Below are 144179 nucleotides of genomic sequence, written 5' to 3'. Positions count from 1 at the left end.
AGAGAAATATTACATCATATTTGAGAGCATAGTTGTGTTGGTTGCATAAGTTTGGTATAAGTATTGTGATTTCTATAGGCAAAATTTTATTTTAGTTACAAAAACATTTTATAATTCTTTTTGGGGTTAAAATGGGATAGAGAAGTTGTGATAGTTTATAGTTGAAGTGGTTTTTTTAGTGTTTGAGAGACACCAAGGATGAAACTAAAGGAGAAAGAGATTTGAAGAGCATGCATATGCTACAAAGATACCTATAGAAGACAAAAGGAAGATGAAAGGAAAAAGAAAGAAGAGAGAAAGAGAAGACAAAGAGAAGAGGAGGAAAGAATGTTAGTGGACATTAGAAATTTAAAGAAGACATAAGAAAATAATGAAGAAAGAGGAAGGATACTAGAGATATTAATAAGACAATAGATATAGTAAATAGGATAAATATGTTGAGGAACCTATTAAGATAGAGGATCAAGCAAATGAAGAAGGAATGGTCATTGACTTAGAAAAAATAACTGTGCCAAAGTGAGAACAAATATATAAAACTGAGGATGGTAATGGTGTGGAGGACATATAAGAAGAGTTTGAACCGGATGAGGTAGCAAATTCCTTACAACATGAAAGAAATATCGAGCATAGAGTCATCTTTGTAACTATAAATGTTAATGATATTAGTAAAGAAAAAATTCATTTAAAGATTGAGTTAGTGAAAGAGGTAGAGAAGACCTCAACCTATGTAGAGAATAGGGACATGGCCCTTGGAGAGGCTATATTTTTTTCTATTATTGGCAAGAAATACTAGAATCAAACATAATGCCATCAGAGAAATGAAGTTGTAGAGCTGAACCCCATGAAAGAAGAAGTTCATGATGACAAGAAGATTGTGATTGGTCAATGCAAGACCATAGATAGTATAGAATTAGCCTCTCTTAATGAAAAGGAAATGAGTTGTCCATGGATAATAAAAACAATTCAAATGCAAAAAATGAAGTGAAAACAATAAGGTTAAATTTTTTAAATTGGATGAAGCCATCATATTTGGCAATTGGTATGTTGAATTGTCAATGTATTGTATTTATGTCATGAAGGAACTGTAAACCTTGTGTAAAGATGAAAAAAATAGGTTCATATGGAGCCAATGTATCTCAAATAAAAGAGCCAGTAGACATTGACACAATTATGATTATTCCTATACTCCAAGATAGGGTTGAAGAAAAGAACACATTTTAGCCTCCAAGAAGAATAGTTGAGATTAGGATCATTTGGAACAATGTGAAGATGAAATATACAAAGTAAATTGGTTGGACAAAAGTGTTAATCAACTGAACAATGAGGAAACATTGGCATCAAACAAAGTCCCTATAGTAAACTCAAGGAACTTGAGTTTTTTCAAGAAAGGGAGTATGGTACAAGAGCACCCTGACCATCTACATTAAATTTTTACTCATTTTAGTATGTTTTAAGTCATGATAGGATTATTAAATTATTTATTTCAATTTAATGTAAGTATACATGTTAGATAAAGATCATGTAGACCAAGGTTATGTTTTAGTCAATGTTGGTCAATGTGAGTCAAAGACCCTAAAAGTGGAAAATGTCATGCAAGGCCATAGATGAATTAAAATAGAGTGTTAAAATTTTCATTATAATATTTTTGACCTATTTAAGGTTCCAAGTAAGCATGTGGTAGCATAAATTTCCAAAATGTGAAAATGAACTATAACATTTTCCTATGTTGTCAAAAAATGTTGCTGACAACATTTTGCAACATGATAGTTTTTAGAAGATGGAAGGTCAACCATCTTGGAAAAACTCTTTTTGGATGTGAAAGGTCATTATTTACATAAGAAGTGAAATATCATGGAGAGGATAGAGAATGATATGTAGAGAAGGAAAGTGAAGGGTATGGTGTGTGGTTTTGAATAATAAAATCAATTTTTTTTGTGAAATTTGCTTGTGTACTTGTATTTGACTACAATCCTAGTAAGTTCTTCCTTATATTGTAGATGTGATGATTTCTAATCTTCCTATATGAGGGAAATAATTATAGAACTAATTTTGAGGCTAAGTATGTTCCTAGTATCATTGGGTTATTACTGAGATATCATTACTTATTGTTTAGATAGTAAATTTAGTACACTTTTAGAATAAAGTGCCAGATTGGTTGCATGTTTTCATTGTATCAAGTTAGGGAAGATGTAAATATTTTCTTTGTTTTTAGAGATTTCCATGTTTTAGGTTCACCATAACCTTTCTCTTTATGATGGAATTGGACAATAATCTATAAGACACTTGTTGTTGCATGAAGAATAGAAGGTATCAACACTCAAGGAACATGGCAAAGGCTTGAGTATAAGTTGCATGGTGTTTGGGGGGCTATAGCCATTCAAGGGATGTTGAAGAATGATTTTTAAGATCTGGAACTTGGGTAGTTGTGATAATGGAGGTTTGAGGTTAGTCTCTTAAAATAACAATGATACCCTCTTTAAGGTTAGAGTTTGAAGGTTCAATTATCTCCGCAATAGCTAGGTGCCCAAAAGTCAAAATATTGAAAGCTCTTGATAAGGTAAATGTGTAGGAAAGTTTATTTGTTCAATTTCTTTGAGGTTTTTATGATTTTGTGATTTGAGTGTGCCTTTAAGCCTATTAGCCTAGATTAGGGACTGCATTTTGATTGCCTTAATGAACAATTGAAAACCTAAAATTTTGAAGTTTAGTAGAACTCAATATTGGGTATCTCAATCCTCTTTTAGTTTTGGTAGTTATTTTGAAAGATTTTTATTTATTGCATTAAAAACCCCAAGATAGTGCTACAAAGTAGAGCCCTCGTTAGGTAAGTTTGTTAGGATTGGTGTTTGGGTTTGTTCTTCCTCTTCTTCTTCTTTCTATTCTCCCCCTTCACCAAATCTCTCCTTTTGCTTCTTTAGTAGTTTGTTCTTCTTTCTAAGAATAGTAGTTGTTTCCAAGTCTATTGAGATTCTTGACTTGGATTCCTCATAGGTCTCAAAATAGGTGGCACTTTTATCAATTTCCTCTACTAGTAGAGTTTTCATAGCTACATATGCTTCATCTACATTGACTTCATATGCTAAGAGACTCGGCCATTTGACCCTAGGTAAAGCTTTCTGTACATATGTATGATCTGCATCAACTAGAAAGAAAACATCATTGTAGTAATTTTCTACTAGTGACAAAGATATTCTTAGTCTTTGTTGTATAGATTTATTGAAATCTTCAAAGTATCTTTCCATGACTAATTAAAAAATTTCTCTAAGCCACTCTATAAGCTTTGCAATCTGAAGCATAATAGGCCTATTTTTTTCCACATTACTTTACCAAAAGTTGGAAAAGTATTTTTTAGATAGAAGAATATACAAACCAGTAGAGAACCAAACTTTCATGATGCACTCTTTTTTTTCCTTATGGCCTCCAAGTTTTTAGATAGTTGTTGATGTTGTAACTCAATAGGGTCATATGTGTTATTTTTCTTTGTTATCTTATATCCTAAACCCACTACCATACAAGATACACTCTTCAATCTACTAGATTGAAATAATTTGTGAGAAATTGCTCTCACTGCAAAGGCAATTAGAGGCTCTAAAATTGTGTTAATAGACATCCCTCTTTTATTCCATACTACACCTATTTCTTCTCAATTTTCTCCTTTGCATCACTTCGCATTGTTTTAGTCTGTCAAGGGTAGGATACCCTAATACCTAGTTGGTTATCTTCTTCGTGATCTTAATAGGTCCATTCTCCAACAAAATGTAATTGTCATATATTCAACTCAAGATAATGTGTATCCATTCTGTCTTAAAATTGTTAGAATCGAAAAAGATTAATAACCCAGAAAACTATTGCAAAGAATAAATATCTAAACTATGAATGCAAATGATAAAAAATCAAAATAGCAACATAGAGTTAGTCTCCAAGAGAGTAATGCAAATACGAGAAGCAAAATAGCATTAAGAGGATGCAAAAAACAAGAGATGCAAATACAAGCCAGGTAGCATGCTTATATAGGCTAGGAAGAGGGAGGAGGTGGCAACACCAACCAATGAGGAGTAACCATCTATCGGACTAAAGATAGAAAATTATCTTCCCAAGATAGCTAACGGATTCTCACATGTAGGAAGTTGACACCTCACAACCATTCACCTAATAGGACATGCTTTGTTAACCTAAGCAAGATTATTAAAAGTGTAGTAAAAATCTAGAAAAATAGGAAAAATAAAAAACTACACTAACACCCCCCCATAAGTGAAGCTTAGGTGGATGTAGAAATGGGTCCCGGCAAGTCAAGCCTAATGAGGTACCCATGTACATAAGATTTCCCAAAAGAGAGAGAAAAGAGACCCCCCAAAAAAGAATTAGGACTCTGAGTGAGAGGAAGAGGCCCCCCAAAAAGGTGAAGCATCCTACACCTCCAGCAAAGCTTGCAAATGAAGGAACTTGCTCTCAGTGAAGGGTTTGGTAAAGATATCAGCAACTTGCTTGGAAGTTGGACAATAGTGAAGGTCAATGACATGACCATGGATGAGCTCCCAAATGTAGTGCATGTGGACCTCTATGTTTTTGGTCTGCTGATGATGAACCGAATTCTGTGAGATCTGAATGTCACTCTGGTTGTCCCAAAATATGACTGATGGCCATCTAATTTGGATATCAAACTTACTGAGAAGATGTTCAAGCCAAATGGCCTCAATGGTAGCATCTATAGCCCCTCGATACTTAGCCTCAGTAGAAGATAGAGCAATAGTAGACTGCTTTTTGCTTGACCAACAAACAGGACCTGACCCAAGTGAGAAGCTATACCCTAAAGTAGACTTGTGATCCTCAGAATCACTTGCCCAATTTGAATCTATGTAGCCCACAAAATCAAGCTCAATACCTACTGCATAGTGAATCCCACAACTATGAGAACCCTAAATGTAGTGAAGGATCCACTTGGCTGATTCTAGTGCAACTCATGGGGCTCCTACATGAATCAAGAGACCATGCCTATAGCATAGGAGATGTCAGGTCTCGTATGAGTCAAATAAATGAGACTCCCAACAAGTTGGCGGTACAAAGTGTCGTCAACAAGTGGAGAAGAACATTGAGCCTCAAGTTTGACTCCAAAAAGGAAGGGAGTCAGAGCAGGCTTACAGTTAGCCATATGAAACCTCGAGAGTAAATCTAGAGCATACTTGGATTGTGTAATGGTGATCGTAGAAGGAGACTAAAGGATCCTAATCCTGCAAAAGTAATGCAACAAGCCCAAGTCAGTCATCAAAAAATTGTCTAAAGGGCCACTTTGAAAACCTTAATGGTGGGTGAAGAACTTCCTCTGATCAACAAATCATCAACATACAAAACCAAAAAATAGAAGTGAATCACCCTATTGCAAAATGTAGACATTAGGATCAGAATGGCACTGAGTGAACCCAATTGATAGAAGGCAGGAGTTCACCTTGGCATACTAGGACCAAAGAGCCTGTTTGAGGCCATTGAGAGACTTTCAAAGATGGCACACAAGTGAAGAATCCGAAAGGAAGCCTTGTGGCTGCTCCATGTAGATCTCCTCATGAAGGTCACTGTGAAGAAAAACACTCTTCACATCCATTTGATGTACTTCCCAATGATTAGCTATACCAATGGCAAGAACAATTCAAATGGAATTCATTTAGGCAATTGGCGCAAAAGTCTTAGAGTAGTGAATCCCAAGAACTTGGGAGAATCCTTTGGTGACAAAGTGAGCCTTGTGCTTGTCAATTGACCCATCTACTGCAAATTTTTCCCAATAGATCCACTTACATTGAACAAGTTTTCTTCCTTTAGGAAGAGGAACATGATCCCAAGTGTGGTTCCTCATCAAGGAACTATACTCTTCCTACATAGTTGTATCCCACTCAAGAATACTAGAAGCCTCATGAAAGGATTGTGGATCTAAGGCAGTAGAAATGAAGACATGTGGAGCATCCTAGAATTGTGAACAAGTTCGCCTGGTGTCTGATGGATCCCCAACCCAATCATCTATAGATTGCAAGGTGTGTATAGCCCAAAGTGGATAGTAAGATGGAGAATCTACAGGGGAATCATTAACCTCTGAATGATGACTAGGAGAGGAAGGAGTTCAGTTCTCTGAATCACTTTCTAGATCAGAAGTAGAGGTAGAAGACTGTTCAGGTGAATCTGACTCATTAGAAGATCTATCATGTATTCCAAGTGACTCTAATGTCAAGGTAGAAGGAGTTGGAGAAGTGATAGAAAGTGAGCTTGAAGATCCCTCCTCAAACTGAACACACCTCTCAATGAATAACTCATGTGTAGTATGGTGGAGCAATCAATAACCCTTCACACCATCAGGATAACCTACAAATATGCAAGGTCTGCTTTGCGGATCCAAGGCCTTACATTTCTATGTAGGAATGTGAGCCCATGCAAGGGAGCCAAAAACTCAAAAATGCTTAATTGATGGTTTCTGACTGCTCCAAGCTTCAAAAGGAGTAATTCCTTTCAAGGCTTGGTGAGGAACATGATTCTGGATATAACAAACACAGTTAATGGCTTTTGTCCAATACTGTGGTGCAAGAGATCTAGAGTGAATCATATAATTTTCCATTTCCTTCAAGCATCGATTATTCCATTCTGCAACACTATTTTTCTAAGGATTGTATGCAACTAAATGATGTAAATCAATCCCCTCTGAAGTGAAAAATCTTTCAAATCGATGGTTGACATACTCACCACCATTGTCTGTGCGCAAAACCTTGATGGCTTTCCCAGATTTCTTTTCTACAAAATTTTTGAAGTCTTGAAAATGATCAAATACCTCTGACTTCTATTTGAGAATGTACACCCATGTATATCGAGAAAGGTCATCAATGAATGTGAGGACATATTGGGTCCTGCTAAAAGAAGGATGTCAAAATGGACCAGCCAAATCACTATGAACTAACTCTAATATCTGTGAAGCTCTCCATGCCTTACTTTTGTCAAAAATTTTCTTAGGATTCTTACCAAGAATGCAACCTTGGCAAACACCTCCTAATAATTTAACTAAAGGAAACCTTGTGACCATGTTCTACTGGTTGAGCTAATGCAAATAGTGGAAGTTAAGATGGCCAAACCGCTCATGCCATAATTTACTTACATCATTAGAGTGAGTGAGCAAAATAGATGAAGGATGACTAGAAAAAAAGTGAGAAAATAGATAGAGTCGTGACTGATGATCTACTCTCCCAACTGCAACTACAAAATCACTATGAAATTCACATATCTCCACTGAATCAGGAGTGAACTCAACCTGCTTGCCTAAACTTGTGTGAGTGATCTGGTATATTGATAGGAAATTAGTTGATCATGAGGGTACACAAAGAACACCATGGAATGTGCCATCCCCCACATCAACTCCCACACACCTTAATAGGAGTTTCATCACCCATCAAAATAGAAGGCATAGTACATGCCTCCAAGGATACATGTTCTTCCTTAGATGAAGCCATGTGGTTCGAAGCACCCGAATCAAGAACCTAAGTGGATGGTGAGGAAGCAACTGCAACAAGAGCCTCACCCTTTCCTTTCCCTTTTTTTTTTCTTTTACCTTGTTAGACTCTTCATTAGAACTTTGTTTGATAGACTCAGGAGCACTAATATTATTCTTCTAAAGAATGTATGTCAAGTGATCAATTTTTTTGTTCAAACATTTATGTTCATCATGACTAGGTCTTTTACAATAGGCACATTTAACCTTTTCTTTCTTAGGCTTATCACCCTTAGAGGATGAGGTATCAATAGTTGCTTTTGAAGCAATTGGTATCTGATCCTTCTTTTCCTCACTATTATTTTGTTTCTCATTCTTACTATTGTTGTTACTACTTCATCCCTTTTGTTCTTTTGTGACTTGGTTGGTTGCTAAGGCATGTGACTTAGAGGACTTAAGAGTTCCCATCTGGATTAGCTTGTCTTGTTCTCGAGTGAGATTGATAGAAAAATCATCTAGAGATGGCATGGTTAATTGAGTACCAAGTGCACCCTTAGTAGCATAGAAGGTAGAGACAAACATAGAAAATTTTAAACTTAGCTTAGAGAGAATACTAAGAATTAGTTGTTCATCTTTCTTTTCAATTCCACATTGTTTTAACTATAGCCTTAGTGATTTCAATTTGGTGAAGAAATCTTGGATTGTGTTGAAATTGCTTAGACTTAAACTAATTAATTCATTTTTCAACATATGACCCCTCATTGAATCTTGTGTGCCAAATACTGTTTCTAGCTTTGTCCATACTTCGTTTAGTGTATCCAAAGACTAAATGTGAAATAGCAAGTTAGGAAAAATAGACAAACATAATGTTTCATATGCCTCATCACATTTTTTAAACCACTTAGTCTTATCTTCATCTTTATTAGGTTCAGTTTCAAGTCGCATAGTTATCCTATTTAATCCCACTTTCCTTAAGTGAATTTTCATGCGTGATTTTCACTCAAAGTAATTATATGGAGTTAGGATGGGCATTTTTGTTTGATTCATGATGAAGAAATGCAGAGAAAAAATGCTAAAAAGAAAAGAACCTAGCCACAAAAATGCCCCCCCTTTTTACTCAATCAAAGAACTCCCCCAAAAGAAATATGATTTAGCACTTTATTTTAGTGTGTTTACAACTACCACTAGAAATAAATACTTAGTGGTCTTGATTTTAATGCATTACAAACCCTCATGAAGTGCATATGTTGAAAGTGAAACATAGGCACAATAATAAAGGGAAAAAATAGCACCATTGTGATCTACTTGAAAAATCATGCACTTTCAAAAAAAGAATCGCCTCGATACGAGGTTGTATGAGAAAGTTATGATCCTCCAAAGTTTCCAAAACAAGAACTATGCATAGTTACGACCAAGAATCTACAATTTCTAAAAAATTTATGCATGAAAATAAAAAAACAACTCCACTAGTGGATAGAGCACAAACAATAAATCAAGGTCATAACAAGAATCATCAAAATTAGAGTTCGTATGAGCAAGAACGAGTCATTTGAAAACTGTGTTCAAATTTTCGAATGCCAACGGAGAGGGGTATGGTTGTAGCTTTCCACACTTGATCCTACAACATATATAGATTGCATGCAAAATTTAAAAGATACCTAAATGGTTTTTCGGGGCCGCGAACAAAACCCAGAAAGCATTTTTCTTACTAATGTACAAAAGATGTTATTGTAGTGTAAATCAAACACCTTTAACAGTAAAAAATGGCTCCAAAAATCAAAAAACAACCCCAGCAACCAAAATATGAGATGAAAATGTTGGATCAGCTTTTTAAGTCCATCAATGGCATGCTAGAACCTGCAATACTGATTGAAAACTACAAATATGCAAGTTGATTGTTAGATTTGAGATTGAAACCCCAGAGAAAAACCATTTTTGTCAAAAAAAAATTGATTCTCAAGATCATCCAAAGATGCAAGAGAAGAGCATACTTCATTTTTCAAAAAACTACAATAAAATTTATTAGCCCCCCCCCGAATCTCTCAAATAAAGAAACTAAAATTTACTCTTGCACATAGAAAAGCTCTAATACCATGTTAGAATCTAAAAAGATTAATAACCCAAAAAACTAGTGCAAAGAATAAATATCTAAACTATGAATGCAAATGATACAAAATCAAAATAGCTACATAGAGTTAGTCTCCAAGAGAGTAATGCAAATGCTAGAAGCAAAATAGCATTAAGAGGATGCAAAAAACAAGAGATGCAAATACAAGCTATGTAGCATGCTTATATAGACTAGGAAGAGGGAGGAGGTGGCAACACCAACCAATGAGGAGCAACCATCTATCAAACTAAAGATAGCAAAGTATCTTCCCAAGATAGCTAATGGATGCTCGCATGTAGGAAGGTGACACCTCGCAACCATTCACCTAATAAGACATGCTTTATTAACCTAAGCAAGATTATTAAAAGTGTAGGAAAAATTAAAAACTACACTAACAAAAATCTTGAGGAAAATCTATGACATGATTTAACCCTTTCTGCTCAACAATTTTATATTCATCGCTCAAAACACCATTATCATAGAGTTTGTTGTATGCATCTCTAATCTCCATGTCTCCAACTTCTCCTATCTTTCTAGTAGAACAACCTTTGGCATTTTGAATCATCAAAACATTTGGTCATATCATCTATAACACACCAAAAGGGTCTCCTTTATATGTTATTTCAGGATTAGCTTGGAATGATGGTTGTATTACTTCATTACTTATTAATTGAATATTGGAAACTTATTTTCCTTCCTTTATAACACTTGTAGAAGAGATAGATGTCATTTCAAGTAACCAGGGTTTGTGAAAATTCAAACAACCTAGCTTGGCACTAGTGAAATACATTTTGAATATGATGTATGCTGATGAGCAGTTGTTGAATCCAATTAACAAACACTTGAATCTTCTTTCTCAAATTTCTTTTTTTCTCATAGTGCTCTTTTTTATCTTTGATGAATTTAAATGAGACTAAAATCAACTATATAACCCTTGAAATTTTGCAATAAATGCTTAGGGCTTACAGCTCTAAACTTGGTTATCATAGGACTTTCAACTCATGACTTACATATGATTTCCACTACACTGAGCTAATATAGAAAGCTCAGTCAATACTAACATGACTCCTTCATTTTGCATTAATTGATATTTTCCATTCTTGGGAACAACATAGAAAATAACAAAACTAAATATTTTGTTTCATGTTCTAATCAGTCCATTGCATCTTAATTCATGGATATATAATCTTTTTAGATCTTGGATTCTTGGAACTGATGTACAATATGACTTTAAAATATCAGTCCCACACATACCTTTTGGTTTCCTAGTTGGGGGTGATAGATCGCCTAATCCATTAAATGAAGTGACCTCATCTACATTTGATGTGTTGCAATCTTCTTTCCTCTTCCATGTTTTTCTCATTTGAAACTTTACCTTTTCAACATCAGCTTTCTCATTTCCTTTTTTGGATCTATTACTCAATGCAGGTGACCTTGTTGGATAGATATGTTGACATGACTAGTCTTGAAACAACTAAAGCATGTAATAACACTTAACCATCTATTGTAATAACTTTTGAAATGTGTTCTAATGCAATTCTCAAGAACATGGCCATACTCTTGACAATAGTGATAATTGTATCTTGTATTGTAATCCCAATCAAATGAATTTTCATTATGGTTTACCTTGACTTGTTTGTTTGATGACCATTTAGGCTTGGATCTGCATTCATATGCCTTGTGTCCATATTTTTTTATAGTTGTAGAAGTAGCATTCCAATCTTTGTGTGTCTATGGTCTCGGTCTTGCATTCATGTGCATGATGTCCTTGCTTGTTGTAGTTGTAGCAGTTTCCTTTATATTTCTACATAGGATTTTGATTGGTAGTTTTACTCTTGCATATATTAGTTGTATGATCTAATTTACCATAATTATGACAAGTAGGTTTACTACTCTTAACCTTTTTACTCCTTTTATCTCCACTTCTATATGATTATCCTTCTTTAGTAGAGTTGTATCCAAATCGAGTAGTATGATTGTTAGGTTTTGGTGACTCCATTAGTTTCTCAAAATCCATTATGGCTTTACTTGGCTTGTTAAGCTTCTCTCTTTCTACTTTAAATTCATTTTGTAGCAGGGAATTTTGTGTCTCCAAGGGTGTAATCTCAATGTCTTTCCTATTCAGCTCCTGGTTTGCAATCATCAATTGGTTCATTGTGTCCAGTTGCATGTTAGCAAGCTTTTTTATATCTGATGTCTTCTCTTCTATTATATTAGCTAGTATTATTTTGTCCTCCTCAATCATGACTTTTTCTTCTTTAGCTTCCTTTTTCTTTTCAGTTGTCTCATACAACATCATTGATTGTGCTTCTTGTTCCTTCTTAATATTTCTGACTTCTTTAGTTAGGGAACCATTCTTTTTCATGAATTTTGCAATGGCTTCATCAAACTCTCAATAGTTTCCTTCTCCAAATAGTTTAGTGGTGTCAATTTCTTTGTATTGTGTGTCATCTTTTTGAATAGTCATCTCTTTCCTTCTCTTCAATGAACACTTGAACTCATCTCTTGCTTCATTCAACTATTGTAGGAAAAGCTACATTTTAATCTTCTATTTTTCAATAACCTTTCCCAATTTTTAAAGTTCCATCTTCAAGATCTTACCTCCAAATATATCAAGCTTTCCTTCTAGAGAATCAATGCTCTTATACCAATCATTACAAATAAGAATGGGAAACTAAATTTTGGAGGGTAGTGAATCGATACTTCAAAAATTTAACCAAAACATATTCGCCACACATCCATCTCATAATCAAATATGTAAACTAATATAACTATTCATTCATGTCATACATAACATAAAGTAAATAAAAATTGACACTAGATATTTGGTTACCAAGAAACCCTCGAATGAGAAGGTAAACTTGGGGTGGCGATGACACCCACAAATCTTCACTACTATAGTTGTAAAGTGTACCCAATTAAGGTTGCAATTGTTTGATCATAATCTATGATCTACCCTCTAAATGGTCTGCCCCATCAAAGAATTACAAAGACTATTAAGTTCCACCTTGTTAAATATTTTAACACCTTGGTAAAAGTGTGCCTTGTTAGAGGATTTTAGCTCACAACAAAGTAAGCACTTAGCTAAGAGATTTACAAGAGTCTATTAGAACTCAAAACCTATTAAGGCTACTCTATTAGGATTTTTTCATTGCATCATCTATTAAAATGATTTAGTGTCATGATCCTTTGGTTAGAACCTTACTGGTAGATATAAAATCTTCTCTCATTTGATGTGTACTTGATCCTTCTAATCAGATATATCTCCTCTGCTCACTCTACTTTGTTCTATTCTCTCTATCTAATTTTTCTATTTGTCCTTCTATCTCAACCTTCTTAGTCACCATGAATACTCTCTCTACACTTAGCATTTTTCCTCCTTCTCTCATACAGATGCAAAATATTTATGATTTTCCCTCTTTAAGAAAACTTAGGTGAACTAGGGTTTGGTAGGAATCAATGGTTGTGATTGATTTTTATTGCCACTAAATACATCCCTTTCTAATTGGTTGCATGTATTGCATATGGATTCACAATATACATCCATTTTTATCTTCTAGAACTATAAAATAATCACTGGGTCAGCCCAATAATAACTTACATAGAAGTTTGTGGCATTACTAACAACTATACCAAACACCTAAATCACTTAGTATGTATTGACTTGGTATGGCACTTGACTGACTTAGCGCATACCATCTTCTTGACACATACTAGTACTTGGAACTAACTAAGTGTATTGCTCAACATACATCATTTGAAAACTTATGCTCAAATTTCTCTATCCACTCAGCTCACACTATCATTTTCTAGAGTATGAATTAAGTATTTTGTCACTCATATGTCAAATAAAAAATGAGATCAACAATAAAACTACACTTCTAGAAATTGGAGTTTTTGCTCATATAATAGATAGAAAAATAAACTAAACTCTAACTTTGTAAAACTAGAAAACAAGTTGCTATTCTTACATGCATGAAAGGTTATTTTCTTCTTCACTCTAATTTCTACATTTCCAAAAACCTATATTTATAATAAAAGTTCTTATACAAACATTTAAGAGCTTCTCTATTATTTCACATGCATTCCTAGCATTATAATAACTTTACTTTTGTAGCCCAATAAATATTTGGCATCATAAGCCGTAGAGAAATTAAATAAGGATAAGGGCAATTAAACATGTGTTGAATTTTTCAATCCTATAAAATGCACCTCACTAACAATGCATGTGTCTTGGTGATTATGATTACAACTTCCAATAATTTTCTTCTAGAGGTTATTTAAGAAAAAATCCCACGATCTCTATGTTTGTTCCAAAATGTTTAAATAGATCTTCATAGAACATATATAATCCGCTAACTACTATAAAAGTAAAATAGGCATATTTTAAAATTTTAACCTAGTCAGAGAGTGCCTTTAATAAGATATATTGTTATCATCCCACACTAATAACAAGGTTCACTCCTATTATTCTAGTTCTAACTTCGAATATTCTAACTTTATTTTCCCTTCTATAAGATGAGAAAATAATGTTTCCATATAATAATTTTACTTATAGTTTGTACCGAGAGTTGACCAAGTGAAAATAGATGGAATATGATATAATATTTTTCTTTTTTTCTCAGATTTGAAAATGTTTTTAAACTATCGACTATCAAATTTAAGTGGTTGATGTACTACAAGTATGTATATAGATAATCATTTCTTGTAGACTAGTATAATAAATGTTAGTTTAAGCTATATGCTTTAGGTAAAGTTATATTTTAGGGGAGTATTGATGCAGGAGCATCCTGGGTTTCTTTGTAATCCTGTAGATTTGTTCATTTTGCCTAGTTCCAATTGGGCCGACTTTGCTCACATTTAATTTTGATATAGTTAATTATATTTGATGAGGGCCGACTTGTGGTTTCTCTATGTTCTAGAATTATTCATAAGCCATTTTGGCTAGTATAAGTAGGGTGTTTAGGTTTAGGGTTAGGGCAAATTTTTGGGGAGAGTTCAAAAGAAAAGAGATATGTGGATTTAGAAAGCTAATTTGGAGATCTGGAAGTTGTACATTTGTAATTGGTCGTAACCTAGAAGGCCTTATAGCTAATCATGTATGCTGAATATTTGATGAATCAGTAAATTTATCCTTGTTCTCTCTTTCCTTCGTGTTGTTCCTCATGTTTGCTTTCATTATGTTAACTCTTGCAGGGTGGTTTGGATAGTTGGGTGTCCCTTTGGCCCTAGTTATTCATCCTTTGCCTACATCAGTTGGTATCAGAGCTCGAAGTTCATCCTTGTGGATATTGGATCATGTAGAACCCTAATTTGGATCTGTTTGTAGGGTGGCAGATCTATGGATTTGACCTATAACTTGCAGAGGGCTATGATCTTGTAGGAACCTGATTTGTAAAGATGGTTTGTGGTAGAGGAAATAATGTTGATAATGCTATATTGGATTAGTTAAGAAAAATTGCAGCCAGATTAGATGTTGTAGAGACAACCCAGAGGAGAGGAGCATAGCTTGAAGATGTAAGTGATGATGAAGCAGCAACACCAAACCATAATACAGAACTTGATGAAGATCGAGATGAAGAAAGATTGTTGCGATTATTGTCTAGGGCAAATTCAAAGCTTGTTGTAGAAGTTGTTCTTTATGATGGGAAATTGGATACAAATACTGTGCTAGATTGGATCTTTGATATGGGGAAGTTCTTTGAGTATGAAAACAGTCCTGATAATAGAAAGGTGAAGATTTCAGTCACTAGGTTGAAAGGTCATGCATCATTATGGTGGGAGCACTTGCAAACTAATAGATAAAGGAGAGGAAAGGAGAAGATAAGAACTTGGCCAAAGATGGCAAACAAGGTAAAGAACAAATTCCTTCCTACTAATTACCAAGTTAGCTTATTGACAAAGATGCAAAATTTGAAACAAAGGGACATGACTATGAAAGAATATACCGAAGAATTCTATAGATTCGACATCAGATCTTGACATGTGGATGATGATGTTGAGAAAATTGAAAGGTACATTAATGGATTGAGATCTGGAATTCAAGATGAGATAAGTTTTATGAAGTTGGAAAGTGTGCAAGAAGCATACTAGTATGCCTTGAAGGCTGAGGAGATCTTGACAAAGAAGCATGAACAAAGACAAAGAGGTAGAGGTGGTAGATTCCAAAGAGGTATAGGTAGATCTGATAATTTTATGCAAGATAAAGGAAAATCTGAATGGAAGAGTGATGATAACAAAAAAACTGAATGGAAAGGTGGTAATTCTTACCAAGGAGGCACTAATTCTTACCAAGGAAGAGGTAATTCCTATTCTAGAAGTGGATTTCATGGTAATTGTTTTAGATGTGGCAAAGAAGGGCATAGATCTTTTGAATGTAGATCCTCTGAAAGTGGACAAAATAATAGAAATGTTGTGATTCAAGAAGACATTGAAAGTTCACCAAGTGGACCTAAGGTTGGAGAAAATTTGATGGTGAGAAGAACCTTATGTAATTAAAGAAGTCATGAGAAACCTATTTTAAGGAGAAGTCTTTTCAAGACAAGATGTAAGATGGCTAGAAAATGCTACAAATTGATCATTGACAGTGGGAGTTCTAAAAATCTAGCATCAGAAGATCTGGTTACCAAGTTGCAGTTAGAGAGGCTGAAACATCCCAAATCTTATCATGTTTCATGGATCAAAGATGAGCATAAGATATTGGTAAGTGAGCAATGCCTTATGAAATTTAAAATTGGACATTATGTTGATGAATTTTTGTGTGATATTATGCCCATGGATTGTTGTCATATTTTGTTGGGTAGAGCTTGGAAATATGATAGACATGCTATACATGATGGAAGATTGAATCAATGTACTCTTTGGGTGAATGAGAAGAAACAAACATTATTTCTTTTGATTGAAGTCTCAGATGAGGTTAATTGTACTACTGTAAAGATTTGTATGGTTAACAGGAAACAATTTGAAAAGGAAGTGAAGAAGAATCAGGTTTGTTTTGCCATAATTTCAAGAAAACCAAGTTTTGTCAATGAAGGCCAAGTGCAAGAGAATAATGCTAACCAAGTGCTAGAAGAAATTATAGAATTGCTCAATGAATATAAAGACATTATTGTTGATGATCTTCCTAATGGATTACCTCCAGTAAGAAGTATAAGTCATTGTATAGATTTGATTCCTAGAGCAAGTTTTCCAAACAAAGCACCATATAGATTGACACCTATAGAGAATGAAGAACTTAATAGAAAAGTGTATGATTTGTTGCAGAAAGGTTTGATCAAAGAAAGCTTGAGTCCATGTGTTGTACCTGCTATATTAGCACCTGAAAAGAATGGAGAATGGAAAATGTGTACTAATTCTAGAGCCATTAACAAGATAACAATGAAATATAGGTTTCCTATGCCAAGGATGGATGACATAATGGATTGTTTAAGTGGAGCAAAGTATTTTACCAAGATTGATTTGAAGAGTGTCTATCATCAGATCAAAATCAGAGAAGGTGATGAATGGAAGATTTCTTTCAAGACAAAAGATGGTTTGTATGAATGTTTGGTTATGCCTTTTGGTTTGACTAATGCACCTAGTACTTTCATGAGGTTAATGAATGAAGTTCTGAAAAGATTTTTGGGTAACTTTGTGATTGTTTGTTTGGATGATATTCTAATATTTAGTAAGACTAAGGAAGAACACATTGAGCATATTAGACAAGTATTGTAGAGGTTGAAAGAGGAAAAGTTGTGTATTAATCTGAAAAAGTGTTCTTTTATGCAAGAGGAGATTGTGTATCTGGGATTTGTGATTTCAGCTGATGGTTTGAAGATGGATCCTGAGAAGGCTAAAGCAATTTTGGAATGGCCTACACCTAAGAATGTGAGTGGAGTAAGATCATTTCATGGTTTAGCTAGTATTTATAGAAATTTTATAAAGAATTTCAGTGTTGTTTGCAATGCTATGATTGAGACAATGGGGGAAGATAAAAAGGAATTCAAGTGGACACATGGAGCTGATAAGAGTTTTGAGACTGTGAAACAAAAGGTTGTAGAATTACCAGTATTGGCTTTGCCTGATTTAAACAAAGTATTTCAAGTTGAATATGATGCAAGTGGTAATGCAATACGAGCTGTATTAAGTCAAGAAGGTAAGCCTATTGCTTTCTTTAGTGAAAATTTGAATGATGCTAGAAGGAAATATTCTATGTATGATCAAGAGTTTGATGCTATTGTTCAAGCATTGAAGAAGTGGAGACATTATTTGATGCCTAAAGAGTTTTTGTTGTATACTAATCATAAAGCTTTACAATACTTGGGAAGTCAACATAAATTGAATCAAAGACATATGAAGTGGGTTGAGTATTTGCAAAGTTTTACATTTGTGATTAAGCATAAGAGTGGAGTTACTAACAAAGTTGTTGATACATTGAGTAGAAGACGTTCTTTGTTGACTGAAATGAAGGTTGAGGTTCTTGGTTTTGATGAGATGAAAGAGTTATACAATGCTGATCTTGATTTTTTTGAGACATGGAGAGAGTGTAGAGCACCAAATCTGACAAATCACATAAGTATGATGAGTATTTCATTCAAGAAGGTATGTTGTTCAAAGGCATTTAGTTTTTTATTCCTAGAAGTTCTATGAGGTTGAATCTAATTAAGGAAAAGCATAGTGGTGGATTAGCTGGACATTTTGGAATTGATAAGACATTAGGTTTGCTAAAAGAAAAATATTATTGGCCACAACTGTATAAGTATGTTCAAAAATTTGTAAAGAGTTGTGGAGTTTGTCAAGTTGCAAAAGGAGTGAGTCAAAATACTGGTTTATAGACACCTATTACTGTTTCTGAGAAACCTTGGACTGACATTAGTATGGATTTTGTTCTTGGATTGCCTAAGACAATGAAAGGGTATGATTCCATATTTGTGGTAGTGGATAGATTTTCTAAGATGGCTCATTTTATACCATGTAAGAAGACATCAAATGTTGAGCATGTTGCTAAACTTTTTTTAAAGAGATTGTGAGATTGCATGGATTACCAAGAAGTATTGTTTCTCATAGAGACAGTAAGTTTGTTGGATATTTTTGGAAGACTTTGTGGAAGAAGATGGGTACTGAGTTGAAGTTTAGTTCTACATTCCATAAACAAAAAGATGGATATATAGAGGTTGTGAATAGAAGATTGGGTAATTTGCTAAGATGTCTGGTTGGGAATAAGCCACTTAATTGGGAGATGGTATTGGCACAAGCTGAATTTGCATATAACAATTATGTGAATATGAGTACAGGGAAGACACCTTTTGAGATTTTTACTGGAATGTATACTAGAGGCATATCAAATTTGAGAGATGTTGTTGGTGAAGAAAAGAGAAGCGTTGTAGGAGAAGAATTTTCTGATTTTATGGAGTCTTTGCATAAGAAAGTGAAGATTTGATTGGACCAAAGTAATTAGAAGTATAAAGAGAATGCTGATCATTCTAGAAGACACCATGATTTTCAAGTTGGTGATGAGGTGATGGTTCATCTAAAGAAAGGAAGATTCCTAGCTAGAACATACAATAAGCTAAAGATGAAGAAATTTGGACCTTCTAAGATCTTGAAGAAGTTTGATAGTGGTAATGATTATGAAGTTGAGTTACCTGATGACATGGATATATCTCCTATATTCAATATTGTTGATTTGGATAAGTATCATGAGTCAGAGGATGAAATTGTTGTACCTGATTATTATTCTAAAAAGAAAAATGAAGAGATTGAATAGATATTGGATCAAAGAGTTGGTAACAACACAAGAGGGAAATATTACTATGAATATTTGGTGAACTGGAAGAATAGACCAGTTGTAGATGCTACATGGATTTCTCAGTCTGAGTTGGATTCAACTCAGGGTGTGATACTTGCATGATTTAGGAGAATCATTTTTTTCCAACCTTGGTTGTCTGATGCAAGAGCATCCTGGGTTTCTTTATAATCATGTAGATTAGTTCATTTTGCCTAGTTCCAATCGGGTCGACTTTGCTCACATTTAACTTTGGTATAGTTAATTATATTTGATGAGGGCTGACTTATGGTTTCTCTATGTTCTAGAATTATCCATAAGCCATTTTGGAGAGTATAAGTAGGGTGTTTAGGTTTAGGTTTAGGGAAGATTTTTGGGGAGAGTTCAAAAGAAAAGAGATATGTGGATTTAAAAAGCTGATTTGGAGATCTGGAAGTTGTACATTTGTAATTGGTCATAACCCAAAAGGCCTTACAGCTGGGCATGTATGCTGAATATTTGATGAATCAATAAATATATCCTTGTTCTCTCTTTCCTTGGTGCTGCTCCTCGTGTTTGCTTCTATTGTGTTAACTCTTTCAGGGTGGTTTGGATAGTTCGGTGTGCCTTTGGCCCTAGTTATTCATCCTTTGCTTGCATCAAGTATCATATGTTGTTTATAGATTTCACAAATTAAAAATTTAAAATAAAATTATGAAGAAGATAAAATGTGCAAGTTTAGTAATATGAATAGCACATGTTATTAGGGTTTTTTTTATTCTAAAATACTTGTTATTTAATTTATGTTTTATATGGTAGAAAAGAAGAAGAAAAGAAGATTGCATTCATAATTAAAAGTATGTCAATAGCTATCTTTCCACCACTAAAATTCTTGAAGGTGTATTAAAAACAATCATGGGAAATAAATAAATCTCAACAAACAAAGAAATAAAGTTATTCTCTTACACATACATTCCATAGAGTTAAGTTGGAGATAACCAAAAAATATAAATAAAAAATATCTACAAAAAATAATGAAAATTTACTCATATCCATGTATCTATTTGAAGTAAAATAAATAATTTATTCTGTTAATCAACCAAAAAGACAATACTAAAGCCACTATTCTTGAGTGTAAGTTGGGGGATGAAGCTAGTGATTAGGGGGTTGTTGCCTCCCCTTTTAGAAACATAAAAATTGATACTCAAAATCTTGTGACTGTAAAGACTTAGCTCAAGGAACCTATGGGAGAAGATAATCAAAATGGCTTGATAGTTTCCTTCCTCAAAAAACCTTTGATGGTTTCCCACAAAGAAGAATGATTTATCTAGATTGGAGGAAAGAATTACTACCTTAATCAAGAAGAATGATCATTTGGAGGAAAATATTGATAGGGTTGAATATTTCTCTATGCATTTCATGGACTCTATTGCCACTACCCTTTATTTTTTTTAGAATAGGAAGGAGGAGATCAGTGGTGCTAAAGACAAGGAGACTACTTGTTCTATCTATAGGTTCTTGGAAAATGACTAGCTGTGGCTCTTGCTGGAGATCCTTGATAAATACAAGGAGAGTTAGCTCCTAGTTCCTTTCATATTTTTTGGTGTGTTTTATGCTTATAGTTTACTCTATGGCCCATGGAACCTTTTATGTTAAATTTTTTTGGACGCAGTTTATGTCTGGATAAATTAATTCGGCTAGGTTTGTTTGTGTTAATGGTATTATGATAACTATAAACTTAAGTATCTTTAGATATAGAAATAATTTAGTTTTTTAGTTTTTGATATTAAGGAATGGGGTATGTTTATCTATTTGAAATGACTATCAACTGATGTTTAGTTGAGCTCTTTTACATCTTTGGGTCAACCCCCTTTTTGATTCGTTTTAATGTCAAAAATAACAACTATAGAAAGAAATAAATCTTTAGCTTTATTTTTTCAATGATTATATTTATTTGAAAGATAGCATTGGCATTCTACTTACAGACTGAAGTTTAAATTACTACGGTGAGCCTTTTTCTCTATATTGTTAAATATCTATAAAGAGGACAACTATGTCACCTAGATTTATTCACAATGGCCTAGTAAGCCTGATCCTTATAGCCTCACTAGTCATCTTTATTAAAAATAGTAATGATCAATAGTATAGGTAGATAGGGACCAAATAAATTTTGTAAATGTGTTCATAATTATATACTTATTTCATTAGATCATCTCAATCAATGTACTTTGATTCCAAGGCAAAATATGTAGACAATGATTTAGGTGTATACATACTAGTTATGATAGTTAAATAATTACAATTTCCCTCAGAGGCATAGTATTGAATAATTTGGGATGTACTATCATACGAGATACATAGCTATTGGTTGTGTTATACATAGCAAAGTTTGGAGGATATTCATAAGTAGCTTCTGACATATTTTTGATATTAAAAAAAGTAAAAAATGGGTGAATGGCCCAATGGAATAAACAAATGAAAGAGTCACTAACAACTTAAAAGTAGCTCACTAATCAAAGCAGCAAGAGAACTAAGGTACTACCCATATTATATAATAAAACACCAACTAGCCAAAGGGGCCCTTCAAATTTGATAGCTCCCTTTGAATTTTATTTTTATTTTTATAAAGAAAATAGGCCAAATTGAGGGGAAACTTCAAAATTTAGGGAGATGCCACAATTTCCAATATTAAAAGTAATCAATTGTCTATCCTTACATTTCATAATTTCCATCATCATAGCCACTCAAACTAAAGTGACACTAGTAGAGAACCCACCTAAAACAAACAAATTTCAACCTAGGAGCACTAGGAAAAATAGGGAAAAAGAAAACATTGGCATTGCTAAATGGTGAAAACTCCTTATCTCAACAAGTCATGAGAAAAGAAGCCTCTACAACACTGTGCAGATAACCCTACTCCCCCCCATCTTACCAAATTTAACCCCTTGAAAAAAGCACTAATCCTCACAAGGAGTTTCTCAACCATACTAAAACATCTTCCTTCCTCCTCAATAGGATGAAACCTCTAGATCCTCCCCCATAAAAGTCAAGGGACAAAGCCAACTAGATTCATTATAATGAGAACAACATTCCCAACCATCACATACCTCCTCCCACTAGTATTCCCCCACCTTAATAAGAGGAAATAAAAATTTATCATAGAGATGGAAAGAGAACAAAAAAGGCCAAATATAGCTATCTCACATAGCATAAACCCTCTCAAAATCCACCTCAATAGGGGTAGAATTCATCTCCGTAGAAGATAGAATAGAGGGGTCACAACCTTGAACTACATGGGTCTAACACAATAAGGGGTATAGAGGAGATAGATTTAAAGCCATCATTAACCAAAAAATTCTAACAAATTTGGGCCCATTAAAATTGTGAACACTAAAAAGATGAAAAAAAGAAACCAAAGAAATAACACCATCAATCTTTAAAAAGAAGATAAAACTATAATGACAAGCTATGTGAATAATATCAAGAAGTTTCAAAACAAAACTCCTTTGGAGATGAAAACATTAGCATCCCTCTTTGTGGAACCTCCACCAATAGGAAATAAAGGAAACAATTAACGGGACCCATCTCTTTAAAAAAACCTTTCTCTATAAACACAAGAATGAAAAAAATGTGAGAATTGGAGAAGACCAAGCAAGGGATTCAAAAAATCCAATGGGTGAACTAACAAGAGGGAAAAAATCTCCCCATCTGGAGATACACAAAACAAAATCCCATAAGAGATAGTTGTCACTCCAAAAAAAAGGCATGTACCCAAAAGACCCTAGATGGTGCTTGGGAAACAATATAGGGGGGGAAGGGTAGAGTAAAATCTTCACTTTATAAAAAAAAATGAGAAACCTTGACCACTCAAAATCCAGAGCCTCATAAACCATAGACATTCAGAAACCCCATTGAAGTCCTATTTCAAATAAGAAATAGAAAATACAAACATGAGCACATCCTCAATACTAACAAAAGGTTAGCTAACATTCAAAATGATGGGAGAAATATCACATGAATCCATATCCTAATCTCCACAAAGGCTTTCAACAAGGAAAGACCCATAAAAGGGTGAAGATATCTTCATAGATAGAGGACCATTCATATAAGAAAGGAATAGGCAACCCAAAGAACACCATACTTTATATAGATGGAACACTAGAAGATAAGACAAATTCTACTTCAAAAAACTCACTAGAGACCAAAATCTATGGCACAATCACCCATTAAAATCTAGAATGGACCAGCCATCAAACCTCCTCCAAATCCTTCTCAACCCATCCTAGATCATCTTTTTCTTCTCCATTACCCTCCCCAACACTGGTAGGGTTTGGAGATCCACCATCTCCCTCTCCCTCTTTGCGCCCACTTGTCTTCATAGCTTCTAACATGATATAAACCAATCCAAGAAAAAATTAGCTTGTAGAGAAAACTGATGGTCATGTAATAAATTGGTTATTGTTAATTGAGATAGTGTAAATCTCTTAACAGAGTGATCCTAAGAGATTTGTGTAAACCTCCTAAAAGAGTCCTTGCTTCATTGTGAGTGTAAAATCCTTTAACAAGGTGAGACCTAATAATCCCTTAAGCTTTTAAAAAGGAAAAACCCTCACTGGGTAGATTATATTTTATGAACAAAAATTGTTAGCCTAATAGGTTAATTTTATTGTTGCAATAGTGAAGACTTGTGGATTTCTTTCCCACCATAGTTTTACCTTCATCTTGAAGTGTTTCTGTGTAACCAAATCATTGTGTTATGTGTTGAACTTTTATGAATGTGATGTATTTCATTTATAATTCAGTATTTCAATTTTAATGGTAAATCTATGAGATGAATTAGGTATGAATTTATGTTATTGGTTCTTGAAGATAAAAGTTTAAGATACTGATTCACCCACCCCACTCTTTGTATCTTGTTTACCATATACTTTTTCCAACAATTCTATCTAGATTTAACTAATGATACATATTTTTTTGCACAACATGAAGCTATTTGGTTATGTCATGTAAATTTTGATAATTTTTTTAGCATTATCAAAATGAAAAGAGTGAGAGGATTTCCAAAAATAGAGAGACTTGATAATACTATGTGTAAACAATGTCAACTGGGAAAAAAATGACAAAGTTTGGTTTCAAGAGAAAGACATATTGCTCAAATTAATTTTGGAATTGGTTCATACTAACCTATGTGGACCTATTGGTGTTCAAGGCTATTTTAGAATGATGACTATGATGTTTCTCAAAGAAAATTTGATTCTTTTGAGTTATTTAAGTGCTATTTGGCAAGAGTTGAAAAGAAGATAGGGAAAAGTCTAGAATGCTTGAGATCTGACATAGGTGATGAAATCATTTCCAATGAGTTCAACATCTTCTTCAATGACAAAGGAATGAAAAGACAAATGTCTACACCAAGGACCTCTCCTTAGAATGGAATATCTAAACGGAGAAATAGATCAATAATGAATTGTGCTAGAATATTGATGATGGACAAAAATGTGTCATAGAAATACTAGAGAGACGTTGTAAGTACAAGTCTTTTGACCCTAAATAGAGTACAAGTCAAAAAATGTATAAGTACTACAACTTTTAAATTGTGGTATTGCTATGCACCTAATGTGAAGTATTTCAAAGGTTTTGGAAGGAAATGCTACATATTGAAAGTTAATAGAAATGGAAAATGTAGATGCTAAAAGTGATGAAGGCATATTCCTAGGATATTCCACTAAGAGAAAACCTTATAAGTGTTTGAACTCTAATAGTAACAATGTTGTGGAAAGTGCATATGTGAAAGTTGATGAATATATAGAATGGAATTAAGTTGAATGCAAGATAGAACCTAAGGACTATGTTTCATTCATATATGTGAATGATAGGACTCCAAACACTATGCTCGATCATAAAAGTAAAGGTGCAGATCTACAATAGACTATGAATGTTGAGTTACAACAACCAGTTGTCAATCAACAAACTATGGGTGCCAAGCAGTAAACTGTGGATGTTGAGCAATAGGGAAATGATTTCAAGTCACAGAAAGTTGAAGCTAAACATTCAAAAAATAATTTAGAGCATGTCAAGCATGAACTAGAACCTGATCAAAAGAGAGATAATGAGCTTTGAATTATTTTTCAAGATGAACTTGTTGAAGAAAAATGCAGAAAATAACCTATATTAGAAAAATACGCAAAAATACATCATGAACCTGAGAAAATAATTGGGGATAAAGAATCTCACGTTAAGACAAGAAAAAGACTCAAATGTGATACATGCTCACTTTGTGAGTTTGAGCCCAAATATATGAAATATGCTTTGAAGAATTAGGATTTGATAACATAAATGAATGAATAAATTCAGCAGATAGAAAATAATAAAACATGGACCCTAGTATGTAGACCAAAAGAGAAAAATATTATTGGAACAAATTGGGTATTCCAAAACTAATTGAATGAAGTGGTAAACTCAGAAGGAACAAGGCGAGAATGGTATGCAAATCATATGCACAAGACGAAGGTGTTAATTATGGGGAAACATTTTCCCATATAGAAAAACTAGAAGGATTCAAAACACTGCTAGCATATTCTTCCTATAAAGGATTAAGGTATATCATATGGAAGTCAATTTATGCATTTCTAAGTGGGATATCTGAAGAAGATGTATTCATATAATATCTTGAATAATTTGTAGATCCTAGAAAGAATAATATGGTGTGTAAGATATACAAAGATTTATATGGTTTGAAACAAGACCCTAGAGCATGGTATGAAAGAATACATAACTATTTAGTAAATATTAGATTTACAAGAACAAATTATAGCAATAATTTGTACTTGAAGGTTGGCAAGAATAGTGAGGTATTGTTATCTAAAATTATTGTTGATGATATCATATTTGGAGGCAACGAAGCATTGTGTAAATGATTTGCTAATGAAATGAAGAAGGAATTTAAAATTTCAATATTTGGAGAGATCAAATTATTTTTTTCCTTACAAGTTTATCAAATGAAGAAAAGTATCTTCATTAATTAGTAAAAATATATCAATGAGACACTAAATACTTTTTTAATTGATGATTCAAAACTAGTTAGTACACCTATGCTTACCATGAACAAATTATCTAAGAATGAATATTATACTGATGTAAACTGCACATTATATAGATCAATGATTGAAAAACCAAAATATGTTTTTCATAGAAGACATAATATTGCATGAGCAGTTGGGATAGTTGTAATATTTTCAGCAAGTCCTAAGGAAAATCACACAATGGTAGTAAAAAGGATACTTATATATCTGAAAGGAACAAAAGACTATAGATAGTATTACAAGAAGAATGGTAGGTTTGAACTACAGGTATTTATTTATTCAGATTGGGAAGGAAATGTTGATGATAGAAAAAGCACAATTGGTGGTACATTCTTTCTAGGAAATGGACTAATTTCACAAACAAGAAAGAAACAAAACCATACTTTCCAATCAAAAGTTGAGGCTGACTATGTTGTAGGACTAGTGAATTGATAAAATATCATATGGATTAGGCTATTTTTGAAAGGTATGAAGGAAGAGGTTATATATCTAGAAGCTAGTTATTTTGATAACATTAGTGTTATTAACATATCAAAGAACTCTTTGATGCACACAAAGATGAATCATATTGCTATCAATTATCATTACTTGAGAGAGATCATTCAAGACAAAGAAGTAAAAGTGGAGTATGTGAACAGAAAAGAGAGGATAGCTGATATTGGTATGTGCACGATCATGGTGTGCCAAAAAGTGGCGATCTAAAAAATCTGTAGTTCTAAAATATCTCAAACCATTTCAAATGCTATTCCAACTTTTTCCCCACCCATCCTAGTACTAAATCAAAACAATTAATATCTTTATAAGGTCTATTATATCTTTTGATACCAAACCTATATGGTCAACTTTTAAAACATCATAAAAATGTGCCTTTGGCTTGTTTTATGTGATTTTTACTTCAAACATGTAGTTTACTTTTTTTTCACCAAAATTTGATGAAATGAAAAGAGTTTCTTAAGAATGGTCTTATCTTTCCATAAATGTGAGGTTTTTCAAATTATGAATTTAACAAGTAATTATTACTTATTTTCTCATGGAGTTATGTATAAAGTGCTGACTAACACACTACTTGAAAACCAACTATAGCTTTCAAATGGTACAACATTTTTTAAATCCAAAAGATGCATCACATTCTATGTTTCTTCTACTTAAAGGAAAAAAATGAAAAAAATGAATTTTGTAGAGTTTTGAATTAGTTAAGGTGGTCAGACACAACAATTTTTTTATTCCAAAAATACTAAAGTTAAAAATTAATTATTAATTATTTATTTAGAATAAGATTACACAAAAATATGTACCACATCTAGGCATGAGTCTACTACTTATATCTAGAATATTATTTAAAAATATTATCATTTCATTTTGATTAAGGTGGTTACACATACGTCTACTTCTTAGTTTTGTTCTGAAATTTTTGTAATATTGCATTAAAATTCAAATTTTTGACCAATTAATTTTTATTTTTTGAGATAAGTCCTAGTAGTTTAGAAACTAGATTCAATTTGCTAGAGATTCTTTTCTCTTAAATTTTTGATATAAAGTAAATAACAAGTGAAAAATTGCACATCAAGTTGACATAACCCTAATTTTCTAATTTTTTATTGCCACTTAAGAGCATAGTTTGGTTGACCATGATCCTGCACATACCCATATATTTGCCAAAGCTTTCCCTAAAGGTTCTCATATAGATATTTGAGACGTAAAATAGGGTTTTTTCCTCTAGATAAACCTACTTTAGCTAAAGTGAAACATTACATCAATTGTGATTATCAAACTATCTTTCAAGTTGATGCAAATAATTCTACTTTAGGAGGTGCCTAAGGTAGTAGTAAGGAAGAAGAAGATAATAATGGATTAGTAATATGAAGATGACATATATAGATTTTAGAGCTAATATTAAGGTATTGACATCATAAATATGTATTCCTTTGGAATTGTTGTCAAAAAGGGAGAGATCATCTAGCCACCAAGAGGAAGAAGATGTAGTTGAGTTACCATGAAAAGAGAGAAATCATGAGGGAGCGATTATCAAATAAGTTATCCAGTAGAGGAAGATCTTAATGAAAGAGGGAGATAATGAAAGCTAGAAACATATATTTAAGTAAGAGGGAGATATTATTAAGAAGGAGCTTATAATATTTATTTTAGGTTTTCCTAGATCTGATAGATGAGAATCAAAATGAAACTAAGGATATTTAGGGTATTTCTTGAATTGGCGTAAAAATTATGGAGTGGATGGTAAGTATAAGTATTCTAGAAGTATCTAAAGGTGTTGCCATCAATGTTGAAGAGGGAGATTGTTGCAAACTATAATTGAAACAAGTTTAATGTTTTCATTGATGTCAAACCTATTGCTGTGAAAATATGCAACCTAATCTAAGTGTCATATCTATTTGATTGATGGAGAGGATTTGAGAAGTTATTCATAGGAAAAGTATCTAGAGGATACATTGAGTTATGAAAAGGAAACTACAAATGGCCACCTGATTAGTTGGACTTCAACAAGATAAATTTATTGTTTAAATCATGTTATGAGTGAAGAGGACACTACTACTAAATCCATGAAGATGTGATCATAGATAGATCAAATGCATAGGCTTGACCAAGTAATAAAGTAGAAGATTACAAATTTAAAGTATATGTCGAATGATTCTAGTGTTGAGCAAGCACCAACACAACGTGAGTAGAATTAATGTTAACAAAGCATCAATATCAATCGAGTAATAGTGTATATGCCAAGAAAGAAATTTAATAGAAATCGAGTATCTCAATGATGACCAAGTGTAAAAACTGAGTGTTGGCCAAGGAACAACATTTTACCTATTTATGAGAAATCATAATCTCTAGCCGACTAAATTGATTTCTTGGGATTTGGAAAATGTGTTGAAGATAAGGATCGATAAGTTAGATCATTTAATTCTATGAGAGGATTAGGAAAATTTCTTAAGGTTTGAATTCCAAGATATATTTTCAGAAAAGAAAAGAAAAAATGAAATGGCAACCAAATTCATTTTATGTGATTAATCGAATAATAAACCCTAAGATCTATGTTTATCTTTAAGAGGAAAATGATCAAAAATACCTATTTAAGGAGGTACAAAGCCTAACCTAAAATGTGTTTGTGTGTGCATGTTTTTGCAAATGCTTGTAAAGTTGGAGTAGTGACTGATGTTATTGACTAGTGAATCTAAGAAGAAGGTTGAGAAGTGTGGAGAACAAGAGATATTTCTTAAAGGGCTGCTAAACAAATCAGAGACAGAGATGACAATGGATGCTAGAAAGTGAATTATTTTATGAGAGATGAATAGAGATCTATACATCAAAAGTGAGTAGTACAAGTTTAATAGATTAAAATCTTGTTTTTAGTTTCTAACAATTGTAAACGGTATTTGAAATCCTTTAATCAAGGCTGACCTAATAGTCATAGTGACCTAACAATCACATGAAAATCCTTTAATAGGGCGATATTCTAATGGAATGTTCCAAAGTCATCTAAAAATTAGACTCCTAATTAGGTGATTAAATTCTTTAACAAGGTCACATTTAACAGTGTGTTTCGTAAAATTTAATAGGGTTGGCTCCTAACAAAGATCACTTAAGAAGAGTGAAACTTGTGACATGTTGTTGGTGTTTTTCCCAAATTGTGTTTCCACATTAAATCCTAGTGTCAAACATGTGTGTATGTTATTATAGTGTTTAACTAATTAATGTTTACATTCAACAAGACTATTATGTTAGGATAGTAAACTGCTAGATTATGTTGCTAATGTTTATAGTAGAGACTAAGCAATGGAATTATAAGATTTGAAGTTGTTTAAGTATGTGTTTATTCAATTGGTACATCTAGACCTTAGATAGCTGATTTACCCACCCAACTCCCCCCCCCCCCCCCCTGCCCAACTTCTCACTTACTCTAAATATTCTAACAATTGTGTGAATGGAAAAAGATGGAATGATCTAGAATATCTAACAAATCTATTTAACAAGAAGAATAAGATAGTTTTTTATGTAGTGCAAGGTGAGAGAATCCCCAGAGGAGATGTCCTAGCCCCTAGTAAATAACCACATAGTAGAAAAAAAACACAAAATACACAATCTAATACCAAATGCAACTCTTTATTATAAAACAATTGTTTGCATGCAATGTGACAGCCTATAAGGCTTTCCCAATTACAACCAAATACAATAACAATTACAAAAATAGTTTTGCAAGAACCCTCAAGATCCACTCCCAAGTCTAGATACTCTAGATCCATACTCTATTAGAAAAGCTCTAGGAAGATCTAGACTTGTGTTCCCAAGCCCACGAAGTAATCTCATTATTTCCCAAGCCTCAGCTACTAGCCCTTCTAAAAAAATTCTCCCCCTCTACACCCTCTTGTCCAAGATGGATGAATATAACAATAGACTCCACAAGACCCCCTACTTATACCCAACTAAGCCACACGTTGTCCTATTCTATTGAAAATTAAAATAAACTCTTACATTAAATATTTGCATAGAACACAAGTCAGCTACAACACTCATTTACTATTCAAAGCCCAAATTAAATACATATAACAAAATTAAATGTCAAGCTTAGCTCACACTATAGAAAACTCGAGCACCATAGAGACCAAGAGAAAATCAAGTGTTAGAAAACCATACAGGCATCAACTACTCTACTAGAGATAATCAATCTCCTTCACTAACCAAGCACCAATATGTGTTCATTCGTCCAGAAGCAACCAAGCCCATTTGTTGACCGATCTCCTAGTGTATGTTGAGTTACTCTTTCGACAACCAAGTCCCTTAATTAATCAAGTCGCTCTGTTAACAAAACCATGAACCACCTAGTATAAACCAAACCACAATTCCTTCATTGACTAAGTTCTCCAATTCCAAGGTCAAATCAAACCATGGTTCAGTGCAAGAAGTTGGGTCTCACTTTTGGCCAAAAACTAGAAAGTGTTTTACCCATTTTTGAATTTTTTTGTCAATTGATGTCAAAATTTGAGGCATTTAGAAATTATATGTTAAAAAGCTTCAAAAATAACAATTTTAGTGTTCAAAATCTAGTTTTTGAATATGCAATTTATTTGTGTACCCATATGATAGATTTTTTTTGGGTATGGATCTCTAAAAACCACTTTTTCAAAATGTATGTTTCAGGACCATACCATGCTCGTGTACGAACACAATAATTTGACACAAATAAATGAATTTTCACAAATCCTTTTAAAGAGTGTTACCTTATACACCTAAGATTGATGACAATATTTTTCCTTAATTTTTTATTGCATAATTTTTTTTATTAATTATTAATTGGCTATAAAGGTAAATTTTAAAACATCTCGTATACGGACACCATAATTTGATCAAAATCTCACTTTTTTCAAAAAAAAAAAAATTTACCTCAAAAGAATTGTGTGTAGATTGATGACATATAAATTAATTTAAGAAAAATTATAAAATAAAAATGTTATTAATTTTTTTGTCAATGTCACTTTTTAATGTTTAAGAGATGGTTTTGATTAATAAATAATGGGAAAATAGAAAATAAACTAATAACACTATAAAATTTATATTTTTGGAATCAGAACAATAAGACCTATAACGGGTTTTTGTTTCATCAAAAAATTCAATGGGGACGATATATAGAAATTGCAGCAATCCCTGAAATTGTCGATTAAATGCCTAAGAAAAAAATGAATCGTAAGGGCATGGATTGGTGGGACCATTGTTGGAAATATAGATGGAGTAACTAAGAGGGGAGGGGTGAATCAATTACCACAAAAATAAATCCACAGATCCTTGGAATGTCTTAAAATAAAGTTGTTGCTGACACTCGGTAACCACACAAATAAATGCTAAAACTTAATAGATGTTTTGTTAACTTATTAAACATTTAAAGTGATTAACATGCATCCATAAAGAAATAACATGAACACAAGAGACACCAGATTTAATGTGGAAACCCAATTTGAGAAAAACCACCAAGTAACTAGTTACCAATTTTCACTCTTCTAAAGTGAGCCCTATTAGGAGCCAACCCTGTTAGATGTTACAAAACACATTTTTAGGTGTGACCCTATTAGAGGATTTAATCACCCTGTTAGAAGTGGCCTTGTCAGAGGTCTTTAAAACAATTCAACTGAATTGTCACCTTGTTAGAGGATTTACAAAATAGCTGTCAAACCAACTCTGTTATGAGGTTTTGAATCACTGTTACAATGATTAGAAAGCAGCAACGAAGTGATCTCAAATATATGCAACTTATCTTTGTTGAATATAGATCTTTGTCCTACTTCACTAGATCCTCACTAATCGAATAGAACTTTGCATCTTCATAAGGATATCTAATCCTTCCTCAACATTCGCTCATATATACACTCATTCATACATTCACACTCTTATGCATCCACACTCTTACATCTTATGAATTTACAACTTGGCCTTTCATATATACCTTTCAGATTGTCAAGTCGGCTCAATTACAAGTTACAACAACTGAAAAACATTAAATCAGTTAGCTCCACAAGATAATTAAACTTAATTATTTAGAACAATAAAAAATTTTGCTGCTCAACCTAGCTCGGTGACCATTGCTCTAGAATGGTATCCCCGGTGTTAACCAAGTGCAGCTCGATAAACATTGCAAACCTTGAAACTTTCTTTGAAGGCTAAGTGAACTCGGTAAACATTGACCTTCCTTCATTTATCCAGTGAGCTCGGTAAAAGCTAATCTTCCTTCACTTATCGAGTGAGCTCGATAAAAGCTAACCTTCATTTGCTTACCGAGTGAGCTCGGTAAAAGCTAACTTTCTCTTCAATGATCAAGTGAAATCGGTAGACATTGACTTTCCCTTTGTTAACCTTGGGAGCTCGGTTAACATTAACTTTCTGCAAAAAGATCATTTGATGCTTGAGTGATCTTGGTAAGAGCTAACTTACTATGTAATGTTCACGAACATTTGATAGACACTGTAAATTGCTTTACCGACCGCCATAGCTTGGTAGATTCTATCCAATGGCTGATATGACATTTGTGTAACATCAAAGATAATACACAATCAACAATTGTATCCAACAATCTCCCTCTTTGGCATTGATGGAAACACAACATGTCATAGCAGAAATGAAATTTGAAAACAAGTCTTTCTCTTATATGGCAACACAACATGTCAACATAGCAATTCTCCCTTTAAGATAGAAAACTCTCCCTCTTACAGTAATCTCCCTCTATGAAGGAATTACATAGAAAATTCTTTATATTTTGAACAAATTTCAGAGATATATGACAGTAAAACTCTCCCTCTTTGATAACACATGCCAAAGACAACTCAACTCAAATAAATTTTCGTATACCTTTAGTACTGATTCATATGCAGTATTTTTTGGTTATGCCGCATCAACTGATAGATCTTCAATCTGGAATGAGTTGATGCATCACTAAAACTTTATTTTAGTGAACTTCAGATAGGGGAGTGACCCCTAACTTACCTCTTAAATACAGGAATGCATCCTTAGGTAATGGTTTAGTTAATATGTCAACAATTTGTTCCTTTGTATAAACATATTCCAATCTGATCTCCTTATCTTGCGCCAATTCTCTGAAAAAATGATATTTTATTGCAATGTGCTTGGTTTTGGAATGCATCACTCGATTCTTAGATATGTTGATTGCACTTATATTATTATAGAACATAACAATTGGTTCTTTGATTTCTATCTTCATGCCTTCCAACAACTGTTTAAACCAAACAATATTAGAACAGTTTACTATTGCAGCAACATACTCTGCCTCTGCTGTAGATTGAGATGTACAATTTTTCTTTTTTCTTGTCCAAGAAACCAACCTCTTTCCAAGAAAGAATGCACCTCCACTTGTACATTTTCTGTCATCAAGGTTTCTTGGCCAATCAGCATCAGTAAATACTTTTAAATCCAAATTTTCTCCAAACTTATACCATAAACCATACTCTTCAGTTCCTTTCAAATATCTCATTATTCTTTCGATTTGCATCATGTGATTTTCTCTTGGTTTTGTTGAAAATATTGCTACTATACCAACTTCAAGGGCAATACCTAGCCTAGTATGAACTACATACTACAACTTTCCAATCATAGATCTATACACTATTTGATCTACTTCTTTTGATTCATCTTCCTTGGTAAGTTTTAATCTGGTACACATAGGAGTCCCAACTAGTTTACAATCTTCCATTCCAAACTTTTTCAATATCTCCTTGATCTATTTTGATTGAGTAATGTAGATACCATTTTTATTCTGTCTAATTTGAAGACCAAAAAAGAGTTTGATCTCACCAAACATAGACATTTGAAATTCCTTGTTCATTTGTTCTGAAAATTCTTTGCACAGATCATCATTCCCTATGAAAATAGTATCATCTACAAATATTTCTGCCAAGACAATCTTATTATCTGGTCCTTCCTTAATATACAAGCTACTATTATCATTAGTTCTTTGAAAACCAATCTGAATAAGATAGTTATGCAATATTTCATACCATGCTCTAGGGGCTTGTTTCAGACCGTACAATACCTTGTGTGATTTGCAAACTATGTTCTTCTTATCTGGATCAACAAAACCTTCAAGTTGTTCAATGTAAACCTCTTCATCCAGTATACCATTGAGGAATGCTTACTTGACATCCATCTGATAAACTTTGAATCCTTTGTGAGGAGCATATGCTACTAAGGTTCTGAATCCTTCCAATCTTGCAATAGGAGCAAAATTTTCTCCATAGTCTATTCCTTCTTCTGGAGCATATCCTTTGCAGACTAGTCTAGCTTTGTTTCTTGATACCTTACCATCTTCATCCAACTTGTTTCTGAATATCCACTTAGTTCCAATCACATTTTTGTCTTTAGGTCTGGGTACAAGAGTCCATGTCTTGTGTTTCTCTATCTGCACTATCTCTTCATTCATAGCCTCAATCCAACTATCATTTTTCAATGCATCTTTGACATTTCTAAGTTCAAAATTAGCAAGTAAACAAGTACCTTTCAACTAATTTCTTGTCATGGTTCCTTTAGATTTATCTCCTATGATTTGTTCTACTGAATGATGTCTCTTGACATACTTAGCTAATACAGGTTCCTTGCCTTTTAAATGGATTTCATTATTATCTTCTTGCATTTCAAGTTCAGGTTCTGTCTATTCTAGCTTGGTAGATATTTTCTCAGGTTCTTCAGACTCGGTAGACACTTGCTCGATAGACACTTGCTCAATTTTTTGTGGCTCGATTTGAACTTCCTGTAACTCGATTACAGATGACTCAGGAGTAGAAGATTCCTAATTCTTTGATGTAACAGGTATTGTATCAGGTTCACTGAAGAGAAACCTTTTATCATCTTCTAGTTCCCTTTTGGTTTCTTCTTCAATCCTTTCTACAAACTCATCAACTTTCACATGTGCACTTTCTATGACTTTGTGAGTAGACAAGCTCAAACACCTATATGCCTTACTTTTGCATGAGTATCCAAAGAATATACCTTCATCACCTTTCACATCAAATTTTCCTTTTCTAGATTCTTTTAAAATGTAACATTTACTTCCAAATACTTTAAGGTAACTTACATTAGGTTTACAGCCATACCATAACTCGTAGGGGGTTGTGAATGAGTCTTTCTTCAGCTGTACTCAGTTCAAGGTATAAAATACAGTGCTAATAGCTTCCTTCCAGTATTTGATAGCAATGGTCTTTTCAATCATTAAAGTTCTTGCACAATCCATGATGGATCGGTTTCTTCTTTTAGCTATTCCATTTTGCTGGGGTGCTCTAGGGGCTGATACCTGTCTTTTGATTCCTCTTTCAATGAAAAAGTTATTAAACTCATGTGAAATGAATTCTCCACCTTTGTTTGACCACGAGCATTTTAATCTTTTCCCAGTTTCCTCTTCTACTCTGGCCAAATACCATTTGAACTTTTCAAATGCTTCCGATTTGTTTCTTAGATACATGACTGTCATCATTCTTGAGTAATCATCAACAAAAAGAATGAAGAACTTTTCTCCAGTATAGCTTTCAATTCCAATGGGTCCACATAAATCAGTATGCACAATTTTTAATATATCTTCAAACTGATAGTTTTTACTTTTAAAACTAGTCTTTCCCATCTTTCCAATTTGACAATTTTTGCATAGACTGACCTCAAGTTTCTTTATGTTAGGAATGCCTCTTACTTTCTTGAATTTTCTTATCTTTACTTAATTATCTAAGTTTACATGACACAATATTTTATGCCATAACCAACTTTCTTCAACTTGAGCAATGAAACATGAACATTCACGTAGTTCAAGATAGAACAAGTTACCTTTAGATTGAGTACATGATCGAATCAGCTTTCCTTTGCCATCCAACAATCTTGCTTTACCATGCATGAATTCTACTTTGAATCCATTATTGATTAGTTGTGCCACTCTTAACAAATTATGCTTTAGTCATTTTACCCAACAGGCATTATCACATATAAGTTCCTTGGTTAGAGAAATTCTTCCTCTTCCTTTTATACAACAAGGTTCATTGTTACCAAATCTTACACTGCCACCATCATAGTCTTCAAAGTATTCAAACTTAGTTTTGTCACCAGTCATGTGATGAGAACAACCACTATCTATGATCCATGTATCATTTTTTCTCATATGAGAAATGAGTGTCATTTTCTCATCATTATTAGATTCATCTTTCACAGCAATATAGACAATTTCATCTTCTTCTTCATCATTAGAATCATTAGAATCTTTAGCCATAAAACATGTTTTTTTACCTTTATCCTTGAATGATTTGAAATCTTTCTTGCCATTCCATTTGTGATCTTTCTTTTTATCTTTATTTTGCTTGTTTGGACACCTAGCATCAATATGACCAACTTCTTCACATGAAAAATAGATTAGGGGTACTTTACCTTTGTATTTTCCTCTACCTCTAGAATATTTCCTTGCTAGAAGGGCTTCAATTACTTCAAGATCACTGTCTAAACTTTGGTTTGATTCATCTTCACTTTCTCACTAAGATTTCTTTTTGTTTTTCTCCTTGAGTGAAAGTTTGGCTTCAAATGCTGATTCAATATTCTTGGAAGCTGGAACATAGTTATCAAAGTTGTCCAGTTCAAATGTAGTCAATCTTCCAACTATAGCCTATAGATTTATCTTGTGATTTGCTTCAAATCTTCTTTCTTGAATTGCAGAAACTCTGATTGCATAAATGGGAAGTAGAGTTCTGAGAACTTTACTTATAACTATCTCTTCACTGATATCTCCTCAAGAAGCTTTGATTGCACTGACACATGCTTTAACTCTTTCAACATATTTTGCAATGTTTTCATCCTCTCTCATCCTCATTTAATCAAATTGTCCTCTCAGACTTTCTACTTTGGCTCTTCTAACATTATCATCTCCTCCATAGATCTCTTTCAGCTTTTCGCACATTTCAAAGGCAGATTTGTAGTCCTTGATATCATTGAATTCTTCATAACTTAGAGTAGATGCTATATCTATCATCATAATGTTGTGAGTCTTCTTTTCAGCAATATTATTAATAGATAGTGTACTAGCTGGTTCTGCATATTTTTCATCAAGGTATTTTAGTCCTATGTCTCCAATAGAAGATAGATGAAGTCTCATCAACCCTTGCCATGCTGAGAAGTTATTTTGGTTAAGCCTTGGAATTTATCTCTTGTAAGACATTCTGATCTTTAGCTTAGATCCTTGAAATCTTTCCTATAAGCACCAAAAGCTCTGATACCAATTGTTGGAAATAGAGATGGAGTAACTAAGAGGGGAAGGGTGAATCAGTTACCACAAAAATAAATCCACAAATCCTTGGAATGTCTTAAAATAAGGTTGCTGCTGACACTCAGTAACCGCACAAATAAATGCTAAAACTTGATAGATGTTCTGTTAACTTATTAAGCATTTAAAGTGATTAACATGCATGCATAAAGAAATAACATGAACACAAGAGACACCAGATTTAACATAGAAACCCAATTTGAGAAAAACCACCAAGTAACTAGTTACCAATTTTTACTCTTCTGAAGTGAGCCTTGTTAGGAGCCAACCCTGTAAAAGGTTACAAAACACACTTTTAGGTGTGACCTTGTTAGAGGATTTAATCACCCTATTAGAAGTGGCCTTGTCAGAGGTCTTTAAAATAGTTCAACTGAATTGTCATCTTGTTAGAGGATTTACAAAATGACTGTCAAACCAACTCCGTTAAGAGGTTTTGAATCTCTATTACAATGATTAGAAAGCAACAATGAAGTGATCTGAAATATATGCAACTTATCTTTGCTGAATACAAATCTCTATTCTACTTCACTAGATCCTCACTGATCGAACACAACTTTGCAGCTTCATAAGGATATCTAATCCTTGCTCAACATTTGCTCATATATCTGCTCATTCATACATTTGCACTCTTATGCATCCACAGTCTTACATCTTATGAATTCACAACTTGACCTTTCATATATACCTTTTAGGTTGTCAAGTTGGCTCAATTACAAGTTACAATAACTAAAAAATATTAAATCAGTCGGCTCCACAAGATAGTTATACTTAAGTCTTTAGAACAATAAAATTCTTTACTACCTGACCCAACTTGGTGACCATTGCTCCAGAATGGTATCCCTAGTGTTAACCAAGTGTAGCTCAGTAAAAATTGCAAACCTTGCAACTTTCTTTGAAGATTGAGTTAACTTGGTAAACACTAACCTTCCTTCATTTACTGAGTGAGCTCGGTAAAAGCTAACCTTCCTTGGCTTATCGAGTGAGCTCAGTAAAAGTTAACCTTCATTTTCTTATTGAGTGAGCTCGGTAAAAGCTAACTTTCTCTTCGATGATCGAGTGAACTCGGTAGACATTGAATTTCCCTTTGTTAGCCTTGGGAGCTTGGTTAACATTAACTTTCTACAACAAGATCCTTTGATTTCCAAGTGAGCTCGGTAAGAGCTAACTTACTATGTAATGTTCAGCAACGTTCGATAGACACTGTAAATTGCTTTGCCAACTGTCCGAGCTCGAAAGACTCTGTCTAATGGCTAATATGGCATTTGTGTAACATCAAAGACAATACATAATTAACAGTTGTATCCAATAACCATGCCTTTCCCTAAGGAAAAACCACATGCAGAAGTCGCATTCCATACCAAATTCCTACTCATATGTCAAGAATCGGGCACCCGATTTGTAATTCAAAAATTGGGTGCCCAATTGCATTTTACCCATTGTAAGAATCCGGTACTTGATTATTTAAAAATTTGATACCCAATTCTTTTAAAATTTGGTACCTAATTTGTAAGCAGGTATCCAATTTTTAAACAATCAGGTACCTGATTCTTATATGCCTATTGGGCTCCAAAAGCTGCCCTACATGTCAACTTTCAATGATTGAAATGATTGAATAATAGTTTTGATCTACAACAATGAATTATGTCATAGTTATTCTATTTTCTTGTCTTCTTGTACAATTTGCAAGCTATTGATTCAAATTCAAAACTAGTGCTAACATGGGATCAAAACAACAAAGAAAGAAGAAAGCAAAAGTTCTGACAAATGAGGAGATTACAACAAATGAAGAGAATGGAGCATGACGTCAATGAGAGAGAAGACAAAGAATTAGAGACATGAACAATGTTTCAAAAGAGAAAGACATTGAGGATACCATGATGGATGAAGAGGTCAAAGAAGATAACCCAATACAATAAAGTTCAAGTGCACATTCTAATCATGCATTCAATACAAGTGTGTCTCCAAACCCTCAAATTTTCTCTCATGATGAAATTGGTGATTTTTTAGAAGTAGGTTACGATTTAAATGATTTAAATTTTCTTCATGAGAATAAATTGTCAAATGATCGTGCAAAAAAAACTCCAATTGAAATGCATGTCGTAAAAGAAATACCAAGAACAATTGAAAAGGAGATTCAAATCCCAAATAACAGTGAAAATGAAATGTCAATTGAAAATAAAAATTGCACAAATGTAGACATAGAAACACCAACTACTAAAAAAACATGTCAGAATGATAGTAAAGTTTTTGAACATAATTTTCATATTCCTAATGTTGTGCTAGATAATCTTGATGGATTGCTTTCATGGAGACAAATTAGCACACATGCTAATATATTGAATAGACATTTCTTTTATAATAAGAAATTTGGGTTTCAATGTCATTTGATGTTGCAAATAATTAAAATGTCTAAAATGCAAAAGTTAATGAGAAGGTTGGGAATGTATCCAAAACCCAAAAATAAAAGTGAGTCTTTAAAAGAAGTTGTATCCACTATTGTTGGTGCCTTTGATGTTATTAGAAATAGAAGTTGGTCTAAAGATAAGAATGCAGCATGATAAGTAATAACAATAGCTTTAGTTAACAAATCAACAACTGACAAAAGATTTATTAGCAACATAAGTGGATATCTTAATGTGAATTGTAAGACTTTAGAAAGAGCTATAAAGAGAAAGGTTAACTTTGAATGTGATCCAGCAAATAATTTGTGGAGTTCTAGTGGTAGACTCCCGAGATGTGATATGAAACTTACTAGTGAAGTCAAAAGTTTGATTGAGAAATTTTGGTATGATAATACAAGAGTATCACCTAATTCAAGAGATGTTCTTAAATTGAGAATTGGGTTAAAAATACATGATGCACATACTAAACACCTTTTGGACATGACTCAAACTAAATTGTTTTAAAAAATTGTAGATGGTAAGGTATTAAATATTACCATTAGTCAAAGATCTTTTGAAAAGTGTAAACCATGGTATGTAAGCAAGAACAAGGAAAGAATCACATGTTGTTGTAAAACTCATATTCAATTTTGTTACCATTATGATGTATTTTGATCTATACATGGTACCATGCATAGTAAAGAAATCTCGTAGGAATGTGGTATAAAAATACCACATCAAACTATAAAGGATATCATATCAAGTTTGTTTTGTAAGCCACCTAATGATCAATACTTTCTTTTTAATGCATGTCTTTCTAGTACATGCGATATGTGCGGAAATTTTTCTTTATTAGATGAATGTTTGCATGAAAATGCTTTGACTAATTTTGGAAAACAATCAGTTGAGGTAAAAAGATTAAAAACTATTGAATATCCATTGAAGGATGGGAAGATTGGAAGAAGGTGTGATATAGTTATGGATAAAGTTAGTTTGCATGCATTTATGGATGAGTTTAAGAGTGTGATCATACCAAAATATGTTAAACACTCTTAATATGCTAGATGGTTTAATGGAAAATTTTGCATATGTAAGAATACATTTCCAATTGGTACTATACTTTCAGTTGTTGACTTTGCAGAGAACTACACACTTGCATCACAAGAAGAGGTGCAATCACAATATTACAATTCAATGCAAGTAACAATTTATGTTCATATAGTTTATAGGTATGCACCTATTAGTATAGAGGAGGGTCAAAAAATATTGAGAGAGTATCATTTTTATATGAGTGATAATAAACTCCATTCATCTAAGTTTGTCCAAAATTGTTTCAAGGTCTTTTATGATAATTTAAAAGAGAGACAAATTCAAATGACACAACATTGGATTTGGTTAGATAATTGTAGATGAAAATTCAAGAATGCTAGAATGTTCTATTGGTTGAGTAGGGCACATAGGAAAAGTAACATCTAAGATGTGTGGAGTTTTATTGAGGCTAGACATGGTAAAGGAGAACATGATGGTGCTAGTGCATGCATGGAGAAAGCTCTTAGTAGAGAGCAATTGAAATATGAGGAAAAAGGTAAATTCAAAAATGCACATGAGATTGTTGAATGGTGTAACAAATATTTATACACAAGATCAAATAAGAACTCTATAATAAAATGTTTCTTCTACCTAGTTGAAGAAACCAATATCCTTTCAAGATATTCCTACGATACAATTAGTGGGTCAGCTAAATGGTATTCATTTAGGAGTTCAGATTCTAACACTTAGACTATATGGACTAGGGAGCTTGCTTGTTTTTGTCAATTTTTTCTTACAAGTGAATGGGAAGAATGTGAGAACACAGAATGGGTTGAAGATTGGCAACAAAAATCATTAGCACCTACTAACATGCATTTTCAAGATGATATAGTAAATGAAGGCCACAATGTTACTTTTGCATCAGAAGACTATGATCATATTTCAGAATTCATAGAACTTGGTATGCACAATTTAATTAGATTTTGATGTGATCTCATGCTTCAATTTATATAATTTGCATATGTACCATGTGATTAAAGTGTTTATGTACTTCATCTTATCTTGTAGGACATGTTTATGTTGTTATTGCGCCAAGTAATAATGATGAACAGACTGAGTATTGGCTAGCTAGATGTGTGGAACCTAAGAAAAAATTGATATGTCATCAAATAGACGATGATGGTTTTGAGTATCTAGTTGGGTCTATCATTGTAGCTGGCACCTGGCTACATAGATACCTAACAAAAAGAAATGGTTTACCAACATTTGAAGACTACCAATCCAGAAAAAAGATTTTACACTATTCTCATTTGGTTGTGGCAACAAATATCAAATTTGAAAGATACAAAGGGAGACCCGCGAATAAGGTATTATGGGTAATTTCAATGGACGTGCACAAGACAATCATAGATGCATTGCAAAAGAGAGAGGATGTAGATGGTATAGTGAGATGACTACATTTAAATAGAAAACATGTAAGTTTTTTCTTTATTGTGTTACTTTTATATATGTACTTATATAATTTAATTACATGTATGTTTTCCCTGTCAATACCAAATTAGAGAACTTATATATATTCCTCTTATTCAGGTCTTAATTACAATTTATGCAAATTTAAGTGTTAAAGTGGATCGAGCATCAACATTTTGTGCAATTCCACATAGTGATAAAATACAAATTACACATATATTTAGATAGTTTAAATACCTCATATTAGTTTATGCATTTATTAATATGTCTTTTTGTTTTACAATTTTATTTTATAGGACCTCATTTGAAGAGATGTGTTGAACCAATTTTATATTTTGAGTTCACTTCTATATATTTATCATTGACATTGTCTTACATATATTGTGAAATATATTGTACAAACAAATTTAAAATAGGAGTTTACTTCTATTTGAATGTTAAAGGTGTGCACTTGATATTATAAATTAATTGTCAATTTAAGTAATGACCTCCTATTTTTTTCCATTACTTTTACATTCAAACATGTTTAAATTAATTTTTGTTTGAAGTTTCAAATTACTATTGATTGTAATTAATAACCCTTCACTTGTACATGATAATTTAAAGATCATTACTCACTGCATTGATTATATGCTATTGTTATGTTTATAATTGACATGTATGTTTAACCATGTTAACCATGTTAAGTGAGAGGAGGGAAGGAGGAAGAGAGGGAGAGAGAGGGAGGGAGGGATATGGGGAGGGTTATAAGTGCTTGCAATTTATCAGAAAGGGGTCCCGTTAGGACACCTTAGGACAAATAAGCACCTCTTAGGACCCCTTACAACACATTAGTTATTGTAGTCCTAAAAGTAATCTTTTCTAATGTGTCCCAGTACATTCTAATATTTCCAAGAGGTTTTGATGGGTCATAAGTGGTCATAAGAAACCTTAGGACCCATTATGACTCCTTGGAATTCATTCATACCATTAACACACTTTATGAGCCCTTAGAACACATTAATCATCATAGGATACACTTTAGGGTTCTAATTTGTCCTATTCAATCCTATTTTTCCTAAGGAGTTTTAGTGGGTCCTAAGTGGTTCTAGGAATCCTTGAGACTAATTACAACCTCCTAAGAACCATTATGACCCATTATGGGCCTTTATAGCATATTAGTCATTCTAGTACACCGTTTAGAGGTCTAATGTGCCTTAATGAGTGATATGTTCTAAGGGGACATTAGGGATTTTTAGGACCCATTAGTACACATTATGTCTCATTAGGACACATTAGGACCCATTAGACCCCACTAAAACTTATTATAACACATTAACCATTGCAAGACATAGTAATGTGTCCTAAGTGGTCCTAATATCTCACAACAGATAACGATTGGTCCTATGTTGTTTGAAAACCCATTAATACATTTTAAGGTGCACATTATGACCATTTAAAACATATTAAAATCCATTAATTCCTCTTAGATAATCTTAAGGGGCATTTAAGACACACTAATGGGTTGTAATATGCCCTAATGGGTCCTAATGTGTCTTAAGGGGTTCTAATGTGTTTTAAGTGATCCCATGACATTATAGGACCTATTAGAAACCCTTGTAATCCATTAGGGGACATTAGGACTCATAAGAACCAATTATAACCCCTCTAAACACATTCACCATCATACGATACACTACTATGTCTAAAGGTATTATAATAGTTCCTAAGTGGCTGTAATGAGTCCTAATGTTTCCTCTTCAATTTTAAATTGTGGTCTTCATATATCATGAGGGGCCATAATGGGTTCTTAGTGGTCCTAGGACATCTTAGGTCTATTAGGATCCCTTAGAACACATTAACTATAATAAGACACACAAATGGGATGCTAATGATTGTAATGTATAATAAGGGGTCATAATGGATTGTAAGTGGCCCCAAGACCCATTACAAAACCTTAGAATATATTAGGACCAATTAGGACACATTAAAACTACCTCAATTGGTTATTTAATTACTTGGGATGTAAGAAAATCTAAGTCAAAGTTACAAGGAACCATCTAGGTACATGACTTTCCTAGGTACATATTCGTATGAACATACATACATAGCCTTGATGAGAAAATGTGTGAAAGGAAGGGTATCATCCATCATTTCATAAAAAAAACTTCAATCTTTACCTAAATTTTATAAATCTGAATTTTTAGGTTGAAAAATATTTATAATAGTAGGTCAAATTTATTTGTATGAATCTCAATGCATAAATTTGATGTGATATTTATCCAATAATATTTCTGATATCAGTACTAATGCTCTATAAATAGTTAAAATTATTGTTCATGTAGCTTTTATACTGACAAAATGTGTCATATGTTCATGAATAAAATATGTCACAACAAAGAAAATGGTTTGAATACTTAAAACATAAAGAAACATAATAATATATACTGCATAAACTAGCATGATAAGAATTCGTAAAAAATTAGTACATGGTCTAACATGTCACAACATGATCTATGAAGTCAAAAAATACATATAATACAACTAACTATCCTAATACAAGGTGTATCAAGATAAATAATATGTGTCATAAAAACACAATCTAAAGCTGCCAACAAGACCTAATATATTTGATCGAATGTCATCTTTACTCCACCCGAAGAGGACTCAGATGGATCATCCTATGTAATATCAGTTGTCTCACCATGTGGCACACCCTGTGAGGTAGATGGATCATCCTGTGTGACAGGAGGAGGTGCAATAGGAAAGCTACCAAATGCAGTAGTGATGAGGTCCTATAATTTACAATACACACATTTAAAATTTTTGATAAAGAGCATTTAATGAACTATGTATGTACATATACCAAAATACTAACCTTAAAGGATGATGTAGGTACCTCCATCTAGCTAAGTCATTTACTCTTAGCAACACTCATGGTGACATAGTCCTAAAATTATGGATACATAAATGTTGAGTCAAAATTATATATACATGAATAATTATGAAGTACGTAAACTAAAAAGTACATAATTTGTACATATCATTTTTTATACACTATAAAAACATGTATATATATCATACCTAAGTAGTCACCACTATCACAAATGTGTCAATAGGTATGCTAGCACAATTATCAAAAGATGGAGTTGAAAATAAACTATATTGAGGCCTATATGGATGAGTACAATTCATCTCCTGTTCATAAAATCAAAACACATTTTAATATATACACGAGTCAAAATTGTTCAGATTATAAGTTAATAACAATGTACACACATAAAAATAGTACAAATTATTTTTCTTCAGCCAAAAGTTCATACCGTATGTATTTGAGGCTATGCCTTAGTGGTAACTAGATTAGGACCTCTACTAACATCAAACTGTGTAGCACCAGACAATCCCAATAAAATCAAATAAAAACAACATATGAGCACATGTTATTAAATTTGAGTTTGAATTACATTTTTATAGTGTAATTTAAAGTGCATACCATATGAGGGACACCAACATTTGTAGGTGTCAAACAAAGACTATAGTGCCTCCTAGGAGGAATAGTATCATTTGTCCTCTATTATTTCAAAAGTCCAAATTAATATGTGTAAAACAATTATACATTATGTAGAAAGTAAATAATTATGTACTTTACATTTAAATTTTAATTAAAATTTTACTTGCTCCTCTTGACTATCTTCTGGCTCTCCCTGCATGAGGTTAATGAATAATGACACATCAATCTCATCACTACCATCACCATGGCCTGCATCAAAATCAGCACCCTCATCATAATGGTCATTGTGCACTACATCAACATCACTCTTGGAGCCTCTACATATGCCTCCACAGCTAGTACAAATATGTCCAAGTGGACAAGCATGTGTTGCCTGCATCCAGTGTTGTAGTAAATTAATCAAAAGGGCACTCAAAGAGGTAAGAGTAGATGGAACTACTCAATGATTGTGTGGAGCTAGTACAATAGGCACATGAAGAGGTACAAGGGGCTGAGGTGGCTTGTGGTTTCTTGTTCTATCACTCAGCTTTGCCCCAAGCCTATCTTGAAGCATCCCTCCACCAACCCCTTGAAATGATCTGATATCAAAATAATTAGGTTTCAAACCCAATTCAAACTCAACCCATAGCTTCCTAAGGAAGTACATGGGCACCTCATGATTAGTGTGTGGTGGATGGTCTAATAGCATCCACCACCACTCCCAAAAGTGTTCTTCTATGTGTGGATGTGTGCACCATCTAATAGAAACATGAGGCTTCCTCTCGTTAATTTCCTTACCCATCTTAGGGTTTAAAAAATAGCTTTTAAAATCTCTGTTACCTATTTGAGGTTATGGACCTCTCTATATTATAAGCCATTAGAGTAGAAGGCATGCATGTTTTGCCTCCATAATCTAAATGAATCAACCTCACAATCTAAATGTTGTATGGAGTGAATGACACCTTGCATGCTATATGCAAGGCATAGTAGGTGAGGAGGGGGTTGTTCCTCACATCTAATAGCTTGAATATCTCATGTGTGGTCATTAAGTTTACACCTCATGCTCTCTCATAGATCATTTGTGATGGGTGGTGGAGGAAGACTAGGTGGTCATGGAGGTGGGGGTGGAGGTGGAGGTGGAGATGGACGGGGCAAAGGCAGGGGTAGGGGAGGGTGAGAGGGTGGTAGTGGGTTCATCAAATATAATCTGCATATATGTTTAAACAACATTAAAAAATGACAAAATTACTATTCAATAAAATTTAAATCTAAAATATCAATTATATAAATGTGAAAATCTTTAAAACCATATCAATTAAATAAATAAAGTTAAACACTTAAGTAAACTTGAATGTTAAGGCCAATTGAACATTATACTAAATTTAAGTCTAATCATAAAATAATTCTCCAAAAAACTATATTAATAAATCAACTATATAAATCTGGTTTTAATGTTAGATACAAACTTGTTTTGTCTATGCAAGTTCAAGGGAACACATTTTTTATATTAAGGAAAAGGATGTGAAAGTGCTCAATAGTTTAACCATTGTTTTGTTAGATTATGATCTAGATCCTAAATGGAACTACTTTATGAAATATATTGTAGTGATTTTTTTATTATTAATATTTTATATTGAATGCTAGAGTAGTTATATTCCTATTCTATTTAGTTTTTAAAGTCTTGTTGAAAAAAATATTACAATTATATGTTTCTATCCTAGACCCCTAACTGGCCTTATAGAAAGGGAAAATATATTTTGATACTCCTATAAGTTATTTTATTCAACACTATTTATGCATTTATTTGTCCCACTAAACCTATGAGGAAATGCACAAAATCATTAAGAAAAATAAGGATAGGATGAGTAAAAAATGAGGATAATTAAGATTATGGAAGGAAAGTATGAAGAAATTGGTAGGGGGACTAAGAATGTAAATTCTAATGTGTTGTTTGTTCTACAATTGTATGCCTCAAAATTTTTTCCCTTTTCTATATTCAAGTAGCTAGATCAATTTTTATGTACACTTATTTTGTGACAATGGGGACTAAGAATGCAAATTCTAATGTGTTGTTTGTTCTAAAATTGTATGCCGCAAAATTGTTTCCCTTTTCTATACTCAAGTAGCTAGATCAATTTTTATGTACACTTATTTTGTGACACTGGGGGATTTTATTCTCATTATGGATTACATGTTCATCTCAAGATCAAACAAAGTTAAGATTATGGCAAGTTTATTGTTTAGAATTTTGTTATGTTTAGGGTTTTCATGATGGCTAAGCTTAAGATTATTATAATGATTATGACTAATGTTAGGGTTTACCTAGGATTATAGTTTTCTAGTTAGAATTATATTTAGGTTTCAGATATTTATTATGGTTTTATTGTTTAAAGGATATATAATAGATGGCGTTAGGATGAGAGTTAACTTTCCAATTAGAATGAAAGCTTAGAGATAGAATTATGATTTTTTTTAAAAAAATTAATGATTATAGTTCATACTAGATATTATCTGCTAATGCAAACTATAAGTCTAGGTCCTAATTCTAATACATGAACCCTACCCCTAACCATAATAATCCTAATTCTAATCATATTACTTAAACTTATAGTTTATATTCTTTAGTAATTTAAATATTAACTTATCATTTAACAATTGTTATGAATTTTGAGCTAATAGAACTTTTCTTCCCTATAAATCTCTATGTTGGAATGTGTTATATTAATTGCATTTTCTAATTATGACCAAAGTCTTTTTACTATTAGAAAACTTTGTATTGTATTAATCACATCTTTTATTATTACTTTTGGATGCTTACTTGCCTTCCACCTACAAACTACTCTTTGCTTATCCAAACATTAGCCTCAGTAGTTTCAATGATTAAAATAAAATATGTTTTCTTAATTCTGATTTGTAGGTGGAAGCAACTTCACAAATTATCATTTTTCTTAAGGTGTTTTAATGAATTCTTGGATATAAACCTTAATTATAAACCGTAATCATAAATCTTAATTATAAACATCAAAATTATAAACCTTAATCATAAAAATTAGTTATAAACATTAATTATAAACCTTAATCATAAATCTTAAATATAAACCTTAATTATAAAAACTAAATTATAATAGTTAACCTATTTATATTCTAGAATTGAATACAAATCCTAATACTAGATCCTAATCTTAAATGTTAAATGTTAAACGCTAACCTTATATGTAGATCATAGTTAAGGTCAAGATTAGGGTTTAACATTTAAGCTTAATATTTTTATTTAGAATTAGGAGAAGGGCTTAGCATTTATGATTATTTTTTAGGATAAAGGTTTAGTATTTAGGATAACTTGTCATGCCTAACTCCTTCTATTGGTTATTCTGCTTTTATGACTTAGCTGTGATCTAGTTTCTTTCAGTTTGATATGTTGATTATTCAGTCAGAACTTGGTTATATTCTATTTAGCAGAACATAAAAATTTTGTTGAGTGTGTTTTCGGTATCAGCATTACTCTATCTAGATATGACAGATGACTTATGATTTTCATATGTTTTATTAAGAGGTTTTAAATACCTAACATTTTCGGTTGCATATATCAGATTGCTTTGAAGGAATAAATGTTTTAAGTTCTTAATTTAATTTGAGTTTTTAAGGTTTGAAAACATGATTATAAGAATTTATAATGTTAGGGTATCAAGTTTTCATGAGGTTAAACTTTACAAGGTTTATGCATATAAATTGTTAATAGATTAATCACTTCCTTAGAGGTTATTGACTTAGTATATTTGAAAATGTTGTGAATGTGGTAAAATATATCTAAATACATTTAACCTAAATTGGTTTTGCTTCAAGACATTAGTTCACTTGTTTAATTATGGTCTTGTTAACCACAGTTGATAGAATATACATACTATTTAGTTTTGTTAATTTGGGTTTTGAATGCTTAAAAGAGGTAAATTTTTCATGTTTCAAATAGCCAAAATGGCAGTGGTAATGGGTCTATCTTTTGTACCCTGTATCACTATGTGTCACTGAAGCATTAAAAGAAAAATTTAAAGAGGCATTATGGCACTCAGTGTTCTGTTGATCATTTCATTTGTGAGTGGGTTTTCTGTTAAGGTTTGGCCGGAAATATGGTCACCTTGCTCTGTTTGGTTTACATTTGTGAACCTAGTTGATGTGGTTTCGAAAACATGGAAGAGTTTGTTGAAATTATTTGCATGCATATGAGGCTGTGTATCAAAATTTTAGTCACCGTCAGTTTGTTTTGTAAGTTCTTCAATCTCTACATTGTTGAAGTTTGGTTGGATTTGGCTTCTGGGGCTTTCATTTTAAGATTCATAGTAGGGCTCTATGTTGAACGATTTTTGTTTGTTGAATCTCAAGTAGGGGCATTTTTCTGACCCTTCTCTTTTGTTGTTCTTTCTGCATTTGCTTTTGGAAATTAGGAATATTATGGTTGTTCAGTATATACAGTTCATACGGACATCTGAGTATGAAAGTATGCAAGGTTTGACCTTTTATGGTTGAATTTTGTATATTTCTATATTGAGGTGTGGGCGTGGATATGTTGTTTAACTATCAAAGTTTCATTTGGTTTTTGTTATATGAAGTGGAAACATGTATCAACATGTTATTTTCATAGGGATGAGATTAGTGTTTCTTATACCACTGTATTGTTTGCTGTTAGTTATATTGTTTAAAAATAGCATGAAATCTATGGCACATTCATGAATCTTTTATGTATTATATGAATTGGGCAGGGTGTTATATCTTTCAGTATATATTTATATCTCATTCATAAACATTATGTTAAGATGTGTTGATAGTTTAAAGAAAAGTTGTTATGTTAAGCACATAGCTGCGAAAATGATGGTTTGAGCATTACGTCAAACAGTTGGTGGGTAACTTAGTGCAATGACCTGTAGATACCCACCTTTGAATGTGGAAGCATGGAGATACCTTAATGGGTGTGGTTATATGTTTTCTATTTGGGTTTTGTTTAAGCATGTTCTTCTTCTCTGTATTAAACCCAGTTGGGCCTCATACTTGTGAATGTTAGTGGGTATGTAATTGTGGCTTTGACATGGCCGAGCTCTGATAGAACCCATATCTTGAGTTCATTGCTAAATGTGGTTTGGCCACAATCATGAGCTCGTTAATGGTTATAGTTTCATGGTTGAATAAGGGCAATCACTCTGTTTCATGGATAGTGAATTGAACCTGAGGGTAGCGGCAATATAATTCAATGTGTTTGAATATTATAGCTCGAACTTGTTTCTTGTAAACGTCTTTAGGAAAAAAAAAATAACAATAGATTAGTCTTACTCAATCATTATTAAGATGAGACTTGCAGTATAAGGTTTTAGTATTCTTAGTTGGCTGTAGATATTGGTTGTTACTATTGTTAATTTGTTGAAGTTATGATCAGTAAGTCATGTCGAGTATAGTCATGATATTGAATGATTATATGGGACTGAAAAAGACATTTAGTCAAACAGTTAACTAAAAAGTATATTAAACTATCCGTTATCAGTATAAGTCATTTGTTTTAATATGTTGCAAACTGTTGATGTTGTGGGAATTTTATTTTGATTTTATGACAATTAACATCTTAAGTTTTAAAGCTTTTCTTGAAAAACAGTCATAGCAATCGGAGAAACTGTTGGAAGATAGTTTGAAACATGAAGAAGTTTTATGCGACAGAATAGATTGCTTATTGTAAATGGAAATTGATTTATTCATGCATTATGAAGAAGTAGTTATAATTTGTTTTTGTAGAGCTGTTCGTAACTATTTACTTATGCAAAGGTAGATGTTGTTAAATCATTATGGACAGGGTCTCTTTGAGAACAATTTGTGTGTTTTAGTAAACTTAAGGATTTGTATCTTAATTACTTGAGGTCATTAGTAGGATGTAAAATTAATTTTCATATTTGTGAATTTCATTCTTTTTATTGATCTTAAATATTATATTACTATATGCTGTTGTATTATATCTGGATGAAGGCTTATAGGCTTAAGCGGTAAAATTTCAAATGTCTTTGTAAAGGATTATTTATTAAACTGTGGCTATTTTTAGATTTGATTTTGTTTTGGTATTGTTGTGAAGGAATTTCATAGCAATAATGGATTTGTTGAAATATTATGTTAGAAACAAAATTCTTTTTTAATATAACTAGATGTATTGCAGTTTATAATTAAAAGGACAGTTGTTTGTGTGTAAGGCAGATGTATCATATAAGTTTGTCATTTTAAACAAGAATATCATATGAGCATTGTTTTATTATCTTGGTCTTTTCAAAGGATAAGTTTAGTTTACTTTGACAGTACGAGTAAGTAGTGTAGTGTTACGTCTAGTAATTATCATTAAACAGATATATTAGTTTAGTTATAGTTACGAGAGTGAAATATTATAGTACTTATTTCTGTTGTTAAATTAATCTAAGTTTACTTTTGAATATGACAGTAAAAGATGAGTTTCTATTTCAAAGGATGAAGAATGTAATATCATGAGTAAATTGTTTTGGTTATTCGTTGCTTGTGCATTCTTAGAACATCTGTTTGATGTGTATTTTAAGGATAGCTATAATGAACATATATCAAGGTGGCTCAATATCAATTTATTCTATTCAGTTAAATAATTCAGTGATAATTTTAAAATGAATTGGGAGGGTTAATTTAACATAAAAGATAATTGGCCTTACCTATGACTTAAACCTATATGGTTAAGTACGAAGAACAAGGCATGTCTCTATTCTGTCAATGAAAAGTATAATAGAGAATACTGTTACGTGCTGACTATGAGCATACCACATTTGGATGCAGAAACTTAGTGCCATAACGATGACACCTCAGAATATATATGTTTCATTTACGGGTTGTTCTTAGTGTGAGTTTAATTTTGCATTGATAATTAATTGTTTACTTCTTGCATATTAATATCAGATTAGCACTATATTAGATGGATTAGAAATCTGCTTTTGGATATCTATATGTTGGTACTAACATGTATGCAGATGGATTTCGCTTTTAAACTCAGTGTGTACTGAGCCCATGTTTTTGTTATGTTGCATTCTGTGTGGTTTTCAGGTGCTTTGAGTTTCAAGTAGCTAAAGATGTCGGTTGAAGTCACTACTTGAATCAGCATTTAGGATTCCTATGTTGGACATAGCTGTCTAGAGATGAAATTGTATTTCATGATCATATTGAACTCTTTATGTATTCTTATTGTAATGAAAATGTATTTGGACGATATTCTCTTTCATTGGGAATTTTTCTGTATAAGAGTGATTCAGTCCTTGTATTGGAACTTGTGTTGGGATGATTTAAATAAAAAATAGTAATTATTGTATTCTTTGTTCTCGTTCTTTGTTTCAATTATTATTTTTTTTATGGTAGGTAATGTGTTACATAACTTAGTTAGGCCAAGGGTTAAGAATTTAGGATAAAGGTTTAGGATAAGGGTTAGACTTGAGATTAGAATTTAAAACTTAATGTCAAGGTTTAATATTTTGTATTTGGTGCATGTTTTACCACTTAAAGTACAATTTTAGCATTTATAATTAGGGTTGAGATTATAATATCATTGACAACTATAGTTTAGTATTTGAAGAGTTTATATTTTTTCATTTTAAATTATCATTTACTATAACTTGGGGTCATTGCTTAGGTATGGATCTAATATTTAGTATTTAATACTCTAGGTTTATGTAAATCTTTTAGGATTAGGGTTAGCATTTTAATAAAAGTTAGAGATTGTATAAGGGTTAGGATTCTAGGATAGGTTTAGGATTAGGAATATTAATGTTTAAGATAAGGGTTAAGAATTTAGGATAATAGTTTATCATTTAAGGTTATGACTATTATTTAACATTTATAATTAGTACTTAGTTATTAGGATACTTATTTAATTATTTATATTATAGTGTAGGTTTTAGCAAATTAAGATTATGATTAGGATGACAATAAGGGTTATGATTAGAGTTTTAGTTTAAATTGGGATTATAGTTAATCCTAAATGTTTTCCCTTAATCCAAAACTATTAGTGTAAATCCTATGCCTAATACTTGAACCCTAAACCTAACCATAATAATAACGTTGATATAAAGTAAGGGGGCACATTATGTAACACCTAGCCAAGGGATCGAAATAACTAACTTAAAGTTTTACTAAGCAAGCAATAACATGTACAACAATTTACATTAAAGAAATAAGAGATTAAACATTCATTAAAGATTCCTTAATGAACACATTTACATTTCATTTTAAAATAATTAAAAGTACTAGAAGTAAAATAAATAACACATCCACATGAAAGAATAAGTACAAGTTCAATCCATTTAAATAATATACATTTGTTTCGAATGCCACTTGGAAAATTAATTTGGAATGCACAATCATCCACTGTACATGTCACAAGGTATGAAAGGCTAAAAGAATATACATTTATAAAATAGTTTACATCATCCATTTACGATCCATGAAATAAAGTACAATACAATAAGTGGAGTCCTTAAATACTAAGTTTTGTGTTTGGATCCCTTGGAAAGGTGTTACGTGATTAAATATTTAGTTATTTGTTTACGGTTTTATTGCACAGTTATATGATTAGGTCGAGGTTAAAGACAAGTATGAATATTGTTAGTTTTAATTTCTTTGTTATATGGTTTACAAACTAATCTATAATTAATCACTAGTTATTTGAAATCAATATTTATTTGTAATTATATGTTTAAACAATGAATTTACATCTATAATCTAATCATTCAACATCATAATTTACATATTAAATATATTTCAAAATATCTAAAATAATAATTTTTAAATGAACATCTACATAACTATTATTTGAATTAACAAATACAATAATCTAAAGATAATACTCATTAACAATTAAAATTTACAATTTTATGTAAATTAAAACCGAAAAAATAATAATAAATTGATGGTATATAAAACATAAAACTGAAAATAATTAAGTAAAATAGTACAAATCATAATTAAATACCTGGTATGTCAGAAAATAATAGTAGGGGGCAGTTAGTAGAGGTAAAAAATGAGCTCTCATATTGCTCTAAAATCGGGCTCCCATTTTCTAAATGCTCAAAATGATTATCAAAATGTCAAAAAAGGGGGTATTTGTAACTTTTTGAAATCAGGTGCCCAATATTTTACAAATTGGGTGCCCAATTTATAAGTAGTTCAGGCACCCAATCCACTTTTCAAAAATTGGGTACCCAATTTTTGAATCCCAATTTGGCTCCTCAAAGTGCAATTTTAGAAATGGGTACTTGATTCTAAGAAAATTGGGTACCTATTTCTGAGAGGTCCAATTCTGTGGATTTGACTTTCATAGAATTGCGACCCAACTTTGTGGTTATGCCCCCATCCTACAGGATTTCCAAAAAGTCTAGGATGCTCTTGCATCAAACACCCCAAGTCCATAAATATGTTCTTAATAGTTGGAACACATCTTTCAGATTTAGCACATAATCCAAAATTGGTTCTTCACATACATATCTTCTAAGTGCTCAACTTGTTCACTCTTTCCCTTGATCTTCTTCTAATTCTTTACATCCATCCTTGGTGTACCATAGGTCTTCTCTCCACACTAATCTTTAACCCTCTTAGGATCCTTTAGCTCAACATGACTGCCAATATTAGGTTCCACCTACCAATCTCCTCATTCTACAAAGGAATTGGGAATGCTTTCGGCTACCTTTCACAATTGTAAATATATTCTTGATGCAATCATGCACAACCTTGCAATTATACTAACAAGGTCTACCAAGAAAAAGATGACAAATTTTCATGTCCACAATATCACACAACACTTGATCTTAATACTTCCTAATTTGGAAATCAACAAGGCATTGATCCCTCACTTCCAAAGGATGTTGACCTTGAAACTAGCCAATCCTATAAGGATAAGGATGTCTCACTCTCTTCAAACCAAGTTTACAAACCATCTCCTTAGCAATAAGGTTATTTATACTACCACCACCCACAATCACATTTTGTAGACTTTATCATGAGACTTACAATGAGTGTTAAACAATTTAGTCCTCTGACAAGATTCCAGTGTTCTCTGACCAACCAATACTCATCGAGCCATCAAACTCTCTCCTTACTCACATTCACTAGTAGGGTTTTCAGTCTCATTCAAAATAGTAGCTCTTCTACCATGGGGTCATTGAAAATATCTATTTCCTACTTCAACATATCTACATAAAGTACCCTTTAACTTGCCTCTACCTATCCTTATCTTTTGTTCAACATGATTGGGTTCATCTTTGCACTCAGTTTAGCTTTTTTTGAGCTATCCTACTTCTCCTTCCCTCCAGAATTGCCTTGACTTTTCCTCCTCAATGTATCTTCTTCCTTTAGAGCATATTGATAAGCATCCTCAACTGAATCAATCTTCAACATACCAACATACATCATCTTTGATATTGAATCTCAAACCATTAATGTATCGAGCTATCTTCTCCTTTGACAGTTCTCTATGCCCAAACCAAATAGTCAACTTGTAAAACTCCTCAGTATAATCTTTCAGAGCCATGTCTTTCTACTTCAAATTCTCCAACTTCTTAAGAAACTCAAGTTTGTAAGATGCAGGAATGAACTTAGCCTTCAATTTAGTCACCATTAATCTCCATCTAGTGATCTTCATTTCACCATCCTCCTCTCTATCTCTTTGTAGTACTTTCCACCAAATAGTAGCATTTCCTTTCATCTTAGTTTGTGCCAACCTCATGGTAGATAGAGTTAGCCGATTGAACGAAAGATAGTGGAAGGGAAAGAGAATATATCTAAACAAGCAAAGGTAGTTACTATTCTTAACAGATCACTTTATGTTATTTATAAACTAACAATTATTGTAGAAAATAAATCCTATATGGTAACATTGATTAGTGGTATTCATAAGTCCTTTAAATTAGATTATTCCTTTTAGTCCAAGATAGGGAGTGTTAAGGTCTAGATGATCTTTTAGTGAAATCATCTAATAACATCACTTCAACAAAGTCTATGTAGCATGTAACAAGGTAGTCTCTTAGCAGTGATCACTTTAGAAGACTAGAAATTTTTTCATGGTCCCAGGTGTTTTTTCCTTTAATAGGATTTACACATGAAATAATGGTTTCAAAATTGTGTGAATTTTATTTATGTTGCAATTTTGTTTACATGTTTTAATAATTTTCCTATGACTTGGTATTGACTAAGATATCACTAGGTAATCACTAGATAATTTACTAATAGTTAGTAATGCAAACACCAGTTTGTTAAAAGTTTGGAATAAATTGTTTGACAAGTTGATCAAGGACTGTATAGAGTGATTGAATGTATAAAGGATGTTGTTTTTAACTATTACAATGTTTTGATGATATTGAAAATTTTGAAGGGACTATGAGATATTTAGAGATAATTGATTGACCTTCTCCCCCTACCCACCCTCTTAGTTAGCTAACACCATATTCATTGATTATCTCAATGACGTGTCTAAAAGGATAGCTTTACATAAGTAAAGAACTCAAACACAGAACATTTTAAACAGAATTACAGCTTAATTATAGATAAACAATGTCTAAAATCCATACGTAATGTTGATTCAAATTGCAAGTGACTATTAATTTAAAACCAATGAATGCTTACTTATCACCGTATGAGGTTCTGTGTACACAATTCCACCAGCCAACATTAGTGGCACCATTGTTAATGATGAACAATGCAAAGTGTATTGTATATGATAAAAACATAAGCTTTGCCTACAAACCTTTCTTTCAATGATTCATACAACCTGAAGATGATATTGTGCACTATACCATCCATGGAGAACTTCTTGAGAAATACTTGCCAAAAACATTTTAAATTCCATTTGAAAACTACAAAATGAACATGTCAATTATTGTTTAATTGCTATAAACATAAGAAATTAAAGAAAATTTTACCATGTACTAAACACCATCTCTTTATTATAGTCAATGTCAATAATGTAAGATGAAAATACCTTCTCTATTTTATTTCTTACTTATTTGGGAAGTTATAATTCATACTCTTCCAATTTATTTCACCAAGAATGTCATTCTTTCCAAATTGCAAATTCATTGACCATTTTAGATTAGGAAGTCATCCAGGTATCCATGCTTACTACTTTTTCAAAAATCAAAACCAAGTAGAAAAAAAATATAGTATACATCTATTGACATGTAGGGTTTTAAATCTATTATGTCATTCCTTTATGCAACTTTTACCAACTTTGTTTTAAGATACCCCACTCTTACAACTTATGACATAGACAAGATTATGCCAAGCTATCATGACATAAATTATAGTTTGTTTTAAAATAGATACAATTTCTAGAAAATTAAGCATTGCATATCTCTTAAATTTACATCAATCTAAATTGCACACTTTTCAAGTTAGTGAAGCTTTCTCTTTGTGTTTTAGATCTTATATAATAGATCTGTCAATCTCTCATTCCATAAAATTTCTAAATTTTAAGCGATATATATTTTCTAAATTTTTACTTGAATCTATGTTGCATATTTTTAACTGGTAAAAGCACAAACCTATGTCACCTTTTATAAAGAAAAAATATCTTTGGACTTAAATTGTTCAACTTTAATGATGTAAAAGTGGATTTATGTTTAGAATTTGAAGATGATGTAAAATGATGAAATGTGTAAAATTGGATGAACTTTATGTCTATGATTACATAAGAATATATGATTTTTTTTAATTTTTAAATCCCATTATTTAATTTTCTTAATGTTGAAAATATAGAGTTTCATTCTTGCCAACAAATATATGAAAATGATCATTGTTTTCTATGATTTTGTAATATGTTATAGTTGACATGTATAGCTAGTGGACAAAAACATAATTAATTTTTGATTTATAGCTATTTTCTTTATAAGTTTTGAAAGTCAAACTTATAAGAAATTGAAAACTTTCTTTTGCCCACAAAACTTTTTCTATCAATTCTAAATACTGGTTAAAATAATTTATATATTCTTGAAGAGGACTCTCCCCTCTAGAGGCACATAATATTTTAAAAAAAATTGAACATGATTTACTATTTTTTCCTTTGTTGAAGTGAAACCTTCTTGGATCTTAACATTCATACTTTTAATATTTTAAAATTATAACATACTATAACTACTCAAAATAGTATAAAATCTATAGGACCATAATATTGACTCTAAGATCTACAAAAGGTTCTTTTTTAAGTTTTAGAGAAACTCCATTTTTATGGAGAAAAAAGCCTTAGAAGTGAGAAATCAATAGAAACTACAGGTTTCTAAGCTCTCTTTGGTTGTTGAGTTATCCTTTGGTTGATGAGTTTCTTTAGTTGCTAATTGATGTTGAGTTCACTAGATTGTATCATTTTATTGGAGTCTCCAATTTTTGAGTTGTCTATGTGTGGTTTCTTGTTGAAGCCGACCTTTGCATTTAATTTAGTGATAGGTATTTGCTAAGAGCCGACTTGTGGCTTTTTTAACATTTAATATAAGGGTTTTACTAGATGGTATTTGCAATAGGCTGACTTTTGGCCATACGTGTATTTAAGAGAGTCGCAGGTAGAGTCTTAGGGAATCATTGTTAGATTGTGGTGACAGATAATGGAAGAACTATTTTATCTAGGCCTATTTTATTGCGAATATTTTATTGGTAAATTTGGGCTGACATATTGTAATTAACTATAACCCTAAAGAATAAAAAGTACATGTATAAAGGGGCTTAGGATTAGGGAATTCTCTATAAGATGTGATGCAAAAATTTCTTCTTGTGGCAGTATTGAGTTGTAAAGGGTTACAAATTGTAATCAAGTTGTAATCACTAGATCGTAATAAATATTGGTTTTTTGTTTCGAGGACATAGCCCTGGGTTTGGGCGAACAACGTTAAATCTTGGTGTTTTGTGTTCTTTTCTTTGTGATTTATTACATGTAACTATTATTTTTGTGTGAGGTTAATCCTAACAATCATTACTAGTAGCAATGATAGAGGACAGATCAAGGAGGTTGGATTAGAGTTGTAATGTGATGTTTTATCATTGAGGATTAATATATGCTATCCATAACCAAGAAGTTCATACAACTAGGCATGTATATTGACAATTTGATGAATCTATAAATCATTGTGTTTTTCCTATCTCCTTTGGTGGTTGTTATTAGTGTTGTTTTCCGCAATGTTTACTCTTGTAGATGACTTGGATTGATAGGTGTGCCTTTGGCCCTAGTATTTCCTTGTCCTCCATGTGTCAATATCTAGTCATTTTTACATTAAATTTAAAATTATGATCAAACTCTCATACATATTCATATTACACATATAGGTAATATTATAGAGAGTGTGGATCAAATTGTTGAATGGTGCAAATTTCATTTCTCTAGTCTATATATAGAACACAATAAGAATTATTTTAGGAAAGTGAAAGGTGATTTATATATATTTAATATATTATTCAAATTCAAGTTTTTAATTATATTTATTGTTAAATCTAACAACTATTTTTTGAGTGACTAAGGTAATCAAGACATCATATTTTTGTTGTGACTACATTAAGGAAAATCGAATGAGTTAAAGTAAAAATATTGCAAATGGACATGTTTCCCATTCAAATTTGAAGTTGGTAGTTAAAAAACCTCCTCTTTAAGATCCTAACATTGGCATTCACACTCATGATCCTATCTATACAGCTAATTATGAGCATGTTTCTATTTTAGTTGCCATAGGTCTGTGCATATATATATATATATATATATATATATATATATATATATAGTATGTATGCATAGTATGTATGTATGTATTTTATTTTAAACATTTCAAAAAATTACTTCTATTTTTATGTATATGTAGGAGATATTTTTTCTATCCAAGCCTTAGAAAATAATGCATAAAATGTAGACTATTATTGTCCATGGTACACACAAGAAAAACACAAGTTTGTAGAAGGAACTATAGATGTTGAACGGAAACCATATCTAATTAGTTTAGTTGTCATTGAAGTCTAAAATTATCAACAAACATGGGAAGATGAAAGTGTTGTTGAATTTATTGAATACATGATTGGAGATAAAAATTTACATTACAGTAACCGTGTTATAGCGATAAAGTTGCAATCTAAGGTGACATGAAGAAGATGACATTACAAAAATCAAAAGTGGAAATTATCTATTGAAGAAAATGAAAAAATTCTTGAGATAATAAAAAATAGAGAGTGTCCTAAAAATAAAATATTTGTGGAGTTCTAAAAGCTAAACAATGTAGCTCTCACACTTTTATATTTAATGTACATTGGTTTTTGGATGTATATTTCTATAAATGTATACATTGGATCTTGGATATTGGATATGCTAAATTATGTGTGTTTTATTTATATTTTTATGATTCAATGGTTTGATGTTAAAGTTATGCTTCAAGATATTCTTTATGCTTTGATCTATGCCTATATGTATGTTCTTATGTATTTCCTAAATACACCCTCATAGTACCTCCCCTTAAGACATCTCCTTAAGTCATTTACTTGGTAAATATAATTTTATAATTATATGTTTTTTGTGCATTAGATGGTTCAATGTACATACGTGTTTCAAGATGTTAGTTATGCTCTAGTTTAGGTTATTTATGTACACATGTTTATATGTATTCTTTAGTGATTAAATGCTCTAATGTATTCTTTCGCATGTATTCTTTATATGTTCTTATGTACTTTCCTTGATAATTTAATGCTTTCATTTTTTTGAAGATGTTATTTATGATTTAATCTATGTTTTTATGAATGTTTTAGGACCTCCCCTTAAAACATCCCCTTAAGTCATTTACTTGGTAGATATGATTTTATGATTATATGGTTTGTGTGTGCAATAGATGGTTTGCCGTATATATGTGTTTCAAGGTGTTACTTATGCTTAAGTTTATGTTTTTTATGTACACACACACACACACACACACACACACACACACACACACACACACATATATATTCTTTATTGATTAAATTCCCTTATGTATTCTTTAGTGTATTCATTATATATTGTTATCTATGTTCTTATGTACTTTCTTTGATAATTGAATGCTTTGATTTGTTTGAAGATGTTATTTATGCTTTAATATATGAACTCTAATGTATTCTTTAGTGATTAAATACTCTAGTGTATTCTTTAGTGTACTCTTTATATTCTTATATGTCTATTTTAGAACCTCCCCTTAAGACATGTCATTTTATTGTTCATTAAAGTTAGATTAAGACATCCCTCGAATAGATTCCCTTAAGATATGTGATATGATTTGATTATTACATGCACTTTAATAAAAAAATATGAACATCAATATCAACAACATGTACATGACATAAACATAAACATGAATATATATATATGAATCTATAAAACATGTATACATTCAACATGAACATAACATGTGAACATAAACATGGATATAAGAAACAACATGAAGATTACACACATCTACAAAATAACACATCTATGAAATGACATGTGTCTATATGTGTATATAACAAAATATCTCTAGAAAATAACATACTCATATAAAATGTCTCCAAAATACAATATAAAATGTCTTTAAACTAACATATCAAAAGTCTCCATATCAAATTTATGCAAAATAACATATAGAATACCTCCACGTCAAAATCTAGAATAACACAGTTCTAGGCAATGAAATGCACATATAGAATAAGATAAGAACTACATATATGTATATCAATCAATTGCATCATCATCTTGATCCGCGACCATAGAAAACTCTATGATGTACATCTGAACTCTATTTCAAATGAATACATACAGACATGTCAAACTAAAATTATTTTATAGAGTTATAAACTTGCACACATTACATTTATATAGAATTTATATAAATTTCATACCTTTGATTCATATGATCTTGGATTTCTAGGTGTCTAGAGAGCACCAAAATATAACATAATCTCAATAAGGCCCTATAGCATATCTACATGTGCACCAATTTATGTTGTACTAAATCAGGAATATGTATGTCTCTAGGTATGTATTTAAATTCAAGTATGTGTAAGTATAGTTATAAATTAAAATAGGTAAACTTAAACATAGATATATATTTACTGTAGCATTGTGTGATTCTCTATAGATTTGATTGATATTTGACTTTCATAGTGGTAAAATAGGGTCTATGTCTAAATCAATTGTTTCATCTATAAGCATTGTGTTAAATAGAAACTGGTGTACTATGCAGGTTTCAGTAGCAGGGGAGGTACTATAGAACATTTTATAGGGCCCTAAGTAGGGGGATAATAAGGGAGGTGTTGTACAAGCCTAAGTAGGAATAGGTGTTTTAGAAGGTTCTCGAATATCCTCCTAACTCTATGAATCATGTGATTGTACTTTACATGAGAGAATGGCATTGATCTAACCACTGATATCACTAAGAGAAATCTCCCTGACTATTGGTAAGGCTTGATATGAACCAAGAAGATCACAAGATAAATATGATTCCATATGATGCAATGCATCCACATCTAATAAAGATGAAACCTCTAGTGGAGAAGATATGTATCCTATATGCATCATTAAGTCTTGCACTAGAGGATGTCGCTATTGGAAAGGTACTATTAGGAATAAGGTGTCTCAACCTTGGATAATTCCTATTCTTATTATTTTTTTTGTAAAATGTATTTCTTGCAAATAATGTTGATGTGTCAGCATCTTGAATTGTGTATAAGAAGATCATCACTAAAACGGTTATGAAAAATTCCTATGACACATAAGAGCTATGCTAGGAAGATTCAATGACAAGTGAAGACATGTGGCAACTAATAAATTTGAGTACTGTACACTCTACCCCAATAGTGGGGTTCCTATTTTCTCAAAGAATGGTAAAACCCTAATATGATTACCTTTGGGAGTAGCCCTAAAAGTGAAGCGCATGTTATAAGCATTTTTAGGGTTGCAAAGAGGGGGGTGCGAGAAAGTGTATTGTTGGTACTGTGAGTTGCTAGTGGTGTCTTTTGTTGTCACTGTTGAACTTGCATTACAAGTGTATTGTAACCTTGTGTTCAAGATAACACATTATGCAGGTTTTGGAAGGGTAGGTTGTTTTACCGAAAGGTTTTTCCCTACCGAAAAATCTTTGTGTTATGTGTTTCTTTCTCTATCTATTTTATTTATACTTGGTTGGCTGAAATATTATTGTTTACATGATATTGAACCTATAAGTGTAAAAGATTTTAATAGGATTTGCACCATACTTTTCTTAAGAGATTAGTGTAGGAAGTTGTTTCCACACCTGATTTTCCTTACAAGTGGTATTAGAGCCTGATCAACTTTTGATCCTAGTTGTTGGGTAGGGTTTTTTGAGGTAATCTCAAGTTCAGTGGGGTTCTTGTGCAGAGCATCCTGAATCTTATTTGTAGATTGAGATGGCAAGTTCATCATATGGAAGAATGGAGGTGGAGAAATTTAATGGTACTAATTTTGAGTTGTGGAAACTCAAGATGGAAGACATGTTGGAAGATCATGACCTATGGGAAGCAACATCAACTACTACAAGACTAGCAACTATAGCTCAAGTAGATTGGGATATCAAAGCCTGTAAAGCTAAGGGCCTCATAAGACTTTATTTAACCGATGCAGTTCTTCTGAATGTTCTAGATGAGAAAACCGCATATAGTTTGTGGGAAAGACTTGGGTCCGTGTATCAGGCCAAATTTTTGGTGAACAAGTTGTTCCTGAGGAAGAATTTTTACTCTCTATGAATGGAGGAAGGTGGATCCTTAACAGATCATTTAAATGCATTTAATCTACTTGCTGCACAGTTGACATCAGCTGGTGTCAAGTTAGAGGAGGAGGATAATTGTTACACACTTTTGTGTTCTTTACTAGATTCATGGGACCATCTTGTGATGGCTCTTGGAAGCACGTTAATCACTTTCAAAATGGATGATGTGGTGTCTTCGTTGCTACCAGAGGAGATGCGGAGAAAGGCTTCTATTTCGAAAAAAGAAGCCCTCGCTGTTTGTGGGAGATCCATGAAAAGAGGGAAGAAAAATGACAATAAGTCTAAAAATAAGGGTAGATCCAAATCTTGTGGGAAGTCAAAGACTTCCAATAAGTCCAAGGCAAAATGTCGGAACTGTGATAAACTTGGACACTTTCGTAAAGATTGCAAAGAGCTGAAGAAGAAGAAGAAAGGTTCAGATTTAGCTTCAGAAAGATCTCAAGAAGATGGCGATGCATTCATCATAGCTTTGGTAGCCCATGCATCTAATGATGTGTGGTTGGTTGACTCGGGTGCATCTTTTCACATGACCTCTCATTGAAACTGGTTCTCAAAATCTGAAGAGTTTGATGGTGGAAAGGTGTACTTGGGTGATGATTCTCACCTAAAGATAGTTGGATGCAGAAGGGTCACAATCAAATTTCCAGATGGATGAGTAAAGGGAATCAATGGAGTTATGCACATTCTAGGTTGGGCATGAAACCTATTATCTATAAGTATGTTGAATGATGCAGGTTTGCAAGTTAGTTTTTAGAAAGAAGGATGCAAGATGATGAGAGGATCGATAATGCTTGCAAGGGGTACTAGGAGAGGTACCTTATTTTATCTAGATGCATGTATTCCTCTATGTAATAGTTCTTCATCCTCACCATCTGAATGAGCAGTGAAGAATTCTGTGGTTATTGGTTCTAATGGCAATGCAAACACTTTGGAAGGTAAGCTTCCTACTGAAAAGACAATGTTGTGGCACATGAGATTTGGTCACATTGGTGAAAAGGGTCTCAAAACCCTGAAAAATAAAAATCTCTTTGAGGGGTTAAATGATTGCAATCTTGAGTTTGACTTTTGTGAACACTATGTTTACGGTAAACAAAATCTTGTTCAGTTTTACTCTAGTTCTCACAAATCTTTTGATGTTTTGGACCTTATTCATTCTGATGTATTTGGTCCTGTAAAAGTTCCTTCAATCTCCAAGTTGGTATTTTTTGTATCTTTCATAGATGATTACAATAGAAGGACATGGATTTATTTCCTTAAAAGTAAGACACAAGTCTTTAGTTGATTCAAGGAATTTAAAGACCTTGTAGAGAATTAGACTAGTAAGAAGATTAAGTGTGTGAGAACTGACAATGGTGGTGAGTTTTGCTCAGTAGAGTTTGAACAATTCTGTAAAGAATAAGGTATCGAGAGGCATAAGACAAATCCTTATAGCCCACAAAAAAATGGAGTTGCAGAGAGAATGAATAGGACACTGATAGAGAAGGCTAGGAGTATGCTTATTGGATCTGGTTTAGAACAAACGTTTTGGGCTGAAGCTGTGGCCATTGCTTGCTATCTGGTTAATAGATCTCCTACATCAGCCCTTGTTGGTAAGACGCCCATGGAGGTGTGGTCTGGTAAGAAGCCTTCAATTAGACATCTTTTGTTTTTGGTTGTGAAGCTTATTCACATGTTCCAAAGGAGAAAATATCTAAGTTGGAAAACAAAGCTGTTAAATGTATTTTCATCACATACAGTGATGGTGTGAAAGGATGCATGCTTTGGGATCCTGTGACTAGTAAGATGTTGTATAGTAGAAATGTTACTTTTGGAGAGCTAACATCTTCTCCTATTGTGCTACAACTAGATGAAAAAGAAAAGGAAAAAGATGTTGTTCAGTTGCCTCCTACCCCTGAGAAGACTGAACAAAGAGACCATATTGGGTCTAATGATGAGGAGAGCTCTAGCAGCTCTGGTAGTTCAGAAGAAGAGGAAGAACAACCTCAACCGCAGCCCTTGAGGAGATCCATGAGAGAAATAAAGCAACTAGAAAGGTTTGGTTATTGTATGTTAGATTCTAGTTGTTCTTTTTCTTTGATTACTGACACTATTGAGGGAAGATGTAGGCTCCTGGATTGAGGCTATGGATGATGAGATGGCTTCATTAGAGGAAAAAAAAAACTTGGGACCTTGTACCTTTGCCTAAAGGGAGAAAATTGGTTGGCTGTAAATGGGTGTTCAAGAAGAAATTCTATGCAAATGGTAGTGTTGAAAGGTACAAAGCTAGATTGGTTGTAAAGGGGTATTCACAAGTAGAGGGAATAGATTATGGTGAAATATTCTCTCCTATTGCAAAGTTGACATCCATTAGATTTCTGTTATCTCTTGTTGCATCATATGATTTAGAGATAGAACAGATGGATGTGAAGACAACTTTCCTTCATGGTGATTTGGAGGAAGAGATTTATATATCACAGGCTAAGCACTGCATTGTTAAAGGTAAAGAATCCTTAGTTTGTAGATTAAAGAAATCTCTATATGGTTTGAAGCAATCTCCTAGGATGTGGTACCTTAAGTTTGATGACTTTGTGTTGTCAATTGGATTTGTAAGATAGAAATCAGATCATTGTGTTTATTTAAGAGTTGAAAATGATCGCCTTCTTATTGTTACATTATATGTTGATGATATGTTGTTGTTTGGGAAGGGTAAGGGTATGATTTTTGATTTTAAATCACAGTTGTCAACACAGTTTGAGATGAAAGATCTTGGGGCAGCTAGGTACATCTTGGGTATGGAAATCAGTAGGGACAGGTCTAACAGAAAACTTTGGTTGAGTCAGAGTAAGTATGTGAAGTCTGTGTTGGACAGGTTTAGCATGACAGATTGTAGACCACTATGTGTTCCTATTTCTATGGTAACAAAGTTATCTATAGATGATTGTCCAAAATCTTCTAGTGAGGCGGAGGATATGAGTAGAGTACCTTATTCTAGTGCAATTGGCAGTCTTATGTATGCTATGGTTTGTACGAGACCAGACATTGCCCAAGCAGTGGGATTCTTGAGTCAATATATGGCTAATCCTAGAATGGTACATTGGGATGCAGTTAAGTGAGTATTCAGATATTTGAGGGGTACATCAGATTACTCCATATGTTATCATGGTAACTCTTCTAGATTTTTGCATTTAGTTTGTATTCGTGGGTTTGTGGATTCAAATTGGGTAGGTGATATTGACTGTAGGAGATCCACCAGTGCTTATGTGTTCAATATGTTTAGTGGTGCCATCAGTTGGATGAGCAAGCGACAACTTGTAGTTGCTTTGTCCGCTATAGAAGCTGAGTATATGGCTGCTACTCATGCTTGTAAGGAAGCCATTTGGCTTAAGGGATTGTGTTCTAATGTTGGTGTTGATGTAGAACAAATTACTATTTGGTGTGACAGTTAGAGTGCTATTTGCCTTGCGAAGAATCCAACTTTCCATGCCAGAATGAAGCACATTGATGTGCAGATTCACTTTGTGAGAGATATGGTGGAAGATGGAAAGGTAAATTTGGAGAAGGTAGATACTATGAAGAATGTTGTAGATGCATTAACGAAACCAGTGGGCACTGAGAAGTTTAGATGGTGTTCAGAGTCTATGGGCCTTTCGACCTATAGCGGTTAGTTCCTATTATGTTCCTATTACTCTTACAAGGTGTTTGACAAGTGGGAGAACGTTAAGAATAAACTGTCTCAACCTTGGATTATTCCTATTCTTATTATTTATTTTGTAAAATGTATCTCTTGGAAATAATGTTGATTTGTTGGCATCTTGAATTGTGTATAAGGAGATCATCACTAAAACAATTATTATGGATTCCTATGACACATAAGAGCTATGTCAAGAAGATTCAATGATAGGTGAAGACATGTGGCAACTAATAAATTTGAGTACTGTACACTCTACCCCAATAGTGGGGTTCAGGTCATCGGCTTGAAATTTTTTTTTGGGGTTCCTATTTTCTCGAAGAATGGTAAAACCCTAATACGCTTACCTTTGGGAGTAGCCCTAAAAGTGAAGCGCATGTTATAAGCATTTTTAGGGTTGTGAAGAGGGGGATGCGAGAAAGTGTATTGTTGGTACTGCGAGTTGCTACTGGTGTCTTCTGTTGTTGCTATTGAACTTGCATTGCATGTGTATTGTAACCTTGTGTTGAAGATAATACATTGTTCAGGTTTTGGAGGGGTGGGGTTGTTTTATCAAAAGGTTTTTCCCCACCGGAAAATCTTTGTGTTATGTGTTTCTTTCTCTATCTATTTTCTTTATGCTTGGTTGGCTGAAATATTGTTGTTTACATGATATTGAATCTGTAAGTGTAAAATATTTCAATAGGATTTGCACCATACTTCTCTTAAGAGATTAGTGTAGGAAGTTGTTTCCGCACCTGAGTTTCCTTACAAGTACAACAAGACCACAACATATATCTCCCACATAGATCAAACGTCTTCTACTTTAACTTTGTAGCCATTGTAGCAAAGCTACAATATATTTGACTCCTAACTATATCATGTGGAACACTCAAATGTGCAACAATTATATCTGGACATTGTGGCATAACCAAGAGGTTTGGACCCACATTCTCCCTATTAGGGAGGGTGATATGAATCAAGAGTGTATAATCTAGGACCTTGATAGCACAACATAACCTAGCAGTAATATCTCTAAATAACTTATGTCTCTCTCCTTAGAAGATGATGTCACTCTACATGTTGTATGAGACTCAATACTACTACCTCCTCTATGAACACTACCCTCTCCTTAGAATGTAGGTGCACCCCAAGTACTAGATGCCATAATGTATAATGTACATGTAAAAATGTGTCTACCTATAAATCGAGGTAAGATGCAAGTATGAAAAAGATAGATTTGCACATGCATATATATTCACATATACATACAATTTTAGTAAAAATAATCAAATTTTAATTTATGATATATATGTACAACATTATGTATATGCACTATTTAATCATGTCTAAGTTGAACAACTGAAAAGTATAGATCATTTTAAAACATGTACATATATATATCAATATCAATAATGTAGAACTCATCTATTTGAACAAAATATATACATGCATGTACGTAATAAAAAATTCTAGTTCGGGTAATTTGAAACTAAGTGTATAGATATAGGTTATTTACTAAATTTTAACAACTAAGTTAAATATAGGTTTGAACAAGTTTTCTAGGTTTGATGTCTAGATGGAACTTAACTCTATGTTATATATATTTTACAACTAAGTTGGACCTCTAGATTTTATGTCATATATCTTTTGAAAAAGTATGAACAACTAAGTTATTCTAGTTTAGTTCTTTCTAATGTTTAACTGTATTAGTTCTATTTCTTAAAAGTTAGATATATTGGATTCTAGGATTACTAAGTCAAATTCTTCTAAAGTACAATTAAATATTACATTAATCTATGTTAACTAAGTTTAATTTATGACTATAATTGACCAATATTAAATTTCACTATACTTATGTACATTTAATCTATATCTATGATTAACTAGATATTAAATTGAAAAACTATAATTTTCTATGTTCAATCTATGCCTATGGTTGATTAGATTAAATTTAACTGTATAATTTTCTAATGTATTTAATCTATCTAACACATAATAACTTAAAAGATAAGTTTAACTAATCTAACTAATAGATCTAACTAAGTAACTAATAAAATAATTTTAAAAACATATATCTAACTTCTAATAACATATACTCAGTTAAAAAAAGTTCAACAAAACAAATAATCATAAAAATAATAATTTACTTACCCCTTAGCTGAATCACCCTAACCTACTCCATGAAATCTAGAAGCAACTATAGTGAAAATAACCTGCTAAGGGTCACTATGCTAAATATATTTTCTGTGTATGGTTTTAGCTAAAAATTTTCTAGCTGAAAGGTTTTGGTCATAACCTTTTGGCCACCTCCATGCCACATCAATACCATGTGGCACCACCTGGATAGGTCTAAAACTATTTCTTTGGCCTTAAATGATTCGGTCATAACCGTATTAGATATGCTTAAGGGCAACAAAATTTTGTGCTTAAATTACCCTAAAATTACTCAAGATTTTTATTTATGATTTGAGTTGATCCTTGAGATGGATTTTCAGATTACTAGTCAAACATGTTGTAATAATTTCAGGCCCTCAACGAATTTGAACATAGATTTATTTTAATAAATCATTCTACATGTTATTTTTTCTTACATATTAATGGAAATGTCTCTTTCACATTATGAATTTAAATATAAGGGCTTTCCTTGGTAAATTTGTTTTTTCTCATTTACATCAGCAACTACATTGTCATTTACATCAACAAGTGTATTCATGCTCCATTTGTGTTATGAGGGTTTATATTCTTCGGCTCTCTTTTATCACAAACATTTTAATATCGTTTATAGGGTTTAAAATCTTGTACTATCATAAACAAGAAAGTATATTCATAATTTTTATTTGTTCAAAGATTAACATGGTTGTACATTGACAAATCAACAAGTTCATTTCATACTTATGTTTTTTTCTAAAGTTTACTATTTGTCTTGGTTCACAAATATTAGAATGTCTTTTCTAATATTTTCATATGATAAATAGATATTTATTGACATTAATGTTGTATGCGAGACACTAAGTCAATATAAGATTAAATTGAGTCAAAAATAAATTTGTCCCACATTAACAAATTGTATCTTACAATCTACACCATCCAAATGATCCAAGATTCCAAACCAAACAAGATTTGGTATTCTCTATCAACATCACCTAGAAAACATCACATTTAGATTAAGAAAAGTACAACTCTTCAAACTAATCAACTTTGAATAATTTAGGTTAAGAAACCACAACTCTTCAAATTGTGTTGTTGATGATGCCTGCAAATAGTCCCCTAATTTAAGGCAAAAGGTAGGGACTCCAGCTCTATAAGAGCTCCTATTTTTTCCTACATAATTCAATTTATTTATTTCCCACCTTTAAGAATTTTGTGAGGTATATGTATAACTATTTTAAATTTATCTACGCACAATGAGACAACACTCCTTTGTCTTCTTTTCTGTCCCAATATACATGAACTATAAGCTAGAGTGTAGATATTTTACAACAAATATGACATTATGGAGACATATATATTTATTTCAAGTTATATAATGGATACTATATATTTATGATATTTGAAAGTTCTAAATCATATTTATTTCATCATTGACATATTGAACATAATGATGATAAATGATATATAAAGTTTATTTGATTTATTATTTATAATTTTTAAAATTGTAATGTAGGAGATTTTAATTCAGCATCATTTAGATGTTTGCAATATAAACTTTTTCAAATAAAATAAAAGATTATTTTGACAATTTAACATTATACTTGAGAAGGAAACTCTAGATTAGTAATCCTACCAAATTTTATGTGCTAAATTTTAAGATTAAAAATAATATTCTTTAACCCAACTAAATTTTCATGATGACGAACTTTAATAATAATACTCGTTACTAGTGCCTCTGAAAACATTATTTACTATTGCACTGATATGGTGAATACAAACTATTAATTGCTCATCTTATAAGTAAGCAAATAAAGTCAAGCGCGTATAAAAAATAGAACTAGGATAATAGGAGAGAACCCCTTATGACCGTGTGCTGAAAACGTTTGTTATATTACAGACTATAACCACATAAGATGTTTTTTAAATAAGCCTATATAAGTTTTTATAGCAGTTAGCTGATTACATATTTACTATGAAGACCTATTCAAACATTTGGGAATAAAATTAGAGATCATCGGGTGTTGATTCTAAGAGAAACCCGCGAGAGGAAAATAAGTAAATACACAAATTATCTACCTTCAGATAACAAGGACAGCTCGGATGAGAGTGTAGTCTGCTGATAGGAAGAAACTGTTGAAGCCGGTAACGCGCATGGAACATCATTAAGTATGTCTATTAATCCCTCCAATGCCTTAACCACTGTGGACATCGCTGGTCGCCTTGTAATATCCTATTGTACACACCATATCCCCACTTTTAACAGTTTTGTTGCTTCTTCTGTCCCCATTTCCTCATCTTCAAGTCCTGGAAACACCAAATCTATTAACCTGCCTTCCTCCACCATAACTTTTAACATTGAGAATAAGTCGTTTGAAATCTCTCTGTTTCATTTTCCACTAGCAATTTCTATCACCAATACTCAAAAGCTAAATACATCTGCCTTCTCTGTGAAATGCATATTTAGTAACTCGGGCGCCATACATAGTAACCAGGTGTCCCTCTCATCATTCTTATCACTTCACTCTGGTCTCTTTTAACCCGCCAAAATCTGACACTTTGGCATTGAAATTTTGATCCAGGAGAATCTTATGAGGCTTGATATCAAAATGAATTATCTTGTCTCGACAATCTTTATGTAAATATGTTAATCCTCTTGCAATATTCACACCTATTTTCTTTCTAGTTTTCCAGTCTAACAAATGGTGATGCATATTGTTGGAAAATATCCACTTATCCACAGACCTATTTGGTAGATGCTCGTATACAAGGATTCGATGAGCCTTTTCCGCACAGAATCCCTTCAATCTTACCAAATTAAGATGATCAACTTTTCCTAAAGTCTCGATTTCCAGAATCTTGCATCGCCATACTAGAGGTGTTATAGAGAGCAAGATTCCCAGAAGCTTGCATTACCATCCTTTGAAAAGCTTGCGTAGAAGTATTTTAAGACCAGACAAGACTGCCATCTGAGTTCCTTAGTACAAGCTCTCCTAAGGAGGTGAGCGTTAGAGCTGCGTTTTCTTGCACCATCTGGTATCTGTTTGAACTCCACACCATTTGCATATCCAACAGACTATCATCAGTGGCGTAGACAACAAAGAAAGTTGCAAATAGGTAGCCTGTTTCACAGGGGCTGCCATAGCAGAAGAATCCACATCCATACTGCAGAGTCATATTATTATACGAGGTATTTCTGCTCAGAAGGATCGGTCTGACGAGTGCATTGTTGGAAACAGAGGGTGCCAGGAAGTCTAGAGACTAGAAATTGTTTCTCCAATTCATGCTTACATCAGCAGCTGTGGGAGTAATAGCAAGGCTCTCTGCAAACAGTGAGGAGGATATAAGAAACAGTGGCAGAATTAGAAAAAGTGGAGAAAAGGATGAAAGACAATCCGTTGTCATCATTTTCCGAAGCAGCGGTTCCGTCTAAGAGAGATATCGTAGAGAAACTAACATGTTCGGATGAAAATGTTTTGAATTTTGATAAGAGAGGAGTTAGATCAAGCTATGAGGTCAAGTTCAAGAAAATTAATTATATTGAAGTTAACTATTGGGTTAATATATAAGACAAAACCTAGATAAGACCGGAAAGCATAGCTTACAAAGTCATGCGGACCAAGCCTGGAATTTGAAATTTGACGTCACCCTTGCCTGTGATATGATTTTTTTAATAATGGCTAAGTTTTTTAACCGTTGAACTTTTTGAGTTTTAAGATAATTTAAAAGATTATTTTAAATTTAAATATTTAATAAATATTTATTGATAATATGTACAAAATTCTTAATGAATAATTTAAAATTATAAATTAGTAATATAAAAATATATAAAAATAAGTTTTTAAAATTCATTATATTCTTATTTCCACAAAAATTCTGAATTAATATAAATATAAAATCATCAAAATAGAAACATATATAAAATAAAATAATACGAATATATATATATATATATTAAGAAATCATATTTTTGTATATTTTAAAATAAAATACTAAGTTGAATATAACAAGTATTGAGGTTTACTAATAAATTTATTTGTTATATTGATGGTTCTATACAATTTTAGCCTATCAATTCATACGTCTGTCATATATGGTTAAAAAGTGTAAAAATGGCCAATATGGCCATCAAATTCGAGGCCTGATGCGGACAACGTGAAGAAAAGTACACACTGCCCAATAAATTCGAATTGCATTTATCTCACTGCTATCATGTCAAGTGGATAGTAGATTTCCATTTCTATTTCCCAGTGAGATAATAGGTGTCCAGCAAACATTTTTTTGTTGAAATAAGTTAATTTTTCCACTCAGTTTCTAAGGTCTGGAATCCACACAGATCACGTGAAGGTAGACATTTATCAAGAGCTAGTGTAGCCATTTTATTGGCTAAAATCTACACTAAAATGTAAATCTTGAAAAACTAAGGAAAGGAAAAAAAGAAAAGGGGGTTTTAATATGGGACTACCTCGTACTCTTTTTTGAGAGGCACTTTGCTCTACAAACGTGGCGTAGTAAGTCTACCCTTGCTAAGATTTAGGTAGTGAATGTTTTGTATCGTTCGTCTGCCAAACCTTTCTATCTATTTTATAATAGTCAACATTTCTGACCATCTATCATTAATGGGCTATCAAACTTCTCTTTTATTATAGTGAATGTATTAAGTAGGAATCGCTTTTGATGTATAATGGGTATGCTAAATAGGTCTAGCAGGTCAATTTGAAATAAAAGTAGGCTTTCTTTTTAATACAATTCGAATTATATGAGATCATTTGGTAGGTCATTGGGTAAGTAGGTTTGGCAAGTCAATTTGAAATAAAAGCAGGTTTTCTTTTTAATATAATTTGAATTATATGAGATCATTTGGTGGATCATTGGGTAAGCATTGATGTTTGTGTGAAAACATGTCAATACAGAAGTGATAGTCTCAAATCAATTATAGAAAGTGAAACAAAACATCTTATTGAAGGACTCATACAACTTGTAGGAATAAAGAGAGAGGGTGGGAGAGATAGATAAATGGAGGAGATTATGCAACAATGTGATAGAAGATAGAGATGGAAGAGTAAAATTTCAGAGTTGAAAGTATAGATAAAAAAATATAATTTTAGATGTATAGAAAGAGATTGAAAACTAAGAGGGAGAAAAAAACAAATAGTGGGATCTAGAGAGATAGAGATGGGTAGAGGAAGGGAGAGATAGAGAGAATAGTTAGAGACAAGAGTAAAGGAAATAAATAGGGAGGGACAAGAATGTAATCGAGATATATCTATTTACTATAATTAAAATTTTAGTTTACCTAAACATTCATTTTTTAACATAAATTATAATGTAATATCTTATATAACAAAACAAAGATTACTGACCATAAATGATTAAAATAATTATACAAAACATCTTCTTAATATAAGAAAGATATTTTGATACCTATGAATTTTAAAATATTAGTTTTAAATCTTTTCAACAACAAATTATTTTATTATCAATTGAAAACCCTCTACTCCAAAGAAAATTTTCATAGATTATTACTTTTTAAATAATAAATGTTTTCAAAGTACAAATGTAATCTGTTGGAAAAAAAAATGAATGTTGTAAAATAAGAAAGTAAAGAATACCTATTTAAATTAAATAATAGTGTTGTAACGTCATGTAAGAAAAATTGGAAGAATTGCTTTCCTAAAGGAAATACATATAAGAACCATCATAAGAGAATATGCAAACATATATTTATAAAAAGAGAAAATTTAATTACTATAATATTGGTAGAAATGATAAACATAAAATTGAATAAATATGTCATAATAAGTGTGGAGGCATCAATTATTTGATAAAAGATGAAATTCCTATAATAAAATAATCTTAGATTGAATCAGATCAAGTGAATGTTAGCAGTGCAAGATTTGAAAATCAATTGGTACAACAAATTCCATTTAAACGAAACATTTTATAATAAATTCATATTTTTGTTGAAAGTTGAAACTTAATACAACCATTTGATAAATAAATACAAAACAACTTTGATGACAAGGAAGGAGAAATTTTACTTTTGAAGAAGTAACCAACTTGAATTATAGAGACTTTGCTAGATCTGAACATCCCAAAACTTTGAATTCATCATTTCTATTGAAAAAACAGATGATAAGAAGAAATTATACGCGTCTTCTAAAAAATGTGTATGGCTAATAATTTGCATTACGTATGTTGGTCAAGTATTTTTTCGCAAAAAAAAAGCCAAAATGTCTGAAAAAATATCATATGGTCAATAGTTTCCATTATTTCTCTCTACTCAGGCTTTTAGCAAGCTTAAGGAATTGAAGAGTTATTGATAATTATAAATCACAACTCATCTGTTCCATGTGTATATACCATCATTGGATATAAGATTCTGACAAATAAGAAGAAGTATCAAACGTGATTTACAAAAGACTCCAATTTTCAATTTTCTCGAAGTTTTGAATATGCATTACTAAAGAAAATTGTATATGCAAATTCAACTTTCAATTTTAGCATAATTTTGAATATGTAGTATAAAAGAAAATTGTATTGGAAAATAATTAACAAACGTGGGAAGAGTCGGTAACCTCATTTATCAATCAAACTACAGCTTCTCAATGTTTGATTATTACTTCTGTTGCTATTGGAATTCCTCGCAATATAAGGAAAAATGATTTACTTCCTATTAAAGGGAAAAATATCTTGTACTTATAAACTAAATTGGCTTTTTGTTTTCAAAATTTCTAAAAAAAATAAGAGTGTTTCCATTATAAATTTCCAAATATACCCATCTTTAGCAGTAATATCCATAAATTTCAAATAGAAGGAAATATTTTTCAATTCAAATGGTAAAATATAGTAATGAGGTCTTGGTAATTAGAAAGGGGATACAAAATAAATTATAGAATTAAAATAATTGAACTAATGCTAAAATATAATTTCCAGTCTAAGTATAGAATCTCGAAGCATTCTCAAATAGTTATGATACAACATGTCAACAAATAGTAAGAAAGGAACAATGATTTTTAACATTTTCTAAATTATACCATATGGATTTAAGTGTGAACGATAAAGGTCATCAACTACAGTGAAGTTTAGTTAAGGTTATAGAACAATTGTCATGGAGCATGAAGGAGAAAAAATGTGAATGCTAAAGAATGACCCACAAAATGAATCAATTTGAGCACCCCATCCTTTAATCAGTTTCCCCTAACGAGCACCTCATTCTAAACTATGTCAACTATGAGATACAAGCAAATGCCAAAAGCCATCTATTATAGAGTTGAGTTTGTAGGAGCTATCATAACAATGACACAATATCGAGGAATAATAGATCAAGGAAAGTAAGAAATAAATGAGAATACTTCTCATTATAGAATTGGGTAACATGAAAACTCTATATAATTATAAAAGTATATGTTATTATGTTGGAAAAGAGGAAATACATAAACCAAACTTTGATCCAAAATAAATAAATAAAGGGTGATAATACTTTAATAATATGATTGGTTTCTTAGAAAAGGATAACTCTGTCAACATAGAAATGCAATGGTACAGAAAGAAACAATTCTCTTAAATACACTTAAGAAGGAAAAAAATTTTTACCAAGTCTAAATGCAATATGACTACCTAGAGCTCTCCAAGTGAAAGTGAACAAATCCTATTTGACTAGCATCAGGAGGGATCAGGTACAAGCTAACTGAGGTTGTCATTTTGGACTAATTTCTCCAATGAATCAGAGGAGAAAATTAGTACTTGACCCCAAAAGGAGTTCGACATTTCTCAGCCAATTGCACCTTTGTGTGAGAGATGGCATAGCTCTTTATGCTTATAGTTATGACCTTGAGTGTGTGCATAAATGTCTCAGCTTCTGTTCATGTCCTTATATTCGTCCTTGAGCATAGAATGTGCAGTGGCTTTGTTGTCTCTAATGGTGGTAGCCTTACATATGCCATTGTTGTTGGACCACTCATGCAAAAATAGAATTCATAGTTCTTATCCTGTCCAACGAATAGGAAAGAGATGGAAAAGGGGAAAATACCCCTTTATTGTCTGTATCCCCACTTCATATTCCAAAGGGTTTGAATCAGCGTGTCTATAGGAATAGGCTCTCAGTAAGGAAAAGAAAAGATTAATGTTGTCACAAATTGTTGAAGCAGTCAAGCTACTCGGCAAGGTAAGGAACCGATATGGAGGGCGGTGCCGAGTTGTTGGACACCTAAAGGGATCGAGTTGTTCCGCACCTATAGGGGCCGAGTTGTTCGACAGTAATGTGGATCGAGTAGCTCGGTCAGTAAAGATAGCTCAATAGACAATGAGTTCGATAGAGGAGACTAAGTTGTTACTTAGCTCAAACAATAGCCGAGTAATGTCAGGATGAAAAGACAACATTCCAGAAAACATGTAACATAATTAATGGTTTCTCATCCATTTTGCAAAAACTTACTAACAAGGATAGCGGAATGTATTAATGGAGAAAATATCTACAATACAATAGATTGGAGATGGAAAATATGCTTGATTGCTTACTATTAACTAAATCAAATTGATACAAATTTGGAGAGTAAACTATAAATTCTAGAATAATAAAATATCTATATAATTAAATCAAAATTACAACAATGTATGGTTGCATACAATAATTCTGAAGGAGTCACTACTCATATAGGACAAAACATCAATTTCACAAAACTTAGAAGGTCAATCACTAGTGGTGCTATTGCACTTTGATGAACTTTTTTGTTGCTACTCTATTGAACTCGTCCGACTCTTAGAATGTTTGGATCTGACTTATAGAATTAAGTAACATTCCCATATTTTTGTGTCTTGTTGTCCACACAAAAAATTCCCTCTTATTTTCTAATTCAAACTAACCTGCCACATTTAATATCTCTGACTAGTGCAACTACAGTGTCTTCTGATGGGTAGGTGTATTGGAGGCTCAAGGGACAATAGACAACAATTAATATTTCAATAAACCCTAGTCATGTTGATGATGATGTTGGCAATGACCATAATTCTGATAATGGTGGAGGCCACATAATCATCAATGTTGTACATTTTCTCCATCAATCCAAACCCCTGTATTTCCAATGGCTTCCATTGCATACTCAACCTATTATAGATGCTCTTCTAGTCAAAAAAAAGTTATTCTATTATTGTACCTTTTCCACATCATTCTCAAACAAAATATTCAATGATTTTTAAAGTTTTTTCCTATTTGCAAAAACCAAATCTAAGAACAATGCACATTCAATTAAAAACTATAGGAAACATCATAATTTTCTAAGGTTTTGCCTCTATTTGATGAAAATTAGATATGAATCAAGTGAATATCACATTAACCAAGCATTACAAGATACATGATAGTTCTATAGGTTTCTACTTATTTCCAAATGAAAAAAAAAAACTAAAAAAACTAATTAAGCAATCCATAGCTAAAATCAACAATCAAACATCAAAAATAATAATTTCTACAGTGTTTTTCTTTCGATACAAATACATTGAGTGTTTTTCTTTTCATACAAATAAATCAATATAAAGCTAGCATTATTTGAGTTTTCTACTTTAAACATACTCTTTACAAAAACTACATTTGAGTTTTACTCTTTAGGTAAGATTACAAATTAGGGTTCATGAATGTTGTAGATCCCAACTTCTTATTAATCATTATGGAATTATGCTAGGCAAGAAAACTAGACACATCAAATGTAATATACTTGCTCGCTAAAACCACATATTAAATGAAAAATGTTGAGGTGCAAAATTCATTGGTCACTTCATTTGACCTATAGGATAATACAAGAAGAAAGAAATCAAACAATTAAAAATCAAGTGAGACAACCAATAGGTAAATTTCCATTGCAAATGCAATAACTATTCGAAGTTCATATTAAGATTGCCATGGAGAATGGAATGTTGAAGCTAAAGATAATGTTCATCCACAGAAAGGACACATTTGTTTGGCAGAAGAAAAATTGAAAAGCAATAGAAGAAATTTTTTGATATACATACAGGAAAATAAACTGAATGTTCATGCATAATGCCATATGAGTGCATCTATATGTTTCTGACACTTCCATCATAGATGAAAGGAAACTTCCATTTGCCCTAATATGCTATTTTCCACTGTATACAAGATGCTAAGTTTTGTTAGGACTCCAAAAATTTATGTCATCTTTTTGCCCCAAAATTTGTAATGATCATGAGGAAAAATTCATTTGACTAATTAGAAAATAGGAAATTAGAAAGTTGAAATTTAGTTTAATTGACAAAATTGTACAAAACATAGCATATAATGAATGTAGAATGATTTTTACAATCACCAAGACAAAGACTAATACAAAATAAAGATTGGAAAACTTTATTCTTTGCCTTCTACAACAAGGACTAATAAATTGATAAAAACTTATTATTTCAACTACTTTTCTACTATAAAAATTGAAATATTTTATCTAAAACATATTACAATATATAAAATAAAAATTAGATTTAAATTAATATTCACAAAACCAAATGTCTCGACACATGAGAAAATAAAGGACGAAATTTTTCAGTTCTCATTATTTTTCTTTTCCTATTTATTTAAAAAATAATTACTTGTGATATCCACATTAGCTTATGTTGTGATATGTATTTATTTAACTTTTGATTTTTAAAATTGATTAGGTTTTTATTTTTAAATTATTTTAATTTGTTTTTTTACATTAGTTTATATTTTTTTTAGATATTGTTTTTAAGTTTCTATAATTTATTTAGTCAAAATAATATTTGTTAGAGACGTGTTATTTTTTCATATTATTATTTTTTATTTTTCTTATTAATTTTTCATAATTGATTTTTGGATGGGCTTTTTAAATGATTTTTTCCATATTGGATAATTTCAATTCAAATAAATAATATTTATTAATCTATTCAAAATATTTTAGTAAATATTAATTTATTTAAATTGAAAATTATTAATAATCTAATTCACATAAGATTTTAGCTTAAATTATTCAGAAAATCAAGCTTACAATGGATGGATTGGCTAATTGTGTTGTGTGTATCTAGCCCCAGGGCTCTTGGCAGTGGGTGGGTGGCTTGAATAGTTCGGGGGGGTGTGTGTGTGGGTTGGCTTGCTTCTAGTACCCTAGAAAAGTTTCCCCCTTATTGTAATGTCCCCATCTTTTTAGCATATCAATGGAGTTCTTAGCCTTTACATTCTCTAAAGGCTAAGTGGAGAAATAAGGAGAAATTGATTAAATTAATTTCTTATAAAGTCAAAAGTCAAAAGTCCAAAAAAAAAGAAAAAAAGAAAAGAAAAAAGAAGAGTGACTTTATATTTAATTAATTTAATTTATTGGAGAATGCACTAATTATTGGAAGGGTATTTGAGGAATTATGTGGTAGCTCAGTAGTAAGCTTGGGTCATATGGATATATCTCTATGAACTATTACAAGAGAGTAAGGATATAGTTGCTACTCTCAGGGACAACATTGCTAGAGCTCAGAACCACCAAATGCAGTATGCAGACCAGAAGATGACTAAGCATAGTTTTGAGGTAGATGATGTGGTCTACCTCATGTTGCAACCATATAGGCAGTCCACTCTCAAGAAGAGTGGTGCAAAGAAACTCAAGCCACACTATTATGGGCCATTTAAGATCATCAAGTGAGTTGGTGAGGTGGCTTATGAGTTGGAGCTTCATGTAAATAGTAGAGTGCACAATGTGTTTCATGTGTCACACCTTAAAATAGCATTGGGTCAGAATGTGGTGCCTTCTGCAGTATTACATCCCTTGGATGATGAGGGAAAATTGATATTGGTGCCAAAGGCTATCATTGATTATAGGGAAAGGAACTTGAGGTGATGCACTATAAGGGAGTATTTGGTGAAATGGAAGGACCTGCCAGTTGAGGATGCAACATGGGAGAATGACGAGATTTTTCAGCATCTAGACTTAAAGTTGCTTGAGGACAAGAAATTTTAGGGAGGGCAGACTATAATGTCCCCATCTTTTTAGTATATCAGTGGAGTTCTTAGCGTTTACATTCTCTGAAGGCTAAGTGGAGAAATATGGAGAAATAAATTAAATTAATTAAATATAAAGTCACTCTTCTTCTTCTTTGTTTCCTTTTTTTGGACTTTTGACTTTTGACTTTATAAGAAATTAATTTAATCAATTTATCCTTATTTCTCCACTTAGCCTTCGAAGAATTTAAAGGCTAAGACCTCCACTAATATGGTAAAAAGATGGGGACATTACAATCTGCCCTCCTTGCAATTGCTTCTCCTCAACCAACTTTAAGTTTGGATGCTGAAAAGTCTCCTCATTCTCCCATGTTGCATCCTCAACTGCCAGGTCCTTCCATTTCACCAAATACTCCCTTATAGTGCACTGCCTCAAGTTCCATTCCCTAAAATCAATGATAGCCTCTGGCACCAATATCAATTTTCCCTCATCATTCAAGGGAGGTAATACTACAAAAGGCACCACATTCTGACCCAACGCCATTTTGAGGCATGATACATGACACACATTGTGCACTCTACTATCTATGGGAAGTTCCAACTCATAAGCCACCTCACCAACTCAGCTAATGATCCTGAATGGTCCATAACTATGCTCAATCCTCTTCTAGTCTGCATATTGCTTTTGCTGGTTCTGAGCTCTAGCAATTTTGTCCCTGAGAGTAGCAACTATATCATTTCTCTCCTTTAATAGTTCATAGAGATATATCTATCTAACCCAAGGTCACTACTAAGATGCCACATAATTTCTCAAATACCCTTCCACCCATTTATTCACAATCTCTATTTGACCATTGGCCTATGGGTGATAAATTTTGCTAGGTGTAAGGTCGGTGCCACACAACCGGAATACCTCCTACCAGAACCGACTCATGAAGCGGTTGTCCTTGTCACTCACAATGTTTCTAGGCAAACCATGTAATCTAAAAACCACCCTGAAGAAGACCTTTTCCACCTAAGCTATTAAGTATGTAGTAGTGATAGGGAAGAAGTGAGCATATTTTGTCAGCCTATCCACCATTGCATAGATACAATCGTGCCCTTGGGCCTTGGGCAAGCCTGTGATAAAATTCATGGAGATACACTCCCACTTACTGTCAGGAATAGGAAGTGGTTGTAGGAGCCCTACTGAATAAGTTTTCTCTTGTTTGTTCTGCTAGCAAACAAGACACTCACGCACATACTACAAAACATCAGCCTTAAACGCCTTCTATGTGAACTACTCCCGAACTAACCTATAAGTCTTGAAATATCTAGGATGGCCGACTATAGGTGAATCATGGAGTGCTCTCAAAATCAATTGCTTCACTTTTGATTCTAGGACTAAGTAAATCTTGTTCTTGTAAATGATCAAATCATCTACAAGAGTGTACCTAGTGTCGATTGATATTCCCTCCACTATTTCAAAGGCCCATGTGTCTCTAGCATATTCTACTACAATCAAGTGTCACCAGTCCTCTAATATCTAAATCATAGAAGTGAAGTGTGGCCTGTGAGATAAAGCATTTGAACCAACATTTTGTGTCCCCTTAACACATGTGATATCAAAATCATAGACCTGTAACTTACTCACCCACTTCTGTTGATGATCATTTAGGTCCCGCTATCCCAAAATGTGCCTCAAACTATTATGATTAATTTTAATATAAAATTTACTACCCACAAGATATTGTTTGAATTTGGCCAAGGCATGCATGATGGCCAACATCTCCTTATCATATATGTTGAATGATATCTCCAACCGTCTAAGTTTCCTACTCTCATAAGCTATAGGATGCTTGTCTTGCATGAGTACAGTACCAACTCCCTCTCCAGAAGCATCACATTGAAGATCAAATGGCTTCGTGAAATTAGGCAATGCTAATACTGGGTATGTAGTCATTATTTCCTTGAACTGCATGAAATAGTCTTGTGCCTCCTGAGTCCACACAAATGCCCCTTTCTTCGAAAAATCTATCATAGGTGTTGTGTGCCATGAGTAGCCACTGAAAAACTTGCGATAGAATCCACATAGACCAAGGAACCCCCTCAACTGTGTAAGGTTCTCTGGTGGTGCCAATCAACAATGGCACAAATCTCTTTAGGATCCATCCGTACTCCCTCCATACTAATGATGTGTCCAAGATACAATAGCTCTGTCATCCCCAAATCACATTTGGACCCCTTAGCATACAAGGACTCCCTTTGTAAAATGCTCAATATTGTCTCCCAGTGTTCTAAATGTTCTTGCCAAGTCCTGCTATAGATCGAAATATCATCAAAGAACACCGTCAAAAATTTTCTCAATTAATGGTGAAAGACCTTGTTCATAGTTGACTAAAAAGTGGTAGGTGCATTAGTCAAACTGAAAGGCATGACTACAAACTCAATGTGCCCACAATGACATCTAAAACTAGATTTCTCAATATCTTGCTCTTGAACTTTGATTTGATGATAGCCTAATCTCAAATCAATTTTTATGAAATAACAAGCCCCATGCAATTCATCTATCGACTCATCAATGTGCAGGATGGGATACCTATTCTTTATAGTTCTCTTATTCAATAGCCTATAGTCAATACACATCTGTAGAATACCATCCTTCTCTTTTACCAAAACAATAAAAGATACAAAAGGTGACTTACTTGGTCAGATGTGTCCCATTTCTAGCAACTCCTTGATGGTCCTCTCATACTCATCCTTGAGTCATTTTGGGTGCTAGTATGGTGTGATCATGATAGGCTTAGTGTCTTCCTCCAGCTTGTTAATGTGCTCAATGCCTCTATCTGGTGGCCTGCCTAGTGGAATCTCACTAAATACCTTCTCATACTTGATTCTCAATTTCTAAATATCCGGATGATATTTAGTCTTATGTTTCTCCTCTTGGGTAGGCATCAAGGTGCATTTTACCACCCACTCCATATCATCATGCCTAGCTAATCTCTCCATCTACCTAAATGAGATCATCCTGACATCACCATTATGGATAGCCTTCAACACATGAGTCCTACCATCCACCTCGAATCGTATCTCCATATCCTTTAGTCTTAGGGTAACCTCCTCCAAATAATGTAGCCACTACATCACAAGTACTATTTCCATGTCACCCATGTTGACCACATGATCATCTGCCTTGAACTCATAGTTGTCTAGGAGCAAAGGTAGATCTCGCACCATCCTATCACAACAAAGAGTATATCCATTAGCTACCTTGACTCCCAATCCCTCAAACTTCTTAGTAATGAGTCCACACCTCTCCACAAATTGTGCATCAATGAAATTATGCATGGAACTTGTATCCAACAGAGTAATAAACTTCTATCTAGCCAGAATTCCTCAAAGTTTGAAAGATACATCTCTCTGAATACTAGATAGACATGCCTCCTATCAATGTAGCTCTAGAGCCTCTTATGTCTCATCACTATCTGCCTCTTATTCACCCTCTATCTCATCAAGATCCTCGTCATGGTGCTTTGAGCTATCTGAATCCGAACCCCTGTAATAAACCCACATCACCTGGTTAGCCTTCTCTTTAGGCCTCATAGGACAATCATGACCAAACTCTTAGGGACCTTTGCAAAAGAAGCATAGCTTCTTCTTACATGGGTCATTAAGAATCTCCTTATCGAAAGGTGCAACTAAATTTCCTTTTGAGTCACAAACCTTCTCTTTACCCTTGTTGAATCCCCCTTTGTTATCTCCAAATGATGAAGAACCCTTCGAACTAAACTAGTTTTTCAGAGCTGCAAGTTCCATACTACGGGATTTCTTCAGGGCTTCTTGTAGTGTAGGAGGATCAAAGGCCATTAACCACCCCTTGAGTGGTTCAATGAATCCCTCTATAAATAAAATGACTAGCCTCCATTTTGAAATGTCAGGTACCATCACTGTAAGCTTCTAGAAGTCATTGATAAATTGTTCTAAGCATCCTGACTATCTCAATTAGGCTAGCTCTTGGAAATAAACTTTAGGATCCCCTTTATCAAACCTTTCTATAAATCTATCCATGAACTCTTGATAAGTGGTTACTTGATTGTGTTGCAATGTGATCATGCCACGTGTCCACCAATCATAAGCTACCTTGTCTAAGTGTAAAGTGGCATACTTGAGTGCTTCAAATTCTATCATAGTCTTCAAAGATAGGAAAGTATCCACCTTATGAATCCAAGCATGAGTAGTCATTTTCCCACTGCCATTAAACATGGATAATGCCAACTTGTTTGTGACCTATTGCAACTCACTATGTTTATCTGCCTACTTCTGCTTGGCAACTCTGTAGTTTAGGTACCTATCAAATGTCCATCTGTCTTGTACATATACTGGTAATGAAAGCCACTCATTCCTCACTTGTTAGAGTTGATCTACAATATCTGTTACCATAGCATTAGGTGTGAGTGTTGGAGTTTCTTCCTTGAATGTAGGACATGTGGGTCTGTTATTTGTCCTAGACCAAATCCTATGTTGTGATCCTACTATGCTCCTATCATCTTGGTCATTATTATGATTATTTCTCCTATCAATCAAATGTTGCATCATAGCCATCATTTCCTATGTTCTTGCCTCTATTGACTATGGAAGCCTATCTTGACATTGTAAAGCCTCATCATCTCTCATAATTCTAGGTGGGCTTCGAGAATGTCTATCAGCCATGTTCTCAGCTATGTTGGTTCCCTGTGTAAATAGAGCCATTTTTTCTTTTCTTTTGTAAACTAAATTGAATGGTGGTTGTATAAAATTTTTCAGGCCAGTAGGAAACATGGAAATGAGATTTAACAATGATGCCAAAAAAATTTATTCTGAAGTATTATAGAAAAACCATATGCTAATGAAGTACAATGATAATAGTGATGCCCAAGAATGGAAATGAATCAAGCATAGACACTATAGTGCGGCATCCTACTTGCATACTATAGCAATCAAAATTTATTCTCCAATTTAAGAACAAAATAGAACTCGTGTATTGAAGCTCTCCCAAATACCAAATTCAATGGATATTTCACCACCTCAAATGGTTGCAACATTGAAGAGTTGATGTAATGGCTAGCTGAAATCAAAAACCTTAGTTTCTTCTCCCAGATTGATATCAAATGCAACTCATAAAATCTGATGATAAACAATGAAGCTCTCACCTCTTTTTATACTTTTCCTTGACCCTCGTAGAAGGAAATAAAATATTTAATAATTGCATTCCCTAGAATTTTTCCACTTCTAGTAGTTAATGCACTTGCTAGAAGCTTCTCTCTTGCTATACAATAATTAAATAAAATATTTAATAATTATATTCTCTAGAAGTTTCTCCCTCCCAATAATTAATGCACTTGCTAGAAGCTTCTCCCTTGCAATACAATAATTAATTGTGATTCTAGAAAATTAAATTACTAGAGGCTTCCCCCTTCCAATAATTAATGCATTCTCCAATAAATTAAATTAAGTAAATATAAAGTTAGTCTTCTTTTTTTTTCTTTTCTTTTTTGGACTTTTGACTTTTGAATTTATAAGAAATTAATTTAATCAATTTCTCCTTATTTCTCCACTTACCCTTCGGAGAATGTAAAGGCTAAGAACTCCATTGATATGCTAAAAAGATGGGGACATTACAATCTGCCCTCCCTGAAATTGCTTGTCCTCAAGAAACTTTAAGTCCAGATGCTAAAATATCTTCTCATTCTCCTTAAAGTCAATGCGAAGAATGAGGAGATTTTTCAACATCCAAACTTAAAGTTGCTTGAGGACAAGCAATTTTAGGGAGGGTTGACTATAATGTCCCCATCTTTTTAGCATATTAGTGGAGTTCTTAGTCTTTACATTCTCCAAAGTCTAAGTGAAAAAATAACGAGAAATTGATTAAATTAATTTCTTATAAAGTCAAAAGTCAAAAATCCAAAAAAAGAAAAAAGAAAAGAAAAGAAGAGTAACTTTATATTTAATTAATTTAATTTATTGGAGAATGCATTAATTATTTGAAGGGGGAAGCTTCTAGTAATTTAATTTTCTAGAAGCACAATTAATTATTGTATTACAAGGGAGAAGCTTCTAGCAAGTGCATTAATTATTGGGAGGGGGAAACTTTTACATAATGCAATTATTAAATATTCTATTTAATTATTGTATTGCAAGAGAGAAGCTTCTAGAAAGTGCATTAATTATTGGAAGGGGGAAACTTCTAGAGAATGCAATTATTAAATGTTTTATTTCCTTCTATGGGGTCAAGGAAAAGTATAAAAAGAGGTGAGAGCTTCATTTTTTATCATCTAATTTTTTGAATTGCATTTGATATCAAGTTGGGAGAAGAAACTAAGGTTTCCAATTTTAGTCAGCCATTGGAGAACGTCAACTCTTCAATGTTGCAACCATTTTAGGTGGTGAAATATCTATTGAATTTGGTATTTGGGAGATCTTCAATACAAGAGTTCTATTTTGTGCTTAAATTGGAGAATAAATTTTGATTTCTATAGTACACATGTAAGATGCCATGCTACAATGCCTATGCTTGATTCATTTCCATTCTCGGGCATCACTATTATCATTGTACTTCATCAGCATATGATTTTGATGTAATAATTTAGAATAAAAAATTTAGGCATCATTGTTACATCTTGTTTCCATGTATTTGCACTAATAATACCAAAAGAATTGGATTTTGTTGGTGTAAATAAGTATTCACTATTTATACTTAAGTTTACTTAGGTTTATGCATTATTTAATAATTATGCATTATTTTATTATTTTTATTTGTGAGACACTTATGAGTATGCACACCTTTTTGAGTTGTCATGTAGACAACATAGGAGTACGCAACTCTATTTTAGCACATGGTGTCTACAACACTGTTTTTCATGTCACACCCTTGTAGGCTTATCCTCAAATCATTGTACATGCTTTTGTGCTTAATGGAAGATAACCCATATTTGGTGGACATGTGCCTAGTGGTATGACTTATCATGTAGCTGATTATGAGACATTCTAGATGTATCTCAGAGGCATTTATATATAGGCACTCCTAGTGTACTCTTATCATGGCATATTGAATGTATTGTCATTCTGATCATACTCTCTTTATTGGTCTTTAGTTGTGCTTGTGTTTGAGTTCATAGTTCATAGTTTCTTGTGTAAAGCAGAGAAAGAGGGAAAACCCTACCTCAAAAAGAGAGATAAAAAGGAATGCCTAGATGGATGGAGTAATCAAGATCCCCCCATTATGACATATATCTAGTATATACATAAAAGATTGAAAGAAGGAAGAGAGATAGAATAGGCTCCCCCGCCCCCCTGCCCTCCCCCCCCCAACAAAGAAGAATGTTGACAAGTGAAATGTGCTCTGATCAAGAAGTAGGTCCAAGAATGTAGAATTGAGTTCCTCCCCTTAGGAAGAAACACAGGCAAAGTTACAATCTTGAAGATGTATGGGTGCCCTGAAACCTGGTCAAGTATCCCTGTGCTAATGCTGATGCTCACCCCTTCCAATTGTGCTAAAAAGAATGAATGCAAATCAGGAAAGGATGTATGTTGAACTTGTTCCAATAAACCATCTGTCTCCTCAACTGAAAAAGAGACCTCCACTAATTGCTATTCATAAGGATCCACAATCATGCCAACCTGCAAAGATTGATCATGTAGAGAATGTACATGAGGGTCAGAGTGAGCCCTCACAACAACTATAGAAAGGTGGTCATCATCAATGAGAAGATGTAAGTCCTCAAGTCTGTCTCCCAAGTCAACTGAAGCTAGAGCTAGAAGATGAGATGTACCATGCTATGACGGACCTTTCACTATGGCAATGTAAGCATGTGGACTAGACTCATGTGACCTCTCACTCCAACGATCGATAGAACCCGACGTGTCTAAACCTATTGAAGCACTATCACTGGTTTCACTATCAGTTTCCAATATGTATGATGTGTGGACAGGAGAAGAGGATAGCCTAGGTGAACTTTCCTCAAAGTGAACATCCTTCTCCACAAAAATCTCATGAGTCTCTAGATCCATTAGTTTGTAAGCCTTTGCATTGTCTTCATAACTAATAAAGGTACAAGGCCTAGGTGTCGATGCCTTGCAACTTTTGGAAGATAGGTTTGCCCATGCTAGATAACCAAAGACTCTAAGGTGACTCGCAACTAGTTTTTGTTGCACCATGCCTCAAAAGGAGTCTTACCATCTAAGACATTATGAGGAGACCTATTAAGTATGTGAGTAGCAGTTCTAATGACTTCAACTTCTAGTGTAGTTTCAGAGTGTCTTGGCTTTTTTCATGCAACTTGCCATGATTTTGAGAGTCCTAATCCTCATAGCTGCAACATACGTCTTCTGTAGATTGAATGTTGGTGAGTTCTAAAGATCAATCCCCTCAATTCTACAAAAGCTTTTAAGTCTTCTATCCACATATCTATTCTCATTGTCCACCCTTAGTACATTGATGGATTCCTTGACTTATGTTCAACATGAGTCTTGAAGTCTTGAAGCTTATGAACCACTTCATTCTTGTGATGAAGGAAGTAGAACCAAGTGAATCTTGAGAAGTCATCAAAAAATGTGAGGATGTAGCTGCCTTGGCTGACTGAAGTCACTACAAAGGGTCTTGCTAAAACCATGTGAACTAGCTAGAGAACAACTAGAGCTCTAGAAGACTTCATTTTATCATACTTCTCATTGAGATTCATATCCATTGAACAAGATGAACACTCTCCCTTAGAAAAGTTGATATTAGGTAAAACTTTGACCATATGTTTTGAAAAAAATTGTCGAAGAGAGTGGAAGTCTAGGTGAACAAACTGCTCATGCCATAAGTTGATGTTTGAAGTAGAGTGAGTCAACAAGGCTTGAGAAGGAGACTTAGGCACAAAGTGGGAGAAGGAATAAAGACTCTTGTCATCATTGACTTTCTCCACTTCAACCAATGAATCATCTTGAAGACTTTGCACCATCACTAAATCTAGAAGGAACTCAACTTTGTGACCATCTCCAAGGTGAGTGATTTGATAAACTAATAGGAGATTGGACCTTAGATTTGGAACATAAAGAACATCTTTGAATTCCTCATTTACCATTTCCACATGTCCTCTCCCTTCAACTTCCATTTTAGTATCATCTCCCACAAAGATGTGTGGTACCTTTGACTACTTCAATGAAGAAAAATCTCCCTTTGAAGAACCCATATGGTAAGAAGCACATGAGTCAAGTATCCATTCTGAAGAAGAACTTGCATTTTCCTTAAGTGCTTTCCTTTTACCCTTTGAAGAGGTTGGAGTTGAATCCTTGGAAGTACCTGTCACTTGAATCTTGTTCTTCCTGAGTAGGTTTTCCAACTCATCAATTTTTTGGTCTTGCAATGATGCTCATTATGACTTGGCTTTTTGCAATATGCACAAAAAAGTTTGTCCTTCTTGTCATTACTTCCTTCTTGTTTGAAGAAGAATTTCCTTATTGAGAGGAGGATTGTTGTGTCTTAGATTGTGTTTTCTACTTCCGCTACTTTTTCTTGTTGTTGTTTTTCGCCCCTTGACTTGATTTGTGCTCATCACTAGCCACCAAGGTTTTGGTCTTGGATGACTTGAGAAGTCCTAAATCCATGAAGTGAGATTTTTCAACAATAAATATCTCTATAAATACATCAAATGAAGGCTTCTAGTAAGCAGATCCCATGGCCAACTTGTGAGTATTAAAACTCAAAACAAAGTTAGCATACTTAGAAGGTAGCCTCTTCCGGATGTGATGAATCAACCTATCATCCTTCATGGGAATTTTGCAATCTTTTAGAAGTGTCGTATACTCATTGGGTTTGATAATGTAAGCTTGAATTGTTTCAAAATTCTTTGCATCCAAGAGAAGTAGATCATCTTCAATCTAAAATCATTTTTCTTTTGTAAACTAAATTGAATGGTGGTTGTATAAACTTTGTTAGACTGGTAGGAAACTACTTTGATACCACTATAATAACCCTAAATAACTTCTTCAAACACCAAAATTCTTTATAGTTTAATTGTTTAACATTTCATCAAACACTTTGCAAGAAAGCTTTAATACCACTGTAATAACCCCTCAAGGAACTAATATTCAAATGCAATTCTTTTGGTATTATTGGTGCAAAAACATGGAAATGAGATGTAACAATGATGCCAAAAATTTTTATTCTGAAGTATTATAGAAAAACCATATGCTAATGAAGTACAATGATAATAGTGATGCCCAAGAATGGAAATGAATCAAGCATAGACACTATAGTGCGGCATCCTGCTTGCGTACTATAGCAATCAAAATTTATTCTCCAATTTAAGTACAAAATAGAACTCGTGTATTGAAGCTCTCCCAAATACCAAATTCAATGGATATTTCACCACCTCAAATTTTTGCAACATTGAAGAGTTGATGTTCTCTAATGGCTAGCTGAAATCAAAAACCTTAGTTTCTTCTCCCAACTTGATATCAAATGCAATTCATAAAATCTGATGATAAACAATGAAGCTCTCACATCTTTTTATACTTTTCTTGACCCTCATAGAAGGAAATAAAATATTTAATAATTGCATTCCCTAGAAGTTTCCCCCTTCTAATAATTAATGCACTTGCTAGAAGCTTCTCTCTTGCTATACAATAATTAAATAAAATATTTAATAATTATATTCTCTAGAAGTTTCTCCCTCCCAATAATCAATGCACTTGCTAGAAGCTTCTCCCTTGCAATACAATAATTAATTGTGCTTCTAGAAAATTAAATTACTAGAGGCTTCCCCCTTCCAATAATTAATGCATTCTCCAATAAATTAAATTAAGTAAATATAAAGGTAGTCCTCTTTTTTTTCTTTTTTTTTGGACTTTTGACGTTTGAATTTATAAGAAATTAATTTAATCAATTTCTCCTTATTTCTCTACTTACCCTTCGGAGATTGTAAAGGTTAAGAACTCCATTGATATGCTAAAAAGATGGGGACATTACAATCCGCCCTCCTTGAAATTGCTTGTCCTCTAGAAACTTTAAGTTCAGATGCTGAAATATCTTCTCATTCTCCTTAAAGTCAATGCGAAGAATGAGGAGATTTTTCAACATCCAGACTCAAAGTTGCTTGAGGACAAGAAATTTTAGGGAGGTTTGACTATAATGTCCCCATCTTTTTAGCAAATCAGTGGAGTTCTTAGTCTTTACATTTTCCGAAGGCTAAGTGGAGAATTAAGGAGAAATTGATTAAATTAATTTCTTATAAAGTCAAAAGTCAAAAATCCAAAAAAATAAAAAAGAAAAGAAAAGAAAAGTAACTTTATATTTAATTAATTTAATTTATTGGAGAATGCATTAATTATTTGAAGGAGGAAGCTTCTAGTAATTTAATTTTCTAGAAGCACAATTAATTATTGTATTACAAGGGAGAAGCTTCTAGCAAGTGCATTAATTATTGGGAGGGGGAAAATTTTACATAATGCAATTATTAAATATTTTATTTAATTATTGTATTGCAAGAGAGAAGCTTCTAGCAAGTGCATTAATTATTGGAAGGGGGAAACTTCTAGAGAATGCAATTATTAAATATTTTATTTCCTTTTATGGGGTCAAGGAAAAGTATAAAAAGAGGTGAGAGCTTCATTGTTTATCATCTAATTTTGTGAATTGCATTTGATATCAAGTTGGGAGAGGAAGCTAAGGTTTCCAATTTCAGTTAGCCATTGGAGAACGTCAACTCTTCAATGTTGCAACCATTTTAGGTGGTGAAATATCCATTGAATTTGGTATTTGGGAGAGCTTCAATACAAGAGTTTTATTTTGTGCTTAAATTGGAGAACAAATTTTGATTGCTACAGTACGCATGCAAGATGCCATGCTACAATGCCTATGCTTGATCCATTTCCATCTTGGGCATCACTATTATCATTGTACTTCATCAGCATATGATTTAGATGTGATAATTTAGAATAAAAAATTTTGGCATCATTGTTACATCTCGTTTCCATGTATTTGCACTAATAATACCAAAATAATTAGATTTTGTTGGTGTAAATAAGTATTCACTATTTATACTTACTTAAGTTTACTTAGGTTTATGCATTATTTAATAATTATGCATTATTTTATTATTTTTATTTGTGAGACACTTATGAGTATGCACACCTTTTTGAGTTGTCATGTAGACAACATAGGAGTACGCAACTCTATTTTAATACATGGTGTCTACAACACTGTTTTTCATGTCACACCCTTGTAGGCTTATCCTCAAATCATTGCACATGCTTGTGTGCTTAATGGAGGATAACCCATATTTGGTGGACATGTTCCTGGTGGTATGACTTATCATGTAGCTGATTATGAGGCATTCTAGATGTATCTCAAAGGCATTTAAATATAGGCACTCCTAGTGTACTCTTATCATGGCATATTAAATGTATCGTCATTTTGATCATACTCTCTTTATTGGTCTTTAGTTGTGCTTGTGTTTGAGTTCATAGTTCTTAGTTCCTTGTGTAAAGCAGAGAAAGAGGGAAAACCCTACCCCAAAAAGAGAGATAAAAAGGAATGCCTAGATGGATAGAGTAATCAAGATCCCCCCATTATGATACATATCCAGTATATACATAAAAGATTGAAAGAAGGAAGAGAGATAGAATAGGTTCCCCCGCCCCCCTGCCCTCCCCCCCCAACAAAGAAGAATGTTGACAAGCGAAAGTTGCTTTGATGAAGAAGTAGGTCCAGGAATGTAGAATTGTGTTCCTCCCCTTAGGAAGAAACAAAGGAAAAATTACAATCCTGAAGATGTATGGGTGCCCTGAAACCTGCTCAAGTATCCCTGTGCTAATGCTGATGCTCACCCCTTCCAATTGTGATAAAAAGAACGAATGCAAATCAGGAAAGGATGTCTATTGAACTTGTTCCAATAAACCATCTGTCTCTTCAACTGACAAAGAGACCTCCACTAATTGCTATTTATAAGGATCCACAATCATGCCAACCTGCAAAGATTGATCATGTAGAGAATGTACATGAGGGTTAGAGTGAGACCTCACAAGAACTATAGAAGGATGATCATCATCAATGAGAAGATGTATGTCCTCAAGTCTGTCTCCCAAGTCAACTGAAGCTAGAGCTAGAATATGAGATGTACCATGCTATGATGGACCTTTCACTATGGCAATGTAAGCATGTGGACTAGACTGATGTGACCTCTCACTGCAACTGTCAATAGAACCCGACGTGTCTAAACCTATTGAAGAACTATCACTAGTGTCACTATTAGTTTCCACTATGTATGATGTTTGGAGAGGAGTAGAGGATAGCCTAGGTGAACTTTCCTCAAAGTGAACATCCTTCTCCACAAAAATCTCATGAGTCTCTAGATCCATTAGTTTGTAAGCCTTTGCATTGTCTTCATAACTAATGAAGGTACAAGGCCTAGGTGTCGATGCCTTGAAACTTTTGGAAGATAGGTTTGCCCATGCTGGACAACCAAAGACTCTAAGGTGACTCACAACTAGTTTTCTGTTGCACCATGCTTGAAAAGGAGTTTTACCGTCTAAGGCATTATGAGGAGACCTATTAAGTATGTGAGTAGCACTTCTAATGACTTCAACTTCTAGTGTAGTTTCAAGAGTCTTGGATTTTGTCATGCAACTTGCCATGATTTTGAGAGTCCTAATCCTCATAGCTGCAACATACGTCTTGTGCAGACTGAATGTTGGTGAGTTCTAAAGATCAATCCCCTCAATTCTACAAAAGTTTTTAAGTCTTCTATCCACATATCTATTCTCATTGTCCACCCTTAGTACATTGATGGATTTCCCTGACTTGTGTTCAACAAGAGTCTTGAAGTCTTGAAGCTTATGAACCAATTCATTCTTGTGATGAAGGAAGTAGAACCAAGTGAATCTTGAGAAGTCATCAACAAATGTGAGGATGTAGCTGGCTTGGCTGACTGAAGTCACTACAAAGGGTCTTGCTAAAACCATGTGAACTAGCTAGAGAACAACTAGAGCTCTAGAAGACTTCATTTTATCATACTTCTCATTGAGATTCATATCCATTGAACAAGATGAACACTCTCCCTTAGAAAAGTTGATATTAGGTAAACCTTTGACCATATGTTTTGAGAAAAGTTGTCGAAGAGAGTGGAAGTCTAGGTGAACAAACTGCTCATGCCATAAGTTAATGTTTGAAGTAGAGTAAGTCAACAAGGCTTGAGAGGGAAACTTAGGTACAAAGTGGGAGAAGGAATATAGACTCTTGTCATCATTGGCTTTCTCCACTTCAACCAATGAATCATCTTGAAGACTTTGCACCATCACTAAATCTGGAAGGAACTCAAGTTTGTGACCATCTCCAAGGTGAGTGATTTGATAAACTAATAGGAGATTGGACCTTAGATTTGGAACATAAAGAACATGTTTGAATTCCTCATTTTCCATTTCCACATGTCCTTTCCCTTCAACTTCCATTTCAGTATCATCTTCCACAAAGATTTGTGGTACCTTTGACTGCTTCAATGAAGAAAAATCTCCCTTTGAAGAACCCATATGGTAAGAAGCGCACGAGTCAAGTATCCATTCTAAAGAAGAACTTGCATTTGCCATAAGTTCTTTCCCTTTACCCTTTGAAGAGGTTAGAGTTGAATCCTTGGAAGTACCTAACACTTGAATCTTGTTCTTCCTGAGTAGGTTTTCCAACTCATCAATGTTTTTGTCTTGCAATGATGCTCATTATGATTTGGCTTTTTGCATTATGCACAAAAAAGTTTGTCCTTCTTGTCGTTACTTCCCTTCTTGTTTGAAGAAGAATTTCCTTATTAAGAGGAGGATTGTTGTGTCTTAGATTGTGTTTTATGCTTCCACTACTTTTTCTTGTTGTTTCTTTTCCCCCCTTGACTTGATTTGTGCTCATCACTAGCCACCAAGGTTTGGGTCTTTGATGACTTGAGAAGTGCTAAATCCATGAAGTGAGATTGTTCAACAATAAATATCTCTGTAAATGCATCAAATGAAGGTTTCTAGTAAGCAGATCCCATGGCAAACTTGTGAGTATTAAAACTCAAAACAAACTTAGCATACTTAGAAGGTAGCCTCTTCAAGATGTGATGAATCAACCTATCATCCTTCATGGGATTTCTGCAATCTTTTAGAAGTGCCCTATACTCATTGGCTTTGATGATGTAATCTTGAATTGTGTCAAAATTCTTTCCATTCAAGAGAAGTAGATCATCTTCAATCTAAAATCTATTTTCTTCATCCACCTTACCATACAATTATTCAAGTGCATCCCAAGCTTCTTTGGATTTTGAACAATTTTTAATGTGAAAGACATCCCCATGTACACAACTCTTGATAACTCCTAAAGCCTTTCGGTCTTGATTTTTCCAATCAATGAGCTCTTTACCATCAGTAGGTTTGGTGATTGTACCATCAACATAAAGACTATATCCTTTTTCCATTATTCTACTCCATGCAATATCTTTCCATGTAGAATAGTTGCATGAAGTGAAAGGAGGACATTTAAAACCCATGATGTAGAAAATGAAAAGACCACTATAGAGAGACACAAAAAATGTAGTACCACCCCCCCCCCCCCCCCCCCCTTTTCACTCAATCAAAAGAACCCCCCAAAAAAGATTTTTTTGGCACGTCATAAGTAGTGCATTTACAATGGGCCACTTGTCAAAATGAACAAAGTGAACTTTCTAATTTTTCTTTTACAACTACCTTATGAGGCCCAAATCTATCACTTAAGCTCTGTAGCTTAGATTTGGAACAATTCTAAAAAAGAATCAAAGCTTTACAATGTCAAAAAAGGGCTATTTCTAAATATGAGAAATTGGTCCCCACAACCCTAGAATCTGACTTCAAATCTAGAAATTAGACTAAAAAGTATGCATTTTCAAAAATAAAAGAACTTAAAAAAGTGAACAATTGTGCCTGTACGAAGCATTTGAAGTTGCAAAACACAAGATTATGTAGGTATAGTCACCAAAAAATATATTTTCTGCAAAATTTGTGCACCAATACCAAAAACCAACAAGACCACTAAAAAATTTAGGAAATTCTACCTAATTTTAAAAAAATTGCACTTGAATCAGAGTTCAAATGTTTGAGTTATGGGCTCGCAAAGTCAGGCTACCAAACTAAAAAACATTCTGGAGAGGGGTTTGGAGAAAAAAATGTGAGTCTAAATTTGATGGTCAAATGGCTATCATTATGGTTGTAAAGTGACTGGGTTTGATGGTCAGACGATCACTAATTTTAAGACAGTGAAATGTTGATGTAGGCAAAAAATAAGTGTACCAGGGATGATGTGGCAACTGACTTAGTTGTCCATACTATAAAGAATATAAATGTGGCAAAATCTTGTATGCTTCCATGTCAAAGATGGGCCAGATTCCACATGGCACGTGCCAGTTCCAAGGTGATGATGTGGCAAATCGACTTGCTGATGTGTTTGAACACATGGCAAATGTAGAATGGATAGCAGGAGTTGTTGTGGTACATTGTTGGCTAATGACAATATGGTCTAACAAGTCCACATGTCAAGTTTTTGTGAGACCATGTGGAGGGATTAACTATTCTACATAGCTGAAAATGTGTGGTCCATGTGTCTTTATAGAAGTTATACGTGTGTTGCCGAAAACTTCAAAACCACTACTAGAAAATGCCAAGTTTGTACTACACGGGTGAGAATATGTGCCAAAATATATAAGTGCTCACCAGAGTCTAGAAAATTGACATTAGATTATTTAATACCATGTGCTAGATCTTCAATGGCATTAGTCATAATCACTACCAAAATAGAGTCGTGTCATTGGGAAATCGATTATGCAAGCCAGGAAAATACTCATGATGGCCAGATTTTTGAATAGTGATGGCCAGGTTTTTATGAAAAATTTGCCAAAGTTTTCAAAGAAATATCCCACATTCATGGGTAAAAACTCTCATGAGTTTTTAAAACAAGTATGTCACAAGTTGAAAACAAATGAGCCCACCCAGGAATGTTCTCACTTGTCCTAGTTAAGTGATTCCAGTTGGTGGCTCAATGATGATTGGTGGGGATTAATGGTACACCCTATGCACCCAATGTACATTGAAGACCTACCACAAAATAATAAATCTCCAAATGGCAGAGCCAAGGTGTCACTGCTTAGTTCTACTAAAAAAAATTTCTCTACCAGAAAGTCAATCAGAAAAATTTGAAAAAAAGCAAAAAAAATAATAAATATAGCTGATATGAATAATTAAATTACAAATCTAAAAATGACCATACCTAAACTATAAATCAAGGCCTCCAGGTTTTGATTTGCAGAAAAAAAATTCCACATGGTCAACTTTGGGCCAAGGTAGCTGAGTTTATAGTCAATTTTCACTGGTTTAGCATTTTAGACACAATGGTGAGGTCAAATCTAGCTCTAGATGCTCCCAATTTCTGCAGTACTTCAGATTTGGGTTGAGGTGTTGAAGCAAGCATGGTCTCAAATGGCTATGTGATGAGAAAATCTCGAAAAGCTCTAATACCATGTAAGAATTTTCCTAAGGAAAAAATTCACCCAAGAACTAAGAACTCAAACACAAGCACAACTGAAGACCAAGAGAGAGAGTATGATCAGAATGATGATGTATTCAATATTCTATGATAAGAGTACACTAGGATTGCCTGTATATAAAGGCCTTTGAGATACATCTAGAATGCCTCGTAATCAGCTACATGATAAGTCATACAACTAGGTACATGTCCACCTGATATGGGTTATCCTCCATTAAACACTATAGTATGTGCGATGATGCAAGGATAAGCCTACAAGGGTGGGACACACAAAATAGTGTTGTACACACCATGTGTTAAAATAGAGTTGCATACTCCTGTGTTGTCTACATGACAACTCAAAAAGGTGTGCAAACTTATAAGTGTCTCACAAATAAAAATAATAAAATAATACAAAATTATTAAATAATGCATAAACCTAAGTAAACTTAAGTGTAAATAGTGAATACTTATTTACACCAACACATTTGAATATTAGTTCCTTCAAGGGTTATTATAGTGGTATCAGAGCTTGATGGCAAAGTGTTTGATGAAATGTCAAACAACTAAAGTATAAAGAATTTTGGTGTTTCAAGAAGTTATAAACTATTGGGGTTATTATTCTTATGGTGGATCTCCAGTTGGTCCTCCATTTCTTTGTTTACTTCTAGCTTTGAGACTAGAGAAAGGTGTCTTTAATCCAATATATATGCTCCTACTGATTTTTTAGGAAAAATCCCATTTATGGGCTCATATCAAATTCATCTAGTCCCTGAACCCTTTTCTTCCATGGATTATGGCTAGAGATTTTAATGCAGTCACTAGTCTGGAGGAAAACCGAGGAGGGCTAGCTAGGCTAGACCTGTCTTCAAATTTTCTTAGGGATATGATTGGCTCCTTGAATCTCATTGATGTGAAATCAACCAATGGAATTTTTACATGGAATAATCAAAGATGTGGGGGTGAGGCTATATCAAAAAGGCTTGACAGATTTTTGGTTTCCTTCTATTGGATGAACAATAGGTGGGTCACCAATTCTGAAATTCTTGACTAGAAGGGTTTTGACCATTGGTCAATTAAACTTTCCATCACCCCATACAGTGTCAACAAAAACCCCTCTTTTAAATTTTAGTTGATGTGGCTCAAAGACTTGTCCTTACCTGACCTTATGGTGGATTGGTGCTATGAGGGGATGCTTGCCCATGGAATGGCTATGTATACTTTCAACAAGAGGCTTCAACATGTGAACTACAAGCTCAAGAGATGGAATAAGAAACATTTTAAGAATCTCCATGCTCAAAAGTTATTTTCTTAGACCAAGTTGGATAATATTACTCATCATATTAGAGATCAGGGGTTGACATTTGAGTTGAGTAAAGCTGGGTCCTCAGCTCTAAAGGGACTAGAGGAATGGGAGCTTCGGGAGGAGATTTTCTAGAAGAAAAAATCTTGTGTTGATTGGCGATAGGAAGGGGATAGGAATACTAATTTCTTCCACAAATTGGTGAAGGCTTGGAGATAGGGTAATTCTATATCCTCTCTTGTCTCAACTAATGGTAACTGGATCTCATCCTGTGGAGAAATTTCCAGGGAAGTTGTCAATTATTTTTTAAATCTTTTTACTAGGGAAGATCTTCTTGCTAGGATAGAGGAGCATGCCATTTTGGATTATATCAACCACTTGGTCCTTGCTGAGATGAATGAGGCTCTCTTAAGTCCTATCTTGTTACCTAAACTTGATAAAGTTGTTTTTAATATGAAAAAAGGTAAGGCTGGATAGTTTTCTGAATGAATTTTTCCAAAAAAATTGGGAAATTATAAAGTTTGATCTCCTAGAAGTGGTTCAAGAATCTCATAGAAATAAACAAATGTTGAAGTCTTTGAATTCTACTTTCTTGGCTCTCATACCTAAGAAGGAAGAGTCTAATCAGTTGGACCAATTTAGGATTATAGCATTATGTAATGTTGTTTATAAGATCATCACCAAATTGATCATAGAGAGACTCAAATGACTCTTTGATTCTTTGATCTCTACTAAGAAGGGTGGTTTTGTTGAAGGTAGACAAATTTTGTATGGGTTTCTGATAGCAATGGAGCCAATTCACTCTATGGCTACATCTAAGGAGAAAGCTATGTTTATTAAACTTGACATGGCTAAAGCTTATGATCGAGTGAGCTGGGAGTTCGAGGAGTGGGTGAATTAGGTTCTAAGCTATGTGCCCTCTTCCTCATTCTCAGTTCTCATTAATGGGGAACCTTCTGATTTGTTTGGGGCTTCTCACAGACTTTGGCAAGGGGATCCTTTATCCTATTTATTCATCATCATGGCAGAGGGTCTCAGAAGATTTTAAAAATCTCAAGTGAGATAGGGTCTTATCCAAGGTTGGAACTGGAATAATAATCTTCCTTCCTACTCTCATCTTTAGTTTGTGGATGACACTGGGTTAATGGGCACGGCTAGAATTAGTGAGCTAGTGAATTTTAGGCAAGTTGTGGATACCTATTTGAAAGCCTCAAGGTAGTGTATTAATGATGATAAGTCTTCTATTTATTTCTTTAACACTCCTCAGCTTATTCATGCAGGATTGCAAGGATTCTTAGATTTCAAATCAGTTCCCTTCCTTTGATGTACCTTGGGGTTCCTTTGGTCTTGGGTTGTCAGCATAGAAACTATTGGTAGGGGATTTTGGATAAATTCCAGAGTAAGGTTAATCATTGGACTTATAGATGGTTATCTTCAGCTGGGAGAGTGGTTCTTCTAAAGACTATGTTGTAGTCTCTTCCAATTTATAGGTGTTGTATTCATGTTCCCCCTTCCAACTTTGTGAGGGATTTTGATGCTTTATCTTAGCAATTCCTTTGGTCTGGCAGCCTATTATCCTCAAAGTGGAGCCTTGTCAAGTGGGAGTCTATGTCTAGGCCAAAGCATGCTAGGGGCCTTGGTCTTAGATCGATGGCTTTTGTTGTCATGAATTTGGCTGCCAAGTTGTACTAGAGATGGTGCAATTGTTAGGAACAAGATTGGGCCAAGATTCTTGCCCACAAGTATTTCCTGAGTGTTGATTGTCTTGATGTGCCACAACTTACTCTAGCAGGTAAAGGTTCTTTTACTTGGGAAACTCTTAAGAAGGGAACTCAACTTATTAAGGTGGGTCTCTTCTAGATGGGTGAACCCACAATACTGGGTACCACTTTTGGGGGATGAAGGAAATCACAAAATGATGAAAAATTCACATATAGAATTTTATGTATGTTCACTTGAACGTGCTAACTATGTTCGCGCGAACATATATGTATGCTATGTTTGCTTTAACATATTACGTTTAAATAAGGTATGTTCACACAAACATACCTTGTTAATATGTTCATGCGAACATATTTGTAATGGCGATTTTGCGATTAAAATTCCACTTTTCCGTTTGAGATCTTCATAAATTTGCCTTTTTTGTATGTTCATGTGAACATGAATGATTATAAATGTTCATGCAAAAATGTTAAATTAAATTTCCAATTGTTGGATTATTTTTCTCATATTTTCATGTGAACATTTGTTTGCACGAACATATTAGACAAGTTCATGCGAACATTGTGCTCGTGCGAACATGTCAAATTACTAATTTTTGGTGTTGTTTTCTAGAGAAAAAATGAAATCGGCTCTTTCGACCCCTAAAATTTAGATTGAATGATCTCCTAATATAAAATTAAAAAGGCCCATTTGTGCTACTTGGAGAAAGCTTTCCAATGACTATAATTGTAATACATATTATATTCATTAAGACTTTCAAATATGAGTTTAACTCATTATAGGTTTATTATTGATTCAACATCAACCGACTTCAACACCTCGGGAAAATTAATAAATTAGGTCAATTTTTTTTTAAAAATATGTAGGAACTAGCTTATTGAGATACCTTTCTATTGAACAAAAAAAAAAAGGTTTCTGATAAATTGACTTCAAATTATCTGTGTCAAACGTAACGTATGTCTAAATTATGATTTGTGTCACTTCAAAATGTCATAAACTATACAATATTCAACCAAAATGAATCAAACCAAATGCATCCTCTGGATATTGATGTTAGGAATCTAATACTAAAATAATTACATCATTATCATTTCTAGAAAAAAAGTTGTGTGTCAAACGGACTGTCACTCTATAAAAATATCAAATTTTATTATGTACCACTTTTGGAAGGAGATGAAAAAATTAACCTAAATAAAAAAAAAATTAGATTAAAAAATATGGTTACAAAGTAGGAATAGAGTACTCAAAATAATTAGTTTATGTCATCTTGAAATTATTTATAGTTTTCGAGATATAGTCAGTTGAATGTGACATTTGTTGCAAAAATATTGATTTCAATGTCAAAATTGGTCAAAAAGTGGAACCCATTATTGTGGGATCACCTAGATTTGTAACAGTGGCTCTGATGCCCTATTTTGGTAGGAGTCTTGGGATGGCCACCTTGCCATTCTTTCAAGCTTCCCCCAACTTTAGCCTCTCTACCACATTTTTACTAATACTAGATAGTTTACAATGGAGAATTTTAAGACAGTCAAGCATATGGGATAGGTGGAGGTGATTTGCTGGAAGGATCCTCAAGAGTGGCCCATGGGTGGCTCTAATGAGGACTATTTTGTTCTCACTAAATCTTTGGAAAGTAGGTTTTTCAACTACCTCAGGGAGGGGGATGTTTTGGCTTGGAGTCCTAGCCCAAAAGGCAAGTTTGCTGTGGCTCAAGGTTATCCTAGGCTTGATAGGAACCTACATGGTCCAAATGAGGTGTATTGGTGGAAGAAGGTTTGGTTTAACCTTTCTTGGCCTAAATGTAATTTTTTCTTATGGTTGCTAGCTTAGAAAAAATTCCTTACTTGGGAGAATCTTCAAAAACGAGGTTTTTACAGACCTTCTATTTTTTTCCCTCTATTCGAACAATGAGAAATGTACCTCTCACTTATTTTTTCTTTTCCCTTTTGTGGGAGAGATATGGTATAAATGGTGGGAGGCTTGACGACATGGCTGTATTCATACTACCTCTCTAATTGACTTTTTGGAGAGTTTGGGTAGACCTCCAATGAAGACTTCTTTCTTGTAGGTTGCTTGGGTGGTCGGGTTGACTTTCATTCTCTAGAACCTTTGGCTAGAGAGGAACCATAAAATATTCTATGATTCCAAGTTAGGAAGTTTGCAATTGTGGAAGATGATTCTTAGTAGGATTTAGGAGACTATCTTTTCTAAGTGTGATATGTCTAAAAGTATTGATCATCGTGATCTTGCTATTTTGCAGAATTTGAATCTAGGAGATAGCAGATGAGGTTGCATCCTTCGTAAAAGACCTTGCCATGGAAATCAACAGGTTTACTGGGATCAGAGGGGGACCCCCCCCAAACTAGGATGTTGAAGATTAATACAAATAGTTCATCTCGTCGGAACCCTAGTCATGCTGGTATTGGGGGCATAGGTAGAGACAATGAAGGTGGTATGGTTTTTCTCTTCTCTATTTACAAAGATCAATACTCTAATAATCTAATGGAAGCCCTTGCTATTAAGATTGTGGTTGAGAGAGGTTTCTCTTTAGGATGGAAGAGGATCATCTATGAGTCTAATTTTATATTTTTGTGGACATGCTGAATAACTAAAGTTTGGAGGATGTTAGTTGGCAATTAGTTGCTTTGGTTGGACAGACTTTAAGTCTTTCTAGTTTGTTAGACTCTATCTCCTTTCACCATATCCCTAGAGAATGGAATAGAGTGGTTGACTATTTCGAAAAGTGGGCTTCAGAGAGCGTGGATGGATGGGATATTAGATGAAGGGATGAGTTACCCTCTGAGTATAGTGGGATTGTTAAGCAGTTGTTTTTGGGTGACATGAATACGTAGTGTTGATGTGGGTTGTGCACCTTTGCTTTCTACTTTCATTTTGTTTGAATAATTTTTTACCCACTCTTTTTTCAAGAATGCATCTTAAAAAATAATTATACTATTGAAAACCTATCAACTTATCATTGCAAGCACAAAAGCGTGCAATTGCTAGTGATAATAACAAGAGCTCTGATGGACCTTGAGTCCCTGCCTCTTGTCAAAAGCAAAAATTAAAAATTAAAAAATCATAGAGGAATTAAATATAGAAGTACATTAGAATCAAATTCAAGTAGTAAGATGGAAAATATTTTAAAATTTAAAATATTACTGAAATTTTTTAACAAAAGGAAATAGGTATTTTAAAACGTAAAATTAAGACATTTCAAAACTACTTTCTTAAAGTTTTGGAGAAGATTTTTCTATATTTGCATTATTTTATTTATTTTAGAATATTTTAAGTAAGTTATATTTTGCTATTCTTGTGTTAGATTCCATATTTATATAATCTTATTTTATTTTTTTATTTTTTTATATTTAACCAACAATTTTAAATTCATACTAAGCAGTAGTAAAATCTAATTTTATGCTAAATTATTTATAAATTTTATTTGTTATTGTATAAGTGAAATCCATAAATAGAGAAGGGAGACATGTTTAGATATTAAAATTGTACATTATTATATACTATTTCAATTTAAAGTTAAGATTTTAATAAAATTTTAATTTTAATTTTGTATATATCATATATTGCTTTTAGTAAAATATTTATTCTATATGATGTCTTAAATTCAAATTTAAATTTATTTTTAATAAAAAAATCATGTGAAGAATTGAAGAAAATATATTAATAGGTTTTAAATTTAGTTTTGTTTGTAAGGCTTTTGTATTTGAATAATTTATTTGAAGTATGATTTTACTTTTAAAAAATTCACTATATTTAGACTCCATTAGTGTAAACATGTCTTATTGATAGTTGATCTTGCTTATCTACTTGATTCTAAAGTTTAATTTTAGTAATGCTTTATTTTCATTAAGATTGTAGTTTTAGAATTAAAAATAGAATTGAAATCATATAAGATCATCTTAATTATTTAATTACTATTAAAATTATAATAACAATTATCTTTAAAATTTAAAATTAATTTTAAAATCTTTAATATTTAATGAAATGTAATGTAAATTTGATTTATTGCATTATTAGTACTTGTCAATACTTGTCAGTAGGCTAAGGCTAAGTACTATTGTGTCATTTTTTGTATTCTATACGTTAAAGCGCTATTAAATTAAGTTCAATGTACCAATTTGAATTAAGTTTTTTGTTTGTTTTATATAAATATTAAATTCTTCCTAAAAGTAGATGATAATTTTTTAACTTTATAATTTTTTAAAATTATTATTCTATGATTCTATTGGTTGGCCCAATTAGACTCTTATATGCGGGTTACACATTTTATTATCATAACAAATCTTCCACAATTATTTGAATGTCTTAAAATCAAGATTAAAAAGCATGCTAATTTTGTAAAATTATTCTTAAATACATTCTATTTATATTGTTCATATTTAGATATTTACAAGTTAAAATAAAATAAAATAATAGACAACAATATTAAATCCATATAAATCTAATCAAAACCCTAAAACCCAATTACTTTACTATTTAAAAATCTTTCCATCTCAATTTAAAACTTTCCTCAGGGATGTTATCATTGGAAAAATATTACCATAATTGTAAGAACATCATAATTATTAAACCTATCACTCAATTTAAAACTTTGATATAAACATGTCCTTATTAAAAAAAATTATAAAGTAAATGTTGTAAGTTTCAATGTAATCAATTTTTGAATTAATTTTTTTGTTTGTGTTATATAAATATTAAATTCTTCCTAGAAGTAGATGATAATTTTTTTAACTTTATAATTTTTTAAAATTATTATTCTATGTTTCTATTGGCTAGCTCACTTTGTCTCATATGCACATTATACATTTTGTTATCATAATAAATCTTCCACAATTATTTGAATGTCTTAAAATCAAGATTAAAAAAATGTTAATTTTGTATAATTATTCTTAAATACATTATGTTTATATTGTTAATATTAAGAACATGATAATTCTTAAAGTTATCACCTAATTTAAAACTTTGATATTTCTTTTCAAAACTATAAAATAAACATGTCCTAAATATTTTGAGTTTCAATGTAATCAAGTTTTTGATGAGCGGAGAATACAATATAAGTACTAAAATGGCATTATATATTATCCAAGTATGAATTATTTGGATAGCTCTACAAACAATCGATAGTCATGTAATTACTAAAAAATATTTTTTTATTAATAAATTATATTTAATTATGTTAATAACACATGTTTTTAACAGGAATAGAACAAGTAGTTACGAGCACTCCTTTAATCTTATCTACTCTGTCATTGTCGCCATTTTTTGCTTTATGGTGTTATCGTTATTTCAACCACTTCTTTCCACAGGCTTTTATTTATTTCGTATTCCCTATTTTCTACATTGAACAAAGCATTGGACATCCATAGACTTAGTTTGAAGATTAAGGTTTATTTCTTTTACTATTAATAGTATTATTTTATCATCTCTTTCAGTGTTTTTAAATAAAATTTGAAATTATTAGTTGATAGAAATCTCGATTCACTTAATAATTTTGTCTAGTATGTTTTTGTAGGTTATACAATAGAGATAATAGTAAACGAGGAAAGGAGAAGATCGGATATAAGAGTATGTCTCACTGCCTAAATCAATTGTTATACTATTTGTTGTGTTTCAGATTGGTTGCAATTTAGGTTTTAGATAGAAAATGGTGCCCAAATCTCACTATTAAGATGATATACATCATCACAATCAATAGTATTGGAGGAAAAATTCAATGACAATATTTTTTGTAGAGGACAGTGAAGCCTTCCTATGATATCTTTTCTTTCTTATTAAATAAACTCTGTATGTTATATGTAGCATCAAATATTTTTTCTACAGTATTATCTTCAGGTCAACATTCTCTCTATTTACAGTGTGCTAGAGGTTTAGGGTTTGTTGAGCCAAAAACTACAATGGTGGGAGAAAGGATCAGAAGAGAGCCATGGGGTGAAGCTGAGAGATGGAAAGAGAAGAGGAAGGTCTGGAGAAAGCTCTAGAAGGGAGGCATAACCAAATTCATAGAGAAGCTTCATGGATTTGATGCAGGGGTTACTAAAGCTATGGTTGATTCCTGGACAAATGGTAGGGTCAAAATTGATGGTGTTTCCCACCAAAACTCTGAAGGTCTCATTGCGGAGGTGACTAGCTTTTCTCAAGATGGCCTGAACTTCTACAGGGACAAGAAGATGTCTGCCAACACTGTCAACGACTTTGTTAAGGATGATAAGGAGAAAAGCAATTTGGTCAAGATTGACACCTACTACGATATTGAGGTATGTTCTTAGGATTATCATTGAATATGTCACTCTTGACCCCAGGTTTGATAGAATTAGGACTCATCATTTTGTTCTGTTAAATCATTTTAGACACAAAGTAAAAATTTATTTTCCTTTTTTTAATTTTCACCTCCATGGCTAAGAATATAGAGGGGTTCAAGAAATGCCCTATCAAAAATCCTCCCCTCCACGAGGGTCTCCTGCTTCTGATTTATGAGTTCTTGAAAACCCAAACTAGAGGTAAAACCATTGGGGATTTGGGTAGTGCCTCGGAGGACACTACCAATTCCCATGATCCCTGCATCCCTAGTAGGAAAAGCCCTAGATGTCTTCCCCCTATCCCCCCCTCTCCTCATCCTAAGGAGGTGAAAGAGGCTAGTGATGATGATGTGGAGTCTGAGGAGGAGTCTAACGAGGAGGACTCAGAGAAGGGGAAGGAAAGTGAGATGGAAGAAGATAAGGGGAGAGACAATGACAAGGAGGTGGTGACCCCTATGGACCCCAAGGTTAACCCCAAGAAAAGAAAAGTGAACCAGGCCCTGCCCCAAGATCATCCCAACGACCCTGTTGATGTGCCCCCCAGCCCCACCCTACCCAATTTGCCTCAGAAGGTTTCCATTTTACCCTCGGAGGAGATGATTGAAATAATGGTTGAAAAAGGGGGGGAGGTTATCAGAAAAAATAAGAGGAGGGCCTGGAGGAACTTCTATGGGGACAAGGTCAGTTTTGGTATTGTTAGAGAATCTGCTAAAATCTAGGTGCTAGAGGACCTTGACAGAAGCACCCACTATGACGAGCTCCTTGACTCGACTCTTCTGGTTATCTCTGACAATGTGTGAGAAACTGGTTTCAAATTCCTAAACAATGCAAAGAACAGTCTGATTGACAACTTTCATTCCATCAAATGGCTTTTTCAAGAAATTGAGGCTCTGAAGGACAAGAGCAACTAGCCCAACAACCAAGATACTGACAAGGACCAACAAGCCAGAGGGAGCAAAGACTAGGTGGGTAGCTAGGAGAAAGACAGAGGCTAGGTCTCCAGAGACCATCAGGATGACAGACTCACCCAGCTAGAGTAGAAGGTCCAAAGGCTGGATTCTGTCCACCAGATAATCACCAAACAAATAGTAGAGACCCTTCACAACTTGAATGAGAATATTGTCAATCCGGGGGACTATCTGACTACAAGTGGCCTTGAAAGGGATGTGGAGAAGAACACAGAGCAAGGATTCAACTGGGATGAATTTCAAAAAGAGGCCAATGACTAGGTGAATCAGGGGAACCAGATGAACACTCCTACCAGGATTTCGGAGGCCGTGCCAGTCAGAAGGACAATGATGCTACAGAAACCCTATAGGCCATGGACATGGATGGCCACTAGCCTATTCACCTGGCTTTTCTTTTCTATCTCTAGCATTTGTACTTTGGCTTTGGGCCTTCTTTTGTTTTTGGCCTTTTGAGGCAATTTTTCTGTTTGTTTAGACTATTTTTTCTCGATCTTTTTGCTGTAAAACTTTGGGTTTCAGGATCCCTGTAAAACCTGTTTTACCTAATCAAAAATATTCTCTCCATTTACACTTTATTGTGATATGTTTCTTTTTAGAATCCCATTAACTATGCACATACTAGTTTTTTTTGGTTCTTCGCTCTATATTTCTTGAACATTTGGCCCTTTATCTTTTATTAAAAAAGATACATCTCTTCTATTGAAAGCTCATATATTTGGAGTTCATTTTGTTAATCTCATACATGCCCTCCCTTACACTCTACTCTTTCTTCTGATATCCTATTGTAGTCGCTATCTAAAACTCTCCAAATTTTATATTTCTTATCAAGTACTACTTATAGAAGTGTTCCCTCTTTGGTTTGTAGTTTTAACTGAGATACTTGATATTGCAAAATTATTATTCCAATAAGCTGGATGTTTATTTATTGTGCTTCACGTTTTTTGAGATGGGAAAGAGAGATAGTCCATAAATTTAGAGGAAGACAATATAAAAGTGGGAAGCATAATGTCTTTTGTTGTTGAGGTGATGGGAAAGCTTTTGTTTGAATATGCTTGGCTAATGTTCCATTTGGATTGTTTCCCTTTAAAGTTGGAAAAACCTTATTTAATGGAGCGGCCTCATTTTTAGAAACAATAAATATTCCCGGTGATAGAATAATCATACAAAGGAGTATCAAATCACTTGTTTTGAATTGTATGCAAACCATAAATAATCCCATAGATTTATTGTTTTCGGTAGGTTGTCGAACAAGTTTAAAAATTGTCAATGGATAAAGAGTGCCTACCCATAATCATAAAATTTTCAAAGTTTAGGTGCTTTTGAGGTGAGGTAATGAAAATAATTTAATATGTACACTTGAATCCCAAGTTCAAATGTGATAGTTAAATAAATGTGATATAGATGGTGTATTATTGTAAATTGAATGTATTTAATTGTGAGTCAAATTCTATGCTCTCCTTAGCATTCTTTTTGGTTTTCCACTTTCCTAAGTGCTTATGGAACTATTTCTAGCCTTTAGTTGAACCCTCAACTAAAGAAGATAGGTCTTATACTATGTAGATAAATTAGTTTGTCTTTTGTTAAAATCTTTTATGCCCTACCTACTTGGTCTGTAGTTGATATATTTGACATAATTTATAATTTTTTAAGTATTTACAAAACAAAATTAATTATTATGCTTTATATTAATAATATATTTTTATTGAATATAATTTATATAATCTATATTATTTTTTTAAAAGATTTTTTATGTATAAAATTAGAAATCTCCTTTGAATATTGTTTAATATAATTTTACTACCTCAAAAATAAACTCTATAACCAGCTCATTGTTACATTCACAAAAGTATACAATTTAATATATAAAATGTCTCAAATTGAAAATATCTAGTTACATGAATCTCTTGAAAAACAAAACAATAAAACGTAAGCCAACTGCAATAACACTCATTCATTGATTCGGGACAACACAAAATAACACAAAGAAATGTAAACAATGTCATTTGGATAAAGCAGCCCAAAAAGTTGATAAACATAAAAGAAAGGAAATAATGACAGGAAAATTGAGAAAGTTGCTTTAACATATAGGTATCTGGTATCTGCAGAGGGGACAATTGTTATGAGCTCCGAACCATTTAACAATGCAGTCAGAGTGGTATGTATGCCCACATGGCAATTGCAATGGCTGCTCCCATTCACCCATCTCTATCATTGAACTGTGACAAACGCAACACCATGCATCTTCCTCAATCATTTTGGCAGACTCATTATCAAGGCATCTACTTACTTCACTATTATCAAAAATCACCTTCTTGTCTTTATCATTTTCTCCAACTTGCAAATCCGGTCGGGTAGCTTTCTCTAAATAAAAATGCAATGCTAAATCTGCCTTATTCGAGTCTATATCTTGCAATAAACAGTGCCAATCCAATCTGGGGAATATGATTTCTAAAGTGGTGTAGTAGGCAATGTGGAATCTGACTCAGAGAGGAAGATAATATGAAATATCAGAATTTAGGGTTTCTTCACTTTCATTGGAATGCTACAGCCTATCATTATTTTCCCTCTCACCAGAATATTGACGTAGGTTCCCATTGCTATCTGATTCAGATGAGTTAACCTCACAATTATTTCCACCTTTATTAACAACACCCGGTCCATTTGCTTTTCTATAATCTGAGAACCATTGGGTGTCTATCTTCATTTGAAATTTTGTTGGTAAACATATTTTTCATTGTCAGTGTTTCTTTGAAAATAACCTTGTTTACAATTTCTTTGCTGATGATACTCTTATTTTTGGTAAATCTTCAATATTCTTTAGTTTTAATTATAATGTATATTTAAATTAATATATATTTTTTAAGTAACTATAATACTAGTCATATTATAACTATTATTTATTTATGTTAATTCAAAATTATAATAGAATTTTAAACTAAACATTAAAAACCGTTGTTCTTACACATTAATGAAATTTAAATTATAACTATTATTTTACTTCAAAATTAAAAATAAATAATACTAAGACCTATATTTACTTACATAAGTAAAGGCAAGTACTTAGCCACTATGTGGCCCTTGTTGAATAATGAACAATTGATGTATAAGAATCAAAATTATTGAATAATCTACAGCTCTATCACTACTACTTTGGCATAATCACAAGAATCAACAACTACTAAGTTTCTCATTTGCTTCAACGGTACTTCCATCATCAACGATCAAAACTCCATAACCCTTGTTACTAAAAAATTGGGTTTTGGTTTTATCTTGTACCTATAACTGTATCAAATTCGTGAAAAATATAAATATCAGATTAGTCATAAATCTTGTGAAGTTTTGAGGAAAGACCAACTAAACTGAGCTTGGCTTATCGAGGGAGAAAATAATAATAATAATAAAATAAAAGAGCTCCACTACTAAGCATGGTGGTGGTGGGAAGTAGTCAAAACTATGTCGGTGGGGGTGCCACTGGGTGGTGGATGGCTGCCATTATTTGATTTTTATGATTTTTTAATTAAGAAAGTGAAAAAATGAATGTTCTGAGAGTTCTAAATTTCTATTATTTATCTATATTGAGAAAACAGTTATCTATATTGAGAAAACAGTTAAACCCCTGGAAAAAAAAGCCTCATCCAATCAGAAAAAAGTCACGCTCAAATGCAAGACAATTTTCATTTTCATTTTGATAGTTTAGAATTTGGGTAAACCGTAATGTCAAGTTTGAGAAAATCAATGATATAGACTAAGAAACCTAAATAAGAAAATCATGGGATTACAAAGTCTTCGATGGCGCTTTGGAAAAAGACCATATTGCATTCATTTCATTGCCTAAAAGTCCAAGTTGATATTTCATTTTCTTTTAAATTTCAATGTCACTGAAACATGGTCAGCGAGGCAGTTGTCACGGGAAGGGAATAAATATCCTTGTTTTGTTGTATATGAAATACTGTCTCGAGTCTTCTATGCAATCAAATGTTTAATTTATAAAATTGAATAAATTAATATATAACTAATTATTATTTCATATGAAAGTACAAATATTTAATTAGATGTCTAAATAGGTTTATCTCATTTATTATATTCCAAACTAATTAATAAATATTATCAAATATGTATTATATCATAGTAATAAATATATTTACGCAATCTTTAAAAAAATATATATTTAAAAAAAAGATATGGTTTAATTGTATTTTTATAATAATTTCATTAAAATATTTCAAAAGAATAATTTGAATGGTATTACATATTAGTTTATTTATTTTAATTTAAAAAAAAAAAAAAAAAACTAACAATAATTTATTCTTTTATTCATAACTTTGGAAGAATTGATTGTATATTTTACACCCAGCTAAAATATTTTGTTATCTTTGAAAAACATGTTTAAAAAATTATAATGAATATGAAATGGTTTTTAAGTAAATTATTTTATACTATATTCACCATATATAACATGTAGCTGTCAAACTCTAAGAAATGAGTATCTATATACATAACTGCATTGCATCCAATATTTTTACTTTTCTTAAAATGAAAAAGACTAGGATAATAGGAGAGAACCCTTTTATGGGATTGAGCTGATTGAAATTGTAATATTATAGACCATTGGCATTATGATGGTGTCATGAAGTGTCACAAATTTGGTTGTCATTGATGGCAACTATCTCTGAACTGTTAGAATAGTTAAGCACTATGGTCGGTGAAGTCAAGATGAAGAGATGAGATGATTATCCTTTAGTATAGTCATGAAAATAACCTGATTGGTTGAGAGGTGGAAAGATATTTAACTGTCATAATTATCATGATAGTTAAAATTAAGTTCGTGGAGACATAGAAGATTTCATATCATTGAACAATATAGTATGTGTTATCTTATTTGATAATGTGATGATAAGGATTGGAAGTTATGAGATGACTAGTTGGCATTTGTTGGATCATTGCAATAGTATTATAAAGTTTTAAATTGGTCCATTGGAGGAGCTAAGAGATGTTTTAATACCTTGAAAAACTGATAGGGAAGAGCTTTCTAAAGACTAATGCAGTCATGATAAAATTTATTAGGGCATAGAGATATGAAAATTTCTTAATCTATTTGAGAAATAAGTTTAAGGTTTGAATGAATAGGTAGGATTAAGAGGAAAAGTAGTATCTCTAATAGAACTAGCCTAAAGAAGGTTTATAGTTAGTAAAAGAGTGGACTTGTGAAGTGTGAAGGTTGTGATCGAGATACAAAGAAAATAAGAGTAGAGAAAAGTTGTAGATATGCATAGAAAAAATTAGATTGGACAAATAAGTAGCAGCATATCCAAGTCCAAGACCTTATTGTTTTCTAATAGTTAAACATAAAAATCCTTGAATTGAGTTAACTCTAAAAGGTTCTTATTATTAATCCCATAACCAAGTAGACTCTAAGAGTTTTAAAACCTTGTCAAAAGGTAGACCCTTATAGATATGTTTGTACTCCTAATAGTACATACAAATCACTCATGATAGGGTGAACCCCTAGAAGGGGTTATTTGATCACTTAACATGATAACTCATTTACTGCAATAGTGATCTTTTGGGTACAACAAGGGTATACATGATACCAAAAAAATTGTGCTATGTGTGATGGGCTTTTGGTTGTTGTATTTTTTTTACATTTATTTAATTGCATCAATTATATACATTTTGATTTGAAAGTTAGTAGTCCAATTCAACAGAGTGGTGGTTGAATATTATATATTACCTCTTTGTACCAATTCTAGCATCCTCCCCACCCTCAAAGTTCCTAAGAAACATGAAAATTTTAATTAGAGTTATTTATGAGATTAACATGTTGATTTAGATATACAAAATCATGGAGATTTATAGGTATGAGAATAAAATTAAAAGTGAAGTCTAGTTGACTTAAGAGCTATAGGAAAAGTTAACAAATTCCATAACCATAAGAAGAGAACTCACTAAAAAGTTGAGTGAAAGAAAATACTACATTGAAAATTTATCTAAAAGAGCCATGTCCAAATAATTTGAGGAAGAAATTAAAGAGTTGATGGAAAATAATTAGAAGCATAAAGATAAAGTTGTAAACCTAAAAATTGAGCTTGAAAGGTAGCCTATTGGGATGTGTGGATATCCTAAGCGAAAAAAGAGAAGATGGGGAAGCAAGGAATACTAGTAAAGATGCAAAGAAAAATGTTGAGGATGCATTAGCAGAAAATGATGAACTACATTTTTAGTGTATCCCAAGAGAATTCCATCCTGCATGAGCAGCTTAATTTAAAGATTAACAAAAACCAACAAATTGTAAGTGATGATCAAAGGCTAAAAGAGGAAAAAGAGAAATTGAAGAAGGACTTGTACACTAAGAAATATAGAAAGTAAGAGATAAATAATTATAGTGAAAGCTTGTGATAACTTGGTGAACAATTGAAGAACCAAAGGAGAAAATGATATAATTGGCCTTACACAAGATAAGGAACATTTTTGATTGGTTAGTAATCAAAGGTTGAATCCAAGAAGATGCAACAAAATTAGAAGGGAGTTATGAAATATCCAATTAAGAGTCCTACCAAAAATACTTGTTACAACTATTGAAAGATTGGACATAATAAGAATGTGTGCATGAGAAAATTAGTGAATAAGTCCTATTCATTTGAAGGTCATTGTTAAATTTTTTATAGGTATGGTCATATTGCATATGATTATAGATATAGACCTAATAGGATATCTAGTAATGCCAGTTTCGATGCATACAATTACACATGTAATAAGCATGGATACAAAGGTAATGAATGTTGACCTAAGATAAAAATTTCTTGTCCACTTCTTCAAACAATGAACTCTTGTAGAAGAAAGAAACAACTTGATGCTACATGTTAAATATGTAGTAACTTTTAGGATCTCAAAATAAATTGCAAATTGAGAACTAAACAAGATAATGAGAAAGTATGGCTTCAAATAGTTTGTTTCCAATATAACAAGGTTGGTCACCTTTTGGAAGATTGCAAACTAAAGAATCAATCTCCTAACTAGTCACAAGACATGAAAATGAAGAATCATTTAAGCCTTGGTAAGATTATAAGTGGTATGAAGAAGATTATTACTCCTATACACATTCATTATTTTCATTAGTACAAAAATGTCAGTTGGTGAGAATAGAAGAAGATGATTAGGTAACATTGTTACCATGCAATATTATTGACTGGGTCAAGGAAAAGTTGAATCTTAAGTATAGAATATATACACTGAGTAGTTATGTGGACACTAAGCATGGATTTACCCAATCCAAATGAGCTTTACTAAGTTATGCTCAGATACCAAATGAAAAACATTATCTACCAATCATGAAGATATTATTTATTAGGATATATGAGAATGATATATGATACATAATTCTCTTATTTTGATTCCATTGAGGGAGAAAGGAGGTTTACAAAATTTGAGAAGCATATTTTGAAATTTTTATTGGGAAGACCAATTTGATAATGCAAGACCCCATTGCAGAATATGGACTTTTAAAATACAAGAAGGTCAATACTATGGAAAGGATGAATCTAGATTATTTATCTAGAGCATTGGAATATTCTAGAAGTTTCTATTAACCCTAATTATTTCATAGATTAAAAGAGCCAAAATATTTATATTTAAGAACCTAAAAAGATCCTCTAGTTGTTATTAAATCTTCTTGTTGAAGTTAGGTTGAGAAGGGATATGTTATTGGAGTGAGAAGGTAAATATACTATAGAGATGAATATCATGTAGGAAAAAGTGAAGGATTTGACACATCACTCACCTGGGCTGATAAGTCATTCAGAAAAAGAAAGATTTGGATAGAAAAAGTAAGTTTTAATTATTCAGATCAAAGTTCAGTGCTATTTTATCACTATTGTAGCTTATAAATCTATTAAGAAAGTAGATTTACCAGTTTTATTGTAAATCTCTTAAATGAGTACACACATTGTCCCATGTTATAAAATCCTTGTAGCCCTAACAAGGTAACCTCTAATTGTAGAAGTGATGGATTTGTGGGTGTCATCACCACTGCATTTTTTTCTCTAAAAAATGGTTTCTACAAGACCAAAATCTGTGTGTCAAGTGTTGTGGCTTCATGATTTATGATTACATTATTATGATAAGTTAGCTTAGTTAAGTTTATTTCATTTCAAGAAATTAAAATATATGAATGTGCATGTCTACCAAGTGGATAAGTTAATAGAACATCATCAAATTTGATTAAGTGAATAAAGTTGAAAGGATACTAATTCAACCTCTCTCTTAGCATCCTAACTTTTCTAAACAATACAAAAATTTGTATTAGAGATAGCTCTCTTATTAAGAGGTTTTACCACCTTAGATCAAATATTTAAGTTATGGAAAGGCATAGGCTTGATAAGACTATTGAGAATCAGAAGTCGTAACATAAAATGGCCTTGAGTTAGATAAACTAAATTAAAGATAAGGTGAAGTAGTCATTTAATAAAAGGAAGTAAATTTCACATCACATGAATGACATAATATATCAAGAAGAGATGATTGAGGAAATATCTTATGGATATATGTTGGATGAATGTGATGCTACCATATAAAATATGATGGAGAATAGAAAGAAGCTAACCAAGTAGATTAAATCAGTAAAAGGAGAGAAACAATTATAATCTACAAGGATGTGTGAGATATTGGAACAAAAGACAAATTGAGGATGAGAAAAGAATGATTGAAAATGACAAGAGATAGAACATTGCAAGATTAGACATAAACAATGATAGCATCATGAGATTGAATTAGACACATTATGATTTGGTAAACTCAGTCTACACCATGAGATTAGTAGAAATATGGAAAAAATTGTTGAATTGAGATGCAACAATCAAAAGATAAAGAATGAGTAGAATTTTGAAAAAGACATCAATGAAAGGTTGAAAAGTTAAAAAGAGAGTATAAGGAAATGAGATGAACACTTAAGATGATAGAGGAGACTATAAGACACTATTGGATTAGGTTTTATCGAGTCATCTACAACTGAGTAAGGAGAATAATCAAAGGAAGTAGAAAAATAAGAATGTCTAAACAAATCCTAAGACAAAGAAGCCTAATGATATAATTTTTGAAAATTTGGTGTAAGAATTTTCCTTAGAGAAAAATTCACTGAAAATCAAGAGCACAAAGACAAGCACAACTGTAGACCAAGAGTATGATCAATATATGAATTCTCACTATTATGTCAAAAGAATGTACATACACACTAGGAGAGACTGTATATAAAGGCCTCTAAGATGCATCTAGAATGTGTCTAGAATGTAGTAGGAGATAAGAAAGACAACTAAGCACATATCCTCCACAATAATAGGATAAGCATGATGAGGTGTCTAGAATGTTGTAGATACCATGTGCTCAAATAAAGTTCTTACTCCTATGTTGTCAACATGAAAACTCACAAGAGTGTGCATACTCCTAGGTGACTAGTAAATAAATAATAAAATATGCATTAACCTAAGTAAACTTAAGTAAAGTGTAAATAGTAAATTTTTATTTACACCAACACCCCCCCTTAGGGGAATGCCCTTAAGCTTACATAATCTAGGATGAAATGCAAGATGAGTCCCATCTATGAGGCCATGTTAGGTACCCATGTACATAATGCAATGCAATCTCACATAAAGTAGAGAAAGAGCGAAAACCTCATGGGAAAAACCCTCCCCCAAAATGAGAGATGAAAAACACACACGATGTATAGGTGGATGGAGTAATCAAGACCCGCCCCCATTATGACATACATGAAGTATACACAAAGAAGAAATATGAGAAGAGGAAGAGAGACAGGATAGGCTCCCTCCCCCCCACCTCGCCAAAGAAGAATGCCTTCCAGTGACTACTTTGATGAAGAAGCTAATCCAAGACTACAAAATGGTGTTCCTCCCCTTAGGAAGAAATAATACCAAAGGTACAAATGAGACGCTTCCACTATGTGTGGAAATAATCTCATAGATAAGTTATGTCATTGAAGTGTGCTCAACTGGCTGAAGAATGTGTCTCAAAGAATTTTTTGTCTTGTCATTTGATGAAGAAACATTTTGCAATTGCTGATCATAAATATCCATAATCACTTCAACTTGTGATGATCGATCATGTAGAGAATGAACAAGAGGGTTAGATGGAGCCCTTATGACAATTGAAGAAGGTGCTACTGCATCAAAGAGAAGAGGCAAATCATTAATACTATCTTCTGAATCTATCACTAATGTTGGACTTGGAAGAATAGATGTACCTTGTTGTGCTAGACCTATCATTGTGGTGATATATGCATGTGGACTAGACTAATGTCATGACCTCTTGCTGCAATTGTTGATAGAACCCCATGTGTCTAAATATGTTGAAGCACTATTGCTGGTATCACTATCAGTTTCCACACTATATGATGTGTGGAGAGGATTAGACGAAAATCTTGGTGAACTTTCCTCAAAGTCTACATCCTTCTCCACAAAATCTTATGTGTCTCAGGATCCATGAGTCTATATGCCTTCACATTGTCTACATATTCGATAAAAGTACAAGGCTGAGGTAACTGTGCCTTACATCCCTTGGAAGATATGTTTGCCCATGCTAGACAATAGAAGACTTTGAAGTGTGTCACAATAGGTTTTCTGCAGCACCATGCCTCAAAAGGAGTCTTTCGATCTAAGGTTGGATGAGGAGATTGATTAAGAATGTGAGTGGCACTACTAATTGCTTTGACTTCCAGTGATGGATCTAGAGACTTGGCCTATATCATGCAACTCGACATAAATTTAAAAGTGTGGGTCCTCAATTTTTTAGCATCTATCTTATGTGGATTGAATGCTAGTGGATTCTGAAGATCAATTCCCTCAAGTCTACAAAAGTCTGTAAGTCTTTTATTCACACATCTTCTCTCATTGTCTGTTCAAAGAACTTTGATGGCTTTTCTTGATTTCTATTCAACATGAGTCTTGAAGGATAGAAACTTGTCCAACACTTTATTCTTATGATGAAGAAAATAGACCCAAGTGTATCTTGAAAAGTCATTAATGAAGGCAAGTATGTAGCGACCCTAACTAAGTCTTGTTACTTCAAAAGGTCCTGCTAATACCATGTGAACCATTTGAAGAAAAATTAGTGCTCTTGAAGATGTCCCTTTATATGACTTCGATGCATATCCACTATACCTGTTGAAAATTCACCTGTGGAAAAGTTGATTTTGGGTAGACCTTTGACCATTTTTTTTGTGCAAAGTTTTTGAAGATAGGAGAAGGAAATATGTCCATACCACTCATGCCATAATTTGGTGTTTGAATTGGATTGAGATAAAAAGGCTTATAAAGGAGACTTTGGTACAAAATAGGAGAAAGAATACAACCTTTTTTCATGGTTAACTTTCCCCATTGCAACCACTTAATCATCTTTTAGACTGTGCACATGTAAGGGTTCAACTCTATGTTCATCTCTAAGGTGAGTGATTTGGTAAATCAAGAGGAGATTAGAAATTAGGTTTGGAACATAGAAAACATCTTAAAACTCTCTATTTTCCATTTCCATGCTTCCTTTCCCTTCAACTTCTATTTTGGTATCATCTCCCAGGAAGAAGTGTAGTACCTTTGACTACTTCAATGAATAAAAATCCTCCTTTGAAGAACCCATGTGATAGGAGGCACCTGAGTGAAGAATCCATTCCTTTGAAGAGTTTGAATTTTCCATGAGTGCTTGCCATTTTCCCTTTGAATTTGAAGAAGACCCTTTATCCTTATAAGCATTAGGCAATGGAACATTATGTTTTTTCATGATAGAGGTCAATTCATCAATCTTTTTTATGATAGCACTCATGTTCTTCATGACCCAATTTCTTGCAATAGGCACAAATTCTCTTCTCCTTATTGTTGTCCCCCTTCTTGTTGGAATTTGAGAAAGACTCACCTTGTTCATTAGATGATGGTGTTGTCTTTTTTTCATCCTGTCATTTGTTCCTCCATTTTTTACCCTTTCCTTTATTTAAAGACTGCCTAGCTGAAATTTGAGAACCCTCATTGTTGGTCACCAACGCTTTAGACTTAGGTGAATTGAGAATCCTCATTGATATCAACTTCTTTTCTTCTCTATACAAGAAACCAACATATTCATCAAAAGAGACTTTCTTATAAGCAGACCCTAATGTAGTCTTTGAGGCATTATAAGAAGAAACAAATGTGAAATACTTTGATGGAAGCTTATTATGAATAAGGTAGATCAACCTATCATTTTGAATAAGGTTCCCACAATCAGTAAGCTTTGTCCTTAGTTCATTCACCTTAATGATGAAATCTTGTATAGAATCAAATGACTTAGGATCTAAGGAGACAAGCTCATCTTCAATTTTGAAAAAATCCTCTTCAGACACTTTATCATAAAGGTTTTTGAGGGTATGCCAAGCTTGCTTAGATGTAGAAGACTTCTGAATCTAATACATGATCTTTTCATCAACCCCTAAACAAATATCACCTAGGGCTTTCCTATCCATTGCCTCCCAAGCTCGAATATCACTTGCCGATACATTATCACCTACTGGTTTAGGAAGGGTATCATCTATATATTGAGAAACTCCATTATGTATTAAATGACACCACATTTTGATGGACCATATAGCATAGTTATGAGGAGTTAATTTAGGAAACTTAAAATTTCCCATGATGTAGAGAATGAAATGAAACTGCAGCAAAGAAGGAAAAAAACACCAAGAACACCCCACTTTTCACTAAATCAAGAAACCCTCCACAAAAGAGATGCTTTTTACACTTTATAAATAGTGCGATTACAATGGCCACTTGCCAATTTTGGCCTTCGTGGACTTCTAATTTTTCTTGTTAAAACCTCTTGAAATATTAGAAATCTAGAACTTTACAATGTGCTACAAATTTGAATCAATACAAAGAAAAGAAAGTTCCTATTTCTAAAAGTGACATTTTTGTCCACACAACCCTAGAATCTGATTGCAGATCTAGAAAGTAGATAGAAAATAATGCCCTTGAAAACAAAAAATAGAACCTATTTTTGAGTCCAGATATGCCCGTATAGAGTAATTGAAGTTGTAAAATGTAGGATTAGATAGGTACAGTCACCAAAAGATGTAATTTCTAACAAATCTATGCACCAAAACTAGAAAAGAGCTAGACCACTAAAATGTTTAGGAAATTCAAGCCAAAATAAAAAAAATTGCACCTAATTTAGAGTCTAGATGACTGAGATATGGCCTCCCAAAGTTAGACTACAAAATCAAAAATCAATTTGGATAAGGGTTGCATCAGAAAAAGATGGGGTTAAATTTGATAGTCATACATCCATCATAGTAGTTCAAATTTTCCTTTGAATGGTGGTCATATAGCCATCAAATTTAGCCTTGTGAACTTGATGACATCAGCATACTTGGGCCCTCTTATGACATCAACGTGTACGACTCTATATAGATAGTATGACAAAAAAACACATGTCTAGGAGAGCTGGCATACAAATGTACTAATTGGATTGCCCTAACATTACAATTGTTGTCTTGGCATATAGCCACATGGCGTGGCTACATGGGTGGCTTTGATTGGCTGTCGTATGTCCCTATGTTGCATCACCGCTTGGCAGGAAGATAGGAAAGGGATCATCGGGGTTATGAATCTGTGGTGTCAAATTTATTTTTTGGTAGGAGAAAGGTTCGTGGGCTGGGAATATACGAAAAGTCCTAGTGAATTTGCACATCAATAGAATATTGTGATTGCTAGGACAAAATTTTCAACTATACCAGCACTAGATGAAATGTCAAAGCCAAAACATTTTACTACGGGTGTCGGTGGACTATTTTGCAACCAATCGGATGTGAATCTACAAGAAATAATTTTGCAACTCAGGTTTTGAATGATTAGTCCCGTGTTTTTGGGCTCAATAGTGGATAGGCTCTTTAAAAATGATGTCATCGCAGCAATCAAATAACAAACCACCAATGTTGGTTATGAGGAGAGTAGGCTGGTCTAGTGGAAGATTATGCCAGAATGGGTGCCTCCGCCAGAAATGTGTAAAGTGATGCCCATCAATTGATTAGGAATATAATACCTACATATTAATTAAGAATATTTCCTTTGAAATTACAGGGCCAAGGTGTGACTGCTTGGTTCTGCAAAAAAAATTCCTCTACTAGCCTGACTTGGCATAAATGTTTTCCAAAAATAAAATTTGAAAAAATAATTACAGAGATGAAATTAATTCAGATTTAAAACAATTGAAATGTACATATTGAATAGATCATACCCATTTGTGAATTGGTAGCTTCAAGTGTCGGTTTGCAAAAATTTTTAACCTCATGATGGACTTTAGCCCAATATAGGAAAATTTATTGCCAATTTTCACTGAATCAACATTCTAGAAGCAATGTCAAGGTCCGATTTGGCTTTAGAAGCTCCTAATTTCTATAGATTCTCTAGATTTAGGTGGAGGTGCTGAAGAAACTATGGTCTCAAATGGCTAGTGTAGAAAATCTCCCCGAGTTCTGATACCATGTAAGAATTTTCCTTAGAGAAAAATTCACCCAAGATCAAGGAGCACAAACCCAAGCACAACTATAGACCAATAATATCATCAATATATGAATTCTCACTATTATGTCAAAAGCATGTACGTACACACTAGGAGAGTCTCTATATAAAGGCCTCTAAGATGCATCTAGAATGTGTCTAGAATGTAGTAGGAGATAAGCATGACAACTAAGCACATATCCTCCACAATAAGAGGATAAGCATGATGAGGTGTCTAGAATGTTGTCAAAACCATGAGCTCAAATAAAGTTCTTACTCCTATGTGTTGACACCATATGCATAATTAGAGTGCAAACTCCTATGTTGTCAACATGATAACTCACAAGAGTGCGCATACTCTTAGGTGACTAATAAATAAATAATAAAATATGCATTAACCTAAGTAAACTTAAGTAAAGTGTAAATAGTAAATACTTATTTACACCAACATTTGGAAACATAAATAATGTCTACAACATCAAAATTGGTAAGACTCACGTTACTCCTAAATTTGAGGGTTTTTGTAGTTGCAATAATAATGGTCATCAAGAATATGAATTTCTATATAAGTTTTATCAACCATCTAAGAAATACGAGTTCAATGGCTATTTCTATACTTAATAAGTTTGGACACAAGCCACAAGATTATAGATCAGAAAAGAAGTCCAACTAGATATCGAACAAGGAGGGGAATACTATTAATTGGTATTACAAGACAAGGATTACCTGAACTACATGTGGAATAAATGACCATGTTGAAGAAAACTATGATAATATACATTGGAGGAAGATGTGAAAATTAGAAGAATATAGGAATGGGATGTTATCATTGTCATAAGGTCATTCATTTAAGAAAAAACTATGGATATCAAGCATCAACACTAAAAGAAGATGATACAAAAGGAAAAAAGACAATTTTATGTTAAGGAAGTTCACAATTAGATGGGTAAGACATGGAGAAATGACAAAAAGAGTGAAACATAAAATTCTAGATTTGGCCACACCTCATCCAATGGATTAGTAATTCATGAAAAGAGACATGGAATTACATTTGAAGTATTATATTTTACATGTATTCATAGTAAATGCTGATTTAAAGTTCATATCTATCTAAGACAAGATGCCATAGGAAAATCATGTGATGCTAGATGTGTTGACATTATGTTCAAGTTTATTTATTAGTGACACATAATTAAATGGTTAGTAGCTACCAAGCTTATCTTGCAATTTATAGTGTTAACCAAGTAATTTTGTTTCTACCAAGTTCTACAGTTGCTACCAAGTTCTAGAAATGGTATTTAGTTCACACTGAGCAGTATCAACCAAGTTGATGATTATTAGTGAAAACTGAGCTTCATAGTGTTTACCAAGTTTCTTAGTGAAAACTTAGTTCTTTATTGTTTATAGAGTTCATAACATCAATGATGTGAATCTTGTGTTGACCAAGCTAGGATGTGTCAACCAAGTGATTTAATTTATACCAAGCTTGCAATGATAATGTTGATTGAGCTATGTAGTTTCAACCAAATGATTCAATTTATATGTCGAGTTTCACAGTGTTCACTAAGTCACCAATGCTGACCAAGTTTAGACTACTCGGAAGTAATTAGTATGAACCAAGCTTCTATGTCTACCAAGAGCATGACAATGCTAAGTATTGACAATGTTTGTTGAGTATCGAAACTTCACTGAGTTAGTCTTCAAAACTCGAGTTCGAACAGTTGGGCCAACTTTGTGTATTTTGGTGAAACTTGTATTGTAGCTAACTTTGATGAATTGTTATTTTGATTGGTATATATGTGATGTATTATATCACATCCAAAGAAGAATGATATGAATATAGAAATATATATGTAAGATTAGAAGTACGAGGTAATAAGGGTACAAGTTGTATAAGGTGCAACAAAGATTTATCTATTACAACAAGGTGATCATTACACTCCAAAGGAATCTCAGCCATCAATTCATCCTAACAGGTGGAACAGTTAAATCCTTTCACAAGGTAGACTTAACAGTATTTTGTAAATCTATTTACTAAGTGCATACTTCATTGTGTGTTTTGTAAATCCTTTTACAAGGTGGATCTAGTAGTCCATATTGCTCCTAACATAGAAGATCATCAAAAGTGATCATTGTAAGCCTTAATGGAACAACTTTATACTATAGTACTAAAGCTTGTGGGTATCATCCCTACCTTAGTTTTACTTACTATTTGGAAGATTTCTGGTCACCTTATCTTTTGTCAAAGTGTTGTGAATTTTTTAATGCTTTTAATTTTTCATACATGCAATCAAATTAGAATACATATGGAGGATTAATTGGTGAATTAAGATTAAGTTTTATTGGTTCCTAATTGACCCCTCCCCTCTTTTTTTTTTTTTTTTAGACTGCAAGAATCGGTGCAACACGGCCCCCCTATAAACTGCAATGTGCCTAATAAACTTTTTAACGTGATCGGTAGCGCTGGCGCGACACGCCCACCAGTACCACGAGGACGGGGGAGACTAGAACCCGTGACCAACCCCCTGCAACAGGGAAGATTTAGCCAACCAAGCTAGGGCCCCCGCCCTTTGACCCCTCCCCTCTTAGTAACCTAGCCTATCTTATATTTCAAAGAATTGGTATCAGAGCAATTGTGATTCTTAAAGAAGAAGTTTAATAGTTTGAGTAAAGATCAAAGGTAATGGAGGTATTCAGACTTGATAAGGCTATTGACATTGAAAATTTGGATTTGGAATCGACTATTGGGAAACTTAAGAAAGAAAAGGAGAAACTCTCTCAATCTTTGGAAAGAAGAAAAGATCCTGTAGTACAGATGAATGAAAAACTCTACATTGAAGAAAGAATTAAATATATCTATTCATAAATTAATTTAGATGAAGCTAATGAGGAAATCAAAGAACTATTAGAAAAGAATGGTAACTTTCAAGAAGAAATTAGAAAGCTAAAAGGAGAACAAAAAATTTAGTTATTAAGAATGTGTGAAGTCATGGAAGAAAAAGAAAAATGAAAAAGAAGAGATAGAAGAAAAGAAAAATGAATTTCAGCATATATCTCATCAATAGATAAGCTTCATTAATGCAAATGAAGAGATCATGAGTCTAAGATTAGATAATGAAAATTGCAAAATGATCTGAACACTAAAAAGTAAACCAATGAAATGATGATGAAATCTCAAGAAGACATGAATGATTTAAATGAGAAAATTCAATACAAAAAAAAAGACAAAGCAGGGCTAGGAAACATAGAAGAAGGTGAATAATCTAAGCAAAGAGCAAAAAATAATCAAAGGCCTACTTGCAATCACTATGGTAAGTTAGGTCATACGTTAAAAAAATGTTGGAGTAATGGGAAAGCTAAATTCAATGGAAAATGTTACAATTGCAATAAACATGGTCATAGAGCTAATGAAAGCAAAGAGAAACCAAAATTTGAAGGAAAATTTCACAAATACAAGAAGCATGAGCACAAATCTTTTAAATACAAGACTAGGATATTGAACCCAATAGAATAGATTGTAAAAATTATATTTGGTTAAGGCTAAATACATGGTGTATGCCACTACCATGGAGAATTTGGACACATTGGAGAAAATTGTGTAAAAAATCATGAGGACAAGAGACATCACTAGAAGATGTTTTATTTGTACAAAACTTGGACACCTTGCCAAGAACTATATGAACATTGGAAGGATAAAAGATGGAAGGAAAGACAAGGCTAATAATACCATAAAGCAGATGTGACAATAATGGATTCTAAAATCTTATGAGAATGCAAGTCTGAGCCATGAAGCACATATCACTCAAGAATTGGGTGACTTGAGCATTTCTACTTGATCTCCCATAGGAACAACTAGAACTAAGAATTTGAAGTAGACATCTTCCATTAGTTCCAGACGAATAGAAGGAGAGATCTATATCAAAATTCAAGATGCAAAGGGATCACTGAGTGTTTAAGGAAAATCTATACCTTACTAAGCTAGGTGAGATTGCAAGACCTTGTTGAGCAAGGTCGGGAGTAATTAAACATTGCATGGACACTAAGTTAAGGTTGACTCTATAGATCACTAATACCAAACCAAGTGGATGATAGTCTGTCATCGAACAAGAAATCGTACCAAGCATTTCTGGCAATTGGAAAGTGAAATTTGTTACAAGGGAATGAATCAAATTCATTTATCATCATGAATTTTTGAAGAGCTATTTTTTGAGAGAGAATTTTGTGCTTCCAAGTGATCTATGCATTTTGTTGCTAAAGATATTCATGTTTTCATATACGCTATTGAGCATGGCATCCTACAATAGAAAAAGAAAGAAGGGATCTGAGATGTTGGTTTGAGGGGTTGATTAGAAGGCGCCTGACTTCAAGTTAAGTCCAACAATTATGGAAATGCTTGACCCAACTAGAGCTCAGTCATAGATTCCAACAAAGCTCCTACTAATTAATGATATTTTCTTGCATTATTTTTTTTCAATTTAAGACATTGGAACCTTAGAGATGAATGAGGCTCTAGAAAAGTTGTGTGTGAATGGTGTGTTGAAATGTGAGCATCAACACTTGGAGACCAAGGGTTTAACCCACATTCTGTATATTCCTGGAGACTTTTAGATAAAATGAATAAGGTTTATCCCTAGTTGTATACACAACAAGTAGCTATGGTTGGAGAAACCTATTCGAATAATGAAGAAAATAGGTCATAAAATCACAAGGCTCCCAATGTTCAACAAGGAAAAGACTACCAAAACCCTAAGTTAGGTAGAACTAGAAAGAAAAACTCTTTGTGAATAGGATGGAAGATGTGTGAAGATTAGCTGTGTAACTAACATGGAGCTAAAATTTGGAATCCATGTGATAACACATAAGGTCTACAACTCCAGTCATCTCAATAGTGTGTCATGTGAGGTAGTTGATATGGCTCTAAAGTTGCTAAAGAACAACATGTCCTTTGACCTTGCCAAGCTAATGCTAAATCAATTCAACAAGAACATGGAAAGCATTAGAACTTCAAAGAATAACCCATGTAAGTTTGGGTCACTTTTAACTTTTTTATTCTTCTTTGTGCAAAAGTTTTTCCCTTTAGTCATATGGAGAAAAGATGTACCAATATTATATCATATTAACGACTATATAGTAGAGATGGGTGTGAACTTTTTTAGTATCATGGATAATTATTTTGATTTGTTCAAGGAAAAGATATATAATAGATTCATAATTTCTAAGGAAATTGTAGAAGATTACAATGATGATGTTTGTTTCATAGTATACTATGATAAGGTATACATTCAAGCAGTAAAACCTAGAGTGGTGTAGGTTAAGCTTCTGATCCAAGGTATTAAAATTAATGACACCAAGGACATCTTTGAGGAACTATTGATTGAACCTGTGGATCCCAAGGCTATATATTTTGGTACTTATGATGAAGCCAAAGCTAGAATAAAACTTGAAATAAAGCTTCCTCAAGCAGTTAGCAAAAGGAAAGAAGAGGATAGAAAAATTGAGGCAAGCAAGTTCTACTCTCCTATTGACAAAAGGAAGAGGAGATGATGTGGAAGAAGATGATTCAGAAGATGAGGTAGAAGAAACTAAATCAAAAGAAGAAGAGCCAAACAGAAAGAAAGGTAAGGTTATCATAACTAGACCTACCAAGTCATCTACTACAGTATTCACTAGAAGAACATCTAGATCAAGAAGAAAGAAGTTGAAATAAGGTGAAGAAGAAGTAGAGACTGTTATTTTCAAAAGGCCTCCACCTACATTTAAAGAAAATTTAAAAGAAACTAATATAGGAACTAGCATAGAAAAGATTAAATCTCTTAGATATGAAACTAGGAATGTAGATGAGAAGAAGCAAGTTGAAGACATGTTTATGTCCATGTTAGGAAAATTGAAATATTCACCTGATCAACTTGTGCAACAAGTTCACAATGAACAAATGGAAAGAATCAAGCCTAGATAGGAACATGCTAAGAAGACTAAAAAGGATATATTTGAAAAAACTCTAAGGTAGCTCATGTATAGTTTTAATGATAAAGAAGTAAAAGATTCCATGAAGAGGAATGAAGAAAAACCTACTCTTAGATTCAAAACTTTTATGATATCAGTTAATGACATTGAACGTGTGGTGGAGATAGCTACAACTACATTGAAGAATATCTACAATCTTCATAAAAAGAGTGATTTTGTTGTTCATGTCAATTATAAATATGGTGATGAAGATGACAAGGATGAAAAGGAAATTAATGATGAGAAAGAGATGATGTTAGTCACGATGATGAGGAGAGGGAATAGGAAGCTACCAAGGAGAATTTCCTTGAGATTTAGAGTGTTGAGGAAACTGACCCAAAGAAGATTGTAGCAATGGTTATGGAAAAATTTCCTCACTCTTTGAGAAAATATTTAAAGCCATAAATCTTAGAGAAAGATTATATATATTTGGTTGTGGCAACCACTGCAATTACAAGCACCAAACCAAGCTTTGCACCTATTTAGCTAAATACTACATTGATTGAAGTGATCAACACTTCATCTACTAAGTAGCTAGTGCTTCCTCCTTCATTAGATTTGGCTACATAGCAACTATGTATTTATAGTGTCAATGCAATATCTACTTTTTTTTCTAGTCCTTCTATTTCTACTATTTTAAAAATTCCTAGTGTACATATAGTTAGTACAAAGACAGTTGAGAGAAAGCCTCAACTGAGTAATAATATTTCAAGTGAAGGAAAAAGTAAAGAGGAAGACATTGATCTTGATAAGGATATAGTTATCCTAAATTGGGATATCTCTACTCTAAATCTTGATCAAATGCACATAGCAGTTGAACTATTGAGAAAGAAAGCTAAGAAACATAGGCTTAGAGAGGAGAAAAATAGAGAGAACCAAGTTAACTGGAACATACAAAGAACATACTTGCAGATGCACCTAGTATGAGGTTGATAGCAATCAACCTATTTTTGTTTAGGGAGTAAAATCTTTTCAGAGATTCAATGAAGATTTGAATGGGCAAGAAAAGTTATTGTAAAGAGCTAAGAGGAAATTTGAGAACAAAGTATTGGAGCTAGTTGCATAGAAAGTTGTAATATATCAAGTAGACTTGTCTACTACTCTCAATTCATTAAAAACTTCTATGAATAATGTTACTTCATTATTCAATAAGTTTAGTGATAAATCTATCTTCACTTAGGAAATCAAAGGTAAAAGATAGATGAAGACTTGAAGGTAAGTGCACACTAGTTTTCACTTAACCCAAGCTATAGTTTTTCTTGTTACTCAAAGATCAAATTTGTGACTAATATGCTAGAAAACTTATTAAGGGAAGAAGTGAGGATTAGGGCCACACTTATAGATGTGATTCTTCCAATCATGGATGCATTGTAGAAACACATTGTGGATGCCAAAACTCTCATCCATGAAAATAACTTCTCCATAGATAATCACATGATGTAGTTATCATAAGAAGCCTAGATTGCATTACATGCAATCAATATGTTACAAGAAAATTGGGACAAGACAATGTCACCAATTCTAAAGGTACATTTTGACTTCTTGTCACATTTTGGCATTATTATGTAGCATACACATTTGGCATTTATGTCAAAAAGGAAGAGAATATGTGAACATGTACAGATAATCAAAAAACAACTCTTATGAAAGTAATTTTGATAAATATCAAAAAAAGGGTATGTTATCGAGTTGAACACATAGGATGGAGACTAAAGATTGTTTTGAACTAAAAATTTTGAGAATTTAGTTTTTCATTGATAAGTGTTATTGTAACTAATTCCAAAGAGGGATTTTGTTGACATTATGGTCAAGTTTTTTAATTAGTGACACGCACTCAATCAAATGGTTAGAAGCTATAGAGCTTATCTTGTAGTTTATAGTGTTAACCAAGTAATTTAGGTTCTACCAAGTCCTATAGTTGCTATCGAGTTCAAGAAACAATATTCACTTTGTACCAAGCTGTATCTACCAAGCTAATGATTATCAGTGTAAACCAAGCTTCATAATGTTTATCAAGTTTCTTAGTGCAAACCAAGTTATCCAGTGTTTACCGAGTTCACAGCATTAGTGATGTGAATCTATTGTTGACCAAGCCAAGATGTGTCAACCAACTAATTCAGTTTATACTAAGCTTGCATTAATAATGTTGACTGAGCTATGTAGTGTCAATCAAGTGATTAAGTTTATATATTGAGTTTTGCATTTTTCACTGAGTTACACATGTTGACAGAGTTTAGCTTACTTGGAAGTAATTAGTATGACCTGAGCTTCTATGTCTACCAATAGCATGACAATGCCAAGTGTTGACAATGGTTGCCAAGTATTAGAACCTCGCCGAGTTAGTATTCAAAACCCAAGTTCCAACAACTGGGCTGACTTTGTGTATTTTGGTGAAACTTGTATTCTAGCCAACTTTGATGAATTGTAATTTGGATTGGTATATATGTAATGTGTTTTATCACATCCAAAGAAGAATGATATGAATATAAAATGATATATGTAAGAGAAAAATTACAAAGTAAGAATGCTACAAGTAGTATACGGGGCAGCAAAGATTTATCTATTACAACAAGGTGACTATTACACTCCAAAGGAATCTCAACCAGAAAATCAGAGTTGTAGATCAAAGATTAGCAATTGATTCATCCTAATAGGTGGAACAATTAAATCCTTTCACAAGGTAGACTTAACAGTCTTTTGTAAATATTTTACTAAGTGCATACTTCATTGTATATTTTGTAAATCCTTTTACAAGGTAGACCTAGCAGTCCTTATTGCTCCTAATAGGGCAAATCACTAGAAGTGGTTATTGTAAGCCTTAACCAGCCAACTTTATACTATAGTACTAAATCTTGTGGGTATCATCCCCACCATAGTTTTACTTTCTAGTTGGAAGGTTTTTGGGTCACCATATCTTATGTCAAAGTGTTATGACTATTTTAATGCTTTTAGTTTTGCATGCATGCAATTAGATTAGAATATATATGGAGGATTAATTGGTGAATTAAGATTAATTTTTATTGGTTCCTACTCACCCTTCCCCTCTTACTAACCTATCCTATCTTATATTTTCAACAAAAAGTTGGTACAATTTATGAATCACACTGAGTGAATTAGTTAGTGGATGCATAGAGTTATCTGAGTACACAATGATGTTAGCCTGATTACTATGGAAACCAAGCTAGTGATGTAAGTGTTTTTTGACTTAGCATCATATGATAATTGAGTGAAGATTGGGAAGTCAGTGTGTGGACCAAGGTTTTAGTACATGAAATTAATTATGCCCTACCTAATATTAATAGTAACTTTTCCTATTAGTTACATTTTGAACTGTTCATTTTTTCACTTTTTATTTTCATGTTTTCAAGACAAAATTTTGAGTGAAAATGAGCTACTTGTGTGTTTTATTGCATTTAAAGTTTGATATAATGAATTCAACCAAGGATCCTTGTGTGAAATAAATTTTGGTGCAAAAGAAAAAAATAAAAAAAACTTGTTAGGAAAATTTGATCAAACTCTAGTTATTAGAATGGCATCCACCTCTGCATCTGTAAAGACAAGAAAGGTTAGTAAGGTTACATTGATTTAGAATGATGATTGTGAAGAATGTAAATATAAATTGTACCCCAATGTTACAAGACAAATCAATGAAATATGTGCATTATCTTCAATTCCACCAATGTTATTGTTAGTTCATGATATTTGTGCTTTCTATCATCAAAAAATTGGCGAAGTAGGTGACTATGGCATACCTTACAAATAGCTATGTGTCAATGGGAAATTCAAGGAAGAACATAAACATATGGAAACCAAGGGTTGAACCCATGTTGTATATTTCCCCAAGGTATTCAAAATTAAATGGATATGGATATGACACTATTTTTTGAGAAATGTTGTGATGCCATTTGTTTTGAGTTTCTTGAGCTATTTGAAGAATATAGGAAAAATGTTTTCATTTTGAAGAACTTTAATGTGACAAATATTTCTCTCATTGCAAAGGTCAATGATCCCTATTATTTTTCTGATTTTTTCCCTATTTCTTTATGTAACACCATCTATAAGATTATCACAAAGTCTATTTATTTACAACTTATGCCCATTATCCCAAAAATTATATTGACAACACAAGGGGGTTTTGTTCCTAGTCGAGAAACAACTGAGGGAACCATAATAGCCCATGAGATCCTTCATTACATCAAAGAACATTGTATTGCAACCTTTGTTGCCAAATTAGATAAGATAAAGGTGTATGATAAACTAAATTGATATTTTCTTCTTCTAGTCCTTCATCAATTTATTTTTCCTTCTAGGTTGTGTAAATGGATTAAAGCTTGCATTTTAGGTGCACATTTTTCTATTCTTATTAATGGTGCACTAATAGGTTTCTTTGCCTCTTCGGATGGGGCTTTTCAAGGTGACCCTCTTTCTCTATTCTTGTTTATTATTATGGCAGAGACCTTCAATAGACTTATTAATTCTTTTAACAAAAAAGGGTTGTGGAAAGGTATTAATATTGTGGGTGAATCTTTGTCTGTAAGCCATTCACTTTTTACTAATGTTACTTTACTCTTCAGATCATCTACATATCAAGAAGCACAAAGTATGAAGAAAGCCATTGATCTATATACACAAGTTTTAGGATAATGTATTAATGCAACTAAATCTAATTTTTTTTTTTTAATATATCCCAATTGGTTACTCAAAGAATAATCCATCTTCCTAGTTTTTCCCTTGATCATTGGCCTTTTACTTATCTAGATGTACCTTTTTTTATAGGATTAAAAAAACCCTCTTATTGGAAATCTATGATTGATCATATCAAAAGTAGAATTAGTGCATGGAAGGGTTGCTGGTTATCCCCCTCAGGTAGAACTTTTCTTATTAAAACTATTCTCTCTACCATTCCTAATTATTAGTTCTCCATTCTACAAGCCACCAAAGGTATCATCTCTCAAATTGAAACTTTAATCCACACCTTTCTTTGGTCTAACAATAAGAATGGACAGTTCTAAGAAAATACCTCTAATTTCTACTCAAGCCATGTCTACCTATTTCATAATAGAAGGTGTTGAACTTCCCAACATTACTAATAGGAATAGGGCTTTTGGTGCTAAATTTGCTTGACAAATGGATGGAAAATCCTCTACCAAATGGTGTCACCTTTTATAACAGAAATATTTAGATAACTTGAAACCTTCTAGAGTTATTACTATCCTAGACTTGCCAAAGTGCTCTATCACTTGGGATTTCATGATGGCTTCTTGAGACATTATTACTTCATTCATATCAGGCCAAGTGAATAATGGGGATAGTTTCAATTTTGGTTTGATTCGTGGAATGGGTTGCCCCCCCTTGCCACTATTGATTCTTTAATAGATTTCTCAAACATAATGATTTAATATTGAGGGACGTCTTTTAGTAATTATGTCTCAGCTATACATAGACTCACAGGGCTAGTCATTTGGCAAGAACCCTCAATTCTTCCCATATCCCACAATTAGGCTACATCTTTAAAACAAGTATTAGCTAAAAGGAATGCTTTTATGTCTAATCAACTAGATTGCTTTTTTTTTGTGGTTCTAGCTAAAGACGGTAAATATTCTCTTAAACAAGGATATTTATCTCTCTAACACAACTAGTTTGATTAGATCGCATATTGTTCTTCTAAATTCTTCTGGAATAGCTCATTTCTGCCAAAAGAAGGATGCTTTTCATGGCTTGCATTGAAGAACTAAATTTTATCTAGTGATTGGCTTCATAGATTGAACATTTATTATCCCTTTAACTATGTGGTTTGTCTACAAGTTATAGAAACAATAGATCACCTCCTCATAAACTACCCCTTTGCCTAAGATTGTTGGCATTTTTGTTATAAATAAGCTTAATTTCCATATGCCATTACCTAAATTACTGTGCGATTTATTCCAGACATGTCCAATCTTATATTTTGAATCAATGTTTTCATGCCTTTGGAAGTCCATCCCTACATCTATAGTATGGACATGTTGGTAGAAAAGAAATAAGATAATTTTTAGATAGACATAATCTCCAATTCCTCAATTTCTTGAAGGATTAGAGAGATCAAATGTTGATCTTGTCAATGCTTCAATAAGTATATATAAGGGTAAACATGATTTTTTTTTCCTTGGGATGGCTATGTTATCCATCAGTGAAAGGGTTTACTTTTTCCCTCTCTTCCTACTCCATTGTGTCCATCCAAGATTCCTCTTATCCAAGCACAATCCAAATGGATTCCTCCAAGTGAGTTATTTTAAACTCAATTATGATGGGACCTCTAGACAAAATCTAGGAAAATGTGGCTATGACATAGTCATTAGAGATTTTTAAGTTAATGTGATTACAACAAAATCATCTCCTCTCCCTCTATGTACCAAAAACAAAGTTGGGGCCTTGGGCTTGCTTTTTGGTTTGGAACTTGCAAAATCACTATCTATATCTATGTTACATGTTGAAGGGATTCAACTATTATTAATAATGTGTGTATTGAATGTTAGGTATATAACTGGTCCATACAATATATATTGAATCAAGTATGGTTTCTTCTTGATTCAATCTCTAAATGTTACATCACGCATACCTATAGAGAAGGCAATCTTTTAGATGATTGTTTGGCTAATTTGGGTACTGATAGAATTTATATTAACTCTTTACTTACCCCTCTTAACCTCCTTTATTTCCCCAACTTGGTTAATATTATGACAAAATAATATGCTTTGAATAATGTTGGGCCCTACTCATATATTATTTGATAGTAAATCACAACTTCTTTGTGATTTCACATGTTTTTACGTTAATGAATCTCACTAGTTCTTTTGAGATATTGCATGCAGTTTAGGTTCTTCGATTGCACTTGCATTAGATGACTTTCTAATACCATGGTCTCAATTCGAGTTTTGGATGAAGATCAATGATGGAAACTTTTATGATAGTTTTTGGCTTGGTTCCTGGTTTTGTCTCTAAGACCAAACAATGAATTGTATTCATATGAGTTTTTTCCCCTTTCTAATCAGAGTATTCTCGATTTGGCAATCTCGAGGACAAGATTCATTAGTGTTAATAGATACTCTCTCTTGATACATTATTCCTTCTTCTATGTCCTCTTTGTCTCAAACAATGACTAGAGTTTTTCTTTTCTAGTTGTTTTCTCCCAAAGCTATTGCAAACCAGTTATTATTAATATAAATATAATGTTTCACCCAAAAATAAATAAAAATTAACAGTGGAAATGAATACATGAATGAATGTTAAGTACATGCAATATAATACCCAGTATAGTGTGAAGTACTTTTTAGAAACTACGTCTAGGCTCTAAAGAGAAAGGGAGGAGAGGAAAAAATTGTAGAGATGGGGCAGGTGATTTGATAATCATTGGACCAGCTATGATCAATAAAAATATGAGGAAGCCCTTGGTGTGGTACCTACTGAAGGATGGGGGTTTTTTCTCATTCATGGAGGCTCTTAATGGGCATGACAAGAATTTATCTATGCAATTTGTTAACACTTGGGAGAATCGTAGAGTGACAATAAACGGTATCTCATTTCATGTTTCGGAGGAGGTGATTTCTCTAGTGATAGAATTGGCTATGAAAGGTAGGAAATGACAAAAGGTGATGAGCATAACTGATGAAATGAGCCTACAAATGTTCTTTATGGAGGGAGAGGAACCAATTCAGCATAAAGGAGGGTTCATGTGGGAGAAGCTTCCTAACCCATGGAATGAGGTTTGATTGGTTTTGATGAAATATCCCATCTTGGAAGGAAGGTATGGAGTCTGCTACTACTATCACTTTTCCCTCCTTAATCATTTTGGTCAGCCAAATGTTTCCTTTCTTCTTGGTGCATGAATTAGAGGATATTGCAGTTGATGTGAAAGAGAAAATGAGAAAGGGGGTCAATTTTACTATTGTACACTAGGGTTTAATATTTAAGTTGTATCAATTCACCTCACCCTGGTTCCCCCTAGGATTGTGAAAATTGACATTCCAACCCACCTAAACCCTCAGCCCCAAATGCTCTACCTTAGGATTACAGGTCCTAGGGCCCCTACCCCACAACCCTCACTTAGTGGGTCCCCGGTGAATCCCTCCACCATGGGGAAAAAAGGAAGATAGGATAAAGGTATGGAGAAGGTGCTGGTGGAGTCGGAAGAAGAGGGGAGAGGGGGAAGGAGTAGGTCAGGGAAGTTAGCTAAATCTAAAGCTAAGAGGAAGTTGAAGGAGGGAGCCTTGTAGGAGGAGGAGTTAGATTCTAAGGATTCGGGATGCCCCAAGCAAAGAATGAAGGAAAATGCATCAACTTTGGCATGGGAGGTATGGAGGAGGTGGAAGAGTAGATTTTAGATTCCTCTAGGTCAAACTCAGGTGAAGAAAAGGAGAATAAGGAGGTGTCACATGTTTCTATGATAGTTGATCTAGGGTGTGTGGACCTAACTAAAGATTAGTTCCCTAAAATGGTGGACAGAATGCCTTCCCCCACTATGATCTCCTCCCATATTAAGGTAGTTTTCAACAATGCTACTAACCCCTTGGTTGTGCAAGACAATACTAAGGCTGGTAAGGATGGCAATTTGAGTGAGTTGCAAAAGGCTGGTAATGAAGTGTGAGAATGTGACTGCTGACCAATTTCATGGTAAAAGTCACTCAAGCGGCCGCTACCACTTTGTGCCTGCTCAAGGATGTTGATTGGGACCTATCTAAGAAGGAATCAAAGATACTTTTTGACTCCTTGGTGGAAGACTGGGCGAGTTTCCTCCTCGGGAGGAAGGAGGCCAAGAAGTCTTAACGGCTCCCTCCTTTATCTTTATATGTCATTAATCCATTGGTTTCCAAACTCTTTACGTTGCAAGGCTATCATGACTTTGTTAATGTATTTCTTTAGCTTCTTAAGTTTGATAATAGACATTTTGTTTATAGCATGCATATACTTTCTTAATTATGGTTTGAATTTTAGTTTTTGTTTCAAGCAGCATTAGGGGTTTAGGGTTGATGGTAATCCTGTTGAGATAATGGGTGTTGCACACATTGCATAATATTGTTATTTTATTATTTTATTTTATTATGTAATGTTGATCCTAGATGGACATGCAACATGTAAAGATTCCTATGAAATATTCTTGATGAGTTGTATTGTAACATTGTGAAAATATTTCATGTAATTATTTAATATTGGGGAAAAGAATTAAATGCCCAATATTAAATGTGGGGTTAGTGGGTTAGGTAGCACATGGTTTTAGCACATGGTTTATGTAATACCACTTAGTGGTTTTGTGGGACTTGCTACTATATAAGCAGCCACAAGGGTAGTTGTTGTAGATAGAGTAAGAGTGACAAGGAGAAGACAAAAGGCAAGAGTCGAGAGGGACAAGGCTTGACAGGTTAGCCAAGGGAGCATTTGTGAAGTTTGGAAGCATGGCATGGGATGTGTGGATTCATGCTTGTTCACATAGTTTGCTCGGTTGTGGCTATGGCCATGAAAGCTTCCATGGTTGTATGAAAATCGTATTTTTGCTGAATAATACATGATAATAGATGCTTTTGGAGGCTGGGTTTTTCCCTCAATGAGGGTTTCCCAGGGTATATCTTGTGTCACAATTTTGTGGGTATGTTGTCTATTCTCTTGCATGTGGATTTTAATTTCGTGTTTATTTCAGATTTATTATGGGTTATGTGGAAACGGTTATATTCTTTATTGTCGAGTTTCCTTACAAGTGGTATCAGAGCTATGGTTTTATTATTGTAACCCTAGATTGAATCCATGGGAATGCATGAGAGGATAATAGAAAGGGCAAGATATATGAATGATTTATTGCAAACCTTAGGGTTTTGGATTTGCTGTTATGATGGGATGTTAAAAGATATGGGCATGTGAAATTGTTGGACAAAAGAGTTTTTCAGATGTTTCATTTAAATGAGGGTTTTGGGGGGTAGCATGCAGAAATGACCTCCTAGGTAAAAACAGACCTCACCATTGGATCCGGGTCAACATTTCCATAAATTTTGATATATAATATGCCCTAGTTTGGCCATGTTCAGAGGAAATGAAAGAGTTTTTTGGTTTCAGCTCATGATGGCCGTCAAATTTAATCCCGTCGGAATTTTCGTCACTGAAAAAAAATAAAAAATGAAAAATCGTACTGAAAATGGTAAAAAGACTGTCTTAGTAAAACGGCCATAACTTTCTCTCAGAATGTCAGATTTCAGAGTTCTTATAGGCGTTGGAAAGCTAATTCAAAGCACTACAACATGATGTAGGTTTGGTTCAGTGATTTTGAAATTTTGTCAAGTTTTGAGAGCCCTAAAGTAAGATGTTATTTATTTTGAGCACAGATTAGGGCATAACTTGGGCATACGGAGTCGGATTTTAGACTTTGAGTAGTCAACACAAAGCTCTTGGAGAGCTCTACACATTGGTTCAGATTTGGTGCAGGTTTATCATTATTTATTTGTTGATATATTGATCTGAATAGTTTATAAGTATATTTTGACTATAGTAACATTGTGAGTTTATGGCATTGGAGATTTAAGATTTGATGTCATTGTATACTTAGTTCATATTTCAGATTGGTCTCATGATGATATGGTTATCAATGTTTGGTTTGGATATGCATGATTACTTGTTGGGTCTACAAGTTGTGCAGTGTTGTAAGCGGTCTATACTTACAGGTTGCATTTATGGCTTAGTTATGGGTTGTCTTTGCCCATTGATCTTTCATTATTGATGCATATTCAGATTGGTGGCTTGGATTTGGGTTGTCTATGCCCTAATTCACATGATTTATTATTTTCTTCATGTAGAAGGGATGAGATGTTGTTACCAGGTACAGTCATGGTGGAGGATTGTGGTTGACTATGCTGGCAAGTTGGACACTTTGAGAGCCAGATGCTCGATTCATGGATGTGATCATAGTGCCATGGATTTTGGCATGACATGATTGGTTATACAGGTACATCCTTGATGTTCATTAGCTTGGATTTTTTGATTTGGTTATGGTGGTATATCTTCTTGGTTGAGGATCATGGTTATTTGGTTTCTTTTGAGAAGCTCATGATGTGCACTTTGATTTCTTTGATGGTTTGATGTCTTGGTTGATTCTCATGGTTAGAAGATGGGTTTTCATCATGATGTCATGGATAGCTTGGATACACGGTTTAGTGGGAGCTTGTGACAGTGATGGGGTGACAATGCAGGATTAGTTCCTGGTTTGGTTTGGATCTTCATATAGAAGATCGATTTTATGATGCCATAGGTGACTTGGTACCACGATTGAGTGGGAGTTGTTGGCATTGATATATTTATTGAGTGTTTACAGATGTTGGAGGTTTGTCTTAGATCCTGTTGCTGTAAAAGCGTCTTCGACATTTGCATGGTGCACTTGTTATCTTCATGGTGTGTGAAGATGGTTAGATCTTGAGGACTCATGGAGTTCTTGATTATCTTCATGGTGTATGGAGATGGTTCTTCCTGGTATGTGGAGATGGTTTTTCTTCATGGTGTGTGGAGATGGTTGCATCTTGAGGACTCACAGGGTTCTTGGCAAAGGTGTGGTTTATGCTTTTATTTGGCATGTTATCCTTGGTATGAGGATGGTTTCATTATTATGTCATGGTATACTCTTGATACACGTTTAGAGTTGTAACATGTTATATTATGTTCATATGGAGCATGTTATCTCTTTAGTTGAGATGGTAAGATCATGTTGTCATGTTTATGTTCCTGAGGCCATGGTTGGAACTTTGACATTGATCTTGGTATTGAGTACACTGATCATAAGCTGGATACTTCATGATATTGCTATGTTGCATTTGGAGTTGGCATGAATTGATTGGTTACAGGTGCTCATGGATACTTAGAGACGGTGGTGATGCTGATTTCTCTTGGATTAGAGAAGTATTTGTTGGGACAGTTGATGGTTTCAACAAGAAGTCCGAGGGGCAGTCACCTGATATGGACTTGAGAGGAGATTGTTCTTAGATGAGTCTTGGTTGGAGACTTGGGTATCTTGATGAGCATTCTCATTCCCCACTCTTGGTCTACTCGACGGTTTTCTACTTGAGAGGTATAGCCCATTATTTTCTCTCAGTTGCATTATATTTATGCTTGTCTTTCATGGATATGGATTTTGAACTATGGTACATGAGTTAGTTCTGAAGGGTTCATTTGAGAGATGGTTTAGCATTGGTTGTCTCCATGTGCATATGTTGTTATGCTGGTTGAGTTTGGGAGATGGTTTTATATTAGGCATTTTCTTGGATTAGGAATGGTTATTCCTTGGTTTAGGAATGGTTTATTGAGTTTGATCTTCTTGTGAGAGGCTTACATCCATGATTAGTTATATGGTATGGTTTGGGTGTTGTTGAGGCTTCTTGTTGGGGTTTTATGGAGGAGATCATACTTGCACAGTTTACATCTAGAGGTGTGTGTAGAAGGACATGATACAGGTTATGATTTGCATGGTTTCTCTGGTCTTGGTTATCTTCCTGGATGTTCAGTTTTGCTTACATTGGATTTGAGATTAGTTAGAGATTGTGATCACTGGTTTGTGTTCATGTGAGAGATGACATGGTTATTTCTTTATCTCTTTCCTCTATTGGTTGTGGAGAACTTGGAGGCTATTGGAGACTTGTTATGAGAGTTATTCTTACAGGATATTGGATTATGTATTGTGGATGTCCTTGATACTACATGGATTCACTTCTTTGAGATGTGTTGAGTGAATTGGTTATAGATTTGACATTATCTTTTGCAGTGGGAGCTTCTTGGTATATATG

Source organism: Cupressus sempervirens, chromosome 7 (genome assembly GCF_028749045.1).
Source record: "Cupressus sempervirens isolate cs-2001-9-10 chromosome 7, ASM2874904v1, whole genome shotgun sequence".
In the NCBI taxonomy this organism is placed as follows: domain Eukaryota; kingdom Viridiplantae; phylum Streptophyta; class Pinopsida; order Cupressales; family Cupressaceae; genus Cupressus; species Cupressus sempervirens.
This window is presented reverse-complemented; position numbering follows the sequence as displayed.